A 143,826-nucleotide genomic window follows, 5' to 3' on the forward strand; every position below is an offset into this window, starting at 1 on the left:
TATGCACTAATATTATAGAATTATAAATGCTTAGTAAGTTGTTAACAAAGGGGTTTTGAAGCAACCGTTTTCCAGAAGGTAAGTGGCCATACGGTCCAACCAGCCAACGGAATTTTATACAATCTGGCAACCATAAATCGGCCTTATTAATGGCTTATAACTTCTCTACAAAGCATCAATAAATGATTAATTCAAAGATTTGCAGTTACAACTCTAAAAGCCCTTATAAAGAGTGCCTTATTAAAAAGCGGTTCACTTTTGGTTAGGGGGCTGATGGTAAACAGGTTTTATTCAATGCACCATTGTGGCATAATGTCCTAAAAAAAGAAAAAGCTCTGCTCATATTTTTACAACCATTGCTGGAGGCAGATTAGCGTGTTGTCAACATTTCAAATCTTCCATCGGACAGTAGCCTCCAAAATCCGCTCATGAGGATAATTTGATGACACTCCCTGCCTCTGGTAATTTTTCATTATATCGACTCTCCAGCAGAGACCGCGCCTGCGCTCCTGCTCCCTTCCGAACAAGGCTTCACCAATCCTGGCTCTGGCTCCATCCCCGGCTCGGCGTCCCACAGGCCAGCGCTAATAAGTCGCCTAGCTGTCCAGTAATGGGGAAGTGATAGGGAGACGCTGCTGTCTGAAAGCCGTGAGGAAGTTGAGGAGTGAAGGGAAGCTCCGCGCCGCGCCGGACCGGACAGCTCCAGAGAGACACATCCTACAGTTGCTGTTGTTGAGTAGCCTAAAAAGCGCATAGTGATGGAGAGAAAGGTATGGATGCTTATGCTACCTTGTGATACATTAGCACATTTGTTTTATTCCACACCACTTTGCCTCGCTGAGTCTGCGCCGCTCAGGATCCGCATCCACCATTAAAACTATTCTTTATATATTTTCTTCATGCTGTAGGCGCTTTGCCAGCCGGATTAGTGCGCGCCGGAGTTTTTTTTTTCTCATCTAGCTGAAATTTATTGTGCATCTAAAAAAAAAAAAAAAAAAAAAAAAAAAAAAAAGAGCAGCTGCTAGGATTCATTTCCACCTCGTGTTGTATTTAGGCTTATTCCGTTATTCCGAGGGGCACAGCGGCATGGTGCACAATGTATTAGAGGATATTGAGCAGGGAGTGGGGTTGTGGTTGAGAATATTTAAGGGGACTGTAGGCTACAGTAGCTCTCTCTCCCTCTCTCTCTCTCTCCCTCTCTCTCTCTCTCTCTCTCTCTTAGCCTGTCTGCATCATCACACAGCACACTGTATAGTTGCAGCACCTCACCCCGCCACCTCCACCTCCCACCCCTCCCCGTTTTCCAGCCGACGCAGACACCAGCGCGGCTTGTTAACCTTGACTGGTGTGGGAAACAGACACTTGAGGAGCGGCGGAGGGGATACGCGGTGAAGCCCTGACGAGTGCGGACCATCCTCTTGCTTCGTCTTTACGCATGCCTTTAATTCATTTCTCCTCACCCCCCTCCCCCCCCTCCCCAACCCACCTACCCCCACCCCTCCTTCCTCTAACCTCCATCCCTCCCTCCCTCCCCCGCTTTGATTCAGGGCGCGCACACAATAATGTAATGGTGCTTCATTTTGGGCTCTTGGTGCCCCATGAGTCTGTAAGTGTGTTTTGGATCCTGCAGGAAAAGTTTCAGTTTCACTGTGTTAATCTGCTGGCAGGCTGTGGGTGCACACAGCAGCGGGAGAGGAATTTGGGGTGTACAGTTGAAGCCAGATCTACTTTTGCTGATCCAGAGGAAAATCTAATTTTTACATTCAAGCATAGCCTGTAACATATTCACTTCAGCTGGAGCGAAATCTGCTATTTGACTGTTTATAGAGAATTAAAGCCCATGGAGAGACGCCACTAAACTCTGTATTACAGAACTAGTCTGGCATTTTGGGTTTTTGTTTTTTTGACTTTCTTGCAGGGTTACATGAGAAGATTGATACCACCCTTATGTCTGTTAAATATTAAGCTATAGCCAGCAGCTCGCTAGCTTAGCGTAGCTTATCTTATTTTAGCATAAAGACACATACAGACTGGAAATAAGGGATTGCTCCTCTGGTGATAACCTCTACATCTCAAGTTATTGTATTTGTTTACTCAGTACAAAAACCAAGGTGTAAAAACAACACGTTTTGTGTTGAACGGTTTCTGGTCTGGCCACGCTAGCTGTTTCCACTCGCTTCTAGTCTTTCAACTAAGCTAACTAGCTGCTAGCTCAAGAAAAGACAGCTATGACTTCAGGTCTGTATGCTAAATATGGCAGGCTAGCTTTTACCCCGTTTCCTGTCTTAATGCTAAGCTAAGTAGCTACTAGCTACAGAGTGGTGTCAGTCTTCTCATCTAGCTAACCGTCGGCAAGAGAAATAAAAAGAGTATTTTCCCAAAATGTCTAGTTATTTTTATAGCGTTGTAGTGACAATACTAGCGCATAATGGCTCTATACAAATATTTTAAAAGCAAGCCATTTTCATGTCTGTACACTAGTGCTAAACTACCTATTTACCTTAGCTTATTGTCTGGAAACAAGGGGACATAGCCTTAGCAAGAAATAGTCCAACCCATATAACCAATGTTGAATTTACACAATTTACAGTTTTTGTACATATTAGAAAAACAAGACATCACGTGTTAACTTGAGTTTTAGAGCGGCTGGTATTATGCAAAAAAAACCATAGAAATATCAAACTATTCCTTGAAAAATAGGCTGAATATTAGGCATTAACATTTAGTTTTTGACTTCATGCCCATGAATTATATGCAGGTTTTGTGACTGACTATTTTTCTTATATTACATTGTAATGGTTGAATATTATTCTGCCTCTCAAGGTCTTGCACCACTGTGAGTTCCTCTTCCTTAAATTTGTTTTTACTTTATTACATAAAGAAAATTACAACATTTTGTTATTTTGCTTATCATTTTTCACATTCTTGCTTCTGTGGATTGAAAGCACCGCAGAACTGTAAAACTAAAACCTTAAAACTTTCAGTCAGCATTTTTTTTGTTAGTTTGGTGTTTTGTTTGACAAAGCATTCATCGTCATATAATAGCCTAACTGTAAATGTGCCATCACTGAATTCATTGCACATTTTACAGGCTTCTCAGATCTCAGCCGGTCTCTTTCCTGTTTTGGTTTCATGTACAAAACTGTTGAGTTATGATGGACTTGGTGACTCAGCTGCGTGCTGATTTTCAAAGAGCACCATCAGGCACTCTAGTTTGATGATCTATATGGAAAGAAAAATACATACACAGGCATTTGGGTGCAATTAGTAAACAAAGAATATTGCATAACTCGTCTTATTGCAGAAAATCACTGCCTTTATGTTGTTTTTCCATGGGTTTAGTCTCTCAGGAGTGTTTCCGTCCATTTTTCCCCGTGCAAAGACTTTTTCCAGATAGGATATACATTAAATTTCCACACAATGGCATCAGAAAGTCCCACCTCCTCTGCTTTTTCCTCTCTGTTCAGTGCATTATAACTTGAATAGGAAGCTTGTGAGCTACTCTGAACTTGAGTTATTTTGTGCTTTCCTTTAAATTTAGGTGCTTTTTCAACTTCATCTTTGCTATAAAGGTGGTTGATCCTAGTCAGTGATACAGGCTCACTCTCTCTATGGAAAAAAATAGGACTAAAATAGCTAAATTTCAAACCCCAGTCTTCCCTGACCCAGCTGCTGGCACAAAAGGAGAACAGTCCCATTAGTATGCAAGGTGCCGTCACAGCTCCTGAGGTCTGATAGAGGATCAGAGGATCAGCTCCTTTTACAGTCTGCTGAATGCTTGACCTGGCTTTTTAAGGAAAGCCACACAGGATCCCCTCCCCTTCTCACACACACACACACACACACACACACACACACACACACACACAGATATACACCCCGGTCACACTGTGCAGTCATGTTTGAAATTTGTTTTGGAAGACTTATCAAGGGCAATCAATGTTTCACTGAGTGTACGATTTCAGCTGCGGAGTTTCTCATAAGTTTGTCAAACTTTATTTTTTCGCCAGCAGTGAGACTGATTGGCCAGACTGGGAGCCGTACACATTTGGCATTGTTTCTTCAATAGCAGGTCACCCAATTAAACCTTCCCTGGCTTTGTGTTTTGTGTTATTTGCAGGGATAAATGGACAATGGAGCACTTCCGTTTTTGGCCGGTGAGGAATGTGCTGGCTCAATGGCTGTTTGTTACCCCGGAAACAAATGAGCTTACAGGAACAGTTACGAAAAGTATTGATTTCACTAAATATTAGAGCTGATGTGATTAGCCAGTCAAGAGAACTACTTTGATAATCAAATGATTCTTTCACTCAGTTATCATGCAGAAATGACATTTTCTGCCTTATTTCACACATACAAACGATATATTTACAGTCAGTACTGAGGATGAATTTTATACAATTTCTAAGCCACAAATGCATTTTCACGCAGCCCTCTGAACCTCCACTGTGTCATTCCCACAGTGAGATTATAGATTTCTATGGTTTTAAGTAGAGCGCTTTGTAACCTAATTATACATGGCGCCCTCCCCGCCTAGCAAAAGATTATAACAGTGTTTTTTAATCACTGCTGTCTTACCTAAAGCACTAGCTGGTGTTTTTTCAGTTGCATATTACTCCCATTTATAATGTAGAGTTGGTTGTCTAATGAGATTGTGCGCTCGACTCAGAGACAAACTGTCTGGGTCCTAATGGTGCTACAGTTCACTGAGCGGCTGGTTGACCCATTTAGATGTTAACGCTCAATACTGCATCATATACTCTGATGTGTGGTGTGAGCGCGGTGCACACATTTGCAAATAAATGTCACTATCCCTCCAGTTGCAAAAGCTTCTAATTCTTCAGAAAACGGTGCACAACGGCAAAATTATTTTAAAGACATGAATGACATTGTTGTATCTTCTACTACCGGGTCATTCCTCATATTTGAGAAGCGTTACCTTGACATTTTAACTACATTTGTCTTTTTTTACTTGGAAAAACAATTCATCAGCTATCAAAACAGTTGCCGCTTCATTTTCTGTTGATCAACAAATCAGTGAATCAGCTGATCATTTCAGCTGTAGTATGTATCAATACTAATATCAATAGTTAAGATCAGACATTCTGCCTTTATTTAGTCAAACAGGTCACTACTGTGGGATTGAGGAGTATGAACATTTGTGTGGTTGTTGGTTTTAAATTGAACTTTTTACAACAAGCCACATGGGAAATCGGACATAAATAGAGAAGAGCTGACATGCTCATCTGAAAATCACGTTTTTGCGTTGATGTTTTGGCTTTTGTTTGCGAAGCTTAAGATAGTCAGTATTTGACCCTGCTTGGGTTTTATCTTGTTCTCTTGTTTTTATTTTTTGTGCAGCACCTGGAAATTTGTTGCAACGAGGTCACATGCTGCATCTCGTGGTAGTAGATTGTTGTTGTTTTTGTTGTTGTTGTTGTTGGTTCACATACAAGCATCCAGTCCCTATGGACTTGGTGAAACATTGGTCATAAGAGAATATAACGTCTTAATTATTATAGCATGTTGCAAGCAAGGAAATGATCTCCTCTTGCAGGCTTCGCAGAAAAGATCTGCCACAAAAAAAGTTAAAAGATAAACTTAGTAAAAAAGTACTTAAGGCTTCCAGTCCAACCAGAAAGAGTCATGAGAGCAAAGCATTTAACCGTTTAACCTACAATACATGTTTCTGCTTCACATAAGGTTCAACACTATAGTCCCTTTTTTAAAAAGGACAATATGCATCATATGTTTATGTGCATATGAACATGGAGTATATATGCATATACTGTATTAGCCCCAGTTTGTGCCTCTCATGTATTACCATTACGCTTGAGTCACAGACTTAATCAGATTTTTCTGAAAACAAACACCCGGCGGTCACTTACCACTGTTATGGAGCCATTTCCAGAATCATCAAAGACAATTCTAACCATCTGGACGAAAAAATATTATGTCTGCGGCACAACAAAAAAAAAACCTCTGGAGTTGTGCTTCTTTTTCCTAATTCAGACACTGATGGTAGCTGTAAAACTAAAGTTTAAATTGTATTAAGATTTTTATACAAAATAACTTGTTACTGTTGCTTTTTTTTATTTTTTTTTAATTTATTTTTTTTATTACAATAGAGAAAGGGCGTGTATATTTTGCTGGAACAGGAAACAACTTCAGTCGCAACTTCAGAAACAGATGGAATATTTTTAATCAGGATGGTTAGTGGAGTCTTTTAAGGAAAGGAAAGGAAGGAAATACCTTCAGATCATTCTAAGCATGGTTACATTGCCATCTGGGTTTTACAGAACGGGCGGAGTATTTCTTTTTTTAGGAAGGTCGGATGCTTAGCTCTGTGATTGGAATAGACTATAGATTAATTTCTCTAATTGCTACTTGGATGATGGATGTCAAGTTTTTTTTTTTTTTTTTTTTTTACATGAAAATGTTCATTTCATTCATTCCCCAACATGATCTCTGCACATACCAATGCTGCCCTCGTTCTGTCGGCTCTCTCTCCCATCCTGCATGGGCAGAGTGGTGCTGAAAGATCAGGGCTAATACTTAGCTTGGATACAGATCAGGAAAGAGGGAGGGGTGGGGGGTTATTCTGAGTATCCTGCCAGTTTTATTTTTCACGGTATTTGGATTTATTTATAGCGAGTGCCTGTTTTTCACTGTATATGTGACCTGCGTGCTGACTCACAGCGAACTGAAGCCGTTTCTGTCTCAAAAATGAAGATTTCTTTTTAGCTTTAAGGTTTAGGCTCTGGAGTAGTTCCTCGCTCCGTTCACCAGCTGCTGCTCCAGTTTTGAAGTCGCTGCAGTCTGCGTTGCTCTCACCCGATTGGGTGTCAGCTTTGGACGCAGGGCAGATTATCCCGTTGTCATGGCTACAGCAAACAGGAAATGCCCCGAAGCAGGTAATGCTTCAGGCTTGTTCCGGTGTGTTGCTCATTGCTTGCAGGGAAATTCGGCTCATTACTGTTGCTCCGTCTTTCCATCTGCTCCCACAATGCCTCCCTTTTTTTTTTTTTTTTAGGGGAGACAGGAGCAGCCAAGGAGCTGAACCATAAATGCTGTCTGGATAAAGATGCTTTGTCCCAAACAAGCCCTGAAATCCAAGGTCGACCCTAAACTCCTTATCTGCACCTTCTTAGGTTAGGTGCTTAACATACCTTTGGAACAAAAAACAGGATCCACAGGATCACTGTTGCTTTGTGCAGCCTCACTATTGCTTTACAATATATTGTACCGAATCACTTTGATCACAAAATATCAGCAGATGTCCTATTATTTTCTGCCGTCATGGGAGACTTTTCTCTCTTTCTCTGCGGGTTTCTCTTCATTACATTTGCCTAGCTGCTCAAAATCGGCCCTGAAACGTACCTCTCCTCTCCTTAATCCCCCTCTGTGAAGGTGCAGGTCTGCGTGCTTTTGTACAGTCCCTTTGATGGTAGCTGATGGCCATTGAGACGCTTTCCTGGCCTTTAAGCAGCTTGAGCTGGGTTTTGTGTGCAGCTCTTAAACTGAAGAAAGCGGTAAGAGGGGCCCAGCAGTGGGAGGGAATCAGACTTTCTTCATGCCCTCAGTGCAGTCCATATTCCCCCCGGTGCGCCCCGTCTGCCTGCGACAATAACTTTGACGAGGGCAGGTTCGTGGTCTCTGGTATGTAAACGTTGCCACAGGGAACTGTACGTTATACATCAGCGCTGGTATACGTTTTCACACCTTGTATATCTTTTCCCTCTCCGTTTTCCTTTTACTCCTGAGCTGAAAAGCAGACAAAGAGTATGGATTTCTTTTCCTTGCTTTCATCCCACTCAGCCGGTTGTTGTTGCACAGCATCACGGACGAGACGTGAGCAAAGAAATTAAACAGAAAACCAAGCTTTTTTTTTTTTTTTTTTTTTACCAGTGATGAACTTCACAATCTGTGATTTCAGAAAAGATGAAAGAAAATTTTAAATACAATGACATCACTTTTGATTAAATGCGGCTTATCTTCTCTTGGAACTTTAATCATATACATCGTGCAGCACTTTTACAGGCCCTGAAAACCTGTTTTCACAATCAGCGTTACTTTGAAAACACTGCTTAAAAAGAGTTTAGCAACATTTGAATCTAAATCTGATGCCAGTTGTGGGTTTGTTATGTTGCCAGCACTGATCTGATCAAACTGCGCCCACACAGACCTGATAAAGCAGATTATCTAAGGTTTTAAGTGTTAAACTCTTCATAAATAACATGAAGGGTGACTTTTCTGAGCTTTAACTTTGGTTTTTGCTCAATTAGACATGAATATTTAATTTCATAGAGAAATACTCTTGGAAAAAAGCGTTTTCAGGGCCTTTGAAATGCAACAGAGTGTACATGCGATCCCTCATCACAGCTTGTGGCTATAGTGTAGATAGAACATGAACTGTCATAATTTCAGTATACAAGTGATTTTACATTCACAGTAGAGGGGCAATTAATCGATTGGTTGATTGTCAATAAAAAATAAAAAAAAATCAGCAACTACTTTCATTATCGATAAATCGTTTGTCACTTTTCAGTAAAAATGATAAAGCTTACTGAATTCCTTTGGTTGGGAAACTGCTAGAAACTGTAAACTGATGATGCAGCCAATATTACAGTGAAGAAAAGACAGTTTGCATCCTGAATTGTATGAGGCATGATTCTCAGTATGAGCTCTGTGTCTCCCTCTCGTGGCCAAATAGGGAAGTGAAGAAAAAGAAAAAAACATAAGATGCTTAGAAAATCAAATTAGTGATTAGAATTTGACTCCAAGAAAAACTACTCAGCCGTTAAATCTTTAATCATTATTTTAAGCTGCCTCGTGTGCTTCCGGTGCCATTCTTGTATGTTTATCCTTAATGCAGCCAGTTTCTAAACAGGGACCCCCTCCTTCCATTCAACAGTCAGCACCCCCCACCACCCCACCACCCCAACCCCTGCCTGGCTGATTGCTCCCTCTGTTGGTCATTAATAATACTACTGCTGCTCCCTTACCCCCTGTTAGCCCCCCTCTACCCCCATGTCTGCTACACACTGGGACATTACCATTTGGTGAGACTGACTGGCTTTGGTGAGGAGACGGTGGGGCTCCGGCAGGGGGTACTCCTGCGCTCAAGGCTCTCTTTTGCATCGCCTCGTCTGCCGGATCTCTTTGTTATCGTTGAATGCCCACGTGCCGTTCCTTGAGAAATCAGGGGGGGGGGGGGTTGGTCTGTACAATCTCTGAATCTGCTCGGATAAGCTCCGCAGGTTGAGCTTTTGACCTTGCGGGAAATTGAAACGGACACCTTGTGTGCCTGTGTGATTCATGCACTTAAAGCCTGTCATATATTATGTAATGGAAGGTTAATCTGATGCATAAAGTCAGTGTGGACTGATATTGAAGCGGCAGTTTCGTGACCGCGGAGAGGACACAGATAAATTAAGGCAGTTGTGTGAAATTGTACACTGAAGGTTCGGGTTCCTTATGTTCCTCAAAGCCTCTCAGTGACTAAATGACAGCAGCAGTACACTCACCTCACCAGCAGGTGTCACCACCAAGCAGACTAATGCTGAAAGCTGCCAGCAGCGCATGGGAGGGCCAACATTTGTCTATCAATAAGTCGATTCCCATAATCAGGGATGGGAAGGAAGTTTGAAGGACGTACGTTTTGATATCTGCATCGCTGCTGCTCCTTTCTTTACTTTTCTTTCGTAATGGTGTCTGTGCATCATGTGTTATTGGTACTGTGCATGCATTTACAAAAAAAAAAAAAAAGGCTTGGGCTCGTTTCGCCGCCTCCGAGGGGATGACGGATCCTCCAGAAGGTCATGACCTCTGGCCTAGAGGTCACAGACAAACTAACCAGCTGTCCACACAATAACTGCTCCAGTTTCCCCTCAAGTGTTAAACAGAGCTGGAGCAACATCCTCTTTTCTGACACAATATTCCTTGTGTCATTCTGTTGGAACAAGTTTGTGAGGATGTGTTGATAACTGAAGGACAGAATTTGTGTTTCTTTTCCTTCAAAGATTTCCATTTAGTGTTAAAACTGTTCAGGCTAATTTCAGTCGTACTTTGACACATGGTTTGACACTTTTCTGCCGTTTTCACACCAAGAGAGCAGAGGAAGCGGAAACAGTCGCCTGATCTCACTATATTGCCATTAAGAAGAACCCTAATTGTGCCGGCTTTGCTTGTTTAGATTGAACCAATCAAAGCCAGTGGAAGTAACAGTGGGAATTTGCCGTCATGTGTCACAACCCTAGCCCCCTTTGAATCTGCCCCACTTCAGCTCCTTTGTCATTCAAATAACCTCATGAATATTTCACTCCCCTGATCTGACGGCTGGAAGAGGCGAGGGAGAGAGAGGGAGAGAGAGCGGCTGGAGAAGAAGGGGACCTGAAAGAGTCATAATCTTAAACGTGGCGTGCTTTTATTCAGAGTAACGACCTGTGTGGCGACAGGCGAAGCTCCGGCTCGTGTGTAATTGGGAGTGTGAGACGGCGTGTCACATCACAACCTAAAAGTCACCGCACACACACACACAGACAGAGTCAGGGTGTATAATTCAGCTGTGCTTCACTAAGTCTTTTTCTTTATCCCTCACATCACATTCTTCTGTCCTTGAAGGGATGGTGTGTGGTTTTTTTTTTTTTTTTTCACCTTTTCTTGGCTTTCAGTTTCATGCATTTCGTGGAGAAAGCTTTAAGAAAGCAGCCTGCAAGAAATCACAACAGAGCCTAATTACACGTGTCAAGTGACACAGTCACCTTGCTGTGCAGACCAGCCTGTTTGTTTGCCGTTACACTGTAGCCACAGCCTGAATGTAGCCTCTGGCCCGACTAGTGGGTGAAAGGTAAAGCTAATGAGGCGAGTGGAGGAAATACTCCTAACCTATGAATGCACTCTGACAAAGGCCGGCAGAGAAACATAGGAAATGAAGGTGCTCTCGACGTGGCCTTCTCCTTTTGTGAAGTGGCTTTAGAGCACATTAGCTCGCCTATTGTGAGACATGCTTTGCACTCAGAGGCAAACAGTCAAATATAATCCCCCTGATTCAAGTAGCTTTGCTCTCAATTGAGAAAATAACGTCACCCTCCTCCTCCTCATCATCATCCACCACGTCATAACTCCCATCATACATAGCAGTTTGTGTGTGTGTGTGTGTGTGTGTGTGTGTGTGTGTGTGTACACATGCGTTAATGATATGTGGTGTGGTCCCTTTAAGAGCCCAATGTCATTTTTGGAGAATGAGTCCAAACTCTGAGCTGTGTGTGTGCTGACCGTGGCCTCTGGGTTGGTCACCAGAGGGAAGCAGCAGAAGAGGAATGGCTAACTGATTCTAACCTCCCCAGCCCCCGTTTAGACCAAACGGCAGCGTCTCCTCGCCGCATGCCCTTATCTACCAATGGAATGCAACAGCTGTGCGGGGGAGCAGCAGGGTGGGCTGGCTGAAACCCCCCTGCCAGACCCCCGCACGGCTCAAACCCCCCCCACCCACCCCACCACCACCACCACCACCACCACCTCCAAGGGACGTGCCGGGCTCCTGAAAGGCAGCTCAACTAAAAAGTGAGCTAGACACAGTGAGAGACTCGGCAGGGCTGCTGCACATTCAAAACAGAGGGAGAGGGAGGGAAGAGAGAGAGAGAGAGAGAGAGAGAGAAGGAGAGTCAGGGACAGGCAGTGCTGAAAAGGAGAGCACAAAGAGAAGGAAAGTGGAGCAGGGGAGGGGAACAGGAGGCTGGGTGAAGGGAGAGGGAAAGACAAAAGAAGGAGAGGGGAGACATAGCAGGGTGAACGGAGGGGACTGAGCAAATGGCTACGGAGGAGACGGCGGGGGGAGCCAGGAAAGCCACCAAGAGCAAACTGTTTGAGTTCCTGGTCCATGGAGTGGTGAGTGGCGCTGTCCGTCATTCCCGTGAAAGGAGCTGGGCTCTGGCATGCATCTGTGTGTGCGCTCCAGTGTGTGTGTGTGTGTGTGTGTGTGTGTGTGTGCGCATGAGTCGGCGCAGCAGCAGCAGCAGCGGCAGCGGTCTGTGTGTGAGAGATAGCTGGGTAAAGCTGGCCATGTGAAGGTTATTTCCAGCCCCCTGGATCCCAGCCTGTTAGGAGATGGCTTGAGAGAACAAGAAGTGGAGCAGCATGGATGGATGGGGCTGAGTAGGAGAAGGATGGGGAGCAGAGGATTTCTAACACACACATAAAAAACAAAAAAAAACAAAAAAAAAAAACAGGATAATTGTAGAAATAGAAGCTAAGTGGCAGCAGCAGCGGCAGCAGCAGCGGCAGCAGAAAGCAGCCAGCTCCCCCTTTGGCTAACAGAGGAGCACACCGAGCATGCTTCCCTGGGAGTCACAGACAGAGGGGGGAAATGACGAGTCCACTCATAACAACACAGTCGGAGTAGCCTTCCAGGCGGCGTGTTGTAGGTCGGTGGAAGGATTTGAACCTGTAAGGTCACGAGACAAACGGACGTAGTATCGTAGACGGAGCCGAGGCAGACGGCCAATCCTGGAAATCATGCAGAACAATCAGCCCATTCATGTGAAGCTAGCATGAAATGTCAAGTCAAGTGTTGCTCACGGTTAGAGGTTAGGCAACTATTACCATAAGCCCCACGCTGCACATTAATGACAGAACATGGAGCACAGTAGTGGTTTGTTTTGGTGTTGAGCTGAATGAATTAGAGTCCTGAGGCTGATGTAAAAGTCTTTATAAGTGACACTTTGCTGTTGAAAGTTTTAGCAGATGTGACTTTGACATCCACTCAAGTTCTTTTTTTTTTTTTTACCTCATAACAACCTTAAAACAAAGACCTTGTCCCCTTTTGCCCCCCCCCCCCCAGCCTGATATCCACAAGTTCAACTGGAGAGATTTTCCCTTCCTCAGATTGTTTCATTTGAATTCTTTCTTTTTTATTTCGCTCGGTGTGGTGTCAGAAAAATGCCTAACACAAGTTCCCAAAGATGACATCTTCAAACGTCTTGTTTTGTCCGACCAAAAGCGAAAAACATAAAACCCAAAGATAATCAGTTTAAAATGATACGTGACAAAGAAATGCTCACTGGAGACACTGGAAAAGGAGAAAAGGTTTGATCAGTTTTTGCTTGAAAAACGACTGGAACAATCAATCTTATATCAAAATCAGTCCATGACTCAGGCTTTCCGCCCTGTTATTTCTTAATTATATTTAGGGGCATTTTGTGCCATTATTAGAGAACTGACTGTAGAGTGATGACAGGAAATAATGGGAAAGAGAGATGGGGAACAACTTGCAACAAAAGTCAAGGCCAGACTTTGCACTTCATGTCCTTAAACCCCTTTGGCCAACAAGAAGATTTTTTTTTATAAAGCACACACAGGTCGGAAAGTATTGTTTCATCATAAGAATAGTTTCACGTCCATCCGACTGACGTGTGAATTCTAACTCTACCACCTTTTCATGAAACCTGGCGTCACTTCCTAATCCTCAAGCACACTGAGAAGGTCAAAAAGACTTGGTGGTGTTTGTTTATTTGCTCAACTGAAGAATCATTTCCTTTCAGACTGTTTCGTTCGAATAGCTGTGTATTTGGGGAGCATTTATTTGAAATTGAACCGGAGATGAAGAACGATTGGACTCAAAGCGGGAACGTTGCGGTCCATGAGCTGCACCTTAAACCCCAAGGACACCAGGGTCCCCTTCATTTGAGTAATCTTTAGAGGGTCTGAAGAGGTGAAACTGAGCAAAAGGTAGAAAAACACCCCAAAAAAAACATAATCCGAATTGTGTTTTTATTATTTTGTACCCCAAAAATCATGTGAGGACCCCTTGGATTAATCTGACGCTTGTGGGGACCTGACTCCTGGGTTAGAAAGTATCTCTAGAGCTGAAACAGTTTGTCCATTAATTGCGTAGTTGAACTATTTTAATAGTTCATGAAACGCTTAGCTCATTTTTTGAGCATTTCGTGGTTGTGTCCTCGCCAATGTGATGATTTGTTTTCTTTGGTTCTTACCTGAATAGTTTTGGGTTTCAGGCTTTAAATATGTGAACTTGGGTTCTAGTGAGGTATGAAGAGCATTTTTTCCATAATCTCTGATCAAGCCATTAATCAAATAATCATCATTTGCAGATCTAGTTCTTTTGTCATAACTGTCTGTCTCATCCTGTGGTTTCTACTTTCTGCTCCACTGAATTTCACCTCCGCACTGATCCTGAAACTTGGTGTCACTTCCTGGATCCTCAAGTACATTGAGAAGGTCAAAAGAGATTTTGATGGTTTTTTGTTTGTCAAACCTTTCTGTGTCTTGAAATCCCAGCACTTGTTTGACTGAGCTCCGGTTTTAGACGTAACTCCATTTTAATCAGCGCTGATGTTGGACGTAGTGGCACCAGGTAGATTTATACACTGAAACAAGATGAGGTATTGTCTCTATGACAGGAGCTTTGGTGTTGAAGCCCTGCACACACACACACAGAGACAGACTTTGGGATACAATGGAACAGGTGATTGATGAGCCAGATGAGTGTGTCCTCTCAACAGACCAATTAACCTTGATGAGGCTCTGGCTGCTCCAAGCCAAATATTTCCCTCTGCTTATTTTCTCTCATGCGTGCCTCTCCTCTTTCCTCCCTCTCTCCCCCACATTTTAAGATGGAAAAGTCTTGTTATAATAGTTGCGGCAGGTTCCTGGTTGTGTATACTGCAGAATGGAGAAATATTTATAGTATGGGATATGGGGATGATTTGGCGCAGTTTGTTAGCTTGTGGCGAGGGATGACGTTTCCTTTCCCCTCGTGGCTGACTGGAGCAAAGCAAGTTTCTAGATGCATATGTAGATGCACACACACACACACACACACACACAGATATATGTAAATACAGTGTATGCACACCTTTTTTGTGGCTGCCAAAGGTCGTAGCATTGCAGCTTCAAAGCAGCAGTTTGAGTGTGTGTTGTGGGGGGGGTTGGTGTTTGGCTGAGGTCTGGTTCTAGGACTGATGGGTGGGCTGAAGGCCTGGCTGAGGTCTCTTCTTCTTTCCCTCTCATTATCTGCATTATCTCCCCCTGCTGTGTTACTTCTCTGCCTCGTGTGTGTGTGTGTGTGTGTGTGTGTGTGTGTGTTTGGAGGTCAGCGAGGGCTGCTGTGATGAGAAAAGCCTTCCAGCGCTCTGCATGGGAAACCCCGATAAGCCAAAACATAATACGACACACTGTAGCTTTGTCATCTGTACTTCTGAGTGTGTTTGTGTAAGCGAGCGATAGGACCTTTTGAACATAAACCTCACCCTCACATCTGGGATCATCTGGATCGCTTGCTTAAAGGGTTTGTTCACCCAAATCACCCAAAAGACGAAATATTCCCTCTTTTTTCCTCTGATGGTGTCTAGCCACACAGATTTCTTTGGTTTTATTGACTCAGATTTCGAGATATCTCAGTTTTCTGCCTCCACCCCGGTACAATGGAGGTTGAAGAAACTTCGTCCGTGGCGCTCGCAGCATTGAGAAGTAAATTTTTAAAAATTCAACAGCCACTTGTCTTTCCAAAACACAATGTCCCGGCCACTCAGGATAATCCGCAGACCTTGCCGTGAACAGTTTTCATTGAAATTACTTTGTATCAAAGAAACAAAATTGCTCACATTGAGGTCTGTGGATTTACTAGAGTGACGGGGGGGGTTCGTTTTTTAATTGTTAATTGATATTTTTCAATGTCGTAATCACATTTGAAGTGAATCAAGTTAAAGTAATTAATCAAAGCCATTACTCTTTATTTGATACCAGAGGTTAGAGGCAATATGGATGAGATCCCATCTTATGGTATATGTGCAAAATTCAAATAAGTAGGCCTGTCCAATATTCCCACAAATCAGTTCTGCTCATTGGTTTACCTGCTGATTATTTTTGAACAATTACTCGATTCATCATTTGGTCTATAAAGTGTCAGGACACAGTGAGAAAAATGCTGCTCGCAAGGTCCCAGAGTCCAAGGTGATGCCTTCTTGATTTGTTTGACCTACCGTCCAAAATATTCAATATGAAATGATATAAAACAGAGAAAAGCCACTAATGCTCACATTGTTGAATTACAGGAATAAGATAGAAATCTGATGATGGGAATGGTCGTAATAAAAACCGAGACTTCAGTAAATGTATCTTTAATGAGATGTATATGTTGTCATGAAAAATAGGGATTTATTTTGTCTGAATATTTTTTTTATTATGAATATGTTAACTTGGGTTTTCTTTGATATAATGATTGACATGTGTCACTGTTGTCTGACACTTGACAATAAATCAATAAAGGAAACGATCTTTAGTCTGAGCCCTTAAAGAATGAGTCATGTCCCGTTCGAGGAACCTCATCCAGTTTTTAATAGATTTCAGGGTGCCAATGGAAGCCATAGAAGGAACCATCCATGTAACAACCCACAGATTCATATGTTTAGTACAGTGTGGGTAAGTTTGGCCTCCTCAAATCCCTGCAGCCTTCCCCGAGATGCCAACACACTTCTCAGATATCCATCCACATGGCAGATTCGATTGCTGGCTGGCTGGCTGGCTGGCAGAGCTCCGGGCAGAGCGTTGGAGTCGGTTCAGCAGGTCAGATTATAGAGTACCACTCATTGTGTGTGTGGATTTAGGGGAAATTCATCTTACACATTATCCAGCTATGGCTCTCGGTATCTGTTATCTGAAAAGCTTAAATTCTCCAGACAGCCGGCTGTAACAGGAGCGATGTCTGTCTGGGTGGGTCTGGCTGCTGAAAGTCTAGTCTCTTGTCTGTTTGGTTGTAGTTGTCCAGCTAAGGTAGGAAGTAGACAAAAAAGAGAAGGGGGTCTCTTCTCTTAAGACTCCATAAGGTGACCACGTTCAAGCAGGAGGCCCTGACCATATGTTGTTTTATCCTCTCCCATTTGGAGACCCTTCTCAGTTGCTTTGACCCCTGCCGCCCCCTCCCCCCACCAATAATCTCCCAGCCAGAGTGACAGCAGCGCCTGCTCTGCCTCTTATCACAGGATCTGTGCTTGGTCACCATTTCAAAGGCCATGTAATATGTCAGTCTGAGCCTGTTGAATGCTGTTATAATCTGTCCTGAGTTATTAAATCTCCCTGTGAATACACACATTTACATTTTAACACAATTTAATATCTTTTTTTTTCTTCTTCTTCTTCTTTTTTTTTTAATTGTGCCTTCTCTGTCGTTCATTACCTTGTTCTTTTATTTGATTTCTGGGTTTGTTTGTGTGTGTTTGTGGAGGGTCTAAAGATCACATTAGATATGTGTATATGTGTGCAGTGTAATCCACACTTGAGAGGTGACAAACAGTGTGAAATGTTGGAAGTACGTGAGCGTACGTGAGGAGTTGAAACTCCTGATTTGTATCTTTCAGCTGTTCTCTTCCTCCAACATTTACCCATTCTGTTACCAAATGTAGGCAGTTTCTGTGCCAGTTTGGACTGAGACAAAGTCTTCTCTGCATGGTGATGGTTAATAAAAAAAACACATAAATGTGATTTTGTAGAGGAATTATCATTGGTGTAATATTAATGCATCTACTCAAGTACTACTCTACATTTCAGAGGGAAATATTGTCTTGTTTTTACTTTACTACATTTATCTGACAGGTAGATTTACTAGTTACTTTACAGATTAATATATTAATATACAAAACCTATGATTGAGTTTATGAAATACGATGCATTGTTATATATCAGACCACCCAACAGTCAGGGCCAGATTAACTCAAGGGAGCCCCAGGTTAAGAGTGAGCCATTGGCCCCTAATCAGATTCCCCCACCCCACATTAACCCCCAGGTAATGTATAGTTTGGCTGTAATTTGATTAAAAGGAAAATTATGTAATATATGGAATTAATTCAGTTAGTTAGAATTTTTCTTTTTGGTCGATAAATGTAAAATGGAGTTATAACTACATGCAACAAATAGATGATTTTCAGTGGAAAAGTAACGTCGATGATAACTGGGGACATTAGTCGCCTTGAGTAACGACAGTCCTGCAAACAACAACATTTTACTGGACTGTCAACACTCCGGGCGGCTAGCTAGCTCTTGCTATCCCATAGTTGCATTTACCCGAGGAAAAGAGTGATGAAAGATTGTGCAGACCGACCTGAGCTGTTGGTTTGTGTTTGCAGCCGAGGACGAGCTATCTGTTGTTAGGAGAGGTAAAGGAACAGGAGTCCAGGGAAGCACTTTGCCATGTAGCTAGCTTAACATGTTAATGCAAAGTACATTTACTGCTAATACTTAGTACTACTTAGTACTTATACTCAGTACTTTTACTTAGGTAAGACTTTGTATGCTAGGCGGTCCAATGGAGTGTTTTTACAGTGTAATATTTAAAAGGATCTGGTTACTTCTTCCAGTCAATTCATTTTAATTAGAGGACTGGTCACTCTTAGCTTTCTGGTAGGAGGTCTGTGCTCTGAATAAAGTGAAAGGATTTCTTTCTATCGCACAAACCCCTCCCTAGTGTCAGACAATAAACTGAGGCGGGAGGCAGCTGTTGCCATGGGAGTGACAAGCACAGGTGAGAGTCCCCCAGTTGTTCCCAGGCGTCAAGACGGGAGTGTGGGACTGTGGCTTCTGACACTGTTTGCATTGTTAAGGAGTGTGTGTGTGTGTGTGTGTGTGTGTGTGTGTGTGTGTGCGTGTGCGTGTGCGTGTGCGTGTGCGTGTGCGTGTACGTGAGTTGCACACTGCGAAAAATCTTCATTGGGTCTATTTTGCAGCCATCAAAGTTGATTCTTGTTTAAAGGAGACGAGAGCAGGGGAGAAAACAAGTCAGAAAAACGACATTTCTGCTTGTTCTCGCCACAGCTGCTCTTGTTTATTTTGTTTTCTGGAAATTACTGTCGGTGTCTTTAAACAAGACTGAATAAGACAGATCACTGCTCTAGTATCAGTTGGTTTTCTTAAGCTAACACTATCTCTCTCAGACTGAAAAGTTGCCTAAAATATATGCTGCATATTTCGTGTTGCTCTCTAATGTCACGGTCTAACATGACAAATCACATACTGCGTTGCACTCCATTTAAGGCTTCACAAGACGGTTGAAACACAAAACATTAGAAAACAGAAATCCTGTGAATTGACGTCACTGCAATGCAAAGTATATTCCTCTTTACCAACCCAGCTGTTGTTAGAAGGTTACCAAAGGTAGGAGAAAGGTAAAAATATATAATATAGTGAGTTTGCTGTTTGTATTTTGAGCTTAAGTTTCAGGATGGCTTGGAAATCTGAGCAGTTGTAACCAGAACAGACACCAGGATTTTATTTTAAATAGGAAATCTGTGAGGTCTAGATAAGGAGACGATGAGACATTCTTTGTTGCAGCTCTACTTCATGATTTTTTTATTGACAAGATGGGTGTGTTTACCAAAAAATTCTCCCTAGTCCGCCTTGAATCCACCAGCGTGAAATGAATAAAAGTTACATTTGATCTAATGTTTCCTTTGTTGTATTTTTAGACGCTCTAATTTGTGATTATAATTAATCAGAACACTGAGTAGCGAATGTCTTCAACATACATGTGACCCTCCCTCCCTCCCTCCCTCTCTTTCTGGTTCCCTCCCAGCGTCCTGGCATGCCGTCTGGAGCGAGGATGCCCCACCAGGGAGCTCCCATGGGGCCCCCCGGCCCGCCGTACGGAGGGAGCCCGGCGGTGCGGCCCGGCCTGCCCACCCCGGTGATGGAACCCAGTCGCAAGAGGCCTGCCCCCTCCCAGCAGGTCCAGCAGCAGCAGCAGCAACAGCAGCAGCAGCAACAGCAGGCCGTCCAGAACCGGGCCAGAAAGTGAGTCTGAGTCCAGCTGACCTCCAGCCACCTAAATACTGCATGGCTTGCGTAAAGCAACTCCTGATGTGTCTGCTTTTGTGTGATCTGTGAGATTACTTGGACAACAACAGCTGTGGTTACACTCTCAATTTAACAAGTTTGGATGAACAACAAATATGACTTTGCTCATACTTTATGGAAATATGGAATTGGCCTTGAATCATGTGCAAGCACTATAAAAAGCTCTGGGTATCAAGTAGTTTCTTTGGTAACAGCCGAAATGTGTCAAAAATTGGTCATTTTTACTTAGTCTTTGAATACACAATTCCTGATTTAACACTGAATTTTGATCATTTTAGACAAGGCTAAAGTTCTTATTTGGCTGTCTGCGTTAAACACAAAGCATCTGCGAGAGTTGTTATGTTCAGTTAAAACAAGGCTTTTAGAAACTGAGGTATTGTACTGGTTCAAACAACACACAGCCCCATGATTAAGAAATAAAATTAATTGACAACAGTTTTGATAAATAATTTGATCATCAGTCATAAAAGTGATTTATCCGTTAACAAGACTGAGAGTCCACAGCTCGTGGCTCTGTGACTTTCTTTGAGCTAAATGCTAACGTCAGCATGCTAACATGCTCACAGCGACAGATACAGAAGAATAAATGAATCAGTGATAAAAAAAAACTGTTCAGTGCTGGCACATCAGATTTACCTGTGCACAACAACGTTTCAATGCTCCACTTCATACTTTCCTAAAATCTCTTTTTTTGAAAATCTGATCTCAAATATTACACTGATGAGAAGTGAAACCATGACCTTTGTGTGTCTCCTTTCAGCTTTCATTTCAGTTTTTGTTCGCAGCTTTCGAGCGTGCACACTGCCTCTCTCCCATTGCTCCACTTTCTGCTCACTCTGTGCATCCACTCTGATCATCCCAATCACCGCCATGACTGAGTGTTTTCTGTCTGTTCAATCTCTATGTCTCTTCAGAGTCTGGTAATCTGTCAAATCTATGTGGCATCCTCACAGCTGTCTGCAGACATTCAGACTCTAGTGCGTGCTTTGGCGTATTGTTACACTATTTATTGTCAGATATTCAACCACTGTGAACAAAAGATCTGATCATCAGTATACCAGGCACACACACACACACACACTCACACACACATCTATAAGGAGATGGTTGTCTATAAGAAGACGAGTGTGTAGCAGGTACGGTCATTAGACAGGTGATCAATATGCACACTCAGTGGACCTCTGTCTTTCTCTGTTTCACTCTCTCAGTATCTGCAGAACAATTGATCCACTTACAATTAAGCGGGCTTGTCGAACAGGTCAGGGGAAATGTTGTCCTGCGTCGGTGCCTCAACCCCCCAGAGCGGCCCGGCTGGCTGTGCAGGGTCTGATCAATGGTCCAGGGTGACCCGTCCAGGTGTCTCCATCTCTTTCGCTCTCTGTTGCTTTGTGAGAGTGCGTGTCCTTTGGCAAACAAGTTTGATGCTCCAGCTCCTCTGTCCAGCTCAGGCCCAACACTGCTGCCAGCTGAGGGCAAACCACCTGTGTTTGCAGTGTCATTGAGACCTTATGGTCCCAGATACACTTGCTCTGCAGAGCAAATGCTGGCCTATGCAAAGCTGCTGCTAAAAATAGGAGTTAATTCTGGTTTGGTTTGCATAAAGTGGTATAAATACTCAACCTTGTGTCCGAGAAATAATTTGTTTTCCCAAATACGTTTTGTGGGGAAACATATTGCTGATAGTAGGAAGCTCTACATTTACATACAGCACATAACAGGTGGCCAGGGTGGATAGTGGGCAGAGGACTTTGACACTAGGGAACAAGGTTAGTCCCACGTGAAGTTAACTTTACTAAAATATATTCATTTACAGTGTTTACTCATAATGCTATCATTATTTTATAATAATAAACAAAATATATTTCTGTTTTGGACTCTGTTTTGGAGAAATAATCTGCAGACAAATCAGTAATTTAAATAATTGAGAATAGCAGCCTTAGGCCCAGCTGCCTCTTTGTAATATTCCCATACCACCTAAAATTTGGATCGTTTTCATGCCAAACCATTTGATTTTACTGTTGAACTTTGTAAGACTCTCGTGGGCTGAGGGTGAAACACTTCTTCAGCTGCATAAAAATTTGTTGAAAATTTGGCACATTTCTTCCAACACCTTCTACAAAACTGGAAGTTGTTCTGACAGTGTGTAATCAAACAACAAATTTGCTGTGGTCGCTCAGATTCACCCTATTCTTGATATTACACATTTCATCACCAGATTAGTTCCTTTATTCCTCTCTACAAATGTCTTCTTGACAGTAACTTAAGATGAACCCCATTGTTTCAGTTATCTGCTTTCAAGATTTCCAGCTGTTACTCTGCTTTTTATTTGAGAACACAGCTTCATCCATCACCTCATATATTTTGATTTGCACAAAAGGGATAAAATATTCAATTTTATCTTTTATTTCCCTTTAAAACCACATTATTTATAAAGCCCAGATATTTTAGGTGAACCTCTGAATCTTGCTTTTTGGTATTCACTTTGGTCGAAGTCCTTGAAGTCAAACCTTAAACCATTCTTCACTGCTCATGACATACATTGTTACTCAGGACACTTCAGGTTTCTTAGGAACATTGTGAGGTTTATGCAGTAATGAAAGGGGATTCTTGGTGCTAGGCCAGCAGGTTGAAGGTGTTGATCAGAGCTGAATTTTCTGGTTTTGGGAAGTAGAAGTGCTCAGAAAGGTTGGAGATTTGGTTTGAGAACTAAACAAAAAAGTAGTGAGTATTGTTCGTGTTGTCTTCATCTGCTCCTGAGAAGCCATTGCACGTTACTACATCAGTGCTACATCCACATTTTCAGTTCAGAGCTGAACCAAAAAGCTAAACTCGCACACTGCTTGTCTACTCCCTTCCCTGTGATCCACCATTATCAGTGTATTGTCTGTCTATGTGTGTGAAGCATGATTGTTTTGGTTCACTGAGAAACTTTGTTGAATGAGCGTGTCCCTCAGACGAGCAGGACGCTTCCCAGGTCCTCCTCTGCTGCACTTTGTGCGTGCATGGACACAGTTACACAACCATCCCAGTGCCTGCCCTTGTCTGAGTTTAGAGTTTGCACCTACTAACAGACCCTTGAACTTAACACACATCCAACACATACAGACATACAAACAGCCAGAACCACCAGGTGTTACTCCTCTACTTGCTGCCACTGAGTGTGTGTCTCGTCACAACTCTAATCGGACAACCTTCGAATCCTCACCAATTCTTAGGAAGCCAGTCGGATTCCCTGGAGCCAATGAGATGCCGGCGAGGCAGATGGACATGAGAGAGCCCCAATCAGATCCCACGCTCGGATCAAAGTAGGAGTTTATTCTGCTGCATGTCCATTTTCTTACGTTTGATGACTCTGGCCTATATAGCCTTTCACCTGAGCCCAGCACTCCCTGAATGAGTTGTTTTGGCCAAACATAGGTACAGGCCTAGAAGTTGACTCCTAAAATGTAGTGGTGCATGCTTTGGACTGGAGCATGGCATGATGGAAACAATTTTTTTGCCGCTAGAACATAAAAATAAAGTAGAATCCAATCTGAAACCCTTTTAAATTAGTGTAAAATGGCGGATTGTTGTGATGCAGGTTTGTGTTTTCCTTTGCAATGCACCCCCAAATCTTCCAATTCTCCTTGCAGCAGGCTTGTTTCAGTATTTGGCATGCTGATGTAACATACTGCCTCACAGATCGTTGCAGTGCTCTGTGATAAAATTTATCCACACTGCAAAAAAACAAAAAACAAACATAATATTCTGTAATCTAGAAGAATATTGCTACTACCAAATAGGGTTGGGCGATATGGCGAAATATACAGTGAGACGATATAAATATGGAAATAAAATATTGACTTATCAACCAGCAGAGGCTTTTTAATATCTTTTGCTGTTTTATACAACAGTTAGTTCCGACCAAGTAATCTGATTGGACGAGAGGCATTCCATGAGTGCTGAGAGAGTACAACAGGGATAGGAACTTTTAACTACATGTATCACTCCGCTTTACAGGTGCGCTATCAACCGTTAATTAGCGTCACATTAACGGACGTTATCTATTTTAGATTGTAACAAACAAACTCAAAGATGAAAATATTTCCGGAAATAACATTTGAATTAAATGATGTATGGTCGTCAGAAGAGGATATAGGGAAGAAGCCTGGATACTTAAGCGCACACCCGAGGTAACGTTTAGACCAAGTGGCAAGCGTGTGCACTGTTTTTACATGTTTATGTGATACTTAAGCAATATCACAGGAGAGGGAGTGATGTACTGAATATCAGCACGGCTGTGAGTCGGCGGCCTCCTACCAAAGACAAACACAGCCGTGTGATATTCAGTACAACACCACGACCTCGAGTGTAATATTGCTTTTATACAATAGTTCTATGAGCGCCATATGAGTTATATAAACAACGATAGATTATGATTTGTTCGTTCATTTTAACATTTATTTGGCAACGCCAACACAAATAGTTCCACAAGTGGCCTGGTCCTAGACTGTTGCCAATTATGCAACAGTTAGTTCCGGCCAAGTAATTTGATTGCACGAGAGGCATTCCATACTGCACAACAGCACTGCGACTTTTAACTACGTGTATCACTCCGCTTTACAGGTGTTCTATTGGCCGTTAATTAGCGTTACATGAACGGTCGTTATCTATATTTCCAGAAATAACATTTGAATTAAATGGTGTATGGTCGTCAGAAGAGGATTAAGGGAAGACACCTGGATACTTCAGCACACACCTGAGGTAACTGAGGTAGACAAAGTAGCAAGCTAGTGTGCACTGTGCAGGTCATGACAATGTTTATGTGTTGCTAGTACCAGTCCAGTTCTATTTGTGTTGGTTTAGCCAAATGAAGGATGAAACTAACAAATAAATCATAATATGTTGTTGCTTATTTAGCTAATGTGGCGCTTGTATAACTGTTGTATAAAAGCAATATCACACTCAAGGTCGTGATATCAGCAGGGCTGTGATTGGTCGCAGGCCGAGTAGAGAAGACAGTCATAGCCTTGCTGATATTTAGTACATCACTCCTCGTGTAATATTGCTTAAATAGCTCTAGTTGTATTAGTTTATTGGTACCAGTTTTAATCAGAGAGCATCTTGATTTTTCAGTTATTTAATTAATTAAAGAAAAGACATTTCCAATAATGCAATATATACGGTATATCTAAATTCCTACATAAAATTACTGTACTGTAATAGACGATTTTATCTTTGTCGCCCACCCTTAGTATCAAACAAATCAGGTAAGCAAAAACAGCTAGATAAGATTTTGAACTAGCATGAAAACCAGGTCAATGCAAAAGCCTCTCTGACCTTTAAATCAATAGTTAGACATTTTGAGAAAAATTGTTTATTCTCTTACCAAGAACTAGATTACAAGATTGATACAGCTCTCATGTCTGTATGTTAAATATTAAGCTACAGCGACCAGCCAGTTAGCTTAGCCTAGCATGAATACTTGAAGCAGGGGGAAGCATTTGGCCCTGTTGAAATGTAGCAAAATCTGCTGGCTAGCACCTCCAAAACTAACAGATTAGCATTACATCTTGTTTTTTAACTGCAAACTCGAGGTAAAAAAAACATCACAAGTTATGGCAGTTAGTTACTGCTTCAAGCCAAAAAGTAGTCCAACACAACTCCTGTCAAAAGTATTTACCGCTCATTTTGTGTATGGATTAAACAAGCAAGATATAACATGTTAATTACTGAGTTTTAGAGGTGCTGTTACCTGGATAGTGCAAGGCTAGCTGTTTCCCTAGATAGCTGTTTTCATCTTAATGCTAATTTAAGCTAACCACCTGCTTGATACAACCTTATATTTTTACAGACATGTCAGTGGTATCAATCTGCTCATCTAATATCAAAATTAATCAAAATATTTTCGTCAAATGTCTTGTTTAAACTTGCTTTAAATCAGTAAAAAAAGACTTGATCAAAGCAATGAACCTTGAAAATTCACAATAAATGTGCTTGACATTACTGTGTAATTCATCTCAATTAAGTAAAACAGAAGCACAGAGAAGGATCTGAAAAACCCTGAGATATAAATTCCTCTCCTTATTTACACCTTTCAAAGCTTCACAAGGAAGATGTAACACTTACAAGTCAAGATTATTTCTCTTTGATGAGAAGAATAAGATTAACTCACCCGTGATAAGTAATTCTGACTTTTTCTTTTCTTTTCTTTTTTTTAAATTGCTCTTTCTGCAGTGTCCTTCTGCAGGCACCGAGATCAGTACACTTGCATGAATTTACATGGGTGCTCCACCTATCACAGGTGTCCACAGATGTCGATGGAATATTTAAGGAAATTTGAATAGAGCAGGAAGCTGTAGTGTTGTTTTTGTAATCAGACTCACCTAGAAAGAAAGTTCTGTCAAAGGCACCAACTTGGCACAGGTTGTCTTATTGTTCTCAGTCCCTCCTTGGTAAGTATAAGACAAAAAAAAACATGGTATCAGTAAACATATGTTGTTCTCACACAGCAGGAAATGCCTGAAATTCGTGAATGAAAATATCTACACACATGCATACATTCTCTTCTGTGGAGGAATCTGCATTCCTAAAAGCTTCTTAACACACATCCTGTCACCATCCAAGTCCTGCTGCAGCGGCCCCAGTGAATCTGCAGAGTGTGTGTGTGTGTTTGTGCGCGCACGCATAAGTGCAGAGAATACATGTCAGGCAAGAGATGTGTGATGTGACACTTTTTTGGCTGATAGAGGCTCTCGCTCTCCAGGTGGACCGCTGCATTTCAGAGAACACATGAGCACATAAACACACGTATGCACACACATACACACACATACACACACACACAGCTGGGACGCTGGGGTGCTGGATATGGCCCAGCATTTTAGCAGATGGCCTGGGTGCTACGCTATCAGTCACCATAGTAACATGCTCTCTTTTTCCTCTTTCTCTCTGTCTTTCTCTCCCTCTCTGTAGTGCTAAGAGAAGGAAAATGGCAGACAAGATTCTTCCGCAAAGGGTGAGGCTGCATATTTTTACCTTTGTTGCTCTGTTTTTTCTGTGTGTGTGTGTGTGTTATTATCTTTTGTGTGCAGAACAGATAAATCCTGGCCGCTTTTTGATGTCAGGGGTTCTTGGAAGGCACAGAAGGCCAGATGATTATGTGCTATTTCCAAATGAGAAGAGAGAGGATGAGGGGAGCGATCGGGAGGTTTAAGGGTTTCTTTTTTAGGGTTTCGTTCTGTTATTTTGGATGGTGGCTTATTGATTTAAATTGGAATAGTCAGTGGGATATGGCAGAGATGAAACCACGAGTAGAACCGAAAGAGGCAGCAGAATCACCACGTTGCCACAGGTGAGTCTGTGCCGACTGAGGTTTGATTTTCATCCCGTGGTCTCAGTTTTCGGCCCTGTGCCTCGCCATAACCTCACCACGTCCTGGCCAGCACGCAGAAGGCTTTCACACTGAAACTATGGAGGTCTGGACACTGAGCGTCTGGGCTCAGGTCTTATCCCCTAACATAACCCAGACAGCGAGATAGCAGTAGGCATGGCTGGGGCGCCACTCCACAATAATGAGTCAGGGACAGGGAATGTCTGCCACACTCCTCCGTCTGCTCAGCACCTCAGCCCGGGGAAAGGCAGTGAGATTCAGATAGAGGAGGAATGAGAGGGAACAATGAAAGCAGCCATTTAGAAAGAAACATGAAAAAGGAAAGAAGAGGGAGGGAGGAGAAGGAATGAACTGTAGGAGTGTGTGTGCACAATTTGGTAAGCAGCAGCCCTCGAAGCTCCGAGGACTTTCATCAGCATGATAATGTCTGAGTCCTGGCTGTTTGGCTGCACACACTGCATCTCATTTGTATCCCCCAGTGTCCCCAGGATGGTGTGGATCATTGTGTTAATGATGGACTGGGCAGATATTTGTGTCCCTTTTCTATGAGTAAAAGAAAAATAAGCTTTTGAAAATAAATAAGTCTCATACAGAACAAATATTATCTGTCACAGTTAATTGACAGTTTTTTATTTGTTTATGGTATGTCAAGGTATAAATCTCTAAGCAACCAGGGTGCCTTGAGTTCAACTGAAAAGCCCCACTGGCTCGCCGTTGGGCCAGGCGCAGTGCGAGTTGATGTTGTGCTGCTAAAACTTTTTTCAAAGCTTCTGAACTTTATTTCAAATTCTAGACACAATCCCAAACTTTCAAAAAAACACCAAATGTGTCTGGTTGAATTTTTAGAAAAGATGATAGAAAGATGATACATAAGACATCAAGAATATTTCAAATAGATGGGATGGTACAGCCATAAACACATGATGTGTTGGATTTGAAGATTTCACACTTTAGCTGCAAATGAACAGGTTCCATTAAGTTTACTGATGTTTTTCTTGCTTCAAGCTAAGTAAGTTAGTCAGCTTTATCTTCAAGGTAACCAGGTCCATAATTTTGGCTAATGCTGGCAGTTAGTTGACCTGTCTTACAGCTAATGCAACAAAGTCCGTATTGTTTGCTAATGTTATCACTCAAATACTTTAACTTCTTATCTAATTAAGGTAACGTTAGCTTATTAGCAGTCAGCTGCCATAGCATTTGCTCCAAACCTACTGGATCCTATATGTTGGCACCATCTTTGTCTACACGTCAGCCATTTTGTTAGATAATATTAGCTACATTAGCTTTATCTCTTAACCATCAAGATAATGGATGTCAAAAGCTATTTGGGAAATTAAAGGAAACTGAATGTATGGGGTTAAAATGTCCTTGAAACAGGACAGCAGACCCCCTACCAGCACCCAGGACAGACAGCTAATCTGCCTAAGCTCTTTAGTGATATTCAGATGGTATATGTGAAGAAAATCTGACTTCTTAATCCAGTGTGTGTGCAGTTGTCCACCTGAAGATTTTAATGTCAGATTGTCCTCTCTCCCTCTCTGAGCAGATCCGTGAGCTGGTCCCTGAGTCTCAGGCCTACATGGATCTGCTGGCGTTTGAGCGCAAATTGGACCAGACCATCATGCGCAAACGTGTGGACATCCAGGAAGCACTGAAGAGACCAATGAAGGTAAGGAAAAGAAATCATGACCCACAAGGGGTCATTGCAAAAAATACAATTTATCCATTTTTGGATTTAAAAACCCTGAAAACAGTAATTGTTTCTCCTTAAGTCATCAGAGAGTCATAAAATTGTACCTTTCCGAGCAAGATTGTATTTTTCACCTTTTTTAGTTTTGTCTCATTTTAAAAGACAAAAAAACATCCTTTTCAAGACTCATTTGACGTCTTCACTCTTGTTAAAGAGACCTCTGCTGTTATATGGAGCCAATCAGTCCAAGGAGGATGTCTTTAACATGAATTTCAACTTATGATTTTGTGGAATGTCCCTTTAAACTGTGGAATTTTATTATGCCCTTGTGTCAGCAGCAAAAGCGTAAACTGAGGCTTTACATATCCAACACCTTCAACCCTGCCAGACCCGACGCTGATGACTCCGATGGCAGCATTGCATCATGGGAGCTGCGAGTAGAGGGGAAGTTGCTTGATGACGTGAGTTTTGTTAGGGAAACGCACATTTTATTTATTTTACACCTACATTTAAAAATAGAAATGACCTACCAGCTCTGTTGCACAGGCTATTTGAACATGAAATAACTTTTACAATTTCTTTGACACTGATCTGCTGCTTGGTTTAGCGTTATGTCTTCTCTGGCAGATTAATTCATTGTAAGGCAAATAGCTACTTATTTAGATTACTGAAATCATAATCTTCCCATTTAGTGTGAAAGTGTGCCGCTTTTTGATCCTGGAGCTGCTCTGGACTGTTTTTTTTTGGCCTGCAGTCACGCTCGCTAATGATCTGCTCAAATGCCGTTGGACAGTAAAAAGTATCAGAATTTAAAATGATTGATTGCTGTTGTGAAAAGTGTTTAGAGAGAGTGTAGATGCACCATGAAAAACAGAGTGATCTGACTTATGTTTCTGCGCTGTAAGCTTTGCTTCAAAAAACTCTTATGTTCTCAGCAGTCCGGGCAAGGCCGTCATTTCACAGCGGTAGGAAGCATTTAGGCTTCACAAACCACAAATATTTCTGGTTGAGCTCAGAGGAAGTGGACCCTGAGAATGTCTAGTGTCTCACTTTTCTTTGTGATCTCACTTGGCCTCTTGTGGGTTTTTGATTAGTATTGTTGCTATAAGCAAACACATGAAGACAAGTGTTTGCATTTGTGTACTTTTATGTATTTGATACATTTGTCTTTGTGTGTATCTCATTTTTAGACATTAACTGACCACGTCTATCTGTGTCTCTGTTCTGCAGCCGGGGAAGCAGAAAAAGAAGTTCTCTTCGTTTTTTAAGAGCCTGGTGATCGAGCTGGACAAAGACCTGTACGGTCCTGACAACCACCTGGTTGAGGTCAGTTCTAACATGGCCGTTGCCCAGGTGCGCACAGGAAGTGGCTCATTTAAGAGCCACATACCATCTGATCAACCTTTAACCAGCTCTTACTACACAACTGCAGACATCTTAGCTCTTGTCATGATAACCAGTGTTTTTGCACATAACATGCATAAATACTCCCTTCAGTCATCAGTAGAGTATTTGTACACACTTTTTACTTTTATATTTTTAGCCACAAATAACACTAAAGACATTTTTGCTTCAGCACAGTCAATCTGACATGAAACTATGAGGGTAAAATGCTGACATTCACCTTTTAAAGCAAATACCAACTTAAAAAATATGTCTTTTTAGTATCAAATATTCAACCTTGTAAGCTTTAACAATGACTAAAAAGTCTGTGGTTTGCGTCTTCACAGCAGAGTGCAGCTATAGTCAGTGGTGGAAGAAGCTTTGTTAGATGCTTTGCTTAAAGAAGTATAGAAGTTAAAAAGCACTCAATTCTTTGTTTTCTTTTTTAGCCTCAAACAGTTATTCATATGAAAATATATGAGCAGTAAAGAGGAGAAATGTTTCTTCTTCTAACTAGATACTTTTTGTAAGGAGTCACAAAAAGAAAAGGTTGAGAACCATTATGTGTTGAATTTAAGAAGCTCATCATGTTTTTCTAATGACAATCTGAAATGTATCATAAATGTAGTAGAGCGAAAAGTATAATTTTTACCTCTGAAATGTTGTGGAGCAGAGATATAAAGTAGCTGAAAACTGAAATAAGCAAAGTGCAAGTCCCTGAAATCTGTACTTAATGCCTATTTGCTGCTTGCATTATTTCACTGTGCGGTGATAAATCAATACACTATAGCTTTTATAGCATTTTATCTCTTTAGACCTTTTAGACAACATTCACATCTGAACAATTTGCCTATTGGTCACATCGTAGGTCAGCGCTTTCATTTGAGATTACATCCATTAGTAATAAAGAATGCTTTGTATGCTGCACAAATCAGTGAATCAGGCTGTTCAGCCATGCAGTCAGGGTCAGTGACGACCTCTTCATCATGCAGAGGAGCGACTTTCACTTAAAATTGTTTTTTTCTGATGTCTGGTTAAAACTTGAGCTACAATCACCCCAACTAACCTGCTCTTTTGTCCCCAGTGGATTAAAAAAATAAAAATAAAATAAATAGATTTTTTTTTTTTTTTTTTTTTTAGAAAGGATTTTTTTTTTTTTTTTCAGCATTGCAAGGTTGTTTTAACATGCAGGTGTGAGAGCTGAAGAAAACAAGTGCTTCCTTATTAAAAACAACCATAAGCTGCCCTTGACTGTGTATCTTCACAAAATGTATTGACTTAAAAAAAAAAAAAAACACTTTAGCAGTTTCAGAGTGAAAATTATGACTTCTCAAGGTTCCTCCTTTTTAAGAGCATATTTGAGCAAGGCACTCAGGTGCTTCGCTCTGAATGATTTTCCATCAAAAGAAATTTTTCTCTGCCGAGGTACAATCAGTACTTAATCTGCTCTGAGTCAGCTGAAGAGTTGAAGGAAAACATTACACTGTACTGCATGCCAAGTTACTGCTATCCACTGTACTGAAGATGGTGTTTAAAGTGCTTTTCAGTTTCTGAGCAGTTAAGCTAAAATGGATACATAAATAAGATCTGCGGTCAGATACATAGGAGGTGCTGGTTTATATAAACACAATGGCTGAAACACAGAATCTTATGGCAGTAGTTGTATTTTTTCCAGGCTGGTATTTGCTTTATCTGTAATTTCATGTCTTCGCTGATTGGGTGATACGGGGCGTGATAACATTCAGCTACACGGCCGCATGGTTAACCTTTTGCTATCGTGGTTTCTCCGCACAATGTACATGGCTAGTTTGTAGAAATCTGCCTCTCACCAAACCACAGACTTAATAACACTGTAGGCTGAGATCAAGGTAAGCTAGACACAGGTGCAATCTTGTCTGTTTTCTTTTGCAAACTGCTGATTCTCCAGCTCCTTATAGTCTGAGTAACCTCTGAACATCTAAAGTATGTCTTAAGAATATTAAATATCAAGACATAATCAAAATAAAAGTGAAAAAAAAAACATTCTTTGGAATTGGACTATGAATGTCTGTTAAAAATTTCTTTGCAATGCATCCAATGGTTAAAGGAGTTGCGCGTAAGTTTTGCTATTGCTACATAGCCAATGTTAGAATTACTCACCAGTCTAGGAGAAACGTTGCAAGTTCAGCATCAAACTTCATTCCCTTACTCAACAAAAGCTTTCTCTTGCAGTGGAAAGCAGCTCTGTTGTTTTGCCTCTATTTCCATCACTTCTTTTCTTCTTCTGACATTAGCATGCCAACCACCTAACCCCAGTCCAGCCGCACCATCTCCTCACTTTATGATACTGAGTCACTGTAGCGTCCCGTCTGCCCTGAATAGGTAGTTTGCTTTACTACTGGTAAGTAAACAGCTGTTTATGCTAACGTTGGCTATGTAGCAACTTACAAGTAGCTCCTTTAAGACATTTGACACTGGACAAAGTGGTGGACGGACTGACCAACTCCTCTTCATATGTGGGTATCGTTTGATGTGCTGGCCACATGAGCAAATAATACACAACTGTCATCATATTTTGATTCAAACTCTGATTGGTACAGGGAATATGTTACATCACCTTTTACTGACCAAGACCTGCCCACTTCAAAAAGCAAGAACAAATACAATTATCTCTCATATGAAATAAAGAAAACTGTTGTCATTTTGGCAGAAAACTGTGTGTTCTTTTCAGATTCCATCTCTTATAGTAAGAAGCTGACTGAGAAAACATGTTTTCAGGGCCTTTAAAGCAGGAATTAATAAATAACTCAGATGAATAAAGTGTGAAACAAACCGATAATGAAGTGTGAAACAAATGAAATTCTGACCATTCATTTTTGAACAAAACAGTACAGTCAATATGTGGTGTTTTGTGTTAACTTTTTCAGTGGCACCGCACGCCCACCACCCAGGAGACGGACGGCTTCCAGGTGAAGAGGCCAGGGGACGTGAGCGTGCGCTGCACTCTGCTGCTGATGCTGGACTACCAGGTGAGGGCGCCACACAGTCTCCCAGCACTGTCCAGAAATAGATTCTCCTCTGTTACAACTGTGTGACTAATCCATGCAATGAAATCAACTGTTGTAGTGACAACCTGCAGGCCTCGTGTCACTGATAACTGCAGCTCCAAAGAAACGCTATAGTGCATTTAAGACTCCATTTTGAACCTGACAGACGTTTCCAAGCTGGGGGAAACATGATAACGGTGTCAGGTGTGGTGGAGCTGATGTAAAGGCTCTGAGGTAGGCGGTTGTAAAAAAGTGTTGAAATGCAATTATATCGTCTCCGCAGCCTCCCCAGTTTAAGCTGGACCCTCGCCTGGCACGCCTGCTTGGTATTCACACTCAGACTCGCTCCTGCATCATCCAGGCCCTCTGGCAGTATGTCAAGACCAACAAGCTGCAGGACTCCCATGACAAGGAATACATCAACTGTGACAAGTACTTCCAACAGGTGTGGGACTCACAGCGTGCTATGAATCACACTGTAGTTGCATAAATATTCATATCAGTGTTGCTGGAAATATGATTTTACTTACAAGAGCAATATGAAAAATGTCTGACCACAGCAGTTTACAAATGACACATGACACAAGCTCCACTTTATTAACCAATTAACCCTTTGCAATTCCAGTTGCATGCAATATAATGTGCTCTAGATTTTTTCGAATATGTTTTAAGCCCTTAAAAAACCCCACGTAGAAAACATACATCAAACGTTTTAGTAAAATCCAACAAATCAGTTTTTATTCTCACATTTCTCTACAGATTTTTGATTGCCCACGGCTGAAGTTCTCTGAGATTCCTCAGCGTCTCACCAACCTCCTCCTGCCCCCAGACCCCATCGTCATCAACCATGTTATCAGGTAGATTCCCGTTTTACTGTGTATGTACCTCATCTAACCAGGAGAACCTCGTTGAGATGAAAAAACTCTTTTCTACGGTGGCCATGCTAAGACAAACAACATAGACAGATGACATAAGTATGAAGAAATATAAAGAGTTTTTTAGTTTTTTATTGTATGTCTTGCACATGTTCCCATGAATTGAATGTGGCGTTCTCTTTTGTCACACTGTATTTATGATGTTTTTGGGGGAGACCTTTTATCCTTGCATTGTAGAAAAAACTGCTTTAATTTAAAGAGCTATAAATGTTAAACCATGGAATTTTGTTTTCTTAGAGCGACCTTAAGACTTTGAAAATATTTCTTCACTTTTTTTTAATAGACAAAAATATAATATTTTTCTTTTTATGTTTTTCTAAATTATCTTTATTACTAAACATAAAAATGAATTTTAAGACCAAAATAAAATTAAATAAACCAATACCACACCACAAATGAGCCACTCGACCCCATAAAGAGTCTGACTATACTGTCAAAACCTAATTAATGTTTTTGCAAGTTTGTAACACAAAGTTAATAACATGCAGGACTGTTGTTGTTCACTATGTAATTATAGGGAACAAAAGGCGTGAGGGTTTCAAAGATTTATTGAAATGTTTCTTTTCAGGTTCTGTAAAGATTTTCTCGCCTGCCACTTCTGCATAAATACATTTTTTACATTTCATCCCTACACTTTTGATTTATTACTCATTTTCTTCTTTTCTGTACATTCTTTTTCATCCCTGCTCCCTGTCAGCGTGGACCCCAACGACCAGAAGAAGACGGCCTGCTACGACATCGACGTGGAGGTGGAAGACCCCCTGAAGAGTCAGATGAGCAGCTTCCTCCTGTCCACTGCCAACCAACAGGAAATCGCCTCACTCGACAACAAGGTGAGATCACCAGCGTCACAAAACACACACTCCGAATTGATTTTATCTTACTTTGATGTTGTATGTCACGCTGAGGTGATAAGTAAGCTGCCTCGTGGGAGCAGCCATTTTTATTGCACACATTTTTAACAGGAGCTTTTATTTTATTGCAGTAGTTTGCTTATAATGGATTTCACACCCTGTTGTTTTAAATGTAGGACCTATTAATGTTTGACTGAGACACATTTAACTTTTCAGCTGACATTTTTGTCAACAGCAGGTCACTGTGGGCGAACAGGAAGGAAGGGTGGGACAAATAAGTAGTTCAGAAATACATTCACTTGAGATGCTAATTTTACTTGTTTCTGTGACACACATTTCCATTGCATTTACCTGTACTTTTGACTATAACATCAGCATACTCACGACACAGCGTTAGGGCGCAAGATCAAGATAAAGGTGCACGATAAAAGTCAAATACGGAGAAAAGCTGTTGATAAAACCGAGCTTTAGGCCACTAGATCTTCATCAGGGTAAATGTCATGTGCCTGTGTATTTGAAAATGAATTAAGGCATTTCGGAACTGCCTGTATTAAAAGGTTAGGAACATCTATATTCACTAGTTCTTCTATGTTTACATCCTGAGGAGTTGTGTATTTGCTGTTTGTAAATACATAGAGTTTGAAGATTTTAGTTCTGAGAGTTGATACAGAATCAAGTCTACTACATTGTGTCCAATTTGGATATTTTTATCAGGATATATCAATTAGTTTATTATTTACAAGAAATTATTATTTATTTGATTTGAATTATTATTTATATGAAAAAAAAGGAAGCACTGTGATTCGTGTATTTTCTTGACGTGCAGTTTGTTACTGTTCCTCTTTCAGATCCATGAGACCATCGAGTCCATCAACCAGCTGAAGATCCAGAGGGACTTCATGCTCAGCTTCTCCAGAGATCCCAAGGGCTACATCCAGGACTGGCTCAAATCCCAGAGCCGAGACCTCAAGGTTCAACAATACTATTTCTATTTACATGCACGCGCACACACTGTCACTCCTCCTGTGACTTCAATTCCCAATGAAACAACACATTGCTACTATTATTTAGAATATATTCTAAATGTGGAAAATACAATATGGATGGATTCAAAAATGTAAACCAATGAAACTGATGATGGGAGGGTTCGGGTGGGGGTAAAGATATATCTATAAGGGAGAGTAGAGAGATGACAGGGAATGAAGATACAGAGATGGGCAATGACATTCAAAAAGAATTACTGTCAAAAACTGTATCCGCCCACAACATGGTATTCAGTCCATGTTTATCACCGATAATATTATTGATGGTTAACATTAATGCTTGTACCTTCTCCCTGGCTGCAGTTAATGACAGACGTGGTGGGGAACCCTGAAGAGGAGAGGAGGGCGGCGTTTTACCATGAGCCTTGGTCCCAGGAGGCCGTCAGCCGCTATTTCTACTGCAAGGTGAGGAAAAAGCACCTCAGCGTCTTTTGCACTCAGACTAAAACATCCTGTTGTTCTGCGTCTTGATGCTTAGATGATATATTCATGTTTTTATTTCCCACCCACCCCCTCCCCAACAGATCCAGCAGAGGAGACAGGAGCTGGAACAGGCCTTAGCTGTCCGCAACACCTAAACTGAGGCTCTCCTGAATCTCTGCATCTGATTTCAGAGCCGTGTGTGTGTGTGTGTGTGTGTCTTTGAATGTGTGTGAGGCCTTCGCTGTAGTCTGCTGAAACCTAATACCTCTAAAAATGTTGGTAACTTAAAAAAAAAAAAAAAACAGCTTTTGTCTTTGTGATAGCAATGACATTTCTGAGGTTTGTCCAATGTTTTGAAAGGAAATTTGAAATTAGAGTGAGGAGGTTTTCACAAGACAGCAGCGATGTGCATGTACGGAAGCCAGATCTCAATGCACATATGCATCCACTGCGTATTCGTTCCGTTTTGTGCAGGACTGTGAGGTCACCCATCTCTTATCGTATATATTCAGCTGCGTGGTTGTCCCTCAGAGGCCGACCCCTTGGACCACAAACATCCTCAGACTCACTTCCCTTTTCATCACTGCTCTCTGCTTTGTAAATAAGTCACTAGCAGTCCCCCCTTCTCTCCACATCAAGACAAACTCTCAACTGGTTTTTTGGATACTCATCTCAAAGAGTCTGCTGTTGTGTCCGACACAGTCAGTCCTCACGTGGTCTGGATACGCCTTCATGTTTTATGTTTTCCAACTCTTTTTAAAACAGATTTTTTTTTTTTTTTTTTTTTTTGGGGGGCATGATTGTAAGTGTGACTGTGTGTGTGTTTTCATTTGTTCTAATTAGGAGAGTGTTTTTGAAGGACTGATTAATTACACCAGCAAAATTGAGATTACAGTGTGACACATTGGGTGCTTGCAGGGAATCGACGCTATCTATAAACCTGAGGTGTAGATTTCATTCATTTTCAGGTTTGAGTGGATCAATTGGACAACTGCCAGTGTGTCTCACTTAGTCTTATTCGCCAGTAAATTGATTTTTCTTTTTACAGTAATTCCTACAACAGTATTAGCTAAGTTAACTGAACTAAAGTGTTATCATCAACAGCTCCTTGTCTGTTTATAGCAAGAATAGTGTTTTAATGAAGGAGAAAACGAGTATTGAGAGTCGTAACGATAGCTTTTTTTCCCTTAATCATAGCAAAATGACAAGTGTGCCGGTACATGTTGAGACTTGCTGACTGATTTGTTTCATCAGTCACTCACTGCCTCTTCCTTGTGTAGTATTTTGCCAGTTAATGTTTTGAAGGTGTTACCAAAGGTTGCAACAAGAAGAAGAGAACATGATCACTGAAACAGAAATGGGTCAAAAATCCTCATCTGGGTTTAATAGAAATTGCAAAAATGTCTTTTTTTGGCAGGTTTAACAAATCCAAACAATTTAAGTAGTTTGAGAGAGAATTTACTCCCAAATGTTTTCCTTTGTAGGCAATTGGGCCTCAAGTTCTCCTAAACAAACTCTAAAACCATTATTGCAATAAACACTTAAGCCCAGGTTTTGAGAGCTTTGTCCATTTCTACACTTTTTATGTTACATGAAGAAGAAAAAGTTTTTTTCTTTTCTAGAGATGTGAATGTAAATATGTTTTCCCCCTTAAGAGGGCCAACTGTACAGTATACAACAGACTATTTGTGTGTGTTTGTTTTGGGGGGGAGGGGGGTTATGGGTAGGGGGTGGGTGAGTTACATGGTGCAGTATGGGAGCTCCATGAGTTTTGAATTAGTAGAGGAGGAATGTTAGTGTTCCTCTGTGTACTATCTTGGGTTGGGGTGGTTTATTTTCGGTCCATCTCGTATCTATCGTGGGAGCTAGAAGCTGCAACAAAGAACGACCTCCCTCACTTTCAATCTCAGTAGCTGTAACACATGATATAATCTGCACCGATCTCATTTTACACTTTTTTTTTTTTTTTTTTTAATTATTATTAATGACACTTGACTTGTATGTATATGTTGTATTGTCAGATGGAGGAATTTTTTCCCCAGCAGTCAGTTTCTAGCTGGAACCTTTTCTGGGTTTCTTTGCACTGTGCTGTAACTTTTTGTCGGGACTCTCTTCGTCATGGGTGAGACCCTCTTTGTTATCCCAGCATACACAATAAGTGATTGGATGATTTCACGATGACCTATGCATGCTCCATGGACATTAATTAATACATCTGAAGAGACAGTATGTGTACATATAAAAAGCTAGCATAGCAGTCAGTGTGAAGAGCAAAGGACTCATCACATTTGTTGAAATGCCTTCTGGAAACTTTTTTGCCAAAAATGATATGCCCTACCAGCAACTAACTGTAGGTGTGATTTTTCTGAACTGTGTTTTTGTTACTAGGACTAAGTTATATTAACTGCACTCATTAGAGGAGAAACAGTAGTCACTGGTAGTATCTTAGTCCTGTGTTTGACCCAGAGTGATTTTTCTTTGTATCGCCAGGGCATTCACCTTGTTGTCACTGAGTCACTATCACCCTCTTGTGGAGGAAACGAGAAGCTGCAACTCCGGGGTGACCTCAGCTGAGAGCAGAACAGTACCAGAGTATCTGATCTGACAAAACGTTGACAGATTACTGTGTCTCCTGTTACTAAACCTTGGCATACAGTCGACATGTTTCTCCCAACTCCCTGCATGTGTTTCTGAAGAGCGGGAACTGCTCTTTCTCTCTGTTTACACTGTTGTCAGAGGGTCACCGACAGGAAGATTATAGTATACATAATACTGTATATCTGTAAAGAGCAAAACTTGTTTGGTGATTACATTCTACAAGAAGAGAAAAAAAAAGGGAAAACAGCTGTGACATTGCGAGACAGCCTGGATGTAAATAAAGAAGCGCTTGCCAAAGTTTGTAAATGCCATGATATCTAAAGTGTCTTTTTCTCGCTTTCATGACTCACTGCCATGTTTATGTGTAGACGCCCTCCTGTGCACACAACAACAGATTATACAAACTTCACCCCCTCTGTGAGAACATGACGTGCTTTGCTGCAAAAATTTGCATATTAATGCACTGTATTGAATTGACCTTCTCAAAGCTACATATAGTAACAGGGAAATGCAACTCATTTAACTCAAGAGCTCAACTAAATGATAAGATGTTATGTGTGACACATTTGGAAGAAACTGAAATTAATATTCTTTCTTAAAGCTGGAGAAATACAACTTCAATGTCACTGGGATTTAAAATCTGCAGTTGATGAGATAGTGACAGTTGTAATTTTTATTTTGAAGTGATGATTCTGTAGAAATACACACACACACAAACACACACACACACACACATACATATACTTACAGTAAATGTTATGGGGATTAAGGTGAGGCATTAGCTGGGTGAGTGCCCTTTATCTCCACTTCAAAAGGTCACAGTATAGCAAAATGTAATGAGCTGCATTTATCAATGTATGAAGACGCAAATCTCAAAAAGGGAACTGTTTTTTTTTTTTTTTTTTTAACTGCATACCGAATATGATTTTATAAATAATGCAGTGTGTACTGCTGCAGTAAACACAAATTTATATTTGATGAGCAATTTTTCAAAGAAAATCTCTCAGGATTAAGCTTTTTTTCCTTCATATTTTTTGGGTTAGGGTTATTTTTTTTGGCCAAAATGTGTAGTTGCTCAAACTAGTGTGTATAGCTGTGTGTGTGACAGCTCAAACTACTACTCCAGAACAGCTCTTCTTAATCTTACTTGAGTGTATACAATAGTAGTAAATAACTTATGGATAAACATAAAAATCTTAAAGCTAATGGAGATGTGTTTCTACGCATGTTGAATCTTGTCTTTATTTTTGGCTTTAAATGGAATCCCTACAGTATCACCGGAGACGGATGTTAACATTAAAGTTGGACTTTTATTTAGTTATAGTATTGTTAAAGATATAACTTAAGACTGTGGCATGTTAGTTACAGACTCTCTGAACTGCCTGGATGTACGGGCGTCGAGAAAGGGTTCATGTAGTTCATGTCGTCCCCCCAGTCATTAAACCGTGTCTCTGACCTGTCTGCTCCAACACTTCATCACAGGGAGTCCAACCAAAGGACAAAATGTGCCCTTATGAAGCAATGTTACTATGTAGCTTTTGAATTGCATGATCTAATTATGCAAATAATTGTGCACTCTGCTAAATTAGCCTTTTTTAAAAGAGTGCTGATTTTGCACTCAAGCTCATTGGTGGGTTAAATCTCCTGCATGAGTGAGGCGTTTGTCAGAGGTGGCAGACAGGCATTTTATTGTTCACTGACCTCACCACAAGGAAGCAGGTGGAGGCCTTTCCACTGTGAACTGCAGCAGTGCTGTACTGCCGCCTGCAAGTCATGCTCCCAACCTCAGAAAGAGCCTCTTTCACTCCGCTGCTCCACTATTCTCCTCAGCCGACAACCTCTCACATGAAGAAGTTGGGTGGGTGGGGGAGGTTAGGGGGCCTCAGCGCGATCGTCTCACCCCTTCAGAGAGGAGGAGGAGGAGGCTGTGTGAAGTGAGCCATTCAGCATGTTCAACCATCTCGCTGTGAAGGTTAACAACCCACACCACGGCGGACCTTGGCTAGGTAGACACGACCCTCCCACTGGGCACTGAGTTCACTTCTCTCCCCAAAGACATATGTGTACAGAATACTTGCCAAAACCCAGGGAGGCCCAGGCAGGGGTGGAGAATTACTGACTTGATGTGAGGGGACGAGGCGGGGCGGGCTGCTTTGGAACAAACTGTTCACTGCCTTCGGGCGCTGCAGTAAAGCTTTTAGGCAAACTGGGAAGACTACAAGATGCATTATTCTGAATATGAGCACACCATGACTAGCGACCGCAAGATTTTTCTGCCATATTGCCTTTTTTTCAGCTCTGCCAAGCAGATAACATATACCTCCAGGAATAACTGTCCAAGCATGCTGCATACAGATCCTATAAACAGTTGTCTTTCTGTTTAATGAGACTGAAACCACACACACTCTCAGCAGCATGAATGAAGAAATGACTCACAGAAGAAATATCGTTCTTTAATATCTCTTAAAAAAACAGAACATATCTTTAAAGTAAAGGCAGCCACTGGCCCCGGCTTGTTCCAGTATTATTTTAAATATCTTCACAAAGGAAGACTTATGGCTCAAGTTTTTTTTTCCTCAATTCATTCTTAACAATGAAGGCTTTTGTTCATTTATTATTTCACGACAGAAGTTCATATATTTAATGGAGTATAAATATTGTCCCTCAGCTCCTGTAAAAATACGTCACCCGCAGGAATACAACAGCTCATCTATATTCTGTGAATGTCTGTAGTCCACGTCCAGGGAGCTGTGCGAGAAGACACTTTCATGACTCATAATTCGTCTAGACATGACAGATTCAAACACACAGACTCATAATTCAGAAGAGATTTTCAGCTGTAGAATACAAGTTTGAGCTTCACCAGCTCTGTCGATGTGTCCGCGCACAAGACGTTGCTGTTGTTTTCCAGCCGATCTTTATCTCTTTCTGCCAAATACAAGTGTGAGAATTTCAGTGTATGGGTCATAAAAGTACCATATTACAATTCACATTATTCTGCATCCAGGCTGTAACTATGAGGCCTCAACACTCTCAAAGTAGCACGTCATCCCAGTGATCCAGATGACGTCTAGGTGCTGTTGGCCTGCTCTTGCTCAAAAAGAGCCATGGCTAGATGTGAGCGTGACCCCAGGCCCTCCAGGTTGCTGAGTACACAGCGGTGGTAGATATCCTCGCTGAACCGTGGGTTGCACGCTCGCCGTACGTATTTCTGAATAAGCGCCGGCTCTACAGCTCTGAATACGTGTAAGCCTGAGTAGCGAACAAATATGTCGTACACGTCCATGCTTTCCAGCAGCTCCTCGTTGTCCAAGATGTCAGCAGCCATCTTGGTCCGCGCGGTCATGTAATCCGCGTTGTAAAAGCAAGCCTCGTCAAAGACGTGGCGGTCAAAGTGGCCGTCTCGCAGCGACTCAGAGGCAAAAGAGGAGGAGGCCGCGGAGGGCTGCTGGTCGCGGTAGACGACAGCAGGGCTGTACTCTTGGAAGTGGATGGGGAAGAAGACTTGCCAGTTGCTGATGGCATTCATCCTGCAGCGGTTCAGGAAGTCAGCGTTGATTTCTGTCCAGACGCTGGACAGGAAAAACAGCGTGTCCACTGGATGCTTCTTAGAGATGATGTCCATCAGCTTGACCTGTGAAGGCACCTCCGTCTTCACGCTGATCCAGGGAATCTTCACGTCACCGTAGCGTTTCTCCACCTCCCCGATCATGGCCTTGATGCCAGCAAACACGTCGGTCTGGCTGACTCGCTGCGCATCAAACGGATCATATATGAACAAGAACGTGAGTAAAACATTATCATGGGTATCAAGAGTGTTCATCACATACATGTCCAGGAAGTTACTGACATAATCCTGATCCTGGGCAGTGACAGGTAGGATGACCTGCACCCGTGTAGCCTCTGTCACATAAGGCATGGGGATAATCTCAACGGCACTGAGAGGACGCAACAGGTTGACCCGTTTTATAATGACTTGACTGTGGCCTTTCTGGGTGTAGGCCTCCAGGGCGAGGTCCAGCATGTACTCCATACCACGTGTAGGATCAAAGCGCCGGTACCCATTAAGTAGACGGCGTTTACGGAAGCGCAGCTGGGGCTGGTAACGTTCATTTAGACGCTCCACTGCAATCTCCAGAACTGCATTAACATCGGCGCGGTCCGCTCCTCTTATTTCACACTTTGGAGAGCTGTCAACGCATGAGTAAATATGCTCTTCCGTGAAGTACTCCCAGTTTATAACCTCAAAACGGGTTTTTGGTTTGAAGGGATGGTTGATTCCTATAGGCCACGTGACTCCAGCTTTACCCTCTGGTGTCAGGTCACTCAGGTTACTGATCTGCATCTAATGAGTACACACAAAAATTTGTCAAATGTATTATCAAAGCTAAAGAAGAAGAGAGATTGAAATGAAACATGCTGTCTACACTGCGTAAATATCACATTTGATTGCTCTGTGGTGTAAGGTATATTTTAAGTCAAGTCAACACAGCCCAATTATCTATCATTAGCAGCTAGTTTAACCACATAGTAAGGCTTCTCATGCACATCATATTCATAAGATGAAACTGGAATGTAACATTTCATGTCCCAGTAAGACACCCTACCCCTTATCTTGGCTTTCAGCCATGTTTAAATATTGTACGAGTAAGGAATTTCAGTATTGGTTCAAAATGTGGGTGCGGTAGTGAGCAGAACAAAGTGTATACACAGAACGTATCACTTTGGCAGCTAACTAGCTGTAGTCTCATCAGATAAGTTGTTTTCTACATGTGAAAAAGTACTGTAAAGTACTACAAACCTGGAGCTGTTGGATCTGTTGGTAAGTCCATTCCAACTCGATCTGGCTGAAGCGTTTGTGTAGGCGGTACATGAGATTTGGTTCTGATACAGGATGGACTGTGAAGGCATTTTTGAACTGCATGCTGTCTTCACGCTCTGGATCGGCGTTTTTCCCGAGTTCGAAGTAGCGATAGGTCATCTCCTGTGAGCCGCACAAATATTGACAAAGAAAAATAAGTGTTAGAATGGATATTCTGCCAATGAAACTGTGAAACACATTAAACTACTCTTCTTTCTTTTTTTTTTTATAATTTCCATGCACATTTCTATTGATACCCATGTATTGGTCCGTTTACCTGGTGCACCTCCACACAGCTTAGACCCAGGTAGTCAATAATGCAGCGGCCCAGCCACTCATCAGGCCTCACACTGAGGATGTCATTACGGCAGGTGTCAAGATGGGGTTGCAGACGGGCCAGCAGACTGCGAGACAGCAGATAGCCGTAACCCCCGTGGCAGTAGCGTGCCTTCTCCTCTCCACCAATGAACTCCTCCGCCCTGCCCATATACAGGTCCTGACCCGCACTGAGGTGGCCCACAAGCTCAGACAGACGATCTGCCTGCATGTATGTGTCATCCTGGGCTAAGAAGAACCAGTCGTAGTCTGAGCCATAGTGTTGGTGGAGGTGACGCACTGTCTCGTACATCAGCCACACTGGCCGGTCGTCACCGTGGGCAATTACAGTCATGCCATGAGGCACCTTGGGGCTACGCAAGCCTGTGAAGAAAAAAGTGCGGTGGAAGTGGTGGGCAACTGTGCGGTTCACCGCCACGGCCAGCGTGTTCAGGGTGGCCCGAGAGCTCAGTACACCCACCAGCAGCCGCTCTCTGATGCCCAGTTCAGTGTGGATATATCGAGTTCTGGAGAGGTGGACAAAGACACAAAAATCAGAAAATACAAGTACAAACAGAATAAAGGTGACGTGACACCTCACAAGAAATATAGTTTGCAACAGACTCAAACATCAGCTTCTAAAACTATTCAAAGACAAGTTTTTTATCCATTCAACAATAGCTGTGGGATTTCAATTAAGACATAAGAAGGATGACAAAATCTTTCACATTTGTGGATGAATAAATCCCCTCTTTCACATCTAAACAACTGTACATTTGTACAAACAGATTTCAATAATGTAACTTCTAATCTACAAGGTAGCTATACTGTGTATCCCAGTCTGGTCATTTACATTATTGCAGAAGAGATTTAAATTTAAGCATTTTAAAAGGAGATACAAAAATATAAACCTCACAGAATTAAATCTTCTCCAATTTCTTAAAACAAGTATGGCAAAATATAATCTAACATGATGCAGCACTTCTTTAACAGACTGCTCTTTAAATATGTTGAAAAAAAGTCAGTCCGACACAGACTTTCACAGTTCTTGTCCTTTTTTTCTTTTCTTCTTCTTTTTCCCCTCAATCTGCTTGAATAGAGATCATGGCTGTGCACATTTGCGTGCAACCTGGAAATGGTGACAAAGACATGATTTCTACTCTCACCTGAGGACTTTCTTGTGTGGCTTGTTTGGGTCTTTGTGATAGGGCACTATACGTGGCTGGAAGTCTTCATCTCCAGCTCCATCTCTTGAGCCTCTCTGGGCATCTCCTCTGCCCAGGAAAAGCCTCCCATTGCCCAGTTCGTCCCTGCAGGAGTCATCGGTATCCCCTTGAGTCCAGGACACCATCAAAAGACTCAGACTGCATCCCAGAGACAGCCCGAGGATAAGGGGTAAAGCAGGCCTGAACAGGGCCAAAAACGAGGAAAGACGCATATCTGGCAGTTATAAGCTACACTTAATGATGCTGTTCTGGAAAGATTTACCACCTACTCTGTGCAGAGCATTTGAAGATGTGCCAAGTTTTCTGCCCCAATTTAGCACATTTTAGTCAAAAATTAGCTTATGTTAGGAGAAACTGACTTGTTGTCCGTGACAGAAAATTGCCTTAAACGTCACATAGTGTCTCTTTCCTTAGTCTCATCCGGTGAGACAGTCGTCATTGAGTTTTGATCAAGTAAAGAGTATATTTAAAGCGTTGCTACCTAGCGCAATCAATTTAAACACCTACTGTTTTATCTTTAGCCTCATTTTTGAAGATAGCAAATTGTAAACGTGATGCTAAGTTATCGGTTTAAGCTAGTTTGTCCCTTTGAAAGAACAATTAATTGCAAATAGCCTAACACATAACGTTTAATGCGACTTCACTGCTGTCTCACAAACCAAGCTGGTTATGTTCGTCACTGTTATGTAAACTGTGTATGACTACCTTTTGGATACATTGCCTTTTGTGCTAACGCTATGTTAATTAGCTAAACTAATTTTGACTAGCGTTAACGCTAACAGCCACTTCTAAAGTGAGCTAACTAATGTAGTAAGACGCGGTGTCACCTGGTAAGGTTAACCGTTTGAGTTTACGCAAATCTAATTAGTCAGTAATAAAACAAATCGAAAGCGAGAGGAACGTTAAGTGTTTGATCGTCTCATCTGAAATTATAACCCCAAGAGTACAACAGTAGCGCTATGTGTCGGGACAAACAAACATCAAAGACCAAGCTAGCATGCTAGCATCGCGTCCGTTGTTTTAGTGCAGATATGTCGCTTCTCGATCCATCTCCACCAACACTGACTTGACGGCATAAATCCCACTTTTGATCGTTGATGTAGGTAAAAAGCCATCCAGCGGACGCATACGTATGTCGTCCATGTTCTTCAGTTTCTTTACTTCCTCAAAAATTGAGTGCCACATGCACAGAGTAGAAATAACGTCCCTCTCACGTCGTTTGCACCCTCATCATCACTGACTGAGCCTATGCAGCTGCAGCATCACCTCTGACTGACTCAAGGGACCTGCCTGTGCGATAACAACCGCTTAAAAACACAACACCCAAGACTATAAATAGATAATAACACATTTATAGGAACGTGTATGCTGCTGATGTATGTGTAGGCCTGTATCTATATATTATTTGAAAAAGCTAACTGGGGCTTCAGGGAATCCTGATGAGCATTTCAACAATCTATCAGTCATTTAATAGAGTTGCGAGAAAGAAAGTTGCAGCCTCTTGTGATGGAATAATAGCACCTTGCCCGATGTTTGTTGTAAACTAAATAACGTGATGCAGAAAAAACTAAAGCAATTTAGAAATGATAAAAACACTTTACAACAAATGAGTACAATATAAATTAAAATAATTAAGGTCTTAATACTAGATTTTATCATGATTTACCTCTACAAAACCAGGGCCACAAGATAGACACGGATAGATTACTGATTGGGCCTGGCACAGGCTCAAGGGCCCAAAATGTCAGGGAGATCTTGGACTTAAGCCTCTGTATAAATTAACCTCTCTTTCTTTTCGTTATAGGACTGTTGAACATGTGTAACTTTTTATTAATCATTTCAGAGTTGTATGTTGTATGTCATACTAACTGATAGTGAGTGCAATACTAAATTTTTTAAATTTAATTTGGTTATCTAATTTAATTTATAGACATTGCCTCCTTTGCACATCTGGTTTTCATCTCTCATTGTCTTAATGTTTTTAATATGCTCAACCACTTTACTGATCAGCATGTTCTATAATTTAGGAATATTCCAGAGGGACAATTATGTGTTCTGTTTCGTGAACATGATGTACCTATATTGTATTATTTTGCATGCACCTTTTATGCATCTGTGTGCAGCACTCGTGCGTAAGACAAATTTCAAGCTGGGAGATGATAAAGTATATGTTATTTTACTTTAGTAGCGTAAATTTCTAATAAATTTGAGATTGATCAAGTTTGTAAACCAAAATGATACGTAGTAAACCCCAGCCATGTTTATCGTGACGTGAAAAAGGTGCATTTAGAAACCTTATCACTGAGGTAAGATGACAGCCTACCCTATCCATCACACCACTGTCTTCCATTTCATTGTCAGGCTTATTAACTGACAAAAAACATTATCACACTATTTTACCCATTTATGAATTAAACTTTACTAATATGGGAGAAAATAGACATTTTACTGCAGTCCCACGAGAAGGGGAGGGCTCATGTATTCTCACCGCCCTCTTTGGCCATATATGGTCCGTCTGGCGGTTTGGCGAGCGGCTACATCCACCCGGCGAAAAGTGGACACGAGACGTCGGTGTGCTCCGGAGACCAGTAACTCATTATCCAGGTAAACGAGAAATTAATGACGACTGACAACAACGACTCAAATTGATAATACTATCAGGTTACTGCGTAAAGACATGTGGGCTTGAAAAACATTAATTACCCGCTGAATTACCTGCCTTCAGAGCTTGGCGTAGCTAGTTGGGCCTTGCGTTAAGTTAGCTTTAGCGGCTCAGGCCTGTTAATTGTAGTTAGCTGTCGTTGTTAGCTTAGCTAGGAGGCTAACGCGGTTAACGGGCAGTTTGTCCAAATTAATATGAATTGCCTCTCACGTGTGACAGTTTTGCTCAGTTCAGCGACCTTATTGTCTGAGTGTCGTAATCGTGTAATCACTTTTAAGTGACAATTTACCGTTAACGTTAGCGGCATCAGCTACCGTTAGCTGCTAACAGTTGGTCTACCAGGCTGTATAATGGGAAGAGCCCAACGTGCAAGCAGGTGGGACTGAAAGGAAGTGAAATGCGGTCTTGATTAGCATTACCACCACCATCGTCAGAGCGCCACAGGCTGTACCGTTGACCGTGTTAGGCCTTTTCTAATAACGTAAGTCCTTACCTAAAATCAGCTGTAAATTGACACAGGCACATTTTTGACGCTGCTTGTTTTCTTCTCCTAACGCCACTTTATGTAAGCGATTGGTCATTTAGTTATACATTCATATTGATTAAATGAAATGAAAGTAAATTCAAAACTGCAAAATCCTTGAGCAACTGAGAATTTGGGTACAGTAATATATTTCATGACATAGTATGATAATATTAAGAGAGTAAAATGGTTGATCCATATTTGTCTTTTCTTCCCTTTTTACTTCTAACTTCTAACTTCTAAATAGCTTTGCACAACCATGCCATCCGACTTGGCCAAGAAGAAGGCAGCAAAGAAGAAGGAGGCTGCCAAAGCCCGTCAGCGTACCAAGAAACCTGATGAGGTAAATGAGGAGGGTGAACAACAACCAGAGACCCAGCGTAATGGAGCAGAGAGCAATGGTGAGAGGAGGACTGATCTTTGAATAAATATGACCATTATAGGTTTGGTTGTGGTGAACTGTCATTCCTGAGATAAACTCTGGCAGTGGCATAACACAAATACTTTTTATGAGTTAGAAATTGACATTACACCACACTTGAACCTGTCATTCTGTCCATAAGTTCATATCTAAATTGACAAGTGTGCAGAAATGGTGAACAATGTTTTGGTTTTACAGGTATTGCCAGTTTGACTAAGGAACTGGATGAGTTCGAGCTGCGGAAGACGGAGGCACGGGCCGTGACAGGTGTTCTCGCTTCACACCCCAACAGCACTGATGTCCACATTAGCAGCCTGTCACTCACCTTCCATGGACAAGAGCTGCTAGCGGACACCAGTCTGGAGCTCAACTCAGGCAGACGCTATGGCCTCATCGGACTTAATGGCACAGGTAACTGGTTGCTGGTCTAGTCAATGGTATCTCCATTCATAGATGCATAGTAGGTACTGAGAAGGCTGTGCAGTCTTCCCTTACATGCAGGAACCTTTACACTTATCTTCACCATTCCACCACATTTGCTTCAAGATGTCATGCACTGCTCATCTTTAGCAGTTCCCTAAAGTAGAAGTTGGATTTTTTATTTTTTTTTTATGTCACAGACCACAAAAAGTAATTGTAATATTATTTTGATTTTACAGGAAAATCCATGCTGCTGTCAGCCATCGGGCATCGTGAGATTCCCATTCCAGAGCACATAGATATTTACCACTTGACCCGGGAGATGGCCCCCAGCGACAAGACAGCTCTGATGTGTGTTATGGAGGTTGATGAACAGAGGATTATGCTGGAGAAGGAGGCAGAGAGACTTGCCCATGAGGACTGTGAGTTACATGTGATATACCATGCAATAATGTTCCACAGAGGGGAAACACAGACCTAAGTTTAAGTATAGCTGACCTAAGCAAACAGACATGCAACAAAGAAAAAATATTTACTTAATATTTATTTTACTTTTTTACTATTAAAAATAAGTTCAACTGCCATGGAAAACTATCTTACATGTACTTATGTTACTGTAGTTATTGATATTAATGGTAAACGTGTCTCCCTTTCCTTCCTAGCTGAGTGTGAGAAGCTGATGGAACTGTATGAGCGTCTTGAGGAGCTGGATGCAGACAAGGCAGAGATGCGAGCCTCACGGATCCTCCACGGTTTGGGTTTCAGCACCGCTATGCAGCAGAAGAAACTGAAGGACTTCAGTGGAGGATGGAGGATGCGTGTTGCTCTGGCCAGGTAAAGACAAAGGGCTTAGTATTACACCATTCAGTGACATTGTGTATAAGCTACTTTGTGCCAAGTGCAGCTAAATGTGCTTAGAACAGGGCTTTTTCTTGTACCAACTTCATCTAGGTCAGAATGTTCATGTTTTTCTGTCAAATTAAGACTTTTTCTAAGTGAAACTGTAGAAGCTTACTCATAAAAAGTAACACCTATGGAAAAGGAGTAGCCAATATTTGGACATATTTGTCTAATTAATTTTAGTAAGCTGTAGAAACACAAGATAAGAACATGAAATAATGGTGTTTTTACATATACAGAAAGAAGATTTCACAATGCTGAGTTTTCTGTAAATTCAACTTTTAAAGTATGAATTATTTTTACAGAGCCCTGTTCATCAAGCCCTTTATGCTGTTGCTGGATGAGCCCACTAACCACTTGGACCTGGATGCTTGTGTGTGGTTGGAAGAGGAGCTCAAGTCGTAAGTTCACCCCCTACTTCATTGTTTAAATAGTCCAAACAGTTATGTACATATATAACGTATGCATGGAGAAGGGCATTAATCAACCTGATGATTCTTGTCAGGTTCAAGCGAATCCTTGTGCTCATCTCACACTCTCAAGACTTCCTGAATGGTGTGTGCACCAACATCATCCACCTACATCAGAGAAAACTGAAATACTACACGGTAAGAATATTTGGCTGTAACCACTGCTGGTGTTGTAAAGCAAAATTAAGAAGCACAGTCAGAAGGGAAATCCGTCTGAGCATCCCTTGGAAGGTCTTAGAAGTATCTTGAATGGTTTCTGCCATCTGTGATCTCATCAAGCTAAATAAGGAAACTGGGGGTTGGCTTTTACTAATGATGTGTCAGCGTGACCGCCTGTTGGATGACCATGCAAATCTATTTTTATTTTAAGGGTAACTATGACCAGTATGTGAAGACCAGGGAGGAGCTGGAAGAGAACCAGATGAAGCGCTTCAACTGGGAACAGGACCAGATAGCACACATGAAAGTAAGTGAGGGACACCATGTGGTGGAATGTTTTCACTGCAAGTAGTGGGGAGTCATAATGTAATTAATACATTTAAAATAAAAAATATATATAACATGAATCATCAGAACGCCAACAATGCAGAGTTGCTATTTCACACAACAGAGGCCATTAATGTGGGGAATGTTTAGGGGGTTATTTGCTAATAAAAATGATCATGTGTTAAAATCTACTAACTAACAATTTCCTTTGGAAAAAGCCTAAAAGTGTTTCCTTTTGTGTTCTAAGCAGTCACATGCTCTAAAGTTTCTACAAACAATCATGACGCTGTTGTTTACAAATTAAGACATTATTCTGTTTACATCCCTCTCCTCCAGAATTACATAGCCAGGTTTGGTCACGGCTCTGCCAAACTGGCACGACAGGCACAGAGCAAAGAGAAGACACTGCAGAAGATGGTGGCATCAGGCTTGACTGAACGAGTTGTGAATGACAAGGTACTGTAATGTATTACGTTAATGATAGGCTTGTAAAAGTGGTTTTGGAAACTGAAACACTGGGCGGGGCACTTTAATGATACTAATACTTCCCCCTGTCTCCCACAGACTCTGTCATTTTATTTTCCTCCCTGTGGGAAGATTCCTCCTCCTGTTATCATGGTTCAGAATGTGAGCTTCAAGTACAGTGACAACACAGTGAGTCTAGTTAATATTGCAACATGGACAGAGCTTTGTTCACGGATGTATGGATGGATGTATGGATGGATGGATGGATGGATTTCTCAGTCTCACTCATCTGTTCATGTTTCCTGTAGCCACATATATACAAAGACCTGGAGTTTGGTATTGACTTGGATACACGAGTGGCTCTGGTGGGACCCAATGGAGCAGGGAAGTCCACACTGCTGAAGCTGCTCATGGGAGAGGTTGGTACAGTCCAGTTCCCCAGTGTCCTGCAGCAACTGGCAGATGTTTTTCAGAATATTAAAGTTTGATATTTTTCTCTTTGTAGCTCCTGCCCACCGACGGCATGATCCGCAAACATTCTCACGTCAAGATTGGCAGATATCATCAGGTAAAAAAAACTGTCCTTGTTATGACTTTTTTTTTCTTCTTTTTTTTAACCCTCCTTTGTTTTGTTTTAAGAAAAACAAACAAAAAAAGGAAAAAAAACAAAACTCCCACAAGCATTACCCTGTAGACCAGAACATTACAGTACATTAAAGTTTAATCTGAATCAGGGTACGCTAGGCCTTGGACAGACCTCTCTTGTGAAGTAGCTTGTGTGGTAAAATTAAATGTCTATGTATGTGCTATGTTACAGCATCTGACAGAGCAGCTGGAGCTGGACCTGTCTCCTCTGGAGTACATGATGAAGTGTTTCCCTGAGATCAAAGAAAAGGAGGAGATGAGGAAGATCATTGGTCGCTACGGCCTGACAGGAAAACAGCAGGTTGGAATCAGATATTCGAGAGGATACAAAAAGTGAAATTTATTTATATTGTCTGTCTGCAACAGTCTCTAACTTGACATCTGAAATGTTTGTGAAAGGTCAGTCCAATCAGGAACCTGTCAGATGGTCAGAAGTGCCGGGTGTGTTTTGCCTGGCTGGCCTGGCAGAACCCTCACATGTTGTTCCTTGATGAGCCCACCAATCACCTGGATATCGAGACCATTGACGCATTAGCAGAAGCAGTCAACGAGTTTGACGGCGGCATGATGCTAGTTAGCCACGACTTCAGGCTAATTCAACAGGTACGCATTATCTTTTGATGAATTCATTTGAATATTTGGTTAGAAGCGGCTGTAAAGAATGGTTTTCAGTGAACCAGCTGTAGCAGGCACCATTATAATCTTCATCTTCTTTCCTCCAGGTGGCTCAGGAGATCTGGGTGTGTGAGAGTCAAACCATCACAAAGTGGAATAGGGACATCCTAGCGTATAAGGAGCACTTGAAATCAAAGATCGAAAAGCAAGCGCATGACATCTAAAGCATCATCACACTCTGAGCCACTCCTTTATCTTGCATCATGTATTTGACCTGCAAGCACCTGAAGGGAAGAGCAGGGTTTGCATTGCAGGAAATGTCCCAACAAGAACTGAAACAATCTCTTATGCATCTTATTGGACACGTCTCTTGTACATGTTGTACTGTATTTCCATCTTGGTTTGACAGTGCTACACCGTACTGAACCTGACCCAACCCCTCCTCTCCCTTCACCTCAGGCTGCACTCTGATTGGCTGATTCACCTGAAGCATCTCAGTGCATTTTGGAATGCATTCCATTGTGCTGTCTTCATAGAAACATTTTATTTTTTCCAAACGTTCTGTTTTATCCCAACATGTATGCAGCAGCTTTTAGGTCATATTTTATGATATTTAAAAGTTGACTTTTTTTTGTCTGTGTAAAAGCAGTTCTGCCTTATTTAACAATGTAATGCAATAAAGGTTTGTCTGAATAAACAGAACATAAAAACAGCATATTTAGATTGAGAAGACTTTATTATTCATTTATCACTCAATGAATACAGTGCTTGTATCCACAAATCAAAAGCTTTTAGGGAAAATAAACTATTATACATCTCTGTAAACAAGAGGACAAAACTTGAAGTGATAAGAAGTTGCTTTGGATTCTGACTTGTGAGCCCCATGGCTGCATAGATCCTCTCATTAGTCACTACACTACACTACACTGTATGCTGCTCACCCATTTTTCCAGGTAACTGAAAATGGCTAGGCTGTCCAAAAAAATATTGGTATTTCTTGGCAAACTAACATTAATAAAAGGTAATCTGAAAGCCATTTACAAAACACATCAACTGAGGCCAATGCATCTCCAGGATGCAGTTAAAACAAATTGAATTCCTTTCTGAAAACTGATATCCATACTGGTGTGATTCCCAAAAGTAAAAGACTAATTCTGAAGTCTGCCACCCTTACAAAAGCTGTATTCAGGTAAAACTGGAATGGAAATGTTTTGAGCGTTAATGCAGTCAACGGCAAACACATCCAAAACTTTTTGGTGAATCTAAAGCCACTCATAATCTAACATCATCTGGCAGCTTTTGCCTTTCTCCATCAGAGCTTATTTGTTCCGGTGTTTAACTGAACATTAAGATTTTTATTATCAGTGGGCTGCCAACTAAATTTCGCCCAATACCGATATTAAAGTTTTGTACTTTCTCAAACATTGATATAGGTATGGGCTTCAAAACCAAAGCATTGGTACTAGTTATCATGTTGGACAGATGACATCAGTGGACCTCTAATAGTGTTTGTTGCATGTACAACACTATCAAATATTCAGTCTAACAAAGAAAAGCAAAACATTGGACCTAATTGTAATTACCATCAGGTTGTTTTCCCAGCTGGTAATTAATTCTGGTAAATCCAAAATGAACTGAACATAGCTCCAATTTCAAAGTTAGTTCCAATACCAACTGGCAACATGATGATTGGAAGACATCTGTCTACTCATTCCTCCAAAACATCAACAACCATATTTGGTTGAATTTACAATTTGTTAATTAGGCTGTCATTTCATTTTTAGACAAATCAGTCTAGTAGTTATTACAGTCTGAAAATACATGCTGTGTTATATGTTACATTTTCAACATGAAGTAGATTTCTGCCAGTCAGCAAAACAAGTGCTAACCAGGAGAAAGTTATCTCCAACCTATAAGGCTGCACATAAAGCTTTAAAGCCATAAAGTTTGTCAGTTGGACTTTTTCCAGAGACAAAAGGGCTGCAGTGTACGCGAGTAAATACTGATTTATTCTATATATGTAAACGTTAAATGGCCTAACTGTTAAACACAAGGCTCTCGTTTAAGGTTTCAACTTAGCGTGCGTGATTGACGGATTAGTGGCACTAGCTGCAGTCGAAACAGTGCAAGTTGAAGGAGTGTTTCGGTCATGCTGTTTACAGGCGATCCTGGTGGCAGCATGTTCCAGGGGCTAAAAGAGGACAGCAGCAGTCAGAGACGTGCTCAGGTACAATAACGTGTGGACCAACCGAAGGTATCGATGCTCACTGGGCTTCCCACTCCTCATCGGACACCTCATCAGGGGGTATGGCGCGAGTGTTGCTGGCGCGAATGCTGCTGATGTTGGTGAGAGAGAGGAGGCTTGCGATACCCATCAGACTGACACCGGTGCCGTCCAGGTTCACCTGAGCCAGACGTATGTGTTTGAGAAACTTCAGACCTGAGGAGAAAAAAAAATAAACATACATTGATATTTGTCCGAGTAAGCAAAAAATTACATGCGTCTGTTGAGCATGAGCCAGATAAAGAAAAGGCCAGTGGGCTCAAGTATGTGACCTTACCGTTGTCTGTGATCCGTGTGCGGCTGAGATTAAGTTTAACAAGCTGATTGCAACGGATCAGACCCCTCCTCACTACTGTGTCTCCCACCTGAGTGCTGGCCAGCCCCAACACCTAAACAACACAGAAAAACAAACATCAGCACAATAGCAGTGTTAAATGTGATGTATTCTAATTTAACCCATAGATATCATCACAGAGGGTTAAAATTAAGCCCAATGCTCGATCAAACAGACAGATTCCAGCAGTGAAGTCACCTGAAGGTGCGGCAGACAGACGATGAGCTCAGCCACTCCTCGGCTAGTGACCGCTGTTCGGTCCAAACACAGCTCCTGCAGCTCCTGCAGGCCGCGCAGAGAGGGAAGCCCTGCATCTGTCACCTGAGTGTTACTGAGTGACAGCTTCTTCAATCTACACAGAATATACACAATATTCTTGTCAACATCTGTGTTGTAATCGTACTCAAACAACTGCTTGGCTGTAATGTGTAAGGTAGAAAAGTATTGTGCAGCACAGTATACTAGTTATAAAGTATGGGAATGACCTGGTCATGTTGGAGAGCTGTTTGACTCCTTGGTCTGTGACTTGTGTGTAGTCTGTCAAGTCCAGCTCTGAGAGCAGAGACAGATCAGAGAGGTACGACAACCCGCTGTCTTTCACAGAGTGGCGTCCAGGGAGGGTGAGGTGAGTCAGCTTAAGACCTGGAGGTAAAGTAGAGACCCCGCTCAGATTTTGATTTAACACAGACTTGGACCATTTTATTTCACTTTGTTCATGTTTTGAATGTTCCTTTCCGTTACAGACCTGAGATGATCTGCAGGGCGTGATTGCCATCAGCAACAGGAATTCCCGCCAAACTGAGGGAAGACAGGGCAGGGAGGGTGGCGAGGTGCTTCAGTGACACCTCTGTCACACCTGTCCCGTCAAGGTTGAGAGTCTGCAGGCTGGGGAGCTCTGCCAAAGCTGAGACATCCTCAACCTACAAATAAAAGTAAGACACACCAAGACAGGAAAATGAGAGCACAGTTCACTGATAGACACATGCATAGTGCTGGCATGGCCTGTGCCAGTAGAGCTGCAGTACTTTAGTCTGCTTGATGCTGAGAAGTCGCAGCTGTGACACACAGGTGGGAAGGACTACCAACGTAGCTTCTGTCACTGCTGTCTGGTTCAGGCTGAGCTGAGAGAGGCATGACGGAGCTGACTGGAGGTATAACACCATCCCAGCATCGGTCACTTTAGTCTGGTCCAGGGACAGGAAACACAGACTCTTCAAACCTTGAAGACAAAGGAGAAATACTTTGATACGTGGGAAAATCATAAAGGCAAAACCCCATTTAACACTAAATACAAGTACTTAAGACAGAGCAGATTATGTTGAGATCTGGCATTCTTGCACGTAATTGTAGTTGCTGGTGAAGTGGTGTTACACAATATGTTATCCTCCTACAATAACAGTCTGAGCCTTGTTCACAAGACTGGTAGAAAGCCTAACCTCTGATGTGCTGCAGACAGGAGTCAGTCAGTTTGCTGCAGGAAGCAAGGTTGAGGTACTGGAGTTTGACCAGACTGGACAGGATTGACAGACCAGAGTCTAGACGGAACAAGTTCAGGAGATTAATGTGAAGTAGCACAGACACTGACCAAACTATAGACTATACAAACTACATCCTAGGATAAAACTTTATACCAGTGATGAGAGGTGAGTTGACGAGACTCAGATGCTTCAGCGCTGTAAAGGCCCTTAACTGCCGCAGGAGCTCATTGGTGGAGTAAGGGTAGCAGTTAAGTACAAACTTCTGCAATGGGCAGCCGAAGAAGAGCTCCAGGGTGCGTGGACGAAGGAGTCTTTCACGGGACATGTGGTTGAGCAGAAGCTCTGCTAGCTCCGGGGTCAGGCATGCGAGACTGCTGCTGTACTGCATACTGGGAGCTGAGAGAGTAGAGCCAAGAATGACCACAGTGAGTAAACAAAAGCAACGAGACACATTTTCTGTAAAATCAGTGAGTCTTACAACTGGATACTCTATCTGGTTTCTCACCAGTCATGAGGTGCACAGTTGCGCGGGTAGCCAAGGCACATAGGGATGGCACGCTGGGTGTCCTGAAGGGTCTTTTAGGTGGTGATGGCTGTCCCTGGGAGGCACGGGGGTCTTCTTGCTGTGCAGCTCTTTGAAGACGCTCCACTGCAGCCAGACCGGCAGCTACGGGCGCCACACGACCTCCTGCATCCTCAGGCTCTGCTGGGTCCTCTGCTGGAGCCTCCCTGAAACACACAAACACACACACACACACACACAACTGTCTTTCACATGCATACTGCATTTCAATGCCCATATAAAATATTTCACGGTCGAATTATCTGACTATAGCTACGCACACTGCACTTGAAACCTGCAAAACTAATGTCATTCCCATCAGCCTCAGCTGTAATTGATCAAATATGACCAATTTAACACACTAAAGTAAGATGGTGAACAAGATACAGACTTGCTAAGCATCAGCCCTTACGTCATTGTGAGCTTTATTATACCCCTGGTCCGGTAGCACTTTCAGAATGGTTTGTTACAATTAGCTGCAACGCACTGAAAAATGTCCTTGAATGCTTTTTTACTGTAATGTATGTAATGTAGTATCACCTAAAGTGCATTACAATTACATTACATTAGTGTCATTCTGCCTAGACACCCACCTGAGACGATTGCCTTGCTCTGGCCAGTGATGCCTGGGCTCAAATCCTCCTCGAATCCTGTTCTCTGGAAAGAAAGGCAACCTTGGCATTCCTGTGAAAATTACACACAAGTGACAACTGTAATCCACAAGGAACATGAACAAGGTAAAAGTCAAAACAGTCACTGACATTAAAACCAGCCCATAAAGTTTATAAAAGTCACAGGCCTGTTGGTATAAAATATCTCAAATCATTTTTACTTCTACTGTCTTTACAGTGAAAATCCCACACCTCTGATAAGCATCTTCTGTTCTGGATCTTTGATTCTCCTATGACTAGCTTCAACTGTGAATCAACTACTTTCACTCTTTGGCCTGGCACACATTTGGAAAACTATATCACAACCACGTGGTCTGAAAGACTGAATTTGATTGGCTGGCTGGCTGTAAGCACTTTGGGAACTCAAACTTTCTCACTGGTGGGGCTCAGCAGTTTTGACCCTGTTGTACTGTATGTTTGACAAAAAGGGGCATTCACCTACATTTCCTAATCCTAATCTTTCTTTCATATAACACACATTACTAGGGCAGTGGGTCTAAGGTTCTGTACACTTAAGCAATGTACAGTATAAAACTGGATGAAAGTCAGGGGCCAGGATCATCTGTTTCTGACTTGAGAGAACAAAAAGTTCTACGTGGATGAAAAAGTAGAGCCATGTGGAAACAGGAGGAGGGGAGGGAAAGGGGGGAAAGAAAGCAAAATGTAGGTCAAGGGAGGGATGAAGTGTCTGTAAGACAAAGGGAGCAGTACCGTTAAGCATGTGAGGTGGTCCTTCCTCTCCCTCTTGTTCTTCATCAATCTCTATGCCAGCAGCGTCCTCGACATTACCAGGAACCAACCTCTGGCCTCGCCCTGGTGAGCACCAGAAATGTCATCTCGTGACTGAACAGCTATTTATATAATGTGTAAATAATATTCAATGTTGTGGTTTGTTAAACTAATTGAACATACACAATAGTTGCAAACTGGGAAGAACTGTAATGTTCAGGAAGTAACAATGTGAGTCATTGTGTCCTTAAGTAATGTTAGGTGACTCATAGTCACAGAAAATAAATTCCCCCAGTTGAGTCACCGGTACAAAAGATGACCAACAGCCTAAGAAAATATGTTTTCTTCAAGTCAAAGGTACATGCCTGTGTGCATAAAAATGTAGGTTGAGAAGTTAACTACAACTCCCAACGTGCATTTCAGCAAAAAAAAAAAACATGCACTCACTAATCTTAAAATTTGAAGTGCACTGCCAATGGCAAGCACAAGCCAAAGTTTGTACTCATGAGAAAACTGAAAACACAATCTGCAGCTTTAATTAAATCACTTTCAAAACTGGTGGCAGAGGCTCATGGGTATTGTAGTATTTTAGAGACACCTACCAAATTGATGCACAAAACATTTTCTCAGGAATAAAGTTAAAATAACTAAAATGGTTGTTATAACTTTAACCTATAGAATAATTACATTGTCTGGGAAACTCCCATGTTTCTATGACAAGTGATAATTAGGATTTAATTAAAATGAAAAATAGGTCACTGTGACCTCACAAAACACGTGCTACTTATAACACAATTTAACATATACTACTTGACTGGTTGGTGGAGGCATACAACCATGAAGTGGTAATTCTAGTTTTTTGTTTTATTTATTTTTCATTTTTTTCATACATGACTAGGTAATACTTACCCCAGAAGTGAGACGGCCCAGACAGTGACGGACCAACTCCTGGGATCCCTGCGTAGTTCACTGCCTCTTCCCACAGTTGGTTGGGTAGTGGAGGGGGTAGAACGAGGTTCTGCTCTTCTGCCCCCTCCAGGACAGGGATCTGAGGCTGAGGAGGCACAACACATGGAGATGGCTCATTCTGTCCCGCTAATGGTGAATCAGCGGGACTCGGTGGATCCTGCGGTGTTTCTGGAGGAGTGGTCTGAATACACAGTGCAGCGTTGGGTGTGAGGCCAAGAGAGCGCAGTGAGCAAGCAAGCTCCGCCTCCCCAAAGCGTTTCCGAGGGAAACCCTGGAGGAGAGAAAAGGAGGGCAGGGAGGGGTGGCGTCCGGTGATGTGCTCCACAACGCTTCGCAGAGGGGCATCAGCTGGGAAGCGTTCACGCATTGACTCACCGGATGGCAGCCGAATCTGCAGCAAAAAACAAAAACATGAGTTTTAAACAGCATTTATGTAATTTTCTGCTTTATAATTTTCACACACATAATCTGAAAAAAGATAGGCTCTTCATAGACTCACCATGAGGATGCAGTTGTTATCAACATTTGTCTGAATCTTTCCTCCAACCTTCTGCCCTTGACCACCAGGAGAAGACGTCTCTGTGACGGCATTGGTCTGGATCTTTTCCTGCAAGCTCCTCCGATCCTCAGCTATCCGCTTTAACACCAATTCACGCTCCTGGCAGTACAAAATAGACACATAAGACAACATGTTCTCTTCTCAGATTAAAAATGAGACGCTTGGCTTAAAATATTTTGTTCGCTATGTGATAACAAACAAATGGCCAGTCTGGCTGAGTTAGCACTGTTTGGTACCAGAAGTCCTTTTTCACTACTGCTGACCTGTTTTTTTTGTCTTCTCTCTGCTCTGGCTTCCTGAGCAACACGTTGTCTTTCTTGCTCTTCAAAGTCACTCTTATCTTGTTTGATGCGTGACTCGACTGGCAGTGGTTCTGGGGACAGGTTGCATGATTGTGACGGTCTCAGCATCAATGAGGGGCATGCTGTTAAAGTCAGACACAGTCCAATGAGATAATTTTGCATCCTGAACCATCCATTCCTTTAGGTCATTTTCAACAGCCCATTGATATGATAACACAGTCATATGTATAGGATATTACAACTATGAAATACATTACTATACTTAAAACAAACAGTCTTTACAATTACAACAAAGTAATACCTTACCCACACTCATCATCTGGTCTAATTGATGCACTAAAGCAAAGAACTTTGATACTGTCGAGTCAAAACTGCTCGGTGCCATACCTCTACTTTCAGTGGGAGATGTATGTGACTCTGAAGTGCTAGCTGCCTCTTTGGGTGGGTTGAAAGCAGAAAATGCTGTTTCAGCTGGCTGTGATGACTGCTTGACCAACCTGTGCCGTGGATACTGACCCTGTAAGAGCCTATTAAACATAGGAGAGAGGGGCACAACATTTACTGAGGGGTGTTATCTTTTAAAAATGAAAAGAACATCAATGAACAGTAATAACCACATGGAACTAAGAAAAAATGCTGGGTCAACTCACCACTCAGCTGCCTCTTGCACAGAAAAATGCCCTGCCTGCACAGCCGCCTGGATCTGTTCCTCTGTGAAACCCATCTCGCTGAGGATGAGGAACAACTCCCCAATAGTCTGCAAAACAAAATCAAACACAGACCACTGAGCAGCTATCTAAGAAATCAAAGAGGCATGTAAACAAGGGTTGACCAAACTACCTCTGTTGTGGTTTGTTTTTCCCTTATCAGTGATTGCAGAAACAAAGGCTACTGCAGTACAGTTTGTGTGGCTCAGAATATCTTCATAACTACAATAACATTCAAATGTATTTTTCAGTATAGCCTAAGGACTACAGATAATCAATCTGTCTTTATTGTTACCTTACAATTGTTTGCCAATGACGCATTAAAAATACACATTTATCCTCTTTTTACTTTTAATCAATTAATTATCCAGTTATTTATATTTTTAGTATCTAAGAATAGTTAATTCTATTTTTAATAGCCAAGGATATTCCTGCATTTTATTTTACAACATATAACATTATCTACAAATATACACCATTAATGTACAGTACATTAGAGGGCACTATAATTGCACTCTCAGCTTTTAATTTATTCTATTTAACTTGATGTTGTTTTGGGGTTTTGTAAGTAGTGTTTTGTTTCTGCCTTAACCAAGTATGGCAGGAAAAATGTAACCAATCAATATTGTTCTTCATAGCCATTTTCCAGCAGTCTACTAGAACTTTTACATCACATTTTATGGTTGCATTTAATCTTGACTTAACTGAATATCATCTACCAATAACATTAATTGTGTTTTAGTGTGGACTACAGCTTGACACTCATCTCTCTTTGTTTGCCCTTCAGTAAGTATGACTGGGGCTGACCTGCAGTTTCGCTCTAAACTCTCCAATTCCACGTTAATGTTGACTCATGAAGTTTTCAGTAGTTGGTTAGCCTGTGTCAGGGTTAATGCATTGATTCACAGTGAAGTCAGCGAATTTAAACTAAAGAAAAGATAACGAGCTAGCCGACAGCTAACGCCGGGTATGTTGTCATGTCTTTGGTACAGTGAGGGTTGTCAACAAACAACGTTAGCACGACGGCTAACAGTTAGCTGAGAGAGAACGATGGCGAGGCTAAAGCTAAAGCAGCTAGCAAGATAATATTTTTATGCAGTACAGTGTCTTGTCAAAGTCAGGCTAGTAATTTGCAGCTTACCGGAGGGGCGGCAGAACTCATACCGTTGTTTCAACTTTACTGTAGAAAAAAAATACAAAGTGAAATTGATGTTAATTAGCAACTTTGTTGACTTCCTGGGTGGTTCTGCGGTGCAGCTTGCTATGCTAGCCACACTGACCTCTCCCCCTTAGACATGAAGATTGACAGAATATCAACAACGAACCAGCCTATCAACACTGCGGAGAAACCAGGCTCTCTACACTGAGGCAGCGGCGTGCAAATCAGGTCTGCCTCTTGATGACTGACATGTCCAAACTCCAACCGCTGCCCTAACAACAACCTTAATCATCTATGACCAAACATATCCATGTAATCTGTGGAGACTGTTTATTTGGACGCAGTTTTGCACTAAATACTGGCCGACAGACTATACCGAGGGTGAGAGTGAAAGCTAACGGGATACCTTCCAAACATCAAACAGATTATTTTGATTAAATGAGAAATAAATAAATAAATTAATAAATAAATGATAATTATTACATTTATTAGATATAATTTCTGGCTTCAGTAGCAGTAAGCCACCAATAGGGGGCACTGTCACTCTGTGCAGGTGCATACTAATGTGACATTTTGCATTGATAAAGTAGAAAACTAAAAACTGGTAAAACTTAACTGGTCCAACCAACTTTGGCAGCCCACATTACTATGCAAAACTTCTAACTTCGTACAAATGAATAAACTTTGTGCAATTAGCAGAAAAAAACTAAATCAAATCAATATTTGGTGTAACTGCCATTTGCCTTTAAACTGGTACCATTTCTCTTACACATGCACATAGTCTTTCAAGGTACTTCTTCAAAGCATCTTGGAGAGCTTGCCACAATGCTTCGGTGGATGAAGGCTGTCTCTGTCTTCTGTCTCTTCATGTGATCCAAGACTGATCCATGATGTTGAAATCAGGGCTCTGATCGGGCCAGACCATCTGTTGCAGGACTCCTTGTTCTTCTTGTTGCTGAAGATATTTTTTAATAGCTCTGGCTGTATGTTTTGGGTCGTTGCCATGCTGCTGAATTATTTTGGGACTAACCAAATGCGTCCCTGATGGTAGAACCTAAATATCTAAGGAGACTTAAACTTTTGCACAGCAGTGTAGATACACATGTAAAACTGTGTGGATAGTGTAGCCTATATGAGCAACTGAGGAAAGATACAAATCAATTTTTTACTTTAAATTAAAGATTGAGTGTTTGAATCACAGTATACTTTAAATTGCTACTGAAATCATCTGGTAAATCATTTTGCAATGCTGCTGCAAAAAATAGTCATTGCAAGCATAATAGGTGGCACCATGATGGTAAAAGATGTCATTAAGTGAGATAAGGCCTTCATAAACCCTCTACTGTACAGGGTGTGACACGTAGGCTTCACAAAAGAAGAGGACAAGTTTCTGAGCAACTAGATAAACAATATATTTGACTAACAGCATGCTGTGATAGGCCAGTATTATTCTGGACTCAATCACTATTCCCTATGAGATAAAAATATATTTTTTATCTCTTCCTCTTTATGCATATATCCAACTGCAATTGGCTATATAAAATTGATTTTTCACAGCAGTCATTCAGAGCAGGGAAAGCACAGATGTAATCAGTAACATTAATAATGACTGCATGTAATTTACATCAACAGTCCAAGAGTTCTGCTATCGTACATGGAATGAGTTACTGGGAGATTTAATGGAAGTGAGCCATCCTTAAGTATTGGTTTTACCTTTCCCTTTCCTGCTATGATAAGTCAACATGTCTGTACAGTTTTTTCTAATACTACAAAAAAGGTTTACTTTTTACTTATTGAAATACAAACTTGGCAACACACAGGCAATCAGAAAGGGCAGGGGAGTTCAAAAAGGAAGCAGGTATAGATAAAAATCAATCAGGCTATGAAGCACAATAGCCAGTCTGTTATGTGGGAAAGAGTGGGAGCTAATGGACTGGTTTATATACTAAGTGACTAATTATGGGAACTGAGGGACAGGTGTGCATGCAGGTGAGTGTCAGTTGACTACAGAGCAGTGGGATAGCTTGAGGACTACTACTGGTTAGGAAGGGAACCACAGGGTTAGAGAGGGCATGGATAATATGAAATATAATATATGAATCTATAATAATGTGATAATTTGATTCAACATATTACTTTACAGATATGCAGCATATAAGCCATTTTCCACACAGGTTTCATGACATTTTAAAAATCTGTTAATAAAGCAGGACCCACCTGGAGGCTTTAACACCAAAGGATATTGCTCAGAAAACTAGTTGACATTTACTAAGCCTGTAGCTCTGGTGCCCTGAGGCAGATGCCTGTGGTTGGTACCTCAGGGCCTAAGGCATTGCCACATATTTCACAGATTGTAAAGCCATTTGAGTAAAATTTGTGATTTGTGATTTTGGGCTATATTAACAACAATGACTACACTTGACATAGGCTAATCCAGCCTTACTGATGTGTGACCTTTATAAACAAGCCATAACAAGAATATTAATCATTGTTTTTTTGTTTTTTTTTAATATCCTTCTCTGATTTAACTTACAGCTTGATGATGATGATGATAATGATTAAGAGCTGCAAATTAGTTTTAATGTCAGTGAACCAGTTTATTTATTTAGGCTTTATAAAAACAGTGAAATGTCCAGTATCCAAAAAAGATATTAAATTTACAATCACATTAAACGGAAAGAGCAGCAAATTCTTACATTAGGGGAAGCTGAAAACTAGGGGATGTTTTGCATTTCCGCTGGATGAATGACTTAAAAACAACTTTTAGTTTAACAAAATAGTCGATGGTTAATTTTCTGCCAATGATTAATTGTTTCATCGACTAATTGTTTGGCGACAGTGGTGTTAATGCATATGAAAACCAGCCCCTCTTCTGTAACGTCATGACAAAGACAATCAAAACGTTTAATTAGCACTCAATATGTTTGAGGTGTGATGAGGTCATGGTCATGACCATCATAACGGAACGACACCATCCCCCAGCCCTTCATCACAAATATGAATCATCATTTACGCAGGCGCAGCGATTTGTGTCTGGAGAACACGGCGACAAAGTGACAGAAATTATCAGAGTAACACCGGAATTCGATTAGTGCCACCTTCAAAATAAAAGTAAGAAATCCATAACCATATAATTCTATATTTTTGTTAAGCTGTTATATGGTGCTTTGGTATGTTTTAGATCATCCTTTAATATGATATCCTTGTTTTTACAGCAGTATGTAATCACACATTACTACTACATTTACATTTACTCCAGGACTGTACTGCTTACACATTGATGCGTCAGTATTTGCAATCTCATAATGTCAGATAGAATCAGATAACGGGACACCGCAAAATGACTACTTTTACGTATCATAGCTACTTTCAGTACATTTTGCTGATAACAGCCTACTTTTACTCAAATATGATTATAAATACAAGATATTTACTTGTACTGGAGCATTATGAAAATGTGGTATTGGTACTATTACTTAAATCTAAGTACTATTTCATCACTGCTCATAGATTGAGCTTGCTATGAAGAATTTTAATTTGAAATTTTTCTTCCCGGATATGGAAACGTTTTTATTATAGCGCACTGACACCAGTTAAGCAAGTCATTCAGAGAGAGTTTGAGGTGAGTACCAGGCACCGGTGAGTAAATAAGCCATAATCTGTGTGTTGTCGTAAGCCTCATATGGATTTCGCTTTATGAAAACGTGTTTTCGCTTTGAACCGGCGTTGTTCTGAAGGTCGTGAACTGGTCTTGGCTGTTGACTTATTTTCCTGTGAAGAGAGGCGGCAGTGACAGCCACTATAACTGCCACACATGCATGAATGTATCCGCTGTTGCTGAAGCTGCTGCTGGTGGTGGTGGTGGTGGTGGTGGTGGTAGTGGTGGTGGACGTCTTCGCTTTGTTTCTCAGCTTGTTAACCAGGTAATATATTTAGTTGGGAAAGCGGTTGAAATGTGGTCGGAGCGGTGTTCAAGCCTCCTCTGAGTTAATGTTGGAGGAGTTTGTCGCCCTAGCAAGCTAACGGTTCCTCCCCCTGACAGCAGCTATGGTGTAAAAAAAAAAAAAATAAATTAAAAAAATGTGATGGCCATGGATGAGTTTCAGTGGGTCGTTTTTCTTTTTTAATTTCATGTCTTCAGTAACTAAACCAGGCATTCAACAAGGCAATGTGGAGACTGGGGGTGTGGTCAGCTTAACTCATTCATTCATCATTCATTCATTGCCCACTGCAATAAATGAGCAGCCTTGTATGTCTTTTGTTTCTCAGGTCATTGGGTTGACATGAGTATAAAGAGCTGTCATTGGCCAGTATGAATATGAAAGGGAATATTTTTTATCCCTGTGTAAAGCCTGTAAAGTGGGGACTGACAATAAGAGTGATTTATCTGTTGACATTACACAATTCAGCAGAAGGTGAAAGCTATGTTGAAAACCCACAGATTCTAAAGTTTGTCATTGAGGAATCCCTAGGATTCGTCCCATTTTAGGTATGTGTGGAGTGATAATGATTAGTTGATGAATCAGTTAGTTGCTTGACAGAAAATGAATCAGCAACTGTAAACGACTGCAATATCTTTGCAAGATGTCACCTTGACCGCTGGGAATTTGTAATGTGCTTCTTTTTTTTAAATTGTCTGGCATTTTATAAACAAACAACTAATCAATAAGATAACAGAATACTCGATAATGAAAATAATCATTAGTTACAGCCCTTGGTGTGAATTGTGTACATCTATTGTACTGTAGATTTGGTTATAGGAGAAACTAACGATGACTCAATTTATAATGATATAATAAAAGAACATAAAACTTTTTCCTGATGCAGTGGTTCCTACACTGGGGTGCACATGACCCGGTGAGAAGATTGAGATGAAGTTGAATGGAGCTTTTTCACAGGAGACATTTTGACACAGGTGCAACTAATTACACTATTGTTTGCTGCACAGGAGTAATTACTGGACCGGAGCCATCGTTAATATTATTGGTTGCACCTGTGCTTTTTCTGCTCTGACAAGTCAAATTACAAAGGTTTATGATCCCAATTCATTTGGGGAAAAATAATGAAATACAATTCAGGTGAGCAAGAGTTTTTTCAAACAGCACACCAGCAGATGTGTAAAGTACGAGACTGACAGACTTTTGACAGAAGAAAAATACTATAGTAGTACTATAGTAAAATACTGATACTAGTTCAGTCTGTCCGATCCAAAATATGAAGAAGCTTATCATGCTCTCGAGTTCACTGTCAGTATAGAGGTAGAAACTTGGACAATCTGGGCAAAAGTTATCCTGCATTTTTCATTTGTACAACAGAAACAAGGGATGAGAGTATGATAGTTGATAAAAGACTGATTAAAAATACAATCACTTTGTGGTTTGAGGGAGGTTTTGTTTTTCAGCCATGTCTTAATCTATCGTCATACTTTGATTCCCATCAGATGATAAATCGATGGATTGCTTTAGCGCTATTTAACTTATGATGACTAATTAATTTTAACTCATGATTATTTGTGCCCTTTAGAAAACCCATCTGGGATCCCTGCAGTCCACCAGTTTGGGAACCATGGTCCCAGAATTGTTTATGTGTCAGGACATGCCCTCAGGCAGGATAGAGGAAGGATGTGTCTCCTCTGCTGACTCACCACTATCATCTCCATGTGCACTCTAGGTTATCTGACGAGATATTTTACTGAGAAAATCTGCGGCACAGGATAAAGGAATTATCTTAGAGAATATTAAATCTAACCAAAACATACCGCCTTACCTCACAAAACATGGGCAGTTTAATGGCTCATAAGATAGCGGAATTTGTAAAGTTTGTCTTGTTCAATCTGACCTTGTTCAATCTTTGAAAGAAATGAGCTTTGAAATTCCAGAGCTGTTCAGCGTTCTTTTGTCGCACAATCCGGTGCGGTGCTTGAACACATCAGATAGATCAATCTTATCTCTGTGATCACAGTCTTCGCTTTTATTTGTTTTCCTTCGCCTCAGTGGAATTTGTCAAACAGACTTTTTGTTAACTGATTTGTGACAAGAGTTGGGTGTTTTGCTAGAGAGAGGAGAAAAAAAATGTCAAAGCGCAAACAGTTGAGCAGAGCGTCTCCACATTCCTGTAGTGAATTGCTTGGTCATGCAGAAGAGAAGGAAGGAAAAGAGGTAGATAGTAAGCGTTTTTTATCATGGCCTCTTGGTTCTTCATGTTTATTTTACCTTCCCTTTTTGCTGATAAACAGACCCATTATTTTGTCTGTAAACACAACACGGCCTGAAAAATCCATCTTAACCTAAACACTATTATTTTAGGCCTGTTTATTATTAGTTAGAGATTGTGGAGTCACATCATTGTCTACAATTCAGATTCCTTGCTTGGCTGTTGCTCTGCTCTAGCCTACTAAGTTGCATTTAATTACCATTAAGCGCTTTGGCAGTACACCTTGGAACATGCATAGTTTGGGCTACAGTCCTCTCATATTAAACCTCATTGAGCTGTCTACAGTTTGCAGTCTCTTTGGAGCATCTAATTATACATCCCACAACAAAAGATGTAGCTAGGCATCTTTTATATTCCCCCTACAACCACCTTCACTGTTGTCATCCATTCCCATGGGGGTATAAGGTTAAATTCTCATGCCTTTTCTCAGCCTTTACTAGCAGAGGTTGTGTCGTCTGCAGCACAAACGTAATCACATTATGTTGTTTCCCAGGAAATGGATAAATGGCAGATTTGTATTTGACTGTAGTATGAGATTTTAGTCCTTTGTTTGGGTTGTGGGAGCCCAGGGGATATTTTATTCCTGTCCCAGTCTGAGTCTCACGAGAGTAAATACAGTTATTACAAGGGCACCGGCTCTAAGCTTCACAATTACCACATTTCTGTGAGAACATTGTTTTACCTTTTGTGCAGCCGGTGCAACCTGAGCTGCCCTGGATGCAGTTTTGAGCAGAAGCGCCACACCCTAACACTGCTGAAGGTGGAGGGGGGTGGGGTGGGAGGGGGTCTGACTGTCCAATCAGTTGATGTTAAAAACAAGTAACTAAACTCCTGTTCTGTCCACTTTGTACTGTTGTGTTATTGATATACAAAAAGCCTTGACCAATTATTTATCTATTTATTATTCTGCTTTTATTTTAGCCTCCTCAGTCTCTTTTGGACAGATGTATAATATCTTTGTGTGATGTGTCATGGTCTTGTAATCCCGCTGCAGATGTTACTATTTATTAGAATTACAGGAATAGAAATATTACAGGAACACAATCTCAGTGTTAGTGAGTGTTTTTGTTGCCACAACCCACGTGGATTTAGACACAGAGATGTACTGAAGTTTGAGATTTCTCAGATGAATAATGAATAGGTTGCACCAAAAGAGGCTCTGCCTTTTCCTCTTGCAATACTGATACATGTTTTCCTTGTCACGAATTTGAAATCTATACACCTCACTGCATGAAACGTACTAAATAAAAATGAATATGTATTTCATACATTTTTTTTTTTTTATTATAAACTCTTCTTTGTCAGATCTGCAGAAAATTGTAGACTTGTTGTTGTATACTTCTACTCCATTCGCCATAACCCTCTTCAAGGTATAAAAATGCTTGACTGGTGAGTGCTTTCTCTTTTTTGGAGGAGAGGACAATGGGCAGGCATTATATAAGCTGCCAGGATTTAGCTGCCTCTTCAATCCCTCTTCACCCCAAAGACAGGTGCTGTCTTTTGCCCCAAGTGCAGCCACTGTTGCCCCGAGGCCTGTGACGGAACAAAGAGTGAGATAAAGATGGCCATACATTGAGCGAGTGCAGCTGTTAGCTGTGTGAGACTGGACCTGTTCCAGTCACTGTGTGCACATAACTTAGCACAGTCATGCTGAAGTGCTGGACTGAGTGAAGTTGGTGTGGCCACTGGGCTGTGAAGAGCAGAGCAGGGAGGTAGGGATGTCTGCATGTTGAAAGGCTCAGAACGTGGCAGGGTGACTTTTAAACTGCTGAGCTATTTCAGGCTAAAACACTCAGAGGCAACAGAAGCACAGCTATCAACATACACCACCGCCAAATCCCCATAGAGATCCACAAACAGGACAGCTGTCAGAGGTATACAGCTACATTGAGGTCAGTCTTTGCATTGGCAGACTACACAGGAGGTTTGACTGGGTGAGAGCATTGGGTATGGTTCTGGTGAGTTTCAATTTATGATTTTGGAAGTTTGAAGTTAGGCTGCACAGTTTTTTGCACCTTATGGTCACCTGTGATATTTTATTCTCTTTGAAGGAAAGTTTGTCCAGGCTTGCAGCACTGGAGTGTGCTTCTCTTTATGTCTACGAATATGGCCTAGTTTTAGAAGGGAGAGAAGAATAACAGGAAGCTGGAGGGAGAATTTCCAAGTTGTGTTAACACTTTAGGTAAAAGCTAGAAAAGTGAAGGCAGGATGTTGTTGTGTAAAAATCTTGTTAAATGTTATTTTTATCTTTTTTTATTTCTTCCAGCAGAGAAACGTGTTTTGAAATGTACACGAGGTGGTTTGGATGAAGTACAGATTGCTTTATTTCACCACATTCAGCCAAAGAAATTGAGCCAAAACCTTCAAACTGGTTCAAAAACTTAATTTGAAATATCACAAAGCAGCAAGAATGAAGACAGTGTGTCTATTCTGTGCAGGTTACGTGTTGTGAAATAAGCGTATCATCTGTCGACCATGGTTGAGGAAAAGTTGCACACATGAAGTCACACCTCTTTAGCTGACCACAGTGGATAATGCTATTATCAGCACACTGTTGGGATTGAGGAAAGCCCCAAGACTTTGAAGTCATGGACTTCAATTTTAGCTGCTTGTGGCTTCTTTTCCCCGCAAGACATGCATGTGACTCCACAGTGAGCCCACATCCCTGGGGACAAACAATTATATCTCACACACATACACGCACAATTCAGGCTCCTCCGGGGGTTGGGTGTTTCTTGTAGCCCTAAGGCTCATGTAAGCTGATGTGGAATGCAGCGCTCGATTATTTGGCGAACGGGTAAGCAACTTGTTTAGATCACAGGACTGTTCTTTGTTCGCTGCAAAACACAATTAATCTGGCGGCTTTTATGACTTTAGGTGGGATTAATTGTGTAATAGCGTTGATTCCTCCATGACATGACAAGTTTTTTTTTCCATTGCCAAATACACTAAGAACCTGTGGCATGCCGGTTTGTATTTTATCCTAAATTTACCCCAAAACTGATATTTTACCAGACTGAGCAGATAATCCAGGTGAAGTGCAACAAAAATGTTTAAACCTGAAGTATTTGGTGAAGCCGTGTGGGCGTTTCAGCATCCACAAATATTTCAAAAGTCATTACAAGTTAATAATTAAAGACATTGGGCAACATGCTATTGCTTTCCTGCTCATTTCATTAACAGAGCAGACTTATTAATAAATGAATAAACATCCTGTGCAGATGTATAAACATATCCAAAAAACACGCAGATCCAAATGTTGATGTATTTTGAGATGTATGCGCCCCCAGTAACCACTGCCGTTGCTTATTTCAGAATATCGATTACTTATCCATCATATTAAAGATGCTCAGAGGTATCCTGGCGGAGTTGCAGTGCCCTTCATGAGAGGTTAAGTTGCTCAGTGTTCTAAAAAAAGCAAGTTTATAATGACTCACTGCCCTGTCCTGCAGGCTGCATTATCTGAAATGAGAGATGTCATTCATTTGCTTGCGTGTGGTGGTAAACCAGTGTTTTGTGACACTCTCTCTTTCATGTTGCCCTTGACTGTTTAATGTTAAAATCCTTCTCTTTACCAGATGGTCGCCCATGGTCTGTGTCACAACAGGAATTTACATCACTGCTGCAGGTTGTAATAGACCTTTTCAGAATAGATGCAGTATTTCCACATGGGAAACAGGGTGTGTAATCCTCATGTGATTAAAGGACCTTACAACATTTTTGCATGTTTAGGTGCATTATCACTGCCAGCCAATTTCTAAAGCACCTGTTTTTGAATGTGTGTTTAACCATGACAGCAGTGTGGGGGGGGCAATGCCAGTGTGTTGGCTGTCAGACCGGTCAGTCCACCACTTTGGTCAAGGCGAGGTGCAGACATTCATGGTCCCCAGATGATGAATTCTAATGATCATGAGGCTCAGATCTGTGGTTTTAAATGACGTCTCAATGTCAGTTTGATGGATTGCCATGAACATGAATTTTAATAATTGTCCTTTAATTTTTCCTCTAGCCCCATCATCAGGTCAAAATCTTAATTTGTCCAACACTTTTGTCTGTGACCAAATACCTGCAAAACAAATGACACTCCCATCAGCCTCAGTTGTTCGTTGTGTTTTGTGCTAGTTAGCAGATGTTAGCATGGTAACATGCTTCACTAAGATGGTGAACATGGTAAACATTCCTTCTGAATATCAGCATGTTTAAGTTATCACTGTGAGAACATGTCACGCAGCCACTAGCGTGTAAGATTCATAGTCTTGTAGCAAGCGGGATAACTAAATAACTGGATTTGCCGGGACCCCTACAGGGGGTCGCATGATAAATCTAACTTGTTGTTATGATTATGTGATTCACTGAGGAGGAAAGCAGAAAAAATATTCCTACACAAAATCTTTTTTCTAACTTTGCTCTAATCCTTGCGTTTTTGTGCATAGTTGTGGATAATCATTAAAATAAAGTGAGAAAAATCACCGGTCACAACTGGTAGAAAAGTGATGCGGAGTGGGGCGACACTGATTTCTTAAAAGGTGGTCAAAAGCCAAAAAAGTTGAGGACCACTGGTCTTAGACATGCAAGGCCACTGTGCTGGTCTGTTCGAGACAGATATTGATTTTGGGGTTGAATTTCCACCTTAAGCTTGAGGTCATTTGTGAGTATGTGTGTGAGTGTGAGACAGACTCGTAGATTTGTGTGTCTGAGCAGCAGCCTCTGAGTCAGTGTTGAATGGGTCCTGGAGTCACATGGCTACTTGTCAGCAGACTGGAGGAGGAAACATAATCCTGAGGAGGAAGGCTGCTGTTATCAGTTGGTGCATGTTGGTCTGAGAGAGCGCTCAGCTCTGCGAGAGGCTGGACAGCACATGATCGGTCGGCACGAAGGCTCCACATCTCTAACTCTTGTTTCTTTTGTCTCCCTATCTCTCTCTTTTCTCCCTCTGTTTGTTTTTGTCCTGCACTCTGACCAGCCCCGGGTCACTCTTCCCAGCAGAGTTCAGAATTGCACTACAATGTCTGCGGTGGCTTCTCTGCAGTAAGCACACGAAGGTATGGTACTGCACCTCTTTTTTTATTTCTTGACCAGTTGTCATGTTTTCAAATTGTCTTATTTATCACTTTGTACTGCTTGTTGTTTTTTCTGTTGAATTAATTGTCTATTTAATTCATTGTTTATGTGGGTTAGTCCTTAATTAGGTGAGCCACGGCCGTTGTTTGCCAGGTCAGGTCTAATCAAACTTAACAAGATTGTTCCTGTTAGTGTCACACATGATGATCTGTAGCCAGAGGATCATCATGATCTGTAGCTATGGACAGCTGTAAACAAATCCCGCTCAGCTCCACATGTTACACAGCAGAACAACCTTTCAAACACATGAGTTCTGGTAGGACAAACATGCTTTTCCACTGTTATAAACCCCAAGTTGGAGCCTTTAAAGGCCATGACTGCCTAAATGCTGTGGTTGAGTCAGGATTGACCATTTATAGCACACAGACCTTATTTACTTTCAGCTCTTGCATGTGTCTTCAATAGGAGATGACAGTGTTAATTCTGTGAAACAGTGTTCGGACTGTTACAGTGTGTTATTGTATTAGATAAAAAGGCCACAAATTATCTCCACGTCACTTGGGACTATCGCAATTACACAATCAGTTCTGTCTCTTTTTAAAAAATGCATTGTCGGCTAAACGGAAGCAAATGAATCCCTCACTGGTTTTGTTTTAAACCAAGTTCTCTAATGAAACCTTAAACTGCTCCTTCCCTCTCTGTCATTGTCCTGCTTTTACAAGTACAGGCCAGTCTGCTGGTTGAGGTTTGGACATTGTGATCACGCTTCTATTTCTGGACAGGCATTTTTATTGTCAGTTTGTATTTTTTATTGAACTGTTCTTTAATTATGCCTTTTTGATAGAATTTGTCGATGAGCGTGCAGTCTGTGGTAGACACTCACGTGCCAAGCTGCCGACTGAAGCCGGGCCCGGCCGGGGCGTCCTGGCAGGTCGCTGGTTTTAGACACATGTAGGCTTCTGTCGTGAGTTCGAGTCTGGCTTGTAACCTCTGTCCAGTCATCTGGCTGTCTCACTCGTTTCCCTTAATGTCATTATGAGGAGGAATTTCAACCGTCTGTCTATCTTTAATCCAAAAGGTCACATGAGATGACGGAAAAGATGACTAAGAAAAAAATGAACGTTTCTGACACACACGTCTTGCCCCAGGTTGAAACCCTGGCAGTTTCTGCCATACTTTGCCATTTTTAATATGTTCAGAAGGGATTTTGTGCTTACTCATAACATCTAAAGGGTCCTAATGCGGAGCTATTCTCAAACTGTGAAAAACAGGCACTGATGAAAATGCCAGGCCAGTTTCTGTCCTCCTTTTCCCCTTCCTATAATGTGCCTTACATGCTCAATAAAAGGAGGAATTTCCCCTTTCTCAGGAAGTAACCAGGGCATTTTTATCAATACTGGAAATTAACAACATACCAAAGAGTCTTTGTCAGGTATATTTTTCTCTGTGGGACAGATGAGTCAGCACCTAGTGCGTATCAGATCTCATTAATGACAAAAAATAAAAGCCAACTCCCTGCTCTAATCTATTACCTCCAAAGATATGACACGAATGTCAACAGTTTGGTGACATTCAGATTTATTGCCATCTAAGTAGGTTTACTTAGACTTAATACGAACAGCCTGTAGATGCCAGCGAGGGGATGTTAGTTCCTCAGAATCACTGCAATGTTACTTCAGAGACCATAAACAGCAGGTTACACACTGTCTGCTGTCAAGTCCGTCAAATATGATGAATTTTGACCTATGAACAGTGTCTCCTCATTTCATACTTTAAGATGGTTGATATTTTTTCTTACACATATATATATATATATATATGATAAGATGTGTGACTGGTACATTTGTAGGTTAAATGCTAGATGTCATTTGTAATTTAAACCAAAATAGTAGCTGTAGTTGGTATTTACTTGCTGTGGGTGACAGTTTCTTTGGTAGATGGTGCCGTCTTCACACACTTGACATGACTGTACACTGTGTTCTTTGTGTCTTCTCTGTCTGTAGGGTGCACAGATGAAGATGGCATCTCGTTATGCTGTGACAAGTTGAGTTAACCTATAATGTCACAGGGTAGACATCATAGGTTAATAATAGATTTTGGATTAACCCACATTAGCTCTGGAACATAGGTCCAGGTCCATGCATAGGCATAGTTTTCCATAGTTAACCCTTTCAAGGGTCTGACATTATAGACACTATAGAGAAACTTCCCTTTCCATTTCTTTTTTTTTTTAATATAGGTTTATAGCTCCTCCTGATCAGCATCAGTCTGTAGTTGTTACTTCTTCCTGTTTTCATACTTACTTCCTCCCAGAAGGATAGTTTTCCTAAAGCCTTGTGTGCGCATTTGAGGCCGTGGTTAAATCGAGTACGGAAAAGTTTTGAAGTCTGGGAAAATAAATTCCCCACTTCCACTCGTCTTCTTGTAGGAACTGCTTGCGAGGCGCTGGACCCTTGGATGACTCTGGAAAGACTTGATGAACTTCTTCCAGGATAAATACAGAGCATCTTGTCCTCACTTCCTCTTGCACTGTCAGCACTCATCCATGTCCTTTTGGGCATTACACAAGAACAGTCAGTTCCTCTTTACTCAGTCCTCTGACAGCCTGATTGTACCTGACTGCAGACAAAACACTACAATCATTTTTGTGGACAGTGGTTTGAAATCTATTTTCCTACTAATCCAATTGCAGTTGCTATTGTTGTTTTCTTCATCTGATCTTTATTGTTATCCTAACGGTATTATTACAGACATGCCCTGAGGTAGATAAGCTGTTTCCCATGGTTTTCGCCCAGGATCCCAGGGTTCTGTAACTTTATCCCTGTGTAGCCAGCCCTGCCTTTTCCACAATGGTGGTGTCTAAGTTTACTGAGAAAGCAACCTTCAAACTAACGGCAGTATTGTCCTTTATCTGCATTACTGCAGGGATTGCAATGTCCCAAACCAGTAAAAGTTGTTATGTGGCAGTAGAACAGCTGATGGTATGTAATTAACATCTGGAGCAGTGACGAGCAGTTTGGCAGAGCAAAGAAGAGTGTTGCAGAAATGGTGTGTAGTTTTAGGTCCCTTTATCCAAATACAAGTTCATTCTGTCCAGCTCCTACATGCCTCTACATCTCTTGTCTTTGATTGCACTTCAATCAAACATGCCTCCTAGAAAAACCCTCGCTGTCAACAAGGTCATTGATATGATTGTGCTCAGGCATCACGGAGGCTTATCGCTTCTTTGATAGCTGCTGTCAGAAAGCCAGAGAGCCTTTGGCAGAGCTTGATTTCTTACCGTGACTCTGAAAAGTGAAGCAAAAGAGGGCCGTCCTCTGCTTTTAGACCGAAGGAAAACTGTTGTTCTGTTGCTATTGAGACACAGATCAAAAAAACTGCAATCAACGGGTTTTGTTGGAGCAATTTACAGGCTTATACTAATTCATGCAAATACTGCTTGATCTGTGCAGCCATCAGTTATTTTTACTATTAATTAATTAATTAGACAGTTATTTGAAATTTGTATTAAATATGAAAAATAAAAGTTAAGATATCTTTTTTTTGTCAAAAACCAAAAGAAAACCAGCATCTGACTCACTGAACTTTCAGCCCCTTTTTATTAAAAAAATAAAAAAAATGATAAACAATTAATTGATTATGAAAATAGTCCAACTCCTGGACAGCAAATTGCTACTGTGCGTTATGGTCCTCTTGTAGTACATCTTCACTGACACTTTATACTGCCTATGGTTGTGTGTGTGAGCTTCTCTGGCAGTCTGAATGAGGATTACGTTTGGATTCCTGTGGTTATATGTCTTAACGGAGACTCGGGAATAACGGAGTTTGAGGTTAGCGTAGGCACGTGCCACCGCTTATCAAAGGGTCCTGTGCACAGTAGCGCTGTGTTATCTGGCTCTTATCTGAGTAATGGTTAATGACCTTGAATGGAAGTGAGGAAGTGCTACAGGGCTTCAAATCATGAACCATGTCACCGTTTATAAAGGGCTGTTGGTGTGTATCTCATCTGGTATTGTTGCCATTATGTCTCAAGTATAATGTAGTTGTCTCCAGTTTTTTTCCACTGCATCACAACTGTGATATGCAGTTTAAGCTATTAGTGTTTCTGAAGTGGGGTCCAGGCGGCTCAGAGGTCCTTGAGGCTTCCAGGAAACCCTGAAACTTGATTACTCCTTAGTGGGACCACATGTCACAGTACAGACAGTGTTAGGACAGTAAAGAATATTGCTTCGTGGTTTGTTTGTTTTTTTGGCTCTGCACTTCGGCGCACTGGCTTTGAAATGCAAAAGTGCTGACTCATGGCTTTAATTGTAAGATATATATCCACGTCAATTAAACTGTGAAGGAATCAACAAATTACCTGCAAAACTAATAACATTCCCATCAACCTCAGCTGCTAATCAGCGAATGTTAGCATTTAGCTCAAGGCACTGCTGTGTCTAAATTCAGCCTCACAGAGCTGCTAGCACGGCTAAAAACTCATGGTCTTGTTATAATTATGGGACACAAAGTAAATGGGCAACATAACGTTTTTTAAACAAAGTCTATCCACATTTAATCCTAATCCACAGCACACTTGGTATATATCCAGGTGATGCTCTGTCAGACCTGGACTGCAGCCATCTTCACTTCTTGCTTGTTTCTGAGATTTTTGACTTCGGTCTGACCTTCACACAATCAGCTGAACTGTGGTCATGTGACCTGCTAGGACAGTCAACAACAGTCTGTTCGTAAAAACTCATTCATTGCCCCCCACCTGTATGTTTATGGTATATTACTCCTGCTGTAATGTCATGAGGGACATTGTGTAAAAAGCATTTCAAGTCCATTATTAACCAAATAAAAATGTGGACATTCTTTAAGCCAAAAATCAGTGGTTAACCTTCACAGACATTATTTAATTTCAAATCCAATGTGCTGGAATATACCGCCATCCTTTTACTTTTCTGGCTGCACTTCATATGCAGAGATTTCTTGCCCAAAGCTATTTCACTCTTGTTTGCCTCAAGTTATAAATCTCCAGTTTCATGTGAACTAACTCCTGGATCTGTGTCTGTCTCCAGGTTATGCTGCCCAAAAGCTGTCTGAGTCCCAGTGAGAAAGAGAAGGGCTAAAGCCGCACTGATCTAAACCAGCTTTCCAGATCCTCTCCAGCAGCGACTCCACTACGGAGCCATGAGCAACCCCAGCGCTCCCAACCAGATTACAGATGCCGTGGCAGCGGTTATTCACAGTGTAAGTCCACACGGCCGCACACAGAGAGGCCTCAGCCTGTACACTAAGGTCAGGCCCCGGCGTCGTTGGCATGTTAAAACACATGATGCAGAGTTGGTGACCCTGGAACCAGGTTAGATGCTGTTCAGGAGGAGATGACACTCACAATAAACAGATTATGTTCTTCTCATGTATGAGACTGTTGCTATTCTGCTCTAAACTTTCACTTACTTGAGTTCACATTCGCCCACATTTATGCTGCATCAGCTCTCTCGCTCCTCTCTGGCATTGGAGTGTGTATTTTGGATGTGCCATTCCCTCCAGAGCTATGTGTGTACAAATCTAGTCACATCTTGGAGCCAATTCCCTGTCTGTGTACTTCTGAGTGCAAAAATAAAAATGTTCAGAATAGCTCAAACACACTTGAGATCTACTCAGAAAGCTGCTCCTGTTCATAATCCCCTTTTCATTAGGGCACTGGAGAATGTTACCGGTTCCACAACTAAAACAGTTTCATTCCTCTGTCCTTTTATTCTTTATGATTTATTTTTGCAATGGGTTGCTAGTGTTTGAAATACCAAAATAATACTGGCACATGATTATAAAAACTATAATTGCATGGCTGCTGGTGGGATTGATGTGATAAACAGGACTGGCAAAGCTGCGAGGGCAGCTGGACAGCAGCCAAAGAAAACAGCATTCCTCGACTCAAGAGCTTCTGAACAAGTTCATCTCAGAATCGTTAAGATGCTGAGGCAGAAAATATCGCAAGCTTAAAGGAAAAATCCAAACACGAATAGTTTCATATTGTTAGATTTCATCAGGTACTAAATCCCAGATATTATTATGCTTGATTTTATCCCAGGAATTACAAGTATTGTCTTTTTTTTTTACTGATTTACCCACCATCTCATCCTTTATCATGTTCTGTTACTTGAGTTAAGGGTTTCCTAGGTTTCACAGAAACCTAGGAAACAACAATCCATGTTGATGATAGTTCACAGTGCTGTGGGCTGAATGTGTAGGTGTGTGGAAATATTGATGTTCATACCACAGCAGGAGCAAAATAAAAGAGATTTTCCTCTCAGAAACAAGTGACAGTGGTTATGACCTCTCATGAGGTTCATCTTTTATTGTACTGTAGAGAGGTAAAGTGAAGGTTCATAGTCTTATTCAAATAGTCCTGTTCCTGGTGTTTAGCTGGCCGCACCAGTGTTGTTCTGTTCTAGAAAAATGGCTGCTTTCCCTTAGCTTTGCATTCAGTCAGCTGCTTCCTTTTCAAATGTTGCACAACTGTGCGAGCACAACGACGAGTCCCGCACATACAGTACCTGCATGGAATCTGGAAGGGGCTTCCTCGCTGGACATAAACAACATAAGTGCTGTCCAAGTTTGAAATCTAATCCCAGCAGAGAATGCAGAGTATTTAGGAGGTGGAAGTGGATCCATGACACATAACTACTCATCCATGAAAGATGTGCAGGAAGGCAGAAAGACCACGGATTTAGATATTTCTAATTGTTAGTTTTCTCCTTTTTGAAATACAAAATACAGCCTCTTGTTACATTTCTCAAAATTAAAAGGCAGAAAGAGATAATACGTGAGGGAAACACCTCAACAGCAATAACAACCCACCGCGTTTCTCTCTCCCATGTACTGACTCATCTAGTCTGGAAAGTAAAATAACAGTTTTAGAAATTAAAATCTGTGATAGTGTGATGTCATGACACAATGTTTAGTGATTCACATTTATCATGCCATCACATGTTGAATTACTCACTAATTACTTTGTGATCACAACAAAAACACGCTTGTTATATGAAGATTGTGAACTAATTTTCTTTACAGCCATGAGAAAATAAAATATCAAGAAAGGTTTACATCTTTCTTGCCTAAACAACCATAAAAAAATAACTTGAATTAAATGCAAAATGCCATTAATATAACATCTAAATTGGCCAGAATTTGTAGCTAAAGCAACAAATGTATCTGATTCAGTGTCCAGTTGTAAATGTGCAGAAAACATCGTCTTTAAACAAGATAAAAAATAGTGTTAGCTACTTTCTGTCAAGCCTGTTCAGAACCTGCATGTCTTTATCGCAAATTATGACCAGACAGTTCACTGAGATACAGCGGACTAGAATATGACTTTGTTGTCAGCAGCAGGTAGCCTGGAGATCAAGAAGCTCAGTAAAGATAAAAATGTTTGCTGTATGACAGTGCCTCAGCAGTTATTGGCTGCTCTTTTGCCTCCAACTCGACCAAGTTAATTATTATCTCCCCCAAACAATGTGTGTTTTGTGTGTGTGCGTGGTCAGGGAGAGTTCAGCTAATCCTATGTGGATTTTTAAGGGCTAACATTGTGAAACTGAGTGATGTCTTCTTCCTACCCTGGAGATCTGCCCTGGTCATGTGACAGGCGCTAACTGAAACAGGGAAACGGGTTCCATAAAAGTGGCCAGCGTGTTTTGCTTTTACTTTTAACTGTGGAAAAGCAAATACAGGATAGCTATCTTGCTGTATTTAAGCTGCAGCAGTACTCCAGTGTGTAATTTGATGGACTATCTGTATGCATTTAAGGTGAGTGTGTTTACTTTGAGCGTTGAGGACTCAACGTAACGTGAGTCTAAAGCATGGTTTGGTGTCCGTTAGTGTGCGTGACGTTCAGTCTTGCTCTTGTCAACCCCAGTCAGTCATTACGCATAATCCGAAATAGTTCAAATAGAGATTTTCTAAGCCTATATGTAGCCTGACTTATCTTTAACCTCAACAGGAACTCTAGCTGGTTAATGTTCAGTCTAGTTCTTGAATTTCTGAGATGAACTTCTACTTCGTCAGCAGTTCAAAGACTGTTCCCTGGTATTAGAAGTCCAAGGTAATAATTACAACCTAATGTTATCTTAATGTGTCACTAGTTACAGTTAGTCACCCCCCTAATGTCAACAGATGGATTACGAAAGCTTTTTGGGCAGGGGAGCATTGAACACTTGAACTTGTGGCAGCCATTTTTTCCCTCTTTAATCAACCGGTAAAAACATCAAGATAATCTTAACAAACATTCAGTTGTTGCACCGATTGAACAAACTAGACTTAACATGTTAATTAGTGAGCGGAAGGGATATTTGTAGGTGGGTTTTACCTTTGGATAGAGCTTGATAAGCTGGATCCCCCTCTGTTCAGTCTTTATGCTAAGCTAAGCTAACCAGCTGCTGACAGTAGTTTCATATATAGTGTACAGATAAGAGAGTGATATGATTCTTTTCATCTAACTCTCATCAAGGAAGTGAACAAGAACATTTACCAAAATGTTGACCTATTTCTTTAAAACAAGACCATGTCTACAGCTCACTCCTCTTCACAGGTTTTAATGTCTTGCAGTTCAATCTAAGTCATTTTCTTTATTCGGATTGTTTTGAATTTTGAGGCCTGAAAGTGTGAAACTATCACAATATGTTTTTGATTCTGCTTTCACGGCTAATCCTCTTGTTACCTCTTATATTTTTATTGCAACCTATTTTTTTTTGGGGGGGGGGGGGCATTGTGTTCTGATCATGTCATGCACCCATTATGTTGCGGTCAGACCTGAGATAGCAGGATCAGTACAATACAGTTTACACCACCTTGTTCCTATTACGTGTAGTTTTCTAACCTCATATACATCCTGTGACGTGCATCTGGCCATCTCTGCACAAACCTCTTACTCAATAAACTCAGATATTATCAGTTGGACGTTCTCAGCTTAGATAAAACTAAGAAGAGATCTCAGGCAAATGATCAGCTCTTGTCTGGCTACTGAAAACCCTGTTTGCATAACATGAAATGATAAAGCATGAAGCGCAATTTCCAATACATATATAATCAAAGGGGAATAAAAACATTCAATTGGAGACATGTTTTTCCTGTCTCAGACTGAATGGAGGATCTGTCGATTTGAATTGACGTGTAGATTTATATTTTATTTTCTTTTCTTTTTAGCTGATCAAAGGGAGGAAAACATGCCTTTTAAATTATGATGTAATAGGAAGGTTGGGAAAATCACCGCTTGCATAATCCAAAATGCACAGTTGGCTGAGGACAGAACTAGGTTACAACTCCCTTGCTTATAATCATAATCAGAAATCCGGAGCATATTGTGCGCTCGGATCTCCTTGCAGACTCGTATTAAGATATGCAGGAATGCAGTGACTCATCAGCCACGCAGTACGACATGATCACTACAGCATTCCCAGCCTATCTCACCCTTTCCCCTCCAATGCTGACTGTGTGAGATTTGAGCCTACCTCACGACACAGATAATCTCCTCTGCAGCCTACAAACGCTGTCGAGTGTCCGCCCCATGACACAAGACAGCCACTGCACACGCACACTACTTTTTTAACACTGTATGAACTATGTTGCTTCACAAGATTTCCTCATTCTCTGTTTATCATTCTCATTTAGCAGCTGTTTAAATAAAGTTAAGGTAGAAAGGAAGAACGTTACATTATCTTTATTTTTCTCCAGTATTTCGTTGGTCCAGACTGAAATATTTCAACTACTGGATAGATTGCTTATGGCATTCATGGTCTCCAGAGGACTGACTACAGACTCTTAGTCTTGTTCACTGGGATTTCTTATTTGGCATTAATCTTAATACATAGAAGCAAATGAGAAATACCTGTACATTACTTTTTTAAATCATCAACGTCATTTTTTTTTTTTTGTTGTTGTTTATTTAAAAAAATCTTTTGTATATATTGCATATATGATGGCTTCCTGTCCCACTAATTCCCGTAAGTGAGCAAAAATTCAAATTCTGATGTGTTATTGGGAGTGTATTGATTGCCATTAGTGGATTAGTGCCACTGTTCTCAGTTATTATGAGAAGGCTCTGCTCTGTTGGAAAGCTACCAACATGCCTGCAGTAATTCACTACAGACTGAATTTATCTAATGGAAGACTTTGAAATCTTTTTATAAAAACTTCCACACAGAGCTGATTTGTTTTGATTTTTGCGTTTTTGTTCACCAGTCAATTCATCAATCTCAAATATTTTCTTTCAGTCATTTGTCATGTAGGTATTAGTTGTCTGTGGTTTTGAATGGGGCACACAACATTTTTTACTGACATTTCACCCCGGCCTGTCACTTAATATGTCTTTGGTCAATATTAGCCACGAAAACTGCATCTTTTGAAAAAGTTGTTTAGTTCCTTTGCATTTACATTGCCCTTCAAGGCGCATTGACTAAAAGCACCTCGGTCAATATTTAGGCTTCATGTGGCAAAGTTAAAATGTGGAGATGAATGTCAATGTGAGGTTTTGTTCCTGGCTGTTCAAACAGGGCTTGTCCTTTCAGGCGGCATTTGTCCTCAAAGCGGGAATGACAGTCTTGTTTATTCTGCCCTGGCACAATGAGCAGACTGGTGAAGGTGGCAGGTTGGCCGATAGGGCTCTGATTAAGGTATCACGAGGCTTTGATAAGCGGGGGTGAGAGGGATATCTCTATGCCTGCAGTTCTTAATAGAAGTGTCGAGGGTCGGAGCTCCAGTGTTGTCATGGTGGAGGGCTCTGACGCTTGTTGCCACCAAAAACCACTGACTGCGATTAAGCTCACGTTGCCATGAGCGAGGTAAGTCTCCGACACTCCTTGCTGGAGTCAAAAAATATTACTCATATTATTCACTGTCTGGTCAGCTGTGTTGCTTTCACCCGGCTTGTTTTTGCACATGGTTTCGGTTGTGGAAAATTCTCTCACCTCCTTGAGAATCCCTCACACATCGCTCCCACCTCTAGGGATTCACTGTGAAACCATGATATGAATGAGAGCTCTGTAAAAATAAACTGCTGGATTGTGTAGCAGCACTCCGTTTCGGTCATCTGGTGAGAGTACGTGCAGTTTTGAGATAGTGATGTAGATGCAGGGTAATGCATAATTACAGAAATGAAAAGGTTGTCTTTTTAGTTTTTTGGATTTAACTCAAAGTCTGGAGTTTAAAAGATACTTTATTTAAAAGAGCAGCATTCAAAGAAATCTCCTCTTCTGCTTTAAGTGTCAGTGTCACCTGTGATATGAAGTGCTTCAATGACTTTGGGGTTTTGTTCTGGAGGTCACTGAGGTAAATGTAGACTTTGTTCTTTTTGACTCTCTTGTTGTTCAGCCAAAAAATAAAAAACTATATGAGGAATTGAGTCTTGGGTCAATATTGAATGCGCGCCGAACAGGCTGATCTGTGTGTTGCTCTGCGGCCCAGCGCAGGGGTGTCTGCTCCTGTCACCTGTGTGTGGCATGTAAAAGCAGGTCAGGGTAACAGACTGCATGGTTGTGTGGGTCATGGGAATCAGTTTTTCACACTTTGTTTGGACGAGCCCTCATTCATGACCATCTGTTGAGCGTTAAGTATCATGAATCCAGGATGAACTCTTGACTTTCCAGCTCATGTTTTCCTGTCTTCATGGATTTGATGAGCTTAATGTGTTAAAAGTGGAACATGCAGGACCTTTTGTGCGTGACCCAGATGCAGGGGTGGTTTCCATCAGATATTAATGTAGTTTTTGTTCTTTATGTGACGTGTCGATTTAAGTTGGTGGAAAGAGTTTATTTGAGTTTTTTTTAAGCTTCTTGAGATCTTCTTGGTTGTGATGGATCTACGTTTAACTACATTATATACAGCTGGCTAGTTTAGTCTAGTGTTTGCTTGGGGGTCGTGCCCCAAGCAAACACTTAGGGGTTGTAAGATGATTAATGGGTGAGAGGAAAGAAGGAAAAACAAAGTCCTGCTACACCACTTCTTTCTGAGATTCTCTAATCTTTGCTTTTTGGTGAAACATTGGATAAGTTTACCTTTTTGGGTCACAAACAGCTGTTTAAATGAAGCTATCTGAGGTTTAGAGGAGAAATCTCTGAATCATGGTGCTCCATCTAGACACTGCTTTTTTTTATAATGGCTCACAAGCCAAAAAGATTTAATCATCGACAATGTGTTGGATTTTATTGGCTTGTTATGTGTCTTAATGTAAAATTAACATTAAAATGAAAAGAAACTAGTAACTACAGCAGTCACATGGGGTAATTAAACATTTACCCTGTGAAATGTGGAATAAAACTATATAGTTTCATACTGTAAAATGGAAATACTTGAGCAAAGCATCAGTACAGTACTTGAGTATATGTATCAAGAACTTTCTCCCACTGCAATTATACATTATATATTATTGTCATACATTATAGTATATTTGTGTGTGGTCTGCTGTGCGTAAACTGAGGTGTGAGTTTGACACAAGACTAAGCAGGAGTTGCATGTGAGAGAAGAGTGATTATGTTTCATCACCTGCTTCCTGTGGCTTCCTGCAGCACTGACGAAAACTTAATATATGACTGATACGTTGGGTGTGCTGAGAACCACCTGAGGGAGAATCAAGTGACTTATGGCCCCTGAGTTTTGCCACAGGAAGGGTTCGCTGCAGGATGTGAGTCACCTGCGCAGTAGCCATAGCAACATTTACTCAGCCTGTGAGATGGCTACAGCACAATCCTGTTAGCCAGAGTAGATCCACTTGCTGTATCGCTCCAGACAATCCTTATCACAACATCCCACCGGCAGAGCCGGGCGCAGCAGGGCACCGCGTCCTGCTGCAAGAAAACAGATCTCTTATCACCCACATGATCCCTGTCACACCACAGCATGGAAAATGAGTAACTGATCAAAGCACATGGCTGTTGTTTCCAATTTAAAGCTTATTTTCAAGAAGGCATGCATGAGACGACCTGTCATATGATGCCCTGACTGTGGTGTATTCACAGCACCACAATGCCCTCTAGTGTTGGTTTGAGTGAAAGGCAACACAACACTCTGTTTCCCAGGTCCATAAATTTGGAAAAAGAATATTTCAAATAAAACGTATTGAAAGGAAGAAAAAAAAATACCTGCAATAAACTGCAACTGTGAAAAGAAGCAAGATAAAATATCCTTTTATAATACTGAGCTTGAAAAAACAATCGGACAAGTTTATGATTATATTATGTCTTTTTCTGCATTTATCCATATTGTTATTAGTTTCATAATGTCCTGTTTATTGAACACTTTGAAGCTCAGTATTCCTGATCAGTTAGTGGATTTGTATTGTTTTATTTTTGTCTTATTATTAATTGATTTGTTCTGTTGTTGTTTGTGTTGCAGCCAGAGGCCCCTGGCGCCTCATCAGTACACGGGCGCTCAGAAGAAGAGGATGATGGGGACCTGAACAAAGCTCTGGGCGTCCAGCGCTTTCAGCAGATCCTCAGCCCTGCTGCTGTCGTACCCGACGAGCAGCACCACAACTACCATGAGGAGGACATTGAATGTAAGCTCACAGAGGCTTCACAGTTGTTGTTGTTGTTTTCAGCATCCATCCATAAGAACATGTGTCAAATTAAAAACAAAGATCTCTAAATGTTAACATGGCAGCAGCTAATCTTCGTGCTGTGCTCTTATCATCTCCGCAGACCACCGCCACTCCTCTCACCACATCCACCGACCTCTGTCCAAACTGCCCCCCGAGGGACGCAGGAAGAAGAGCGGCAAGAAAAGGAAGAAGGACAAAGATCACAAAAGCAGCCACGTTCCCAACAGCGGCCCCATAGAGGAAGGAGAGGATGAAGAGGAAGAGGAAGGGACGGAGACAACTTCTGCTCCATCTGACTCAGAGAGAGCCAAAGATGTGGAGGTAATCATTTGACTTCATGTTAGTCTTACAGTGAATCGGACTGTTTTTAGACTTTTGACACTGTATTGCAATATAAAAATATTCTAATATATTAACAATTTTGTTGATTATCAGTTAACCAGCAGAAAATAGTGAAACATTTCTGAGAGCCTAAAATAAACATCTTCAAATAGTTTTTTTTTTTTCCTTTTCAGTCGTCAATTCAAGTTTTTCTTTTGTCCGACCAACAATCGAAAACCTTAAAAAAAAAAAAACAACTTAACTATAAAATGTGTAAAACAAGAAAAGCTGCAAATCCTCACATCTTGCTTGATAAATGATAATCTACAGTTGCTTGCGTTTATGTCTTGGTTTTATGTATCCTCATATTGTCCAGTGAAAATGAGGGAGCCTGTTACTAAAGAGGGTCAAGGCGGCTGTTTTGCTCTTTTGATTTGCATTGAGACGTGGGTGAATGAGCGTTCAGGAATGTGCTGCGATACAAATGGCCACAGTCCGTGCTCTGATACCCGACCCGGTCGCTCACTGTTATAGCATTACCATATTTTCCTCCTATGAATATTTCAGTGTAGTCTTAATCATTCATCAGTGGGTTTAATGTTTGGCTGTTATTACGATGCTCCACAAAACGGGACCAAATTTAACCTGATCAGACTGTCACTACACTGTACACAACTCTGCTTCCATCCAACTGCTCTCGCATATTTTCAAATATAATTTTGCTTCATCTTCTGTTCCACTGTCCCAAGTAGGGTATACATTTCTCGGTCTATTGTCTCTATGTTGTCCGTAGATTTATCCACATCCAGACATGAGTCCCTCCTCTTGAAGGTGATCTGTTTCTCCCATTTTCTGGGAAAGATGTCAGGCTTATTCTTCATTAGAAAACAACACATCATACTTCACTGTTCACAGGGCTGTTATAGATTAGTTTGCCCACTGTTTGAATCTGATACCGGACATTCTTGGTTTGAATTTTGGCTTCATTGTCTGTTCTTACTGTAAGCAGCGCTCTCACACTCTGTGTTCCCTCCATAGTTCTTCGTTTCGGATGACGACCATGTGGCCAGTCGTGACAAAGAGAGCCCTCGCTCAGCCCGAGAGCTCGATATTGTGCCGCAGTGTGGTGAAGCAGCGGATACTGAAGATGGAACTTCCACAGAGTGAGTCGGGCTGAGTTCTTGGAATAAATAAATAAACAAAGAACAGAAAATTAAAGACTGCTAGGTTTATAATCACGCCGCAGTGATTGCATAATGCGTGTTTTTGCCATGTCGCTGAAATGTTCTTACAGCTGCTCTGATTGGGTTAGACCACTCAGGCGCATGTCTTATTGGGCAGCGAGGTACACACTGTACGTTACCATGTCTCAGGCATCCAGTGGGCCTGCTGGGCCTGATCTGATGGACCAGTAATCCTCTCCTCAGAGACCCATATATCACCTCTCGCTCTAGACGACACAACACACCTCAGCTGCCCCAGGCTCCACCTATGACATTTACTTTTCCATTTCATGAGGGTTTAATCAGAGCTGGTGTAAAGCTGCTTTTACGCACTTTGCTCAATTTCAGTCTATTGCAGGGCAACGCAGTAACAGAGGATTTGTATCTTGAGAACATCCTGATAAAAGAGGAGGAAAGTTGAGGGGAAAAAAAGTTGTTTTTTGGAAAAAACTTTAAAGAAAAAGTTTGGAAAACTGATACTGGAAGGACGGTGAGTTCATTATGTTTATTTTAAAAGTACTTTGAAGTATTTGTCTGTCTACTTTTTACATTTTGTTGAGTATTTAAATTGTAAAAGATGCATGTTTGACCTGCGAGATGCAAGTGTATCGTAGGAGCACCAGTTGAAGGGTCTAATACTGAAGTGCAGAGGTACGATTCCTGCAACATTCAAGTGATTATGTGTTAGGGAAAGAAATAAATTAACTACAAAGAAGAGCAGTAAAGGTTGTGTTTATGCTTTTAAGGCATGCAGTACTTTGTGAGAAGTCATCTTTGGTCTGTATTATTTCTAACTTGACATTTTTGTGGAAAATAGGTTATTCACCTTAAGAAAAATAACATCAAAACAAATTCTGAGCCACAGCTTTGTGTTGTTTCTCTGCTTTTATCCAGTAAGCCAGTCTCATCCGACACTTCCAGCCCCTCTCCCCAGTCAGGGCCACCTGAACACATACCACTGGCCCGGGTGTCATCCGCCAGCCGCGGCTACGACCTGCAGGAGCGCCGGCGTACGGGCAACATGACTGGTGCCGAGCAGGCAAAGTACCAGCGTATCCCCACTGATGAGAGTGAGGCTCAGACACTGGCCTCCGCTGACCTGGACGGCATCAAGAGTGAGTACAGATAATTACGCTTTCATAAAAATTGAATTGAATTTTCTGCCTCAAATGGTCTTTAAAGTAATTAGTCTGGCGTCTTGCGAGCAATCCCCTACCAACAATGAGGGCATTTTATAAAATAGGTGACTTTCATTCAAAATCAACCCCTGAAATTACATTATAGGCATGTGTGTGTTTGCTTTTATTTTTTATTACGTTATGTTATTATTTCTTGTTGTGTGTTTTCTGTAGAAATAAAGTTTGAAAAAAAAACATGATTTTATGTGAAATGTATTGTTGTTTTCAAACTTTTCCAACCAGTTTTTATCATCTAAAGCCTTGTTACCCTTTGTGCTTTGTGTATTGTTTTTTGTTTTCTTTTGTTTGTTTTTTTAAAGCATCCATAATCGATATTTTTGTATTGATAATGGATCACATGACTACTTGAATGTGAAAGAAGTCACAGCGAAATACTCTGAGCTCCACCTCAGCTCCACTCAATGTGTTACTTGTTTTGGGGGCTAAAAACACATAGTATGCTAGCTGCTAGCTGCTAGCTGCTAGCTGCCTAAATCATGGTAGTTGTTTGCCTGTCACAACAGTTTTTCCAGCATGTTTGGCTTTCTGATGGTGTTTTTGTTTATTTTATCATTTTCAATCATTTTTTATAACATTCATTCATTACTTCTTCATTGTTGTTGTGGGTAGACAGCAACTATAATGAAGTCTTGGCTTTGTTGATGCCCGGATTCCTCCAGTAACATCAGTGCTAGGGCGGGAGCCACCTCGAGTCCCTTCTACAATGCAGTCTGCTCCCCGCTGCCCTGTGACGTTCCCGGGCCCCTGGCCCAGCGTGGGGTTGTGTTCAGGGCCGGGGAGATTTACGTCAGGGAGCTGACCCCTCAGCAAAGAGCAGCAGCTTATCAGAGATTGTGGCAGACAGGCCTACATTATTAAATTAGCCGTTCCCGCTGTCAGCTGAGGCCCCTGGATTCAGGCCCAAGCCATCATGGTAGCTAAACCTGGATCTGAGTCCAAAAGCTTTAATATTTGGTGGAGCGAAATAAGGGGTTGAGTCGACTCAGGGGCGAACTGAAGAGGCTGTGGATTGAGGTATTGGCTTGAAATTGTCCAGATATTTGGTCATTATGAGGCTTTGTGACATAAGAGTCGAGCCTCCCCGCAGGTTCCTCACCAGTTATCCTGTGTCTTCTTTTATCTGCTTCCCGCCACCGTAAATCATCCTGGGAAAAGTCTGTGTCTCTGGCTGCTGCTCAACAATAGGAATTATTAGAACACTGTCCCTCCCCTTTTTGTTCGACCTGAGCGAATTAACACCCCTCCTCACTGATGCATTCTGATAGTTTCAGCCCCTGCAGGGTCAGACACCGGTCAAGTAATTGCAACTTTTTCCGAATTGTCAAAACTTTAGCACAAGTCACACACTCCGGTTTGAGCAGCAAGAGGGTCACGTAACCCAACGCCCACCACACACCCTCCTCTTCCTTCAAGAGCTACATGCCACTCGGCGCCATTTAACTCCAGGATCTGCCCCAAACTTCACTCACACACAAGTGAACACATCATGGAGCGACTTGGCAATGGACCTGCTCAGCAAGAGTTGAAGATTGTGCAAGTTAAGCTAGAATGAAGAGGGATAGCAGCTGAAATTCATTGTTTTGTCGACCAGAACCACCTGATTTTCAGATAATGAGTGAAAACATTGATGAGGACTCTCAAAAGCTTCACTGTTTGTTACGTAGGATTTACAAGCGGTGATAAAGGTAAGACCAATGGTATTCATGAAGGGATTTTTTTTCTTACTCGCTTTCTTTCTCTTACACTTCTAATGATGAGAGTGCCAGCAGGTCCATTGATCTTTGAACTTATAACACCTGATGGGACCATTTCTACTCACACTGCAATCCAGTGTCTCTCTCCACATCCCTTTCAATGTGTGGTGTGCTGCCAGCATGAGTAACCCTACTCTCTGCTGTGGGACCGCGGAAACAAAAGCAAAGTGGCCTGGTCCTCTGTGACTTGATGGGCTGAGATTTGACCCCAGGGTGAAACGCGTCGCAGGGCTGAAGGCTGCAGAAGCAAACTGTAACAACCTGTAAACTGTAAATTATCTGCAGCATTTGAACTTTTATTCAGTGTGACTTGGATGTCATTTTTACTGAATTCTCTGTGCAGTTTTTTTGAAATGGCCATGAAGTGTACAAAAAGTAATTTCTCCTCTGAACTGTATTCTTCAACACTTCTCAGCCCTGCTCTCGTCTCCTCTTTGCTCCTCCAGGTCATCGGTTTGAAGATGTTCCCGGCGTGCGCAGACACCTGGTCAGAAAGAGCACCAAGGGACAAGTGGTGCACATTAGCAAAGACCACAAAGAGCCGACCACTCGCAGTCGCAAGCAGGACCGAACCCCACATGAGGTGAACATTACTCACTCAGACAAGACGTGAATCACTTAATGTCAGCTAATGCAGAACTTGGTTGTATCTGATTGATCAGTTGATGAAGAAAAAAAGTCTAACTTGCTGATATTTCCTGATCCTGATATGATTTCTTTATCTCAGAATGTTTTGTGGAAAAAAAAAGGCTAAATTAAACTTTTATATTTATCATAACTTCAAAATCTTTAATAAAACCTGTTAATATGGTCAGAAAAATGACTGACTGGGCCTTTTAAATACAGCTGTAGTCCGATGAAGCCAGGTGGGAAAATGTCCCATATTTGTAATCTTTATTTTCTGCTTCACATTCAGTTTAATTGCCTTAAATATGACCATAAATCCTGGGAAATGCCTCCCCTCTTTTCCTCTGTCAAAGTTAGTGCAGCCCTGTCTCTTTTGTGGATGGGACAGGGAGGGAAGAAGGCAATTAAAAATGAATGAAAGAGTTCTTTCCTTTCACACACGGAAAGGAAAAAAGAGGAGAGAGAGGAGCTTAGGTAACCAGACACCGGGAGCTCCTGAGAGAGGCAGAGTTATGTTTTATTAACACACACACACACACACACACACACACACACACAGCGCTTTGAGCCCCCAGCAGCCCAGGTAAACAACAGGTCCCTGTCAGGTGTGTGTGATGAGGAAGAGTTACCTATGGGCATGTGTGTAAAAGTGAGGGTCCCATCCTTTGTGCCGCAGTCGATTGTATCAGTGTTTGAGTCCTCTCCTGCACCGTCTCGCTCCTCCAGTCGTTACCCGTGGTTCTGTACCGCTCTGTCTCGCGGCCAGAAGGCATCATGCTGGACATGGACTCCGGTCAAATGGCTCGGTACCAGAAGGTGAGGCTGGGTGACCGGCCAGAGTCAGGTTTGACTCGTGTGAGCGTGATTTCACAGGCATGCAGCAGGTGTATAATGGCACATGATGGCAAAATAGGGGATTTTCCAGCCTGTTTTTTTTTTTTTTTTTTTCCACACAGGACTTGACTGACCTGCATGGTGTTCAATTAATAACCTGTTAACAGATACTTGATGCTGAGAGAGCTGAGAAGTGCACAGCAGAATATTGTCTCTCTTCTCTGTTTTTAGTATTAGGTTTTTAAGATGCCATCACCTGTTTTTATGTGTTTTTATCTAAGTTGAACATCTAAGTAATAACATGGAGAACATCTCTCTTTTGTGTTGAGTGAATTTGAATAAATCAGCTGGGATCCCGGTAAGCATGGAGTCTGTTTTCTGATGTTGCAAAATGCTCCACTGAAGCTACTGCTGCTAAACCAAGTTTGATTGTTTTCAACCAGCGAAATGCAAATCGCTTTGAATATTTGGCTGATGCTGAACGTGCATGTTTGGTTCGAACAGTGTGGGTGCTCTCTGCCATATCTCACCTCCACCTGTGTGTGTCTTCTTGTGCGACGTCTCCAGGTGTTTGTCGAGCTGAACGAGCTGACCATGGACAAGAACCAGGAGATGCAGTGGAAGGAAACGGCTCGTTGGATCAAGTTTGAGGAAGATGTGGAGGAGGAGACGGACCGCTGGGGGAAACCTCACGTGGCTTCTCTGTCTTTCCGCAGTTTGCTTGAGCTCAGAAAGACCATCTCGCACGGTAAGAAAGACAGGCCGAGTTAAAGTGTGCACACATCATTTTTAAAGCCAAAACCTCAGTGATCCAGCTCACAGAGTCCTGAGCTCAGTGTGTGTCTGTTCGCAGGTGCGGTGCTGCTGGACCTGGACCAGAAGACCCTGCCTGGCATCGCCCACCAGGTGGTGGAGCAGATGATCATCTCTGACCAGATCAAAGCTGAGGACAGAGCCAATGTCCTGAGGGCTCTGCTGCTCAAACACAGGTGACCTGCGGAATCAGTCTAGAGCTGAGACGATCAGTCGATTGATTGATTGGTCGGTCGACAGAAAAATATTTGCTCCTATTTATTGCTATTGCTAATCGATCAATCATTTTCGTCATGCTTCAAGCAAAAATTGTGAAAAATTGCCATATGTTCTCAGACATCCGTCTGTCAAAGGGAAGATTTGTTTGCTTTGTTTGTCAAATATTGAAATCTGTATATTTGGGGTTTTCTGGACTTTTGGGTGAACAAAAGTCATGGTCATGTCTTCGCCAGTGAACAGTTGTAACTGTGGGTTTGTAGGAATTTAAAGTAGGAAGAAGCGTTTGTTCCAAAACTGAGAGTGATGAGAGGTCACAAGTCACAATTACTCATTTTAAAAGGTCAGTTTGTGCTGTGGGGAGTAAAAATCGTACTTTTTCAGATAATTGTTCATTTGTTTTGCCCAGGGGGAATTCGAACCAGGGATGCTGTGGTTCATGTGGTTTGCGTCTTATCCCCTGGGCTAACATGATGCCTGAGCACTGCCCCTTTTTAGAACAACAGTGTGCATGTTGACGCAGGGCCACACTCTGACTTTCAAAACTAATACTAGTTCAAACTATTGATTATTGCCAATTAAATGTTTGCTTCTCGAGTACGAGGATAACCAGCTGTTAAACTATCTCTACTACTCTCTCGCTGCTGCGCACTTCCTGCTACTTAGGTGGCTTCATGCCTGGTCACTTCCTCTCTTCCTCCTGCTCACCCTCTCTTTGCCTCTCCCTACCTCCCCTAGTCACCCGAGCGATGAGAAAGAGCACAGTAGCCCCTTCCCCAGGAACATCTCCGCTGCCAGCCTCGGCAGTCTGATGACACACCACCACAGTGGCAACCACACCCATCAGCCAGAGCCGTCTGTCACCGACCCGCTCATGGGCACCGTCCACGCAGTGGGAGAAACGGAAACGCGCATCGACGTGGAGAAGAACGAAGTACAGGTCAGTCTAGTGCTCGAGTGTTTTCTTTCAAAAATCACAAATACATGTATTCTTCATCCTGATTTCACTTTCTGTGTTTGTGCCCGTTTTCAGCAGAAGGAGCCGAACTTGGTGCCCGGTATGCATCGGTCCAAGTCCAAACATGAGCTGAAGCTGCTGGAGAAGATTCCTGAAAATGCAGAGGCCACAGTTGTCCTTGTGGGTAAGTTGCTAATGCCTTAAAAGCCATAAAAGACCTATTTTGAAGACAAGCTACTACTTGAATCACACCTGAATCACTTGTGTTCCTTCATCTTTCACTGACTATCATGTGCCGCTGTCTTCTAGGCAGCGTGGACTTCCTGGAGCAGCCCACCATGGCGTTTGTGCGGCTGCAGGAGGCGGTGGAGCTGGAGTCTGTCCTAGAGGTCCCCGTGCCCGTCAGGTTCCTCTTTGTTCTGCTGGGACCCCCCACCACCAGCATGGACTACCACCAGATAGGACGCTCCATCTCCACGCTGATGTCTGACAAGGTGGCGAAAGATTTTTTCGTTTTTTGTTTTCAAAATGTATTATATGAGTACAAAACCCAAATCACATCATGACAGTAACATATTAATTTTATTGATTACATCTAAAGCACAAAAAGGAATAAGATAAATGTAGAGTAGATTCCCACACTTTGCTTATATTTGTGGCTGAATTTCCTTCCAGCAATTCCACGAGGCAGCCTACCTGGCGGACGACAGGCAGGACCTGCTGAACGCCATCAACAGCTTCCTGGACTGCAGCATCGTGCTGCCGCCGTCAGAGATGGGAGGTGATGAGCTGCTGCGCTCTGTCGCTCGCTTCCAGAGGGAGATGCTGCGCAAGAGGGAGGAGCAGGGCGTCAAACTGATGGCCAAAGAACCCAAAAGCCTTGAGGAAAAAGGTAAGTGTCTCCTTGTGGCTTTATCAAAAGGAAATTTCAACTTTTTTGTTACATGACTCATTTAATAATCTGCTCTTCCCTGTCACCCAGAGGCCCTCCTCACACCTTCCAAAAAGTCAGACGACCCTTTACAGCGCACAGGACGCCCCTTTGGAGGACTGATACGAGACGTGCGGCGGCGTTACCCGAAGTACATCAGCGACTTCAAGGACGCCCTGAACAGTCAGTGCATGGCCGCTGTTATCTTCATCTACTTCGCTGCCCTGTCTCCGGCCATTACATTCGGAGGCCTGCTGGGTGAGTCGCACGTGTGAAACTAGAGAGTTGAACCACTGTGTAAAACTTAGTCTCGTGTGTCAAATCCCTTCATGTTTTTGTAATGATGGTTCAATTAACAGGCTATTGAGGAAGCTCTAAAGCCTGTTTGTGTTCACTGTGGTGTTGATGAGTTGTGTGTGTGTGTGTGTGTGTGTGTGTGTCTGTTGCTAGGTGAGAAGACGGACGGCCTGATTGGTGTCTCTGAGCTGATCGTGTCGACAGCGGTGCAGGGCGTGATCTTCTGCTTGCTCGGAGCTCAGCCTCTGCTGGTTGTGGGCTTCTCCGGACCCCTGCTAGTTTTTGAGGAAGCCTTTTACAGTGTAAGTTGATGAACAGTAAATCAACGAGTGTCTCCACATGATAACAACAGCCTACAGTTGAAAAATCTAGTTGAGAGTCTTGCTGTTTGTGTGGCATCTGCTGGCTGTAGGTTCATATCCAGCAGAACTACCTGCGAAAGTCCTCCTCTAAAAGCTCGTAAGTAACGTTTAATGCTCCTGTGTTTTCACAGTTCTGCAAAGCGAACGAAATAGAGTATCTAACTGGTCGCGTCTGGATCGGGTTTTGGCTCATCATCATCGTGATCGTCACCGTGGCCTTCGAAGGCAGCTTTCTAGTCCGCTTCGTCTCCCGCTTCACCCAGGAGATCTTCTCCTTCCTCATCTCCCTCATCTTCATCTGCGAGACCTTCATCAAGCTTGGCAGGGTACACCAGAGACCTGAAATAACAACTCCTGATTACAAAAACTTTTTGTTGGCACGCTGGGGGATTACATCCCTGACGCTAAACTGAACAGACTAATCTTTGGACAGTATTCAAAAGTCGGGGTTGAAATGAGTATGTTTTTCTAACAAGTGCACCTGAAATCTTCTGTGTTTGACTGGCCTTGAAAATTAAATGGATTGAGAGTTAAACTATTATCCAGGCTTATGGTGCTATTTTTAGAGTTGTATGGCACAGGCTTGATGGCTGCTTGACAACGGGCTAATTTCATTTTCCAGAAAGTGTGGTTGTGCAACTTTAAAAAATGTGATGCATAATAATCATGATCATGATCAACTAATCATAAAAAGTAATCACAGCAGGTTTCTATATGGGCATAAACATGTGTGTGTGTATTCACTAGTAAAATATTGTGTATTCATTTGAACCTTCTGTGTTCTCGGGCAGATTTTCAAGGAGCACCCACTGAAAAGCTGCTCCCTTGACAACAGCACAGTAGGGGAAAACATCAACGGGACGCACAGCAACGACACTCATGCAACTCTGGTCCAAGGCCAGCCCAACACCGCGCTGCTCTCTCTGGTCCTCATGGCCGGAACGTTTTTCATCGCTTTCTACCTGCGCAAGTTCAAGAACAGTGCGTTCTTCCCTGGAAGGGTAAGGAGCTAAAATCACTTTAAAACATCAGCCCCGCAAAATTAACCTCTATATTTTATATTTTATCCTCCCGCCATCATACATGAAGGATACATATTACCGATTACAACATATGATCTAAAATCCTCAAGCCGACGAAACAGTCGCACTGCAAAGTCTGTTTAGTAGCTGTTTTATGCGTTTTGTGTTGAGTTAACTAGTTTAACTACTAACTACTTAACAACTTTAAATGACTAGTTCAACATTTTGGGAGATACAAAAACAGTGTAAAACATGTTAATTTATTTATTTTTTTTAGAGGTGCTGTTCGGTCAGATAGCTGTTTCCTTCTGTTTCATACCTCATATTCATTTCCCGAAATGTTAAACGGTTCCTTTAAAAACTGGCTTTAAAGTTAAGTTTGAGTTTAATGATTGTCAGTTACTGCTTTCAAGGTTAAGGTTTTTTATTTTTTTATCTTAAAATTTTTCTTGTCTTTTGTTTTTTCGTTTAGTTTCGCAGGGTGATTGGAGATTTTGGGGTGCCAATTGCCATCCTCATCATGGTCCTCATGGATTACAGCATAGATGACACATACACACAAGTAAGACTCAAAAGACTGAATCTTTATGTAAAATACTCGACCTTTGACTTCGGGTTTGCTGTAAGACTCACAATACAGACAATCATTATCCCGTCATACTCAGTCCTGTCTTCGTCCTCCGTCTAGAAACTGAGTGTTCCCAGAGGTTTCTCTGTGACGAGTCCCGACAAGCGCGGCTGGATCATCAGTCCTCTGGGTTCGGACGGTAATTTCCCCATCTGGATGATGTTTGGCTGCTGTTTGCCCGCTCTGCTGGTTTTCATCCTCATCTTCATGGAGACACAGATCACCACGTGAGTAACCCTGCAGAGTATCATCAGGACAACACATTGAGATGTGTGTTGTCGTGGCATCTTAAAAGGCGTTGAGACACAAACTAAAATTCACAATGTGGTTTGTGTTGATTCATGAGTTCACCAAACCTGACTCGTTCTCTGATTTACCTCAAACCTAATATTACCACAAGTGTATTCAGTAAACAGGTTTCATTCCAGGATGTTTTACAATAGTTTTATAGAGAATTGTTGTTGTATTTTGACTAATTAACTTTTTAAAACGGTTATTACACTAGAAAAAGATTATTTTTTGATTATAAATTGCTATAAAATTCACAACTTCGAATGACTCTGTGTGATTGGCTGTAATCAATACAATATCATTAAATTATTACCGTTGCAGTATTGAGTCAAAAATATTGTGTTATTTGTTTTTGTCTGTATCACTCTGCACTGCAGTATTTTGTATTTCTGATTTGCATTGTGCACAACATTGATGGAAAACAGGGTGTTAAAGAGGGCTTTAATATAAAAGAGCTCACATACTCTGTATAGTCTAAATAAAATAAGAAAAGAAAATCTAGTTATCAAAGAAAACTCACCTCTGGCTGACTTGCCCAAACCCTGTTGTTTACGTACGTGTGACTTCCTGCAGCCTGATAGTGAGTAAGAAGGAGCGGATGCTGGTGAAGGGCTCTGGTTTCCATCTGGACCTGCTGCTGATCGTGGTGCTGGGTGGCAGCTCGGCTCTGTTCGGCCTGCCGTGGATGGCCGCGGCGACTGTCCGCTCAGTGACCCACGTCAACGCCCTCACTGTCATGAGCAAGGCCGTCGCCCCCGGAGACAAGCCTCGCATCCAGGAGGTGAAGGAGCAGAGGGTCACTGGGCTCCTGGTCGCCATCATGGTTGGTGAGTGGCAGACACTGAAAACATTACTGCTCTTTTCTTTATCGCCTGTGAACTTCCTGTGAAACTGCATTTTCCTGCATCCTATGTTCATTTTGTTGTTAACCCTGTGCCCTCCTCCCTCCAGGCCTGTCCATTGTAATAGGTGACCTGTTGCGTCAGATCCCCCTGGCTGTGCTGTTTGGTATCTTCCTCTACATGGGTGTGATGTCTCTCAATGGCATCCAGCTGACGGAGCGCATGATGCTGCTGCTTATGCCACCAAAGTATCACCCTGACCACACATACGTACGCAAGGTGAGACGCACAAGGAATTTATATACTGTATATAAAAATAAATACAAGTAAAGAGCAAGTCCAGAGATTCGAGAAAACCTGGAACGTGTGAATGTTGGACATTTTTGCTTGATAAATAACTTAAAGGGGTAATTAAAGGGTTAATCATTTTTTTCATTATGATTGAGCTACATCCTTGCATCACTTATTTCTCATATCTCACTTACATGCTGGTGTTGTTATTTTTAATAAAGGATCTCTGTTTCCTGCAGGTCCGTACGCTGCGGATGCATCTGTTCACCTGCATCCAGCTGGTGTGTCTGGCGGTTCTGTGGGCTGTCATGTCGACACAGGCGTCTCTGGCTTTCCCCTTCGTCCTCTTACTCACCATTCCTGTCAAGATGTTCCTGCTGAGCCGCATCTTCACCGTCAGAGAGATTGCATGTGTACGTTAACCACAAGGGGGCGCAATATGCTACTTTATACAGCCGCGCCACTACCCCAGCAGCAGTAGTGTGGTTAGACAAGAGAACAGTATCATCAAAGCCATTATCTTTTTAAATCCTATATCACCAAAAAAATTTAAGAAATTCATTCAAAAATTCTTTCCAAAAACCAATCCCTGTAACAGTACTACTTTTAGGTTTACTGACACTGATGCAAAAGTGGAGAAGTCGTGAATACATTTATGTACAATACACTTTATACAATGTTTTTTTTATCTGTTTTTAACTGTGATTTCTCTCTGCCTCTTCCAGTTGGATGCGGACGACGCAGAGCCAAAGTTTGACGAGCGCGAGTGTCACGATGAGTATTCAGAGATGCACATGCCTGTGTAACCCACGACAAGCCCTCACATTACCACTTCAGTCCTCTTAGTGGACACCAAAATCTGTCACTCACAACCACTGACATCTGGGATGCAGCGATAGAGTCCATCCAGCTTGAAACACTCACAGAAATTTGATGCCACATCACTGTGCACCACCGGCCTTTCTTCATCATCCAGACATGAACAGTTCAGTACGTCAGAGCTGTGGTTGTTTGTTACTTGGGTCAAACTTTTCACTATTTAAGTAGCTTTTTATCATATTGTAGGAGGCTTTTCTGATGGTTAGCAGCACTTTGTGGAACAAACAATGAAATCCTACTGTGGAGCTCAAACTGTTGTTAGTGTGTGTACACCCATAATATACTTTTTAAACATATATTTCAGGGGACTAGAGATTCCAAATCATGTGATGTGATCTCAAACTCAAAATTAAATGCGATAACAGTAGATAGATTTGCGACACTGATTCATTTTTAGCCCTGAAAGGTTGCTCTGATTCACATTGAATATGTGGAGGATATATGGGATACATTCCTTTATATTGTCATGCGTATAGTTTTTGCTATTCTGGTTTGTCGCTTTTTCCATGTTTTAAGCTCACCAAGCGCCTTATGAAGGAAATTAAAAGGTATGAGAGGTGTTTTTTCTTTCCTCATTCTGTCTTAATGTAGACAGCTGATCACTTTACCCGCCTCCTAAAGCTAGTAGCACTTTTAAGACACCAAATCTGAACAATGACTGTATTTTATGAAATCATTTTATCTCCTTAGCGTCCTCTTTAATCCCTTAAATCTCAGTGTTGCTTTAGTTTGCTTCTTAAATATCTGTCTTTGATTGATTTTTAGCCTTTTCCTTCTTTAACCATTCATTTATTTGTACTCCAATGCAGCAGCTTAGACAATAGTTAGGCTTTTATGTCAACTTCTGTGCTTGTAGTGAATTAAGATCACCAGCAGAGGGAGATCTTGTAGGACTGTGATGAAGATGTACCCCCAAAAAAAAAAAAAAAAAAAAAAAACAGTATATGAAAAGCAATTTCTCATTACACTAATGCCATTATGTCATGTTTCTAATCATGACACATTTTTGTAGAAGAAAGACAACACGGTGGCATATTAAATATACTCTAAATGTCTCCACGCACATGCTTAGGGCACTAATGTACTGATGTAGAGTTTGTTTTGAGGTCTCACTTGTTGTGGTTGGTTTATTGGGAATCGCTGTAATTTATTGGTTTCTTTGTGCCAAATCATGTCTAATGTAAATAGTTTTATGGTCAGAACAATAAGCTGCAGTTCAGTCATCTCAAATCTCCTAACTGTATTGTTTGTGAAGAAGTTTCAACCTAATTAACACATTTTTCATAGCATAACATTCCTTGGTTTATCACAGTTTTGCTTAGTAATTTAAGAAAACTTTTTTTTTTTTGGTCATCAGCTATCTGTTTAAACGTTTCATTCACACTCGTGAACTTGGTCGACCAAATTTCCACATGAGCTGTGTAGACAATCTCAATATTCATGCATTACTGAGAATGAAGGCTTTTAAAATATATATATATATATATATATATGTATATGTAATTTTTTATGTCATGTTGTATCAGTGTGACATGGATTGGTAAAAGCTTTGACTCTGTCAAATTAGATTTTTGTTCCTCTGTTACTCTCAAGTTCGCATCTCAGACACTGTCTTCCCCTCTGAACTGCCCCATCTCAGCCTGACTGTTGCTGTGATCTTGTGCCTGTTCGGTGTCACAAAGTTGCACAAAATCAAGTGCCTGTGGGACCATGAAGTGATCAGCTACAAGTGTCTGTTGTGTTTGTAAGGGCAACACACGTCGTAATAGTTTGCACTTTTGAGACGCTCATAAATCACGAAAAGAACATCTCTCCCTTATTTATCTGTTGCAATATGAGGCATTGTTGCTGTTTTTTGAAGATTTGTCACAGTATGTCACAGAACCTATTTTTTTCTAATGTACACACACATTTGGCTGCATCATGGCCATGACAATGAAGGGGATATTTATGAGAGTCAGACAGTGGAGTACAATGTCAAGTTTTATGTCTGCTTATTGTGCCTGTGGATGGGAGTGATGGTATTCTGTGTGCGTCAAAGTATTTGTCAAAGTCGTGAAATGCTGATATGATATGTTGATCCATTTCAGAAGCAATACAAAGTCTGAGAGGCTATTGCTGATGTTCCCTTGTACAATAATGGTTCAAATATTGATGACAAATAAAAGTTATTTTCTATTTATCCTGGCTGTTGTTCTATTGTCATGTTCTCAAAGTAAAATAACTTGATAGATGGCAAGGCAGCAAGCATTACTTATATAGCGTGTTTCATACTCAAGGCAGTTTTTAAGTGCTTTAAACAAACTTTATAGGGCTGTAAAAAAAATAAATAACGTGAACATGCTAGTTGCTCTGTGAGGCTGTACAGTGGTGCTTTGAGCTAAATGCTAACGTCAATATGCTAACAATGGCAATGCTAATTTTCTAACGTTTAGCAGGTGTAAGGTTAACGTCCTAATTTAGCATGTTAGCATGCTAAAATTTGCTAATCTAAAATACAGCTGAGACTAGGGAATGTCCATAGTTTTGCGGGTATTTAATCATAAAGTGTAGGAAAATGTAGATGTTGACATGATAATTGAATTTTGAAGCATGTAGAGACGGAATAAAATGTGACCAAGAATTGAATCCTGTGGAGCCCCATACAAAGTCTTGTATTGTGTAGTGATGAACTCTCCAGTAGAGACAAAAAAAATGTATATTCTATAAATAAATTAAAGTAGTTTAGGGATGGTCTCCTTAGTCCCACCTGATTTTCCAGTCTATCCAACAACATTTTGTAATTCCCTTTATCAAATGCAGCACTGAGGTCAAAAGAGCACACATATAAGTCTGGCTTCCATCTAAGCTGCAAAGAATTAAAAACTTGTAGAAGGAAGAAAAAAGATGTAGAAGGTGGACACTGGAGGATCAACACTGAGGCAATACCAAAAGAAGTAACTCTCTGTCTCCAAATGGTTTCCTCCCAGTAAAAAAAGGGCTGGATGTTCTGCCCTGAAAAACAGCACAGAGTGGGTGTTTCATTGCACTGTCACACAACCCCCATTGTTACAGACACTGGAGTGAAGATGGCTGCTTTGTTGCTGCTGCTGCTCAGTGTCGGAGCTTTGTTTTTTTCCTCTAATGCACAGGAGGCTTACAATAGACTTCCTGAAACCTACAAGAAAGGAGTGGATCTGGCTCTGGAGAAGCTCAACTCTCATGCTGGAATCCAGCACCATTTTCTCTTCTTCAGAAGTGTCAAAAAGTCAGACATCGAGGTATGTCTGTTTCTGTTTTTACAGAATCATTGTTTACAATCTGCTGTAGGCTCATCACTTGGGAGGTTTCCTGTGATTAACGGTTAGCAATAATAATAATCCCAGAAGAAGCTCTAATCATCAAAGAATGAGAGGATTTTATCAGAAAAAGACCCTCATGGGGAATTTTTGTGAGTTGCCCAGATCTAACCCTCCCTCTCTTTCTCCTCAGTCTGGCTTTGATGTGAGCTACATTTACCACCACTTCCTCCTTAAAGCCACCAAATGCCCAAAAGGAACAGTTGATTCCACAGCGTGCAAGTTCAGAACAGACAGAGTAAGTTGTGTCTGATTTTCGAGCTGTGTTACTGAATTCAAAAATGGAGACTGCGAGAGCGACTCCCTGTCCTAACTTGCTGCTTTGTTTTTGTGCATTCATGCAGCCGCTGGTTGACTGTGCAGTCTGTTACAAAATGTTTGGAGGAGAAATTGAACAACTGCCCAAACCATACATTCACTGTATCCACAGACCGGCCCTTACAGAGGTTAGTCTGTTCCTCTTTTGCTTTACTTACAATCTCTTCTTGTGTCTCATGTGATTTCAGTCTCTCCTATTATGAATACCAAAACCACACTGCAAGAGTTTCTGACATGTTTCTCCCATTTTTCATCTGAATGGCAGGAGATGAACATGGAAAGAATAAATCACTGCGACAGAATGGGTTACAGCAGTGGAGCTCCAACTCTGCTGGCATCAATGGGGTCTCAGTGAACACTTTCTTTTTGAATTGACTCGTTGTAACCGGAAGCAGTTACTTACATTCTTGTTTATGTGTGAACCTAAGCTCATTAGTGTCTTTAATATTGTTTTTCGTAGTGTGGCCATTTTTATTACATTTGAGTGAGATTTGTGTAACACATCTTCGGTAATTTGTTGTTTACTTCCGTGCCAATCTGTTAGACTGTTGACATGATCACACAAAATAATAATAAAGTTTAATTTTGTGAACGATCGAGAGTTGAATGAATTGGGTACTTTGATGTAATTTGCCTGAAGTGAGTATTTGAAAGCAAGCAAAACCCTATTGGCATTTGCAGTAGCACTCCATGGTCCATCTGGACTTCCTCCTGAATTTTTTAAGGCAATGACCTCATCTTTCCCCTCTTCCAACAACAGCAAAAGTAATGTTTCTTCATACAGCTTGAATGATCTAAAGGTGGGTCAAAAACGAGGGACGAGGTCAGAGGTCAGGACGTAGGTCACATCTTATTCCTACTTTTTAAAGAGGAGTTAAAAGTTTATTGTAACTGCATTAGTTGTTTGCAGACAGTTAAAATAACGGTTAAAATATTGAATATTTCACAAAATAAGTCCCAAAAATTAATATAAATTTCTACAGCAGAAGTTTGCTTCTTCTTTCATCTCCTGTTAAACATTTAATAGCACCTCAGATTTATCCTTTGACCCCTTAGAGAGGCCCGATTCCTAGTTTGGGAACCACAGGTTTAAATTACTGAACTGGCAAAACAAGCTCCACCTCGACACGCTGCAACAAGTAAAAGAATGTATTAAGGTTATTGTATTTTCACACTTCAGTATTGACACTTTTACTTAAGTAGAAGTGTCTTCTTCCACCAACGCCACTGGCTCATAAGGATCAGATGTTAAGATGTTAAGGAACAGATTGTTTGGTTCAGCAGTAACAAAAACTGTCTGTGTGTGTGACTCAGAAATAGTGATGAGTTCTCATTGCACTGTCAGTTTAATTTCAGTAACTGATTCATTAAACCAACCCATCGGCTGAATTCGAAGAAAAACTCAGTTTCCTATAAATGAGCTGCTTTCCTGTTAATGCACAAGAGAGTTCATTCACCCACTTATTATTGGTGACATTTATATTTGTCTTGCGACCAAAGGCTTTTCCGTGCATGTTGAGCCTGTTTCCAACAGTTGGATTACTAATCCAAGTTTCCATTGTTGTCACATCTAAGGATATGAGTAATTCTACCTTTGGCAAGCAGCTTTGATTGTGTGTTTTGTTAAGACAAGATTTATTCTGTGTCCCCTGGGGTATTACGGGAACCGGGGCATAACAAGTAAACATTTGGAGCAACGGGCCTGTCAGTGTGTTTAGTTTCACTTGGTACTTCTGTAGCCATAATAGGACTTGTTTTGGACGTGAGCATCGATCTCTCAGGAAGAGGAGGGAGTTCGCTGCTGCTCTTCTCATACACACACACACAGAGAAAGATGGCTGCTGGGTTGCTGTTGCTGATTTGTGCTGGAGCTGCGCTGTACTCTGCCGAGGCCCACGATCCTTATAATGACCTGTCTGACAACTACAAGAGGGGAGTAGATTTGGCAATGGAGCAACTAAACTCCCATCCCGGGGTGCACCACCATTTCCGCTTTTTCAAAAGTCTGGATAAGTCAGAAATCGAGGTAAATTTGGGATCTGATTGTATTATCAGCTCTTTGTCAGCTCCTGGCTTGAAGAATTAAGGTGGATAGATTTGTTTATTAAACGTGTGTGAAAACTTTGAATTAGAACATTAGTATTAGATTTATTTGTTTCATTATGACATTAATAATTGAAAACATTCATAGCAACTTTACTCAACACAATGACATGAGATGACGCAGCAAAAGTCGTAAGTTCTGAAGGTCTTCAGGAATGTATTTCATTAAAACTAAACAGTCAAATGTTCATTTATAATCTCAAAAAGAAAGAAAAATGAAAAGAAAATGGTTCTGGTGTTGATTTCACTTTCTTTGTCACTCTCCGCATTAAGAGTTTGGCGCTCTCACTCTGCCTCTGGGGATATTCTGGTTCGTACTTGTTTTCACATCTGCTCCAGGTCAAGCTCGCTTTGTGTCATTAAATGTCAGCATGTTCTGAGTTATAAGGTGCATCTTAATTGGAGAAAAAAACACATTCCCACCATCCCTCACTCTGATTCAGTCTGAGAGCGTGAATTGGCAGCGTTTATGGTTTTAAGGTTGAAAGCTATCAGTTGTTGACTTAGAGAAAAGCCACTATTGAAATATGCAACAGCTGCAACATGTCTATTGGGCAATGAAGACAAACATGAGCCGGTGCTCAAAGCCAAAACCATTGAGGTGTGTCTTCAAGGGAAATCTTTGGGTGGATGTGCTGATTGGAGAAAAAGATTACATTTCCACCATCCTTCAATCTGACTGACTGATCTTATCAGTGCAAATTGGCAGCATTTATGAAGTTATATTATTCATATATATCTATTTTATATACTAGAAACTGTTGTAGTCAAGAGTCAAAATCAGACAGGGAGGATAAACTCTTACTGGAATTATTTGGCGAACGCTCTGTTGATCTATGACACACAGCGCATATGGTTTGCGTTAACGGCAGTAACACAGCCTCTGGAAGATGTTTTCTTTTCCCCAGGACTTAAATGAAGCTGCAGAGCCATGGTTAGCTTGTGCATAATGTCCTGCAACAGTAAAAATGTTACTTTCAAGTGCAAAAGTAGGTACCCAGTCAGCTTATAACATGGACAGCTGCATTATTTAACCAAGGGAGGAAACTTGTTACACTGTGTGTCATCCTCAGAGGATGAATCCTAATGACGCTTGTCCACCACTGACAGGACATATCGAATAAATAAATATTCATTCATAGTTTATTTATTATTGGAAACTTTACTCGTGCATGTATTTTAAATTGTATGCTTGATTGTAAACAACTTTTACACTTTTTCATGTCAGACTTTCTACATCATAACAGCAATTAATTGTCATTTCAGGGAATTAATTGGGAGAATACTATTTTATTTATAATTAGCACCAGATTATTTGGTCTTTTCTTAGAAATTTCCTGGAAATAGTTAGAAAATTACTTGGAAATTAAGGAATAAAGTATTATTGATTGACTTAATTGCTTGATGTACAATAACATTATTTTAATCTGTTATTTTGTTATTTATCCCTCTTTTTATTGTGTAAGTACAAATAGTTTTTTAATCATTTTCCCAGACTTTCCTTATTTCATATTAAAATGAATATCTCCTCTCTTGCAGGCTGGATTCGGTGCGCAATACCTTTACCACCACTTTTTCCTGAAACCCACCAGATGTGCCAAAAGAACAACAGAGTCCGACCCTCAGAGATGCCCCTTCAGGAATGACAGAGTGAGCAAATGTCAAAAAAGAAAAAAGAAAAAGAGAAGCATTCATTTCACAGTTATAAAAAAAAAAACATCAACAGCATCCTCATGCTCTTAATGTGTTTTTATAATTCCTTCACAGCCACTGATGGACTGTGCGGTTTGCTACAAAACACTAGCAGAGCAGATAGAGGCCAGACCCATGCCGTACATTCACTGTATCCAGAAACCGAGGCTCACAGTGGTAACGCTTCTCATGTTGTCTGTTTAATGTGGTTTTAAAGGCCCTGTATGTGTGATTTCTATGTGGTTATAGAATATTTTTAATTACTCTGATGACATATCTTTAAATTGATAAAAAAAAAAAAAAAGAATAAAAAAAAAAACTCATGATGCAAGCTCACACTACACTGCACCTTTCTGCGTGTATGTTCTTAAATGTTGGAAACTGAAGTTTGAGGGAAAAAAACGAATGTGTTTTTTTTTACGTTTCTGTTTCAGGAAATGAGGACAACCAGGACGGAGCACTGCAAAAAAATGAGTTACAACAGTGGAGCTCCTACACTTTTGGCTCTGGCTACTGGCTAAAGAAAATATTCAGACTAAAGATAACATGCTTCATATAATAACCTGCTTCATAACACAGTATATCTGACAAAACACTCAAGAATCTATTAATCTGCTGCATGCTTATTTGACTACAGTCTAATGAGTCTGACATGCTGAAATCTTCAATATCAAAGAGTCTGTTTGCAATGTTTTGTCATATTTTCCTACAATAAAACTGTGATAAACTAGAGTCATCTTTGCTTGTAAAGTCACTGTACTACAGCAACACTGTGTAATAAAAATTAAAAAAAAAGAAAAAGCTGATGTTATTTACTGTAATACAGGTTCATTTGTAATCGGCAAGAAAAGCTGTAACTCGCATTTATCCACGTCTTGTGCAGACGAGGGGGTAAGTGGCCGTTGTGACAATCCATGCAACCATGAAGTTGGTTATGATCCCAGTTATTGCAGTAATAATATCACGCCTCCAGCTCTGCTCCTACAACTGACATCCACTTTGGATTTAAAACATCGCTCAGGTCAGAATTTGACAGCTGGACACAGGAAGTCTGAGCCCCTTGTTACTTTCCACTATAAGACCAGCTGCAGACAGCATGAGGCGCCTTATGCAACATCATGTGAGCGTCTCGACGAGCAGCAGTTTTCACTCAAAGCGGAACCCTCAGTCAAACTTTGACAAACCTTGAATCGTCTGAAATGTACAAAACATCACACAGAAGTAAAACGTACAAAAAAGGTAAAAAGGTGTGAAAAAACTTATTCTTGGTGGAAAAATAAATCACATCTTTTACTTCAGTGAAAATGCCACAAAATACTCCATTGCAGGTAAACATCATGCATTAAAATTAATTGCATAATTATAATAATAATAATTAAAGGTAGAAAAGTATTAGTGATATCCTTAACATATAAAATATAAAGGTAGTCATTATGCAGAATGGCTCATTATGAAATAACATATATTACTGGATTATAATTATTTTAGTGTATATCACTTTAATGTTGTATCTTGGCTAATTTGACTAATGTGTTGCTGGACACCGAGTTGTCTGGTTGTCTGTGTCTCCAAAGTGCTGTGGGTTGCTTTTTAGCTTCATTTCATAGAAACTGTATTTTATTGTTTCTGTTTTAACTGAAATGACACATTTCTATTGCGTTATAATTTGTACATGGTAAAACAGTCGGATTCTGGTCTTGACTAAATGCGTACACATTGTGGCCACTTTATTAGATGCACTTGTACAAACAAATGCAATCTAATACCATCCAATCATATTCACTTTTCCTCTTTCTGCAGAAGTCAGATTTACATGGAGGAAATGTTACTCAGAGATGGGAATGTGGTTTCAGCACAAAAGGGTTCAGGGTTGAGAAGAGTTTAGATTTCACTTCCTCCAGTTGCAGCATGAGTCTATAACATTGGTAAATTTAAGCTGACCCCAGAAACGAGGAACACACTGCACCTTATTTTGTACTATTCTCGTTGCGACCCAGCAAAATCATTCTGACATTAAAACTGGCTTTTTGCTTTAATCTTTAATTTGCAAAACCCCCCAAAAAGTGTAACTCACACAGTAGTAGCCCCCAATGGCTGTGAGAGGTAACTGCATCACAAATTTGACTGAGAAATCTTTTAGAAATGGTTTTCAGAAGCTTTGCAGGCCTTTGAGAGAGCCAAGAGATCCGAGAGTCTATTTTTGTGCGAGTATGAAAGTAAAGATCCATTTTCCTGAAGAGCACGGAGCCTTTTTTCCTCACCCGGGCTGATCCGGCACTGTGGTTTGGCTATAGGCAATTTTGGGTGTTAAGACTGATCACACTTTTCGTTACTTGTCTCTGACCAAGTCCACAGTGCACAAGAGTTACATGCCCCACAAAAAAGTGTTAATGTCAAAGTCTCCAGTAGATTGGCGTCTTTCTGCAAAGGCCAGATGAAAAGAAATGTGTGTTCAGATTGTTCAAAATACAGGTTTGTATCCAAAACCCTGTTCACCTCTTTATGCTGTTTGGTTTTACAGTAACTTAACAGTGTCAATGGGCTGTGTGGTTTGCTGCAAAACCCTGTCAAACATGCTAGAAAACACCCCTAAGACTTTAGATCACCGGATCGTCCTTTGTTATCTTCTATCTTAGCGGGGAGGAAAAATAAATGTCACAAAATCAGTACGGTTAATTGATTGCCACAAGGGCGTTACACTACTTTCAACATTAAATTCCAAGCAACTGCTTGAAGGGGATGGTGAAAGTTGGTTCTTCGTCTGGTTTTGCTTCTTTATTTAGTTGTGCAATGTGTTAACAGGGTATTTTGCAACTGGACACAGAGTATGGTGAAAATACAAAAGAATTTACTTCACGCTGGAAAGACGGATGACTGAATTCGCAGTTTCACCTATCCGTACACTCACAAAGCACTTTATTAGGAACACCTGTCAGCTGCACCTGCTTGTTGAACCAATCAGCCAATCAATGTGGCAGCAGACAACATCAGAAAAGAATTGTTGCTGAGAGCGGTCATACTCACTCTTTACAACTGTGGTTAGCAGAAAAGCATGTCAGAATGATCATGTCGAACATTGAGGCAGATGAGCTACAACAGCAGAAGATGAGGTCAGGTTTCACTCCTGTCAGCCAAGAACAGAAGTCTCAGGTTGCAGCAGGAACAGGCTCAGTATTTGGTGTCAACAACATGAATCCAGGATCCAACCTGCCTTGTGTCAACAGTCCAGGCTTGTTATGGTGGTGGTGTAGCACTAGTTTCTTGGCACACTTCTGGGCTCTTTAATGCCACTAAACCGTTGTTTGAATGCCACAGCCTATCTGAGTATTGGACCGTGTGAATCCCTTTATGGCTACAACTGACTGTCTTCTATCAGCTACTTCCAGCATAGTAATGAGACATGTCACAAAGAAAAAGTTGTCTCAAACTGGTTTTAAAACATGACAATGAGTCCAGTGAACTTAAATCGCCTCCGCAGTCGCCACATCTGAATCCAAAAGAACACCTTCGGGATGTTGTAGGATGGGAGGTTGACTACATGAATGTGCAGCTGACAAAACTATAGAGATGAGATGATGCAATCACGTCTACATGGACCAGAATCTTAAACAAATGTTTCCAACATCTCTAAGTCCATGAAGAATTGAGGCTGTTCCTAATAAAGTGCTTGGTGAGTGTATACCAACTAAAAAAATGTATAATTATTACATTCCTTAGCATTCAGTTTCCTTAGTGGATCTACAATAGATTTGTATCTTTCTACATATTGTCAATGTGTTTGAGAATTAAGTGGCAGCAGATGTAATGATGCACAGTCAAATGTTGAATTGTTGAGCCTCATTTATCTTTTGACATTATTCCAGAGTTCCAGATAACTAACTGAAGATCTGACACACCTTATCTCATTTCCCTCCAATACGCCCATGGATCTTCTTTGTCTTTGCGATAAACAGAATCCATCTGCCACTCCTCCAACCCCAGCTCTGCTGATATATAAAGGATGTGACCAGCTCTGAATTTCACCTCCTTCACATCTGTTCACTGACCAACCGGCGTGAGACATTCAAGCCTGTAAGTACTTTACTCTTCTTTACTGACAGATTCATGCATTACTGCACGGGAGTAGTTTAATGGAGTGTCATTGCAGGATGCTGTTAAATCTGTTTATAGTTGTTAAATCTAGAAAATTACTACTAGTTTGATGGAAATGCCAAAATGCCATGTCTTTTAGCCAGATACATCAAATTTTTTTTTTTTTTTTTTTTTTTTTTTTTTTTTTACAGAATCATGAGTAAGAATTACTTGTCCAAAAATGATGAGCTCCGCAGGGGAGACTACCTGTTGTCCAACAACCAGGAGTGGAAGGCTGTCTTCCAGGTGAGTAAATCAGACGTTTTGCATTTCAAAAGTTCATCAAAATCCACACTGATTCTGTTTTGGAAATAGCAGCTAAATGTCTGTTTCTGCCTGCAGGATGATGGTAACTTTGTCATCTATGGCTGGAAGCCTGTGTGGGCTTCAGACACTGCAAGCACAGATGCTGTCCGTCTGTGCATGCAGGCTGACTGCAACCTGGTCATGTACAACAAGTGTGACTCTCCCAGGTGGCACACAGATACGGCCAAATCCAGCTGCAACATGTGTCGCCTGCAACTGACCGACGGCGGCAAACTGCTGGTGTACAGGGAATGTGAGAAAATCTGGAGCTCTGATGAGTCCAAAGGCAAGAAATGATGGCTTATCGTGACACTGCAAAGCTCTTGAATTTGAGCGCTCTGCAAGTGAAAGTCATCCTTGGCTGCTATCTATGAATAAACTTGCCTTTCATCCAACCTGACTTCCATTAAAAGCAGTTTTTCACAATGAAGAAATGTGTTTTTCTTGTCCTCGCACTGAACTGACTCATGGCTTTTATTCAGCTTCAGTATGTTCCACCTCTCAGCTCTTGCGAAGGCACAAAATGTGACTTTAGCAACAGTTATTTCATACACTGTACGTTGCATGTACATTTTGAGCTGTCCTGGGCCGACATGTATCTTGTAATGAAAGTTTGAGAACTCAGATTAAAAATTACATGATATTTGATGATTACAGCCAAATTTGAACAACGGCATCGTTAAGTTCACGGTGTGCAGTTTGCTTTCTGTGCCTGCTTCACATTTGCATCTTTGCAAAAAGCCAGATGTGCAGAGTAGAAATACTTTATTAGCTTCTGCAATGTAGCTACTTAACACAGCATGTAAAGCATTTCCTCATTGTTTAATTCAGCAATTAAACATGATCTATGAACACCATCAATAAACATATTGCAGAACCCGAAACTTTTCCTTCACACTTTTCCAACAAGCTTTTAAGCACCACTATAGCTTGATTTAATGTTCAATTCATGGTTTAGAGCAACATCTGTCTCGAGAAAAACAACTGTACAAAAGCAAACCAAATTTAGTTTTCTTTTGTAAGGACTGTGCAGCAGCACGGGAGCCTCAGTTGCCTTTTTCTCAGTTTGATGATGGAGAATCCACCACTTCACAAGAAAAGTAAATGCTTTTAAAGATAAGGGTTTTAGAAGTATCGGATTATCTGTCTGAACATGCACAAACTTCATCTCTCGGCAGGTGAGCCAAGCAAGCTGTTAAGAGATTTCAAATTGATTTTAAATAATAAGGTAATTTCATGATCTTTGAGTTCTATATTTGTTGTTTCTTACTATTTGATTGGTTCTGGTTTGAATCAATCAGCCTGAAAACTATAAAATAACTATTCTATTATGTATTTGTTACAAAATTAAAGTGCAACTTGATGATAATTAAACTGGTGGAAATTAAGCAACTTGAGAATGAAGGTTAATACTGTAGTGTATATAAAGAGTCTGGACTTTTTTGCTATCCAAACTTTTGTATGTGCTACATTATAAAACAACCAGGATGTAATTCCAGGTCTATAAATCCTACGAACTGCAAATGACCTGTGCCACCACATATGGTGCCGAGGAGGATCGATCAGTTGAAATGAAAGGAAATTATTGCAACTGCAACAAACGGCCACAAGATGTCACACTAATCCCACTGTACCCACATGTGCCTCAACTCGCACACATAGACTTATGTTTACCTGGAACAGTTGCTCATGTAAAAACATTAAATGATCTTCATTGTGAATCTCTAGTTGAAGATTTTGGATTGAAATGCAAACATCAGTCTTATTGTTCTCCATATCAGACAGAACACAATCTAAAGTCATGCCTGCCATCCCGTTCAGTTGAAACAGATTTACCCAGGAGTCAGTGTTGACTTTCAACCTAGATTCTAATACCTTTGCTTTATATGCAATGTCAGGTATCTTCAGGTATGATTGCAACCTTGCAAATAAAGCATCAATGGATGATAGTCCACTGGGTTTAAAATGTGTATATGAATCTGTGAAATCATGGCCTGCGGTGAATTAAAAATACCAAAGGTTTTTTAGGTATTTGCCCAAACAAAGGCTTTCAGATGAAGGACATTGTGTTAGTTTTACAAGTTATTCAAACACCGCTGCGTAAAGAATATGAATCGCTGCTTGTGCTTGCTCCTAGCATTTCTTACCATTCACCATTTTCTCTGTCGTCATCTCCTCATCTTCCTCCCTGAATGAAACGCTCTTAGAATCAAGGGAAAAGTCATTTGTCCTTCCCAGTATGAAAAGACAAAAATGTCCAAATCAAACATGATCCGTATTGTGTTTGCATCTGATTAATTAAACAAAGAATTTCAAAACTCCTCAAAGCTCTGAGAAGACTAAACATACTGATATATCTACAGCAGATTTTCACACTATGGGCCTAAGCTGCGGCTGTAGCAGGAGCCCACAGCAGTTGTTTTGATGTTAGTCGTCATTATAATGGAGGCGCTGTCCCTCCCCTCGTTGCTGCTGCCATTTCTGAAACAACCATTTTGTGCCCTAGACGTCTAGACAGCACCATTGTCTGCTCCACTCTGCTCCTCGTGCCAAGAGAAAATCTCATTAACAGTGAGTGGGATTGGCAGAACACTCACAGGCTCTGCGTGAGTGCCGCGTGCTAAAAATAGAGGAAGGTTGTGATTACTATATAGATCTGTGATTACTGCTGAACTGAAGTGTACCAGTGCAAATCTGATGCCATTTCCTCCGAGGTGCTGATAGTTATGAGATATATAGGATAAGTTAAAGGATACTGGTCGTAGAGAAGACAAATGGAATTTTTCTTTTTAATATTGAACAAGCCATTAAATGCAAATACTATGACGTAAATACACTTTAATGCTGCAAATTATGCTCCTGCAGCTTTTGCTCAAGATGTGTTTTAAACCAGAACCACTAGATGGCAAACTAGGTTCGTACTGAAAAAACAGTTCTCATGAAGAAATCAAAACCTCTACTTGAGACATAGAAATACAGACTGAATACCGTATTCTCTCTCGAATGGGCTCAAAGGGTTTCAGGCAGTGGAGCTACAGTGCTGTTGGAGGGTTTCTTCTTTCCGGGCAGGGAAGTGATTTTAGTTTTGGAGAGAAATACGTCTTTAAATCAGTGTCGTCAGCTGTAATTCTTCCCACTGGGTGAAGGGTTTGTCTGTCTGTCATTGGCAGTCTGAGTGTTTTAATAAACTGTCGGGGGCCATAACTCTTCAGTCTTCTGGAAATGTTTTAAAGCAGACATGGTTTTGATCATAAATAATAACAAACTGAAGTCTAACTTCAATTTAAGACACATGCACAGTCAACAGAGCGCAGCCTCTCCGTGTTTAGTGTCCATTTCACTGGCACAGAGACAACACTGTGTTTAGGCCTACATTTTTCCAGGCCTTGGAATTCATTAGCAGCCGTTTTTTCGTCTCTGTAGTATAGGTTTGCTCAGAATGATAAAGTTCTGTGACACTTTTACCCGCTTGCTTCTCTTTATCAAATTGTGCACTTACCTACTGAAGGTTTTTCTTCAGTGTGGCTCGCTGCCAAGCTGAACAGATTTTCATGGTGGGCGATGAAGCTGGAGGTTTTTAATTGTAGCTTGCCAATAGCGCCTTCTGCTGAACAATTTGGGCAATTTTTTTTACTATAAAACATACTGACGATATTGCTGCTTCACTGGCCAAGAACACAATAAGTCTGTGAAATATAATTTCATGCAGTAATTATGGGTCCATTTCTCTTTCTGAAGCTTCTACTTCTCTATTAAAGGCTTTTTTTCCCACCACTAAAGCTCCCAGTGATCCTCCAAACAGAGCCACATTAGACCACAGGCCCTCCTTATTATAGTACAAAGGGCCCTTTTGCTTTTTATTAACATATAAAACAGCCAGTCCCTCCTGGTGCCCTGTTCTGGTTTAGGTTCTGGTTTTAGGGTAGTGACTGTTGCAGTGTTGTGGGTCTGAATCCAGGTCGTGCTGGTTTGAGCTTGGGTTCATGTTGTAACACATAACACACACTAACACACCAACTGTCCGAATATTCACAAAACAGAAAAGAAGGAAACCAAAGCAAAAGATATAAATTCAAACCAACATGAGACCTGGATATATCAAGACAAAAAAACAAGACCAGAAGGTGATAGGTACTTGGATTACTTGCCTCACACATAGATTAGTGAGCGGGTCTACTGCGCACAGGCCCAGGGGCCCTGAGACCAGAGCCTCTGTGTAAAGTGACAATTAACATTTCCTGTTAGAAAATCCATCAAACGACCACAAAAAAAGACACAAAATGACAACAGAGACGGACAAACTGACAATAATGTGAAGGAGAATGACCACAGAGACACAAATGATTCTACAGGCCTGTGACAAAATGTGCATGACTTTAATTGGACAGGCCAGTCACAAAGCGGAGGTCAGCTGGGTCTGTTAAATTCATCTCCACGGCAGATCCTCAAAAGTTAAGGAAGCTCTCAAGATGGAGAATGGCGCAGACTTGAAGATCTACCACACCCTTCAGGATCTGCTGTGGAGATGAACCTTTAACTGACCCACCTGCCCTCTGATTGGACTCTGCTTTGTGATTGGACTGTCATTGTCCAATCATTCATGCGTAAAAAAAAAAAAAAAAAACAAGGTCAAAGGTCATACTTGTAACTTGAGCGTCACACACATTGTGGAAACTTTGCAGTCCTGTCTCCCTATCCCCATACCTTTACCAATAACAAGCTTTGTTTATATAGCACCTTTCCAAAATGCAAAAACACAGTTACAAAGCGCTTGACAAGACAAGACAAGACGCAGATGAACCAGCCCTACTCCCAACTGAAGGCGGAGGTGGAGCACTGTGTCGGATGACATTTCACTTGAAATAATTGCCGGGGGTTCTTGGGGATTTCTTTAAAAAGGGAAAGATTAATTACTTTTAAACAATAAGAACATTTAAACTGGAAGAGATGGCCTCCAGCATGTTTTGTCTCACTGTTGCGTGCATGTCTGCACAGCCTTATCATTTCAGGTGGCCCTGGTGGTGCCCCTACCATATTTGTACTCATTTTACAAATGTGCGCCCTTACAATCCCCCCCCCCCCCAAAAAAAAAAAACCTCTAAACCAACCGTGCTATTGATGCTCTGCAGACTTAAGTGAAAAGCACGACATGCAGCTCTGACTTGCTTCATACTGAGATGGCAGCTTTGTGCGACATCTTCCAGACAGAGTCAGTTTCAACGCCTCCATAAATATGTTGTGCGCACATAGTGTCGACCTTACGGTAATGTGCTCTCATCTCTCTGCGCACCGTGCCTGGCAGGAGCCCACGGCTTTCAGATCCAGCAACACCGACAATGACGCGCGTGGAAGGCGGTCGAAAAAAATGAGCTCTCCTCCGTGAAACGGGCGATATCCGAGGCGAGCAATGAGCGCACCGGACTCACTGGGAATCGTTTTGCTTCACCGACCGAGCTTCTGCCCCGGCGTCGCTCCAGTGTGACTGGGAAGATAAGCGGAGAAAACCATTTCGCAACCTATTTTGCATGCAGCCTACAGGGCGCATGAAGTCTGGGATATAATTTCCACCCTGTTCAGTTCTTCCAGAGACCTTGCTGTGTGAACACCTCGGGGTTTTTTTTAATCTAAAGAGGTTTGTGGGGTGTTCGTACTGACTGAGAGGTGGCTGTTTTATCTTTTTCTTTTTTCTCTGCAAGATGTTTTGAGCGCCAAGGTTGCTGTGAGCAGCTGGTGTCTGGAGGTGTGTGTGTGTGTGTGTGAGTGTGAGTGTGTGTGTGTGTGAGTGTGTGTGTGGAGGGGCTTCTTCACTGCGCAGACAAGCGGCGGACCGTCTCTGCGCTACCGCTTGTCTCGTCTCCTCCACTTACAACAAGCCACACGGGACAGGAGGAGAGGTGGAGGGAGGTGGTGGTGGACCAAGTCTGGGCTGGAAATCTGGAAATATACGGCGTTAAAATGACGATGTCCGTCCCGGAGAGGAAATCAGGATCGGAGGGGAAGGAGGAGGAGAGCGAGGATGAGAGTGAAATCTTGGAGGAGAGCCCGTGCGGCCGCTGGCAGAAACGGAAAGAGCAGGTTGGTGGGTTTTGTCTGTGTCTGCGCGCGTGCGCGCTCGCGCGTCTGCGTGCGTGCGTGCGTGTGTGTGAGAGTGGGTTTCTCTGAATTGCAAACAATCTGCTCTCTGATCAGGGAATAAATCAAGTTGTCCATTCTGATCTCACAGGACACCCATCTGTTATGCAATGCTAGAGCCAGGCCGATGTGTTAATATTGCCCAATGCTTTGCACCATCCCACCGTAAACCTTACTCAGTGGCATCCGTTGATCTGCTTAGCCCACATACAATCTATTTCAGTGGGTGACAGGAATAGTTTGGTTATTTCACTCAGGATTTCTGTCTGGATCCAGTTTTCACCCCCTCCACTGCTGCCCGCCTCCTCTCAGAGCTGTGTCTGTTCAGGAGCCTCAACCTGAACCTGGGACCTGGAGTTTAACATATTCTGACTTTTAATTCACGCCTGCAAATCACACTAACATACTGTGGGAGTGTAGCACAAGTCTGTCTCCTTAATTCACTTTATGACCAAGATAGAAGCTACAGGAGTCAGAATAATATGTTGATTTTATTTATGGAGTAAACTGTAGCTGAAATGACTGAAAGTTAATTTACTGAAATTTAATTGGCTTCAATTTTATAATCAATTAATTATGTGAGTCACTTTTCAAACTAAAATGTCAAACCAGCTACTTAATTGTGAGATTTCTCTGTCTTGTTATTGTGAATTGAACGTCTTCATGTTATGGACTGTTGGTTTAAGTTGTCACTTTCACTTTGGGTTTAATTTTCAGACATTTTATTGACAAAGTGATGAATCAATAAATTAAGGAAATAATAAACAGACTAATTGATGATTAATATAATGTTTGGTTGAGGCCCCAGAGCTGCTTACAGTCCTTTCAATTATCAATATTTCTACAACTATAATCAGCAGCAAAAGCTGAAACTGGGGATTGTTTTGTATATTTTATCAAAAAATGACTCATTGATTAATGGATTATCAAAATACTTGTCAAGTAATATTCTGTCCATCAACTAACTGATGAATTGTTTCAGTTTTAGCTTTAAATGGCACATGAATTTGTGCCAGAGGGCTTTATAACATGCACAACATGCTGCACCCTCTTCTGTTTCTGCACATTTCTTGTTGCATCATCTTTGAAGGCCTCCAGAGCCGATTCAAACAACTTTGGGAGGGGTTAACTGCAGGGAACATGTGTCGCTGGGGAGTTTGGAGTCTGTGATAGGCATTTTGCACTATTTCCTAGCAGGTTAAAGACAGAACAATTAATCGATTAATCAAAAACATAGATGAAAAGACAAAGAAAATTGTTAGTTGCAGCCCGAGTACACACATGACTATCTCAGACTGATGGGCTACTGTATGAGCTGCAGCATGACTTCTTTCCATGTGAGGATCAGCAGTAGTTGGATTGTCCAGACAACACATCAGCAGCATTATAGAAAATATCCCAGCGGCCTTGTAGGAAAGCTTCCTCTCCCATAAATAACCCTGTGTTTGTTTCATGTCAACATGAACGATAATAAAACGCAGCAAAGCAACATTTCCAGCCGGTGCATTCACAGCATTGGCAGCCTCGATAAGCCTGAAGCCCACGAGCCTCATTTCAGTCAAGTTGTTTGCAGAAGCCCCCCCCCCCCAGAAGTTCAGTTGCTATCAGACAGAAGAAGCAGACATTTAAATGTCTCAGTATTGTGAAGCGGCGGGTGTCGCCTCCACTTACAGCTCCAGATAAGGTGGAGAATTTAAGCTGAAGGTTATCTCTCGTGCGCACACAGCGTCTTCACCACGCTGCGACCACCTGACCTCTCGGCACTGACTATTCCTCCTGTTGGAAAGGACACACACACACAGACACACACACACACACACACCACCCCACCCTGGTGTTTTTCCACCCATTGATTACCCATCTCTGTGGGCTGCCACTGTCACGTTCCCAATTACCCCCCACCCCCCACTAAGAGCATCAGTCATTTAGGGCAGTTTGCTATAGTACAAATCCATACTACAATATACAAGTATACATCATGAAATTAAAAAAGTATGCTATATCAGACAAAACTGATAACTCAGTTGGTTTATGTTTAATCAGTTGGCTTGGAAACAGTGATATCTTGTGCTCTAAACAACAGTAATTCTTTAAGTCATTGATTAATCTTTAAATTTTCTGTCATTTGGGGGATTTGTGTGCCTATAGAACTTCAGAAAGTACAAAAAAAAAGGCCATCATAAGACTGTAAAAAGTCAAAAGGTATTTAAATTACAATGATATTAACTTTTGGCATTTTTACTTATAATAAGTTGAATGATCCATAAATGATCAAAATAGTTGATTATTTCATTGTCATCAGACTTATCAGTCAGTCAGCTGATCAATTTATCTCTAAAACAGGCAAAAGCAGCAAATCATCACACCTGAGAAACAGGAACCAGCGCGTTTGTAGCGTTTTCGCTTGATAAAAACATGTTTGTAGATTGATGTTAAATTGACTGACAAATCATTTGATTGATCAGTCGTTGCAGTATGATCTTATCATCATGATATGAGACCAGTGAAAGTTGATGGATGAAATTATTATATATATATATATATATATATATTAATTATATAATATATACCTATAGTCAGTTTATGTCACTGTTTCTGTTTTTAATGTTATTGGAGCCGCACTCGTTCTCACCAGTTACAGCTCACATTAAAGTGGGATAGCATCATGCCTCGGTCTTTCACTTCATGCTCACCGTGACACATGCAAACATAAACATACATGTGTCTACTGTGATGCACAGGTGTGGATCTCCCTGCTTTTCCTCTCTCTCTCTCTCTCTCTCTCTCTCTCCCAGCAGGCATGGGCGTGTCTGAGCAGCAGGCGGCTTGAAATGCACATGAATACTATGAGTAAATAAGTCAGTAGGTGAAAGTTCAGAATACACGCTGCTGTATCTGTTATTCGACTCAGCCATTAAAATAAACACGGGCCGCAGTCACATGGTCAGCACATGGTATTGTTGCCTTGCATGGCTGTTTTCTCAGCCGTCGCAGAGGCAGGACGGGCTTTAGATTTTCAAACTGGGAGAATGTTTCCCTTTTAAAGTCAGAATATCCCTCAACACACTGAGCATTGATTTTTCTCAAGCACTGATGTGATTGGACAGCAAAGTTATAGGAGCTGTGGCGTAACGACTGCTGGTGGAAGTCACACTTTTCTTGTCCCGGTTGATGTTTGTGAGAAAGATGCATTATGTTTTCGGGTTGTCCGTCCGTCCCGTTCTTGTGAATGCGATAGCTCAATAACACAGGGAGGAAATTTCTTCAAATTTGGCACAAACATTCACTTGGACTCAAGGTTGAACTGATTCGATTTTGGTGGTCAAATGTCAAAGGTCAAGCTCACGGTGACCTCACAGAACACGGTCTTGGCCTTGTGAATGCATTATCTCGGGAACTCTTCAAGGGGGAACGTCTTCACATTTGGCACAAACGTCCACTTGAACTCAATGATGAACTGATTAGATTTTGGTGGTCAAAGGTCAAGGTCACTGTGACTCAAGAATTCAAATGGATAATATTTTATATGATTCTGGATAAACAGGGGTGTAGCTGGATGGAGGCATTTAACCGTGAAGCAGCAATTCTAGTTAACATGACTTGTGAGGAAATCTGTACGTCAGCAGGAGCATGATTCACAAGTCATGATTTCTAACACAGGACATGTTGCAAATGTAAAGTAGTGACTCACAAAATATTGCTCTTGAGGCATGAAACTGACAAAAACTGCCTTTTCCAGTTTATCTGGTTGTAGAATAATCAATCCTTCTAAGCTCTCTGTGGAGGAACATGCACAGAATAGATAGCGATCACAGTGGATGCTCTAAAGCAGAGGATTTTCAAACAGTGAGATAAGATGTGAGGCGAAGATGTGTTGTGAGGAGAAAGGGGCAGTGGCTGTGTCACACAGCTCACGTAGGCAGCTCTTAGCGCCTGATTCTCTCTGAGCCATACCTCAGTCAAATCTGAACACACTGACATGATACACTCCAGAACTTGCCTTGAATTTGGACGTTTTCTCGAGTATCACAGAAGTCCAGTAATAGCTGTCTGCACATCCGTGGCTGCATTGCAAGCAGGAACTGCTAATAGCTAATTCGGCATACTTATAACGGCGCCATATTCTGCTCGAAAACGTAAACAAATATAGGCCCAGAGTTAGTTAGCCCACAGCTAACTAACTGACTCCATGGCAACATTATGCAGTCTGTCTGGCTGAGAGCTCAGAGCAGTGGGAGGTAGGTCCACCAGAGACAGAGTCCACCCTGACCTGTCACACTGAGCTTGTTTTATTACAGTCCAGCTTGGACAGAAGATTATCGACCGCTCCCCCCCGTGATCTTGGCTCGACAATGCAGCAGGGTAAACCTCCTGAAGTGAACCCGCACCCAGCCTCGCTCTGTGGTGCACTAGAGCTGCTCGGCACTCATTCCAGTAATTGCTCCATCTTCTATTTCCAGGGTCCGTTTCCGTCTGCTCGCAGGGAGATGAAAATGAGGCAGCCGAGACTGCATCCATTCAGCTTGGTGTTAATTCACCGATGAACACGTGAGGTCGAATGTGATGGGCAGATGCGGTTTTCTGCATTTACATGTTAACCAAAATCCCATGCATGTGTCGATGCTCACGTGGGCTTGAGAAACTGAAGACACAGATGTACCAACTAGAGGTGGGCAGTATGGGGGAAAAGCCTCCATTTCTATTTATTAGCTTAGTTTAACTGTCAAATATTTACATTGTGTAAATTTTGAATAACACGTTATGGCTGAATTCCATTTAGCTGCTTCAGTTTCAGGTTCCTGGTATTGTGCATTTTTGCTCACCGTCAAACTGTCATGGCTCACTGAGACACAATGTTATAAATAACACCTCTTCTTCCTACTGTGACATAATAGTAGGGAGTGAAATGTTCTGTATTGATAACGGCATTATTGTTCATCATGGAATTATGTGATGATATTCTGGGTTTGGTCAGGGATTGGTAAACCACCCAGATCCTAACTCATCTCATCACTTGATCAATTTAATCGGTCGATGATGGCCTAAACAATCAGGTGTGGGACATAGCGTCTCTGCTCATGTCCCCTAAAGTGTACGAAACGTACACATTCTTTGTGTTTGCAGAGATGGTCTTTGTTTTAAGCAAGGTAACCCACCTCTGCTGTAAAACACAGACATTTATGTTCAAAATCAAATTTTAAAAAAGCCATGAAATGAAATGTGTAAGAAAAGTGGAAACTACAATATGCGGCCTGGGTTATACTAATTTAGGCGTCACATGATGCATTACTCCGATGTGTGCAGTATACACAGTATGGGTTATTTTTTAATTTTTCATATTTTTTGCATGTATATAATGAGATATATGGGTTTATACATTGTGTTGCCAGCCAAAGATATTTTTCAGTATCAGTTAAAACATGAACCTTTTTAATCAATTAATCATATACAACATAACAAAAACCTTGTTTCCAAAAGTCCCAAACTCAAATATATTCAAATTGCAACTTTATATTTAGCAAATCTTCACCATTGAAAGGTTGAAAACAGGCTAGATGTTTAGTTTTGCTACTAGCAGTGGTAATTTTCCTACGTAATGCCGTGCGTTAAATATCAGAGGGCAGTGGGATAATTTTAGTCAAGCGAAAAGCGACTAAATGTCATCACTCTACGGATGTCATTATGTATGTAGAGCGGTAAACCTCCAGCAGTTTTCAGGATATTTTCTCTGTCTGAGGGTTGTAAAGACGGAGCCATTAAACTGAGCAAATGACCCCAAAGAGCATTGACCCCCATAAGCCCGTGTCAGGTTGTGGCTTGCAGTAAGAGCTGCGTGTCCTGAGGGGGATCCTCCTAATGACTTACACTCCATAATAATCCAGCAGCGTAGGCATGCTCGCTGGTTTTGACAGCTGCCCTATGAGGAATGACATCCACTCAGATTTCCCTGGAGGGGGAAACAAGGAGCAGGGACAGTGAGCCTTGATCCACCTGTTAACGCGGTCGCTCTGCCAACGGCGGTCCCCTTGGCCTGTTGCTCAGGGATTAAAAGTTTACTAGGAAACATATTCACACCCTTTTTCCTAGAATACAAAATGAATGATTTGTGTTGATGTCTGTTTCTGATTCTCCGGTTGTTTTTAGCCACGCCAGTGGCATCAATCTACGGAAGGTAATTTCAGTCCGTCCGTTGGCCCACCGCTTTGGTTCAGACGAAAATATCTTAGCAACTGTTTGATGGACTGCTGTGAAACTCTGTACAGACACTGATCATTGCCACATGATGAATCCTAATGACTTTGGGGATCCGCTGACTTTTCATCTACTTGCTTATTAGTGAAAAAATATTAGATAGGTTTCCATGTAATTGAGTACGGTCCTAATTCTCATGAATCATCATCATCCATAGTGCGGTTTCCGTTTGTAGTTTTCAGTGAATCTCTTCAACAAACTACTGGGTGTATTGCCACGCAATTATACCCACACATTCCCCACGGGATGAGCTGTAATAACTTTGGTGATCCTGGCTCACCTAGAACCACCATCAGCGCTGAATATGAATTTGTAGTATCATTTCATCTGTGTGACTGTTGAATAAAGGTTATTCCGGGTGACTGCAGGAATAGCAGAGACCTGTAGCTCCGCCTCCTCAGGACACAGATTTATGAATGTTTTAATGACACTGTGTAATTTACTTTCTCATGTGTGGTGGCATGCCGTGTTTTACAGCCTGGGTGTCTTTGACCCAGCCTGTCAGATTGTATTAGAGATAACATGCAATTTTCAGCTGTGCATTTTACAACTGTGGCCGTAAACTTCCACCACACACCTCTCAGCCAGCGGGAGTGTTTAAAATGAAATAGCAAGTTTATGGTATCACACAGTGTTGTTCATATGAGCTAATTATCATCTGCTGTACTTTTGAACACACAAAGAGCACACAGGAAAGCCTGAATACTTCCTGGTGTTTACATGCTGCTATTTCACAGGCACCGGTGCACGGAGGAGACCTGTTTATACAAAACACCAGTCAGCAGCACTTGCGTAGCATCTGTATGATGGTTTTTTAGGTAAGTTCACTCATCGGTCAGCATCCAGACGGGGGAAGCTGTGACTGAACTGCAGCTTGCTAATAACTTAAAGGAAATGATATACGGTTATCATCAGCTTGTGATATTGAGTGTATTTGAGAAATTCATTTGAGAGTACGTGTGGTAGCTGCAGCTGGCATCCAAACTTTATTTCAGGTGGGGAGAAGAGGAGGAAGGAGGAGGGAGGTTTTACTCTACATGTTGCTGTTTTAAAAAGGTCTCCCAAGAGACCGTGCTGTCCGTGCTGGCAGTGTACACAGCTAAGTAGATCAACTGTCCCCGTAGATTATTAGTTTATGGCCTATGTCATGTGCTTAATGCATTCCCTTCAATTTGGTAATTTGTGTCCTTGTAATACTTTGTTCCCTCTGTCACTTACACAACATCCACGTCACATTGTGAAGCAGTATTATCAAAGATTCACCATCTGCTGAATGTTCTTACATTTATATCAAAGAAAAACACAACCAACCCATAACCAACCTCATGTTTTCCCCTTATCTGCGCCACCCCCTCCCCACATGGTGAGAGCTTTGGCTCCAAAGTGACTACACAGCAGTTGAGTGTGTGTGTGTGTGTGTTAAAATCCAATGCTAACACGATGAATTTAGCACATTGAAGTGGCGATGTATAACTTACACAGTTTGTCTATATCTAGCTTATTTTGCTGAGCAACTGATACACATATTTAAGGTGATTAAAGGAGCTATTTGTAAGTTTTGCTACTGCTACATAGCCAGCGTTAGCATTAACAGCTGTTTACTTACCAGTCTAGAAGAAAGCGTTGTGTGTTCAGCATCAAACTTTATTCCTTTACTCACCAAGAGCCGTCTCCAGCTGTGGAAGGGAACGTAGCAATGTCGACTTTTGTCTTGTTTGTTTGTTCTACTGAAGTCAGCGTGCCGACCAGCTAGCCACGGCCCGTCTCATTCCTTTCCGATAGCGACTCACTGTAGCTTCCACCTGAAGACATAGCGCTGCTCAGAGGGAAACCACATTTTGTGGCAGAGAAAACTTAGACATAGGCCCTTTTTAAAAACAAAAACAAAAACAAAACAGTGAGTTAAAGGTGCCCACTAGTCGCATAATATTTTTATGTGTGCGTCCCAGGAGTAGTCACACTATCCCACTGCTGGACTGTTGATGGTAATAACCATAAACGAAATGTAGCAATGAACCAACAAAGACAACAGAGGAGAAGACTGCTATAAAGTAAAAGTGGATGTAAACAACGCAGTATTTAAAATCCAGCTTCGCAAGCGAGTTATGAGGAAGCACACGGGTACACACGTGTGTTTTGGTAAAAAAAAAAAAAAAAAAAAAATTGCTGACTGGAAACATAACTTTTGTTTCATTTCGAAAAAACATTCACAGAGCATTAAGCTGCTGCAAATGTGTTTGTGTAGGTGGATTTTATAGGAAACAAGAAAAACAAATCCAGACACTTAGTCCAGATTATATTAAGATTGCTTAATGTTTGTACATGCAAGCTGCTGTTTCTGTGGCGCTTCCTCTGACTAAGAATAAGTCTGCTATGGGTCAGTCACAAAGTCCACTATGACCCATTATGAACTCATTTCCCTTTGAGCGGTGGTGAGTGTGTCAATGCAGCTAAAAACAGAACAGATCGTGGTCAGCCGGTTAAGCGCCATCATGATCATGCTCTCTTGACCTTTTTAATACCTGCATTTTCTTGGCCTCGACCACGTTCATGTGACAATCTGCAGTGTGAAGTTGTTGGGTCATGTGATCTTGAGGGATCCTGTCACCTGGTTGTGAAATGTGAGCTGGTTTGCCGGCGAGGCCTCTTTGGCGGGGGGGGGGGTCATCAGATCTGATGGGATCTATAGAGAGGTAACTGTCAGCGTTTTCCACTCCAGCGGTGTGAAATCGAGCCACCCGGATCCTCTGCCAGTCGGACGAGAAAGCTGGCATGAAAAGGAATCCTCTAGGAATGGCTGACATGTCTGCAGGCTTTCACGGAGCTGTCATAGTAGATCACATCACATGACACCCAAGACTTCTGAGGAAAAGCCGCATGCCTACTCAAGCGCGCTACACGCAGTCAGCAAGATTTTTTTAAAGACGTCAGTTTCCTAGAGTCATCTTTTTGCACAGCTGTGTGAAAATGAGTGTTTAAATATAGACGTATTTGTAGAACAAATTTCATTTTTCATGTTTCTTGCATTGCCGAATTGATGAGTAGAGATGCCTCTGGGATTTATCACACTGTAACAGAAGTTTTAGCCGTTCCATTTGGATTTTCATAATTCAGACTGCATAATCCCCATCATTATTCATCTCTCTTCATTCATCAGTATCTGTCTGTTGCCAGAGTCAGCTTTTCTGCCTCTGCCTCTGTTTGCAGTACAATGAAATGCACTGAAGGAAAAAGCTCAGCTCAAAACTCATAAACACACGTCCAACTCAGATGCTGCAGTTTAAATTTCCAGATTTTTTCTTCTTTTGATCGACATAAACAACCTGACATCACGGCACGATATTTTCAGAACAGCAACAATGGAGTTCAACACAAAAACAAATGAAAATGCGAAAAAATATATGATATAAGATCATCAGTCCATGAGTGAACCACAAAATCAGAGTTTCCGTTTTAGTCTTTGTTATACAGGCTCGAAATCACTGGAGTAATGTGGACACCAGGCGTAGATGTAGCTAAAGAAATGTTGAGAGAAAAGCTCAAATGAAGTGAAATGCCATCTCAAAAGCTGATGTGTCTTACATGCTTCTACATGGCCAAGAAATCAGGCTTGTTAACCGGCTTCCTCTCCCACCCCAGTTTAGGAAAAGTAGGTTTCAGAAGGCCAACAATAACAGGTAACTTCAAGATATCAGATCAGTTATGCAAAGTGCTACTCAGCTTCTGGAAACAGTTGTATTATGTTATTATTCGAGAGATTTGTCAATTCTGAGAAAATGTTGAGGTGATAGAAACTGTGTTATTTTGGCGTGAGCTTTGAGAATACGGATTTAAAGAGTAAAAAAACAAACAAAAAAAAAGCGTGCATTGCAAACTGAGTGCATGGAGTGTGAAGGGCAAGAGCAGAGCAGAGCAAGGCAAGGCCGAGAGAGTCGATTGAAAAAGCTGCACTGTTGGAAGTGTAGGATTCAGAGTTTTTTGATTTTGAATCATACAAGGGACTAAAAGTCAGAATATCTCAGCCTTGATTTTTATCATTCTGTTTTTAATCCGTCTCTCCTGCAAATTTATCCAAGTGGAACTAAGTCTGCCTTCGCTTTATACGCCCATCCGCTGCACTGCACTGTCTCTGCCAACTTATCCCCTGTCAAAATATGCATCACTACCACTCCACTGCTACTGTTCGATTATCAGCTGATAGACGATCATTGTCGTAGCCTCACATGCTGCCGTGGCCGAATCAGAGCGCAGCCCCACTTACAACACCTGTTCTGACATCAGTGACTGGGATGTGGCCTGGGCCAACAAGCTTAAAAGTTTTAACTAGAGACTGTATAAAAATATGTACATCTCCTATGTATGTTTCCACCCAGGATCTGCAATTATATACACACCAAAAAAAACAGATTATTAATTGGAAATCCCCAAAAGAAATTAGGTGGCCATACTGCATGGGATTCAGTGTGGACTTACCCTTTAATAATATGTATATGAAAATATATACATGCCACATAATGTAGAACAGTAGGGACTTATTCAAGTGTGGAGTTTCCCTCTGCACATTCAGAGCTTTGCAAATAGTCTTGTGACTATGATACATACACATACTGGGTTATAATAACAGTCTCAGGCACAGTCATGCATTGTAATGTGAAGCCTTTAATAAATGTTTGAGGCTTCCGCTGTCTGCACTAAGTCCTGAAGGATTCCCAAAACATCTGAGGCCTGCTGATTTAAAAGGGCTCAGGTTGGACTATGAAATCGTTAAAGGTGCAGCCATGGTCGGGTTGCTATTGCTGTTGGACGTGAGCGTTTTCACCCCACCCCTCCCTCCGTCCCTCCCTCCCTCCTTAAGGCCAAGGTCCTCCACCTCCTCACAGCTACCGTGGCATTATATGTAACTTTGATCAAAGAACGCGTTTGAGTATCAGCCCTGTAAACATTGCACAAACCCTGCTGAGGAACGCTGCGGGCGGATGAGAATAGGTTGCCTCTGTAAACACGACAATCCCGATAAAGACTGCCGTGTTTTAAGTATCAATAAAGGAGAGATACGACATGAAGTTTAACATACACATGCTTTTACAGCTTCAAGAGGGAGCTTTCTTTGCTTTTGTTGATCAGCTGATGTGAAAACTCTCGGCAGCTTTGAAAAGTGTTGATTCATTCCTTGGCACTTTAACATCAAAAGCCTGTATCTTGACCTTTGAAACCAAATATGGATATCTTTGTGTGTGTGTGTGTGTGTGTGTCAAATATGCACATAGAAAAAAGGACGTAGGAACAAGGAGTGCACACACATTCAAGGGTTTTGATATGGAGGGAAGCGCTGGCAAGAGCTTGACATTTATTTTATATAAGAGTTGTTTGGACAGGTGCGTCGTGTAAAATATGTAGTGATGTTTTACAGCTGCACTTCTTTTCAACCTGGCAAACTCTATCAGTGATTTTATTTTTTAAATCAAGATTTATTTGACTTGATTTGTTTCACATTTGAAACCCTCTTGCCAAAACCACTGCACTGATATCTCTGTTTATATCTTTCGTTTACTCTTTCATTCGCCTCTTTCTACTAAATCAGTAACCGGATGAGAACAACTGGACGTTTCTACACCTGTTTCCACTCTTGAGAACGAAATGTGGTGCTCACAGCTCAGGTGGTAATCTGTCAAATATTGCGAACCAATGAAAATACTGCATGAACTTAAGCCGTGTGACTGTTCAGTCCAGTATTGTTGCTTAATGCCCACAGCTCTTCTCCCCCTGAGTAGAAACAAAATCCAACGTGTTCCTCAGCCTGAAATCAGAGCTCCACTTCCTCATAAATCTGCTGTCGTCCCTGTTTGTCAGATGCGACCTGGTTTTGCATTCAGAATATGAATGTGTCTGCGTTGTTTATGCAGCTCAGGATGGATGAAAGTAAAGCAGGTTATTCTGATGCGGGAGCCACGGCTGAATTGGAACTGCATCCCAGCAGCCATCAATCAGGGAGACGGCTGATGAATTAAATATGGAGCCAGAGAATAAAAGCCTCCCATCCTGTGCTGCACAGTGACGATCAGGGCTGTACCTATAAGTACACAAAGGTTGTGTCCTCTGTATTTCTTTCTAGAAATTAAGTTTTTTATGTTATTTTTATAGGCAGATACAATATTATATTAATGGTAACTAAATGTGTCTATTTTCAAACCATGAAAACTTAAGAAATATGCCATTTTGTATTGATTGAGCGGAAATGCCTTCGTCATGTCCAGCCTGATATTGTGTTAATCGGGGGGGGGTTATTTTGTCCTAACCAATCAGAGATAAGGGATGTACTCGTCATTTTCAATCAAGCAGCCGGTAGGAGCAGTAAATGTTTGTTTGTGTTATGCTGATTTGTGGAGTTGATATTCCCGTAAGTCGCCTTAAAACAACCCGGGCAGCTACAGTGAGTTGCTCTTGTCCAATATTACTTTGACGCCACGTTACTGTTGCAATTTTTCTAGCACTGCCACAGGAAGACCCCCCCCCCCCAGTCCCACCCTCAAGACTCTGACTTGCACGGTTTGCCTTTATCGATGAACACAACACTGGGCTTATAATGAATCACTGTGAGGAAGCTATTAGAATTAGGTTTTTATCATATAGGACAGTTGAAAAGACAGACAGTGGCACTGCATGAAAGAAACACATTCTGGTCGTTCAGTGAACCTAGCCCAACTTTTGCACAACCACAATGCCCCGTCATCAGGCAATCAATTACACACATATTCCTGGTAGATTACTTTGTAGGCTGAACGCCGTCTGTCCTCTGTTTACCACCTGACTCTCATGATGAAAGCTAAACTGATTGTCGCAGTGATAACATTCAACATTGTTGAAATCCCGTCTCAGAGTTATTGTAAACAGCTGTGTAGCAGTTTGGCATCCAAAAGCCTTCAAACTCGTACATCTGTTACTCAAACTGGACTTCCTGGATCCTATTTCAACGTCTCACCATTACCTGAAGCAACACACGCCCCGCACCAACGCAGCCTCCTGCATTGTTTTCACACAGGGCCGTTTTCAGTCCGACTGCCTGCTTTTCGACTGCAGCCTACAGTCTGCTGCCGCTGCTAATGACAACACGTATTGTCCTTGCCCTCCATGTCTTGTGCAGAAACTGTGGACAGATAGGTGAGGGTTAGAAAAACAGACGGTAACCCCCTGGGTAGTTCTTTCACAGGCACTCCCATTGAGCTTTGTCTGTCGCGTTGCGTAACAGTAACAGGCACAAAAAAGCAGCTTGCTGTCTCCATGCACTGTCTGCCAACAGGCTTTTGTTTGAACACGTGCTGAAGTGCCAGCTCAGGTTGACTCTCACTTTCTCAGCTTAATCCCCCTGGAAGATAAATACCACATGATAAACACAGCTCTCCTCTGCTCCGTCGTCTTATTCATATCTACTTTCCTTTAGCCTTTTCTGTTACTCCACACGGGGCCTTCTTAACAAGCTCAATTTCAGCCTTTTGACTAATTGGCGCCTATAAACACAACAATAGCTGCGAGAGAGAAACTTCTGCCGAACTGCATTCTCGCTCTCCTCTTAAGTGGTTTCTTCTGCTTGACAATGTTGTTTTCTTGCTCCTGCCTCCGCTAATGGGAGTGTTACGAGTTAATGATAGTCCCCACATGCGCGAGCACACCGCTGCTCAGCCCGAGCTTTTAACTGTTGGCTGTCCGGCTACCGTGGCGAATACTCAAAAAAGTCCTTTGCGCTGTTTGCCAACCCTTTTGAGTCCTTTCCCTGAGTCACCTCTTGTGCTTGCTGGAAAGCTGTACTGTAGTAACCTCTGGTGGAGATGCAGCAGGGGGTGGGGGGGGGGGGGGGGTGCGGTCGCTGGGGCTCACATAACATATTGCTCTTCCGCTGGGTTTGTAGTAGCAATGAAGCAAGCAGTGTGTGTGGATTTACGAGCATGAATTGGGTAATCCAGTGGGCAGAAATTACCCCGCTTTATGGAGAACTTTAATACTCAGGCAGACTCTGCCAGACCTTGTTAAGCTCCTCCAGGAACACAGTCAATTGCAAATGTTTTTAAAGAAGTGGGAAGGAGGCCAGTTTCAGGTCAAGGTAAACATACATGTCTTTTTTAGCAGCCTAGTCGGGACCACTGCTTCTATTCCGAGAAGTGGGCTTCTCGCGAAAAACATTACCAACTGCAAAACAGTCCATCCCCGTTTTGTAAACCTCCTCTCTTTGAAATCTTCCTCTGGTGCCAGAGTTGCAGATAAGTGAGTGAGTGAGTTGGTGGATGAAACTAAGTGACCAAATGGAGATCCAACTTAGACTTTGAAGCCTCAGCAAATCAGCTGCCCACTCCCAATGTCCAGACCTAAGCTGTGAAACCTTGCAAACCTTTAATTGACGTCATCAAGTGCCTCAGTGCAAGAAGGCGCCAGAGCCCTAAATTCTCAATGAGGAATGAAACAGCACTTTGTGAAATCACAAGCATTTCTGTGGCCAGGAAAGTACAAGGCTCGAATATAATGTGTAGTAAAACTGAAGGTTCTTTCTTACTTTCTGAATAGATAAATCATGTTGTTTGATAAAAACACATGAAAACGTCATACCAATGCTTTCATACAAAAAGGAAGTGCAGCTTTTATATGATTTTGGACTTCCCCTGTCATCCTTTTCTGTAATCTCTGAAATGTGGGTAATTCCATCAAGCAGAATCTGGTGGACAAAGTATTCAGATCCTTTATAGAAGTTAAAGAAGCAAAACTACAGTGTAAAAAACGGTGTCACTCATACTGAGGGAACCCGCAGAATATTATCAGCTGAGTCTAGAGTCCCCATTAGCTTTATGAACCATTTTAGCATCTTTAAGCATTCGGTTTTGTTTTTTTACGGCTCGCACCTTTACTTCACGCTCTCCCCTTTCATCAGTGTTGTTTCCGGCAAAAGGTTAGAAAGTATCTGGTGGACGTACAGTGGAGCATTTAGCAGCTCATGGGCGAGATATTTCCCTCAGAGGTGGTGGAGACCAAAACAAAGCTAAAAGAAAAGTGAATATTTGACTTACGCTCACCGAACGAGAGCTAATGCAGCTCCATATCCACTGGATGTGTAAGCAGACAGCTATTTGTAATGTGTCTGATAAAGCAACTTTATAAGTTGATGATACAGGAAATGGCCATTATTATCATTTGTTGAACATTTATCTGTAAAGTAAGTAGTAGCTATAGCTATAGCTTCATAACTTCAGTAAATGCAGCTACTTTCCAACACTGACTGCAGACTTATGGGAAGTACGCATAACAGGGCTTAAATGTCAGCAAGACAGCCCTGAATAACCTGCCATTTTCACCGTGGGAAAACCTGGAGCCATCCTGGACTCGAGTCAGAGTCTGTGAGTCTGCAGGTCTCGACACTGGGACCAGGCCAGCATTTAAACAGCATCTTCCTGTTCAAGCCAACGCTCAAAAGTAGACATCATTCAGAAGTTTATAAAGTGCGAGATCAGGGCGAAAAAGCTGTTCTACCTGGTGGCGGAGGCACAGATGTGTGTTTGTTAAGAAATCTGTTTGTTATTCACGGAGAAGACGTCATTTCTTACTGCCTGAATGTGACGTGAATGTGGAGCGTGCCAAGCAGCTGTAACATCAATCATTTCCTCAGAGGAGAGACAGAGAAGAAAAAGAACCGTTGATGATTCACTCACATTTTCCACAATTATGACTCAGCATGGATCTATAGTTCTGCAAGAGCTGTGAAATTAGTGAATCAGGCTGTGCGAGGTTATGTAAGAATACTGGTCTGAGGGAATTTTTCTGAACTTGTGTGAAACCGCACGTTGTTGCCGCTTCACAACTGAAAAATGAAATAAAATCTAAGTGTGAGGGTCAGACTGTTTCAGCACATCTGATCGATTCATTACTGTGGTATTACGCTGGAAATAGAGGGAAATCTTTTAAACACAAATGGCTGGTGTCAGGAATTCTTTACCCAGCAAGTTTTCTTTGCCATCAGCAGCTTTCCTCCGCTTTAAACCAATGGAGCAAACACAATCATTTAAAGGAAGGACAATTAAGAGAACATGCTTCACACATTTGTTATATTTTGTAAGTTTTATGCAGCCCCTCCCTGTCTCTACAAATTACCCGTCTGTGGCGACTGCAGAGCGTCTTGCTCTATAGGATTCCAGTAAGACTGGACCCCCTTTTGATCCGAGCTGTGTTTGCTTCATTAAAAATGACAGGTTGTTAACCTTGGGCTCCCCCAGAGGGAGAAAGGAAAGAAGGACTTTGGCTTCACCACAGGATAAATAAAATCTGTCCCAACATATAATTTAATGTTTTTTCAGGCATAAAATTTAATTTTGCTTCAAGAAATGATTGTTTTGTGAAATGAAACCTGCATTGTGTTAAGAATTAACGTGAAATCAAGAATAAATATTTGATACGGTTCAAATAATTCTTGGTAATTCTCAGATTTTTTAATTGGACGTTACTGGTGAGATACGAAAAGCCTTATTGTATTTTTTATTATGCACATAGTACAACTAATACATAGACAACACTTACCCATCAATAAACTGAGCACAAATTCTAATGTGAAAGGTCTGACAAAAGGGACACACAAAAACTACATATTATATACTGATACGCATTTACAGAGAAATGTATTATTCTTATTATTCTTTAAATGGTTTCCACTAGTAGTTTTTCACAAACGTATATTGTTATTGTCGACTGAGAAGTAACAAGAAATTACAGTAAAGCAATAGATAGAAACAGAAACAGTGTCCCTATGACACCTCAGACAAATTTATTTTCATCTCACAACTCTGTAAAATCGAACTAACCTAATCAATTTTCTTTTATGTTGTGTATTTATATAAAAAAAAATGGCCCAAACATAAATCAATGAATTTGGAAATTTGTAGATTTCCATTTATAGGTAATGTATTTCTTAGCTGCCGCGGTGTTAAATCTACATATATATTTTATCGTGTGTATTCTGAATATCTTTTAAAAAAAGAATGACTTAAATATTTATAATGAACATATCAGAAGACTAAAACACATGCAAAAAAAAAAACCTTTTTGCCTCCTACAGTGCAAACATAAAAACAATTCTTCACAGTGCTCTGTGTTTTGTAATCGGCTGTGATTGTGACATTGAGAGTTCAACCCCAGCTCACAACCTTTGCTGCATGCCGTCGCCTCTCTTTGACATCTTGTCCTGTAGAATCAGCACAACTCTCACCAAAACGGCAGCACAGATTAGATAAATGACTGCAATGCTGCAACAACTCCCAGTGATTATTAGAGGGGGGGGGGAGTCATGTGGCGATAACGGAGCCAAGATAATATTTTATCTCTCTACATTATGCAGTTTTAACCTCTCACAGTAGAGGAGAGCTGGGTGGTTAGTGAGGTGTGATAGGGCCGGGTGTTATTTCTCCCACGTAGGCTTTTTCTATCCTCTCTGAAATGTCAACTCACGGTAGTTGTGTCTCCGAGCCAAGATGCTGGTTCACAAGCTGCTCATATTCGTCATGCTAGATTAAGAGACGGAGAGATACTACAGCAGCTCACTCTTCAATGAAACATGAATGATTTCTCTTTTATTTTTTTTTTGTAAACATGCTTCTGGTTAAAGGCAGTGCCGGATTTGTTCACATCACTGTATGAATCTTTTGCTTTTACCGCCCGTCAGTCGAGGAGCTTTTATCTTCCCTTCCTTAAGAGGTTGAGCACAAAACTGAGTAAACACACACACTGTAGCTATGCAGATAAAATGGCCCCTGAGCGCCCTGACCTTGTGTGTTTTTTTTTTTTTTTTTTTCCTGTCTCTCTCCACTTGAACACAGTAACGGTTGATTGGTTGAATACTTGGGCGTGTGTGTTAAGAGGAGAGTCGGCTCCCTGACTCAACGGCCCCAGAAAGCTTCAGAGGTTTGAATGTGGGCAAAGTTGTGTTCAGGGTTCATGGCAGCGCACAGATTCAGCGCAGCGATGCTCTGACTCAAGTAGAGTTGGATCTTGATTAGTGCTGAAATGATTAATCGATTGATTTGATTAGAGTTATGCGACTGAGAATTAACCGCCAGCAGCTTTGATGTAGCAAAATTGCTCTGCTGGTTTTCTCTCCTTTATCTTTTGTTTTGGGACTTTTAGTCAGACAAAACAAAGTATTTGAGGATGTCACTTTGGGGTCATTTTTTCATCTTCTGACATTTTATTGGTTTAATAATGACTCAATTCGTTAAAAAACAAAACAAAACAAAAACTATTTGATCCACTTCCAAGTTGGTAAAATACCCAGATTTGTTAAATTCAGAGTCGAACATGTCACTCAACAAATATTATTACCTTCTCCATATTTTTTAATTGTATTATAAATGTAACTCGGGTAGCAATTTAGCTAAATGGGCAATATATCTGAAAAGTAGGGCTGAATGAAATGCAAAAAAAAATCATATTGCGATTATTTTGGCAGATGTTACGATAGTGATGAGTCACAATTTCAGGTTTTGCTTTTCATTTTCACTGAAAAAAATGTTAAAATGATGATGAGTTGATTTTTGTTGGGTCTTGTACCAAACAAGCATGTCCCTTTACATGTGGAGAATATGATTTCAATTTATATTTCAATTAATTGTGCAGCCCTACTGAAAAGGCTTCAGTATTACAATATTTTCAGAAGACCTGAACATCAAAATAAAATGTATCCACAGCAGTAAATATCAAAACTGTCAGAGATGAAAAGATGACATGGGCAGCTTGGTCGAACTCTTAGTCTTGTGACTCACTCACAGGAACAACTTAACACATATATGCATTAAGAAGTCAGGGCATTATGTTAATTACAAAAAGCAGGTTTGTAAATAAACTGTTTCATTTTGGCAGCAGCCTCAGACATTTTAAACAACATTCAGCCTCAGTTTGAAGTGCTTGAATTGTCAATTTTGAGTTTCAGCTCTTAAGTAGCAAGGCAATCATGACCTATCCTCCGAGGGGTGCAGAGAAAGTGAATGATTTATTAAAATTGCCTTAATTGCTGGAAATAAATGCGTTGCTATGACGCAGAAGAATGAGGATGCGTGATCTGCTGTAATGTGGTTCAAGGAATTAGCCACATAAATGGCTGTTTTTTTTGGTTTTTTTAATCATCCCTTTTTTAGAAACGCTGGTCTGTCTTTTTGGAAATAAATAGGTTTATATTCTTTGAGCCAAAGTTCAGTATTAAAAAAAGTTATAGTCTTAGTGTCTATGGTCTATTTGATGAAGTGAAAGCCATTCCTTCACACGAAGATTGCTCATTAACACCTCTGACTGGCAGTGTAAATTGGTGTGCAAACAAAGATATCATCACACATACACAGACACGTGCAGCCACATGTGTACCGTCTTCATCCCCCTCCGTCGTACAGGTAGACGTGTGGTCGAAGCCTCACTTCTGAGGAGTCACTGTTAATGGGTAAAAGCCTTATGTAATGAGGCCCTTTAACACTTCCTATGCTTCTCACGTCCCGGTCAGGACGCATTCTTCTTGAACGCGGTTGTGGTTTTGCCGTCTCTCCGCCTCTGGCCTTATAAATCTGCAGCTTTGTCACTGTGACAATGGGGAGCGAGGACAGCACGTTCACTGTAATCTTGCAGCCCTGGTACGGACTGAAACACAAATACACAGATGATTCCCTCTCGACTGCAAACACAAGTTGAAAGACGCAGCATCTGCAAGAAGGAAACATATTTCTAATCTTTTGCAAAGGCCTCACTGCTTATCACAGGACTTGGTCAAGGTCGACTCTCTTTGCTGAAGAGTGTTTTGTTAGCAGGACTAATTATCCAAAGCTTTTTATTAAAAATAGCTTCTTCTGTTTTTTGTTTTTTTTACAGCACATCAGGACATGCCTTTCCTCTAGTCTGCTTTTGATTGATCTGCAAAGCTTTATGAAAGAGGCCGAATAACTTTCCCCCGTCTTTGACTGTGTTTTGACTACATTGTGTCCTGTTGCTGTTTGTTTTGCAGCTGTCCGCTCTGTATCCATCTGCTCCGGTGAACCACCTTGCTCTCCCGCATTCCTCTTAGTGGGGAGTGTTAACTTGCTCCAAGAGAAAATGAATAAGTGAGATGTGATGACGGCTGATCTGTTTAATATCTGTGTGACCTTGTGTGTCCTTTTTGAAAGAGGGCAAACCATTCATGCTGTGGAAAGTCGAGATACTGGCAGCGGTTTAATTTAGATAATGTGGGATATGAAGGGCATTAATCTGAGAAATGCTGCAGATAAGTTAACATGATTTAGTCTGACGATTACAAAAATCTCTCACACATATATAATCTGTCATCTCAATGAGAATGGAGAGTGTCGAGTTGTGCATTTCCTGTCCCCTGCTTGACTTGTCACCGCTGGTGCCGTCAAGTTATTCTTCATGCTGAGTGGACGTGCACGCATTATCTGAGACGCTGACCTGTGACATCCTGGGGCGACAGAGAGAAAGATGCGGAGGCGGACAGTAGAGCGGCTCATGTGGCCCGTGAAGGTCAGCAGACGGTCAGTGGCCCAAGGCCCTGACACTCGCCAGACGGGAATAAAGTGGAGAGTTAGAGTCGGCTCAAGCAGTCAGAGGTCTTGTCTGGTTTAAAGCCTGATTTACTTCTGTGTTAGCTGGTTTTTTTTTTCTTTTTTTTATAAAGACATGCTTTTTTATGAAAGTTAGGAGGGTAGGAAAGGAACACATTCTCATGTTTTTAGAGCTTTAACCAGCAAATATTCACAATTATTTATAACACCACTTTGGTCCCAAACATTTCAACAAATACTGGATGTTTTGCCTTGAAAATTGGTTCAGACATTCCTGTTCCCCTCAGGATGAATTGCATTGAATTGCAGCTTTGCTTATCCCTCAGCTTTTCACCTTGTGCCAACATCCCGTCAAAATTTCATTTATCCAAACACTTTATGATGAAACAACAGTAAAACTGATGACGTTCCCGTCGGCTGCGGCTTTACTTAGTGCTAATAGGCAAATGTTTTCATGCTAACGTGCTAAACTCAGATGATAAATATGATAAACATGTAACAGCATGTAAGCGTTGTCATTGTGAGCATGCTACATGCCAACAAGTTGAAATCAGCTAAATGTAAATGTCACCTGACGTTAACATTTAGCTAAAAAAAAAACACCACTGTGCTTCAGTACAGCCTCACAGAGCTGCTCACAGAGACTCTTTTACTTTTACTGAAATTATAAATCATTTTTTGACAACTTACAATGATCAGTTCCAGCTGCTAGCTTTAGATTATTCTTCAGTTACTTAGTTTACTGCACATTTGCAGAATTGCAAACATATGTTTTCAGTTAGTGAGACACATTTTATCTATGAAACACAAAAAAACTTAGCCTAGTATTATGAGCTAATTCTGAGAGGTGTTCTTCCAAATACATATTGTTTTCTGCCAGATACACCCTGTTTGAATTGACGAGGCATCGTTTTCCCCTTCTCAAACACACACATTGCAGAGTTGGTTTTCTCTACCTCTTCCATTTTCCCCAACATGTCAGCCCAACTCTTTGATGCTGCTGCTCTTTGATGCCAGCGAAATCTCTGAGCGAGAGAAAGCACAATGCAACAGAGAAAGACGCCTGTGCTCATTTACATACAGTTAACCAGCCTAGCAAGTAGTAATGCAGATTATTTGGGTGTAGCCTTTTCTGTACCAGATCTAGTTATTAAATATTAATGCGGTGCGGAGTATCAGCTCATCGTCAAGGTATGAGATGTAGGAGGAGGCTCAATAGAAGCGAGATACTAACATGTAGGAGACAAAGCTCTTTGTCACCGCAAGGATTGGACCCACACATGGTCTCAGACAAAGACTCTCTTTCATTTAAGATGCCTCTGCTGCAAAGGATCACGCTGAAAGAGCTGCCATACCGTAGTTTATTCCTCTCCTCTAATCCTCCCTCTGTCTGTTCTCTCTCTGGCTCACTCACCAGACACCTTTCTTCATTTTGAGATAATTCTCCCAGCCTTGTAAAAACGATCAAAAGTAAAAGGGATCTCACTCTGAATCTGCAGATGGTCCAGCAAACATTTGTATTCATCATGTTGTACAGAAGAAGGTTTGTGCTTTCTTCTGCTTGGATTTATACTATGAACCAGTTCAGCTCTGCACACAGAGCAGGGTGTGTCTATAAACACAGTACAAACACTCAGATGCAAATCTGCTCTCATGGATATAAATTGGCTGGACAAAAAGTATTACACAACACAATTCAGACTGCATCCAAAGTGACCATAATATTGAATCGCCTTCTTTTTAGAAATGAAAAACTGAACATTATAACTGTTATTGAGATAGGGTTTATTGCAGGTCCTTTGTATGAAACTGCATTAAAAGTCCAAGTGAGTAAAATATGCAGACAGACTGTCTATGCTTTCATACTATGAGTACTGTGAGTGTACCTAAGAAGAATAGTGACTGTTACACATTGAAGACCGTGCCAGTGAAATACTACATATTTTAGGTAATAGCCTAGTTTAATTTAAATATAGATTACTTTATCCTTACTTTATTATCCATTTCTGGCATGTCTTCTCTCTCTGGGTAACTTTTCTATTTTTGTAACATTTGTTGTTTTTACATTCCCCATGTAATTTTCTTAATAACTTTTAATGGCTAGATTTTATCCTATGTTTTCTGCATGTATTTAAGAGCCCCAGAAAGACTAGCAACTGCTTTAGTAATGGTTAATAGTAATGCTATAAACAAAAAAGTTCGGATGACATAGCTGAAACATTTCTGCATTTTTTCCCCTTAAAATAGAAATAGAAAAACTAGAACTACAAGAGCATTTTGAGCATGTCCCAGTGGTCCAGGGGCTTAAGGCGCTGACCACAAACCACATCATCCCCTGTTCAAGTCTGGCTGGGAATCTCTGTTGCATGTCGTTCCATATCTCTCTCTTTCTCCTCATTTCCTGTGAGCCCTCTGTTTTCCAAAGAAAGGCATAAAATGCCCAAAATGGCCTCAAAACAATAAACAAGTAGATTAAAAAAAGTCTCATTTTGGTATAGGCTACATACTCTTTTTGAACTTGCTGAACTCTGGCCTCAGTTACACTCAGCCCAGATTTCTTTTGCTCCTCGGTTAAGTGTGACATTTTCTCCCTCTGCCAATGTACATGATGTGGCGTGATGTGGATTGTAAGTGATGTGCTGTGCTGATCAATAAGAAGAGTGAAGAAGATATTTTGTTGATTAACTTTCCTTGTTTTGTAGTTTTGAAATTCCTTTGTCTTGGCATTAAAGGAGCTATTTGTAAGTTTTGCTATTGCTACATAGCCAGTGTTAGCATTGACAACTGTTAGCTTACCAGTCTAGAAGAAACATTGTGAGTTCAGTATCAAACTTCATTCCTTTACTCATCAAGAGCTGTCTCCAGAGGTGGAAACAAACACCAGTTGTCTCTGTCATGTCTTTTCTTCCACTGAATTTAGCACGCTAACCAGCTAGCCTCGGCCTGTCTCGTTTCTGCTAGCGCTATCAGGGAGCTGCATAATGCTGTGTGTGTTACTTGTAGATCTTAGTCTTTTTTTTTTTTTTTTAAACCATGGTGGAGTGATACGAGCAAGTAAAGAGAGAGATGTGTCTCGTCACTTGTTGGAGTTCGCACTGAAGAAGCTGTCGTTGTGCTTTTCCCCATTAGCCATTAGTTGTAATGCTCTAACTAGTTAGCAGTTAAAACTTAGCCTGTGTAATATTCAAACCCATGCCCTCAATCTTACATTAGGTTTATCCATGGTGTACTGGACTGATCATACTTAAATTTTCCTTTACATGCTGAACCTCAGTTGTTTTTTTTTTTTTCAAATCAACATATCAACATGGAGGGAATATCATACCGAAAATATCATCATGTGTGAGTGAGAAGTGTACAGGAATAAATTGTGCGGTGAGGTAATGAGTGGTTTGCGTCAGATCCAGTTTTATCCGGCTCAGATGTAGATTTAACAAACATCAGAATAGAAGTTGGTCTTGTTTTGAAATGAACACACGATCCCTGAATCCCTTTCCACACCCTAAACCCACCTCCCCTCCAAAGGCCAATCAGAGACCAGCATCCATTTTGCTGTTTACAAGTCTCACGCTACCATGACCAAGCAGCAGACCCTGCTACAGCCCGCTGGGACGGAGACATAGGGACAGGGGGCCGAGTGTTTCTCAACATCTAGGGAAAATAAACAACAGCCAAGCCTTGACGCTAGTGGGAAACTGACAT

The 143,826-nt window shown here is 41.4% G+C and overlaps 6 protein-coding genes across 12 annotated transcripts in view; 4 read left to right on the top strand and 2 right to left on the bottom strand.

The window, feature by feature from the left end:
* Positions 1-636: 636 nt before the first annotated feature.
* On the top strand, positions 637-39,493 carry smarcd3 (SWI/SNF related, matrix associated, actin dependent regulator of chromatin, subfamily d, member 3). Of its 4 annotated transcripts, XM_022767241.1 has the most exons (14): positions 11,812-11,889; positions 19,583-19,800; positions 23,079-23,168; positions 26,818-26,860; positions 28,782-28,904; positions 29,264-29,386; positions 30,156-30,251; positions 33,215-33,316; positions 33,618-33,779; positions 34,094-34,191; positions 34,967-35,102; positions 35,972-36,094; positions 36,470-36,571; positions 36,691-39,493. In XM_022767241.1, the coding sequence occupies exons 1-14, from the start codon at positions 11,812-11,814 to the stop codon at positions 36,742-36,744; spliced, it is 1,548 nt and encodes a 515-aa protein (XP_022622962.1). In that variant the 3' UTR covers positions 36,745-39,493. The 4 variants fall into 4 exon arrangements, with proteins under 4 accessions (XP_022622961.1, XP_022622960.1, XP_022622962.1 ...); XM_022767240.1 differs by lacking the exons at positions 11,812-11,889; positions 23,079-23,168 and adding an exon at positions 637-770 and having other exon boundaries at positions 29,261-29,386; XM_022767239.1 differs by lacking the exons at positions 11,812-11,889; positions 23,079-23,168 and adding an exon at positions 7,063-7,117 and having other exon boundaries at positions 29,261-29,386.
* A 2,126-nt stretch (positions 39,494-41,619) lies between these two features.
* On the bottom strand, positions 41,620-46,841 carry chpf2 (chondroitin polymerizing factor 2). Its single transcript, XM_022767237.1, has 4 exons — positions 45,530-46,841; positions 44,326-44,890; positions 43,989-44,171; positions 41,620-43,532 (listed from the first exon to the last, which is right to left on the bottom strand). Exons 1-4 carry the CDS (start codon positions 45,799-45,801, stop codon positions 42,258-42,260), a joined length of 2,295 nt encoding a protein of 764 aa, XP_022622958.1. The 5' UTR covers positions 45,802-46,841; the 3' UTR covers positions 41,620-42,257.
* A 1,265-nt stretch (positions 46,842-48,106) lies between these two features.
* abcf2 (ATP binding cassette subfamily F member 2) lies at positions 48,107-53,909 on the top strand. Its single transcript, XM_022767094.1, has 15 exons — positions 48,107-48,193; positions 49,022-49,175; positions 49,394-49,606; positions 49,855-50,037; positions 50,278-50,449; positions 50,821-50,916; positions 51,021-51,123; positions 51,356-51,451; positions 51,808-51,927; positions 52,036-52,125; positions 52,245-52,355; positions 52,442-52,504; positions 52,754-52,882; positions 52,981-53,184; positions 53,304-53,909. Exons 2-15 carry the CDS (start codon positions 49,034-49,036, stop codon positions 53,418-53,420), a joined length of 1,839 nt encoding a protein of 612 aa, XP_022622815.1. The 5' UTR covers positions 48,107-48,193; positions 49,022-49,033; the 3' UTR covers positions 53,421-53,909.
* A 106-nt stretch (positions 53,910-54,015) lies between these two features.
* LOC111237827 lies at positions 54,016-63,053 on the bottom strand. 2 transcript variants are annotated; one of them, XM_022767092.1, is made up of 17 exons: positions 62,933-63,053; positions 61,735-61,841; positions 61,472-61,611; positions 61,046-61,206; positions 60,723-60,881; positions 60,164-60,614; positions 59,237-59,338; positions 58,448-58,538; positions 57,798-58,021; positions 57,446-57,688; positions 57,251-57,349; positions 56,840-57,033; positions 56,560-56,734; positions 56,300-56,456; positions 56,013-56,166; positions 55,758-55,869; positions 54,016-55,636 (listed from the first exon to the last, which is right to left on the bottom strand). In XM_022767092.1, the coding sequence occupies exons 1-17, from the start codon at positions 62,951-62,953 to the stop codon at positions 55,461-55,463; spliced, it is 2,766 nt and encodes a 921-aa protein (XP_022622813.1). In that variant the 5' UTR covers positions 62,954-63,053; the 3' UTR covers positions 54,016-55,460. The 2 variants fall into 2 exon arrangements, with proteins under 2 accessions (XP_022622813.1, XP_022622814.1); XM_022767093.1 differs by lacking the exon at positions 62,933-63,053 and adding an exon at positions 62,599-62,656.
* A 10,935-nt stretch (positions 63,054-73,988) lies between these two features.
* On the top strand, positions 73,989-103,470 carry LOC111237919 (anion exchange protein 2-like). The gene is made up of 23 exons (XM_022767232.1): positions 73,989-74,205; positions 79,288-79,459; positions 87,596-87,758; positions 87,901-88,121; positions 89,160-89,284; positions 90,239-90,459; positions 92,744-92,880; positions 94,326-94,506; positions 94,612-94,747; positions 95,526-95,727; positions 95,821-95,929; positions 96,055-96,239; positions 96,421-96,637; positions 96,728-96,934; positions 97,127-97,275; positions 97,467-97,661; positions 98,127-98,336; positions 98,830-98,919; positions 99,046-99,212; positions 99,850-100,103; positions 100,228-100,397; positions 100,649-100,822; positions 101,135-103,470. Exons 2-23 carry the CDS (start codon positions 79,400-79,402, stop codon positions 101,213-101,215), a joined length of 3,654 nt encoding a protein of 1,217 aa, XP_022622953.1. The 5' UTR covers positions 73,989-74,205; positions 79,288-79,399; the 3' UTR covers positions 101,216-103,470.
* Positions 103,471-118,418: 14,948 nt separating this feature from the next.
* Positions 118,419-143,826, top strand: part of nrbp2 (nuclear receptor binding protein 2) — a 37,693-nt gene continuing 12,285 nt past the window's right edge. The window contains exon 1 of one of the 3 annotated variants that reach the window (XM_022767128.1): positions 118,419-119,251. In XM_022767128.1, coding sequence (XP_022622849.1) covers positions 119,132-119,251 — 120 coding nt within the window. In that variant the 5' untranslated portion in view covers positions 118,419-119,131. The remainder of the gene's footprint in view (positions 119,252-143,826) is intronic. The other 2 variants (XM_022767129.1, XM_022767127.1) reach the window with 2 other exon arrangements.

This window comes from Seriola dumerili, unplaced genomic scaffold, assembly GCF_002260705.1.
Source record: "Seriola dumerili isolate Sdu_G_001 unplaced genomic scaffold, Sdu_1.0 BDQW01001124.1, whole genome shotgun sequence".
NCBI classification, from domain to species: domain Eukaryota; kingdom Metazoa; phylum Chordata; class Actinopteri; order Carangiformes; family Carangidae; genus Seriola; species Seriola dumerili.

Excerpts from the sequence above, each read along its gene's own strand:
- smarcd3 (XM_022767241.1), top strand. The coding sequence starts at position 11,812 with ATGGCTACGGAGGAGACGGCGGGGGGAGCCAGGAAAGCCACCAAGAGC. Across the intron at positions 33,317-33,617 it reads TGCTGATGCTGGACTACCAG|CCTCCCCAGTTTAAGCTGGA; the intron begins GTGAGGGCGCCA and ends TCGTCTCCGCAG. Across the intron at positions 35,103-35,971 it reads TCGCCTCACTCGACAACAAG|ATCCATGAGACCATCGAGTC; the intron begins GTGAGATCACCA and ends TTCCTCTTTCAG.
- chpf2 (XM_022767237.1), bottom strand. The coding sequence starts at position 45,801 with ATGCGTCTTTCCTCGTTTTTGGCCCTGTTCAGGCCTGCTTTACCCCTT. Across the intron at positions 44,891-45,529 it reads CCACACAAGAAAGTCCTCAG|AACTCGATATATCCACACTG; the intron begins GTGAGAGTAGAA and ends CCACCTCTCCAG. Across the intron at positions 43,533-43,988 it reads AACAGATCCAACAGCTCCAG|ATGCAGATCAGTAACCTGAG; the intron begins GTTTGTAGTACT and ends TGTACTCATTAG.
- abcf2 (XM_022767094.1), top strand. The coding sequence starts at position 49,034 with ATGCCATCCGACTTGGCCAAGAAGAAGGCAGCAAAGAAGAAGGAGGCT. Across the intron at positions 49,607-49,854 it reads CATCGGACTTAATGGCACAG|GAAAATCCATGCTGCTGTCA; the intron begins GTAACTGGTTGC and ends TTGATTTTACAG. Across the intron at positions 52,356-52,441 it reads TGAAGCTGCTCATGGGAGAG|CTCCTGCCCACCGACGGCAT; the intron begins GTTGGTACAGTC and ends TTCTCTTTGTAG.
- LOC111237827 (XM_022767092.1), bottom strand. The coding sequence starts at position 62,953 with ATGAGTTCTGCCGCCCCTCCG. Across the intron at positions 60,615-60,722 it reads ATAACAACTGCATCCTCATG|ATTCGGCTGCCATCCGGTGA; the intron begins GTGAGTCTATGA and ends TTTTTGCTGCAG. Across the intron at positions 56,457-56,559 it reads CGCCCTGCAGATCATCTCAG|GTCTTAAGCTGACTCACCTC; the intron begins GTCTGTAACGGA and ends CTTTACCTCCAG.
- LOC111237919 (XM_022767232.1), top strand. The coding sequence starts at position 79,400 with ATGAGCAACCCCAGCGCTCCCAACCAGATTACAGATGCCGTGGCAGCG. Across the intron at positions 88,122-89,159 it reads AGAGAGCCAAAGATGTGGAG|TTCTTCGTTTCGGATGACGA; the intron begins GTAATCATTTGA and ends TTCCCTCCATAG. Across the intron at positions 97,662-98,126 it reads CCTTCATCAAGCTTGGCAGG|ATTTTCAAGGAGCACCCACT; the intron begins GTACACCAGAGA and ends GTTCTCGGGCAG.